The sequence below is a fragment of the Erinaceus europaeus genome, chromosome 2 (assembly GCF_950295315.1).
Source record: "Erinaceus europaeus chromosome 2, mEriEur2.1, whole genome shotgun sequence".
NCBI lineage: Eukaryota > Metazoa > Chordata > Mammalia > Eulipotyphla > Erinaceidae > Erinaceus > Erinaceus europaeus.
The window spans coordinates 124,506,986-124,651,164 of record NC_080163.1 but is presented as its reverse complement, the minus strand read 5'-3'; the positions used below and the strand labels follow the sequence as shown (position 1 = coordinate 124,651,164).

At 39.5% G+C, this 144,179-nt stretch overlaps 1 protein-coding gene across 1 annotated transcript; it reads left to right on the top strand.

Annotated features, from left to right (window-relative positions):
* The first annotated feature begins 32,229 nt into the window (after window positions 1–32,229).
* HSD17B2 (hydroxysteroid 17-beta dehydrogenase 2) lies at window positions 32,230–114,397 on the top strand. Its single transcript, XM_060185113.1, has 5 exons — window positions 32,230–32,613; window positions 73,895–74,107; window positions 79,901–80,086; window positions 107,556–107,693; window positions 113,525–114,397. Exons 1-5 carry the CDS (start codon window positions 32,373–32,375, stop codon window positions 113,866–113,868), a joined length of 1,122 nt encoding a protein of 373 aa, XP_060041096.1. The 5' UTR covers window positions 32,230–32,372; the 3' UTR covers window positions 113,869–114,397.
* The last annotated feature ends 29,782 nt before the right edge of the window (window positions 114,398–144,179 follow it).

Genomic DNA, 144,179 nt, shown 5'->3' with positions numbered 1-144,179 from the left:
GGTGCACAAATTGGAGCTATCCTCCACCACCCAACCAACAAAGTGAACTTTACATCTACTATTATCTTGATCCCCTATTCCTCCTTATCCTTATTCCTATTATAGCTCTCTCCCTTCCACCCCTTTGAAAAGACTCTTCCACTGTCTCTAGAGTTTCTTTTTTTCCCCTTTTGTTGCCTTTGTTGTTTTATTGTTGTTTTGGTTATTACTATTGTTGTTATTGATATCGTTGTTGTTGGATAGGACAGGGAGAAATCAAGTGAGGAGGGGAAGACAGAGAGGGGGAGAGAAAGATAGACACCAGCAGGCCTACTTCACTGCTTGTGAAGTGACCCCCGCCCCTGCAAGTGGGGAGCCGGGGGCTCGAACCCAGATCCTTAGGCCTGTCCCTGTGCTTCGCGCCATTTGCGCTTAACCTGCTGTGCAACCATCTGATCCTCTCTAGGTTTCCTTAGAGTTTTGTTAGCAAGTGAAATGGCTCAGGAAACCACAGCTACTTCAGTCCTTGTGACAATCAACAAAGACAGGGGCAGACAGACAGGGGCCCAGAGATGGTACACCTGGTTGATTACACATGTTACAGTGGGAAAAAACCCAGTCCCCACCTGCAAGGAGGGAAGTTTCACAAGTGATTAAACAGTACTGCAGGTGTTTCTCCCTCTCTGTCTCCCTCTCCCCTCTCAATTTCTCTCTGTATCTATTAAATTAATTAATTCATTAATCAAACTTAAAAACTGACATACAGAAGTTTGAAGCAAAGAGTTTTATTGCAATATTAGTAAGCAAATACTCTCATAGAATGAGAGGGTTCACTCTTCAGTAAGGAGATGGGCCCTGAAGTACAGGACTGAGCATGTGTTAAAGTAAAAGTTTGGAAGGAGTTTGAGATTACATCACTGACTGACAAGTTGGAGCTTACATATTTAATAGTACACTGCACATTTGCTTACCCATAATGCATACAGAAGCCCCCCGTGGGGTGGGGGCAAAACCACAATGCAATTTATTACAATGACATTATAATGAAGCAGGGGTCACCTCTGGCCACCTCTTTTTTTCCCTTTAATTTATTTGTATATTATATAATTACATGTCCTCTCTGTACCTGCTGCACCTGTGGTGGTTGATAAGTGGGCTTCATTCGCCACCCCCCCATAAGCCAGATAACATTTACTTATGGCGTGATTGTTTCCCAAGTAAGATAGGTATGAGACAACCTAGTTGTTCTTGGCAGGACCAAGAGTTCTGCCTTCTCATAATTTGTTCTTAGGTCTTTCTTGGGTGGTTTTGGGTGTTTTCACACCTTGCTGGCCTACTTACAGCTGGCAGGAGTTTGCTCTTTCTAAGATGAACTTGTAAACCCTCCCTCCAACTCCCAAGCTCCACTGAAATATCAGCAATTTTCCTATCTGTTAGCCTACTGTAACAGTATTGCTGTGGTTTTGGGAAACACCATCATCTGTTAGCTTCTCTCTTTCTTTGGAATGGAGGTGCTGCACATGCATGAGGCTCTGGGTTCATTAGAGAACTTTGCTCTAAACATTCTAAAGGAATTCCTCCAGTCCCCAGGATCCTTTATTGGGAACTCACACTCTTGGGGGTAATGGTTTTCAATGTGTTTTTTGCTATGGTCACTACCAGTTGTCATAACTAATGTCCTACCTCTAGTATAAGAATTAACTTGAAATAATGAAAGACTTGCCTTTCAAATCTTTAAAAAGTAAGACTTGTTAAAGAGGTGAGGAATAATGGTGTTTGGAATCAAAACCTTGGTCCTGTATAGAGGAGTTCAGAATAGATGAAATGAAATGTTGGTTGCATTCCCCTATGGGCAATTGTGGACAGTGTTAGCTGCTCTTGTTATAGGTCTGGTGCAAGACTTAAATATGAACGTTTACAGAAATATTATATAAAATAGTTTTAGAACAGGAATAACCCATATATCTATCAAGAGATGAATGGAGAAATAGAATAAGGATACTACTAATTTAAATGAAATATTGTTCACATATTTAAAAAAGCAAGAAAATATTGACACAATATTGTACTCATATTAGTATTAATCAGTTTCAGAAGGTAGCCACAAGGAGGCTGGGCAGTGTAGCAACCAGTTGAACACACATATTACTATGTGTAATGAGTGGCCCAGTTCCAGCCCCAGTTCCCCTGCTTCAGAGGGGACACTTTAAGAGCAGTGAAGCTGATCTGAAAGTATCTATCTTTCTCTCTCCATCTCTATCTTTCCCCTACTGTCTAAATTGATCTCTGTCTATCTAATAAAATAGAAAGAAAAGAAGGAAAAAAAAAAAGGAAAACATGGCTACCAGAAGCTGTGAATCCATCATGCTGGCACTGAGCCCTGGAGATAACCCTAGTGGCAAGTAAAAAAAAAAAAAGAAGAAGAAGAAGAAGAAGAAAAAGAAGAAGAAGAAGAAGAAGAAGAAGAAGAAGAAGCCAGCCACAAGAGTTCATATTTTGTATTGTTCTGTTTATCTAACATGTCCGGAGTACTCAAATCCATAAAGATAGTGGGTATGGGGTCGGGCCGTAGTGCAGCAGGTTAAGCGCATGTGGCGCAAAGTAAGTGCATGTGGTACAAAGCGCAAGGACCAGTGGAAGGATCCAGGTTTGAGCCCCTGGCTCCCCACCTGCAGGGGAGTTGCTTCACAGGTGGTGAAGCAGGTCTGTAGGTGTCTATCTTTCTCTCCCCCTCTTTGTCTTCCCCTCCTCTCTCCATTTCTCTCTGTCCTATCCAACAACGAAGGACGTCAACAACAACAATAATAACCACAAGGCTACAAAAACAAGGGCAACAAAAGGGGGAAAAATGGCCTCCAGGAGCAGTGGATTCATGGTGCAGGCACTGAGCCCCAGAAATAACCCTGGAGGCAAAAAAAAAAAAAGATAGTGGGTAGAGTGGTGGTACTTGCTAGTAACTGAGGCATTGGGAATGAAGTGAGGAATAACTGATCATCACAGACACTGAATTTCTTTTGGGGTGATGATATATGATAATAATTGCATAACTCTGTAACCACTAACAAAACAAAACAAACAAAAAAGCCCCACTCATTTTGAGGTGGGAGATAGCTAATCCAGTAGATCATATGACTTACCATTAATGAAACCATACATGGTTTTAGCTCTGGCACGATGTGTGACACCAGGGGAGCTCAATGCATGATGGAGCAGCACTGATAAATCTCTTTCTTTCTTTTCATATATATTCTTTTGTTGCCACCAGGCTTATTGATGGGGTTTAGTACTAGCACTACACATCTACCATTCCAGTAGCTATTTATTATTCTTTTCATTTTCCCCTTTATATTTTACTTAATAAGACAGAGAAATTATGAGAGGTGAAGGAGCTAGAAGGGAGAAAGATAGACGATCACAGACCTGCTTCACTGCTTTTGAAACTCCCCATGCAGATGGGGCTTGGGGGCTTGAACCTGAATCCTTCCTCATAGTAATGTGTGCAGTAATCAGATGTACCACGTTCTAGGTGCCCCTGAATTTTCTTTCTCTGTCTCTCCCTCCTCTCCCCCTCCCTTCTCTCAATAAAAAAATGTAGGCATTCAGGGATATTGCACTAGCATGAAGTTCTGAGTTCATTGCAGGCAACATATAAAAAATTAATAATAACTATTGATCTGTATACTTTAAATAGGCAAATTATATGATATGTGAATTGCATCTCAACTAAACTGTCATTTAAAAAGGATTACACCAAAGGGGGAGGGAAGGATTACACCCACAGTGATATCAATTTCAGTTAAGTGGACAGGATAGGAAGATTTAGCTTTCAAACACACTTATAGACATATATCCCAGCAAGCAAAAATCAGGGCAAAACTTAGGAGTCATTGCCTTGGAAATATATGCATAATTAGTTTTTCAACCATCTCAGTATGATGGTTTTGCCCCTGGGAGTTTCCTTTCCTCTTTATCTTTCTCAAGGCAAAGAGAATAAATAAGTACAAGCTGAGAAGGAATGTGAGGTTTGAATAATAAGTGGTTTTCAGTTAGCTGCATTGAAAATCGAGAGTTGACTTGTATTAATTTTCATGATCAGATTACTTTATTTTGTCTCTCTTCTAATTGCTAGCATAATTTTATGCCAGGGTTATTTTAGTCATTTTAATTATGCATGCATCAATATTTAGTGGGTATTTACCTAACCTACAGCAAATCCAATGTTTCCTTCCTCAGAAACCAGGTCAGTATGATATCAAATGAATAGGCATTGCACTATAAGGAAAGAAATTCATTTCCTTTTTACATCTTTGTTTGCAAGAAACATTCAGGTGGTGTTTCTAGAAAAGCAATATACATACCCTGTAAATGCATCAGCAAACCTAAAGGCAGTATTGTGAATGTGTTAAGTTCATTACTGGCACTCAATGCAATTTTTGCACAGCTGTTTCATGATTTATTTGTGTCAGTTAAATTAAAATTTGCCATTTGTTTAGATTTACCTTTTGCCTTTTTCTCTAGTTGTCAGATATTTGAGTTTATCTGTCACTAGCAGTATCACCTATTTTTCTGTGGAATTTTTCCTCCTTTCACTAACACTTCCTATTGGGCTCTTCCCTCCCTCCCTTCCTCCTCCTAGTCTTCCTCCTCCTCCCCCTCCTCCTATTTTCTCTCCCTTTTAATTTCACTTTGTCTCTTCAATTTCTTTCTTTGTTATTTTGTATTTTCTTCCCAGTGCCTAATGGTGTAAAGTCCAAGACTCAACTCTTACCCTTCTTTATGAATATATCACTCAGAAAAAAGAGCAATTCAGTTCTGTTCATTTCAACTCAGCTCTGAACCGATGATTCCCAAATATGAACTTTTACCTGGCAAAATCTCTTGGACTCATTCTGTGTTTCATATCCTTCCACTTTTACTATGCTCTTGATGACACTCCTAATTAGAGTAACATCCTGGAGTATCAACTAGTCAGTCTTGGAAGTTTGCAAGGTCCGATTTTCTTTTACATGGCCTATCCTGAACTGAACCACAGTGCTGTCCTTTACTCTCTTCTTCCTTTCTGAGGGCCCAAAACACCTCAACACCAGCACAATCCTCCAAATCCTGCAGGACAACATGAAGTTGAAAGAGAGCATTAAGGAAGAGCATAAAGAGCATTAAAGAGCATTAAAGAGAGCATAAGGAAGATCTACCTGCGAACAAGCCCTGGCCCTCTCAACTTACATTGAAAATGGATTCCAGAAGAATTTAAAGACAGGTGCTGTCTTTGTTGATCTCACAGCAGCCTATGACACAGTCTGGCACCGTGGTCTCCTAGTCAAGATCTCAAGATGCCTGCCTCCATGGGTGGCCAACACTATATCGTTTCTTCTCCAAAACAGAAGATTCCGGGTGCATCTGGGTGACAAGTCTAGCATATGGAGACCTGTCTCAAATGACCTCCCCCAGGGCTCTGTTCTGGCTCCTACGCTATTTAATATTTACATCAATGACCTCTGCTGTGCAACTCAGGCATCCAAGTTTGACATCCTCAAGGAAACACTCACGAAAGACATGTCTCTGATATCTGATTACTGTAAAAAATGGCGACTAATCCCTAGCGCTGCAAAAAACGGTATCATCTGTTTTCCATCTACACCATGCCTCGGCCTCGCGTGAGCTTAATGTGCAGCTTGGCGGTACGAGAATCCGGCATGAAGCCCAGCCAGTCTATCTTGGCATTACTCTCGATCGCACTCTGTCATTTCACAAACATCTCATAAAAACTGCAGCAAAGGTGGGCGTGAGGAATAACATCATTGCAAGACTGGCCAGCTCCTCATGGGGCGCGAGCGCTTCCACACTACGATCATCATCTCTGGCATTATGCTATCCCACTGCAGAATACTGTGCCCCAGTATGGTTCCGTAGCCCCCATGTCCACTTGGTCGATTCCAAATTATATTCCTCCATGAGGATAATTTCTGGAACCATCCGTTCCACCCCGGTTCCATGGCTGCCAGTTCTTAGCAACATCGCCCCGCCAGATATTCGTCGGGATGCGGCATCATCTAAGTTCATTTCCCATGTCTACGCTCTACCGGACCTGCCAATATACGCGGATATCTTCGCCCACCCTGTCCAACGCTTGACGTCTCGTCACCCAATCTGGTCCCCTATGCCTACACTGAACTTCTCTGTTCCAGTCTCTTGGAAACAGAGTTGGCAGTCAGCTGAGGTAAAGAACAAACACCTCATCACAGACCCCTGCAAGTGTCAACCCGGCTTTGACCTATCACGTTATGACTGGGCCCTCCTCAATCGCTATCGAACAGGCCATGGCTGGTGCGCCGCTATGTTCCATCGCTGGGGAGCCAGAGACGACCCGAACTGCTCCTGCGGCTACAGACAGACTGACCCACATAGTCAACGACTGCCACCTCTCCAGATTCAAAGGAGGTCTCGAAACTTTACATCAGGCTCAACCTGATGCTGTTGACTGGCTACGGAAGAAGGGCAAACGCTAGAAGAAGTAAGAGGGTAGGATATAAAATAGTATAAATCACTATTTAATTAATATGAGAGGGGGGAAAATTGATTGTTTGTCTAACAAAGGGACTTTTCAAAGTGAACCCAATTACCAAATAATGTGATGTTAACAATTAACTATCCATTATCTTCTTGAACCCTAAGACAGCAGGAACCTCACATTTCCACTATCGAGCCTAAACTTCCCCCAGTCCTGGGACCCTAGGGTAGGGCCCACCTTCCCGTATGCTTCTCCCAATTCTTATCAAATAATATTGCATCCGCTGATCGCAACCTAATCAACACAATGAGTGCCACCCTGGCATGCTTCACTTCAGACTGTGTCCAGAGACTTCAGGTGTGGAATGACAACCCTTCAGCTTCATCACTCGGGTGAGACCTTTCCTTTCATAGTATTCTCTAACTCCATCCCAGGTGGTCCACTTCCTAACAAAGTCCCAAAACCTAGATATAGACCAGGTTCCAGGAGATAGAGCATATGTCCACACGTATCCATAAACCAGGGCAAATATATACCTGAAAGCAGTAGTACACTAGAGTTTGCAGTGAGTAACCCCAAACATTTTATTTCCACTATTCCATCATTTGGGTCCATGATTCTTCAACAATTTGTTTGGCTTTGTATGTTAACTCTCTTTTCAGCCGCCAGGTTCCAGATGCCATCAGGATGCCAGCCAGGCTTCCCAGGACTGAAGACCCCACCAATGTGTCCTGGAGCTCCGCTTCCCCAGAGACCCACCCTACTAGGGAAAGAGAGGCAGACTGGGAGTATGGATCGACCAGTCAATGCCCATGTTGAGCGGGGAAGCAATTACAGAAGCCAGACCTTCCACCTTTTGCATCCCACAAGGACCTTGGGTCCATGCTCCCAGAGGGATAGAGAATGGGAAAGCTAGTGGGGAGGGGACAAGATATAGAGATTGGGTGGTGGGAATTGTGTGGAGTTGTACCCCCATCCTATGATTTTGTTAATGTTTCCTTTCTTAAATAAAAAAAAAAAATAAGTGGGCCAGTGTCACCTAAAGTACTGCTGTCATCAGAACTGCCAGGGGCTGGCAGAGGAGCTGAGAGCACCAGAGAGCAAAAGTGTGTCCCACAGAAAAGGGCCAACTAGGTGCTTCGGAGAGTGGCATTTCAATAAAAAACAGATACCTATGAAAAAAAAATAGGACAATGGCAGGGAGGGTCTGGAGGACTATATCACAGCACTGACCATAGGGACTTAGAAATGTGGAAGGAGAGAGAGAGAGAGAGAGAGAGAGAGGGAGAGAGAAACACCAAGGGAAAGGTTTGCGGCCTCTCAGTGGGATGTTTCTGTGGAGAGGCTATTATTCTTTCAGAGGCATCTCATTTGATGAGATGTACTCAGAATAAAGGAAAATAGTGTTAGTTTCCATACAAACACAGTACAGCACATTTGCTAGAATACTTTATCCTTACCGTACGTGTTGAATATTTTACTTTCTTATTGAGGTAACTTGGCTTACAACACTGCACATGTTTCAGAAATAGTTTCACACATCTTCAAGTGTATATTACCACACCCATCTATGAAATATATTTAAAAACAACTTTGTAACAGCAGGTTTACCTCATTCAACTTGTGGAGAACATTCATCATATATTTGGCAAACCATTCTGTGTGTCAGCTCACTCAACTAGATCCAAATATTTGTGTTCTTTTTGATTTATATGCCCCAACTTATATTTCATGAGTAGGTGTTAGGAAAAATATGACTTCAGGCTCTGGGCAGTAGTGTACCAAGTTAAGCACACATATCACCATGTACAAGGACCTAAGGTTGCATGCCCACCCACTCCCCATCTGCTGGGGGGATGTTTCAAAAGTGGTGAAGCAGTTCTGCAGCTGCCTTTCACTCTCCCTCTCTATTTTGCCTCCCCTTTCAATTTTTCTCTGTCCTATCAAAGAAAATAAAAAGAAAAAACGGGGAGAAAATGACTACCGGAGGAGGTGAATTTATAGCGCTCACTAAGCACCTGCAGTAACCATTCTGACAATAAAAAAGAAAATAAAGAAGTAAAAAACAGAAAGAAAGAAAGTTAACCAATATGACTTCATTTATCAGGTCAAATGAATCCTAGCATCTTCATGACCACTGTTTCATTTTTTTGGTGGTAGATGGATAAATAGAAATGATAGGGAGTCGGGCAGTAGCACAGTGGGTTAAGCACACGTGGTGCAAAGCGCAAGGACCCGTGAAAGGATCCAGGTTTGAGCCCCTGGCTCCCCACCTGCAGGGGAGTCGCTTCACAAGCAGTGAAGCAGATCTGCAGGTGTATTTTTCTCTCCATCTCTGTCTTCCCCTCCTCTCTCCATTTCTCTCTGTCCAATCCAACAACGACAACAATAATAACTACAACAATAAAACAACAAGGGCAACAAAAAGGAAAATAAATAAATAAATATTGAAAAAAAGAAATGATAGGCAAATGACTAGACTAGTAGATGAATGGAAGGATAGCTGATAGATAGACAGTAAATTAGATAGTGTAGTTTATTGTGTGAATGTTTTTTTTTTTTCACTTTGATTATGTTCACAGGGAAAGTTATTTTACAGGGGGGATAAAGTTGGGGTAGGGTGCACTGAAAAGATTTTGAGTCAGGAGTTACAGGAAGTCAAGTAAGTGGGTCAAGAGAATGAAAACATTCCAGGATAAGAGAACAAAGCAAAACTCCCAGCCAGGAGTGTGCCCTGTGTGTTTGGAGAGAAGCAAGGATGCCTCTGTGACTTGAAAAGAGTATGTATGTTTATAGAACTCCTAGGTGTGGTTCAGGAAACATGTAAGGGACATCATTTATCTCTGAAACCATTTCAAGCTTTTGATTTAAAAAAAATTTTTTATTATCTTTATTTATTTATTGAATAGATAGAGCCAGAAATTGAGAGAGAAGGGGGTGATAGAGAGGGACAGAGACAGACACCTGCAACACTATTTCACCACTCACAAAGCTTTCCTTCTGCAGGTGGGGAGTGGGGCTCGAACCTGGGTCCTTACTTACTGTAACGTGTGCGCTTAACCAGATGGAGGTTTAGAGCATGTACATTTAGATGAAGATTTAGAGTGACATGTGAACTAATATTTCTGTATGTTAAGGAAGAGGCTAAAGATACAGCAAGTGAAACTCAAGTGAGTAGCTATGAGGTCAGGTTCATTTTGGTAGTGGACGAAGGAGATGAAGGACCTCATTAATAAGCAGAACTCTAAATATTTAAAAAAATAAAAAATTAATTAAGGGAGTCAGGCAGTGGATTAAGTGCACGTGGCACAAAGTGCAAGGACAGGTGTAAGGATCCCGGTTTGAGCCCCCGGCTGCCTACCTGAAGGAGAGTCACTTCACAGGCGGTGAAACAGGTCTGCAGGTGTCTATTTTTCTCTCCCCCTCTCTGTCTTCCCCTCCTCTCTCCATTTCTCTCTGTCCTATCCAACAACAATAACATCATCATCATCAACAACAACAACAACAAAAACTACAACAATAAAAAACAGAGGCAACAAAAGGGAATACATATTAAAATTAAAAAAAAATAAGCAGAGCTCTGTCTACCACAAAGCACACTTTACTGATTATGTTATTTTTTTTTTTTTAGTGCTGCCATAACAAATTATAGAAAACCTGGTAACAGGGTCTTTCTTGCCTCTTTCAACTTCTGGCTTCAGGCATTCTTTGGCCGGGGTTCTAAGACTTCAACTTCTTATATCTTTTATTATTACTATTATTATAATATTACTGCTATTCAAATATCCCTGGGATTTGGTGTATGCATGAGTAATCTACCACTCCTAGTGGCTATACCACCTCCTTTTTTTTTTTTTTCAATGATAGAGATAGAAAGAAATAGGGTTATAGAGGGGGGAGTAAAAGAGACACCTTAGCCTGCTCTACCACTTGTGAAGTTTCTCCCTGCAGGTGGGGACTGGAGGCTCCAACCTGAGTCCTTGCACATGGTAACTTGTACATTTTACCACTGCCTGACCTCATATCTATGTCTTTACATGACTTTTATCTTGTGTCTCCTTTTCTGCCTTTTATAAGGGTACTTTGAATTCAGGGTCTATTCTAAACTAGGCTGATCTCATCTAGAAATCCTTAGCTTTGTTATATCTGTGAAAACTCCTTTTCATCCAAATAATGTTGCATTCATAAATTTATGAAATTAGGGCATGGGCTTTTCTTTTAGAAGCCATAATTCAGTGATGTAAATACTTCTTCATCCCACCATCTTTCCCACTCCAGTCCTCAAATCACTAAAGAAAGAAGCCTCGACAAATTGTGCTTTTTCTGCTATAATTTTTGTTTTGTAAACAGATAGGAGAGGTTAGTTTTCACAATAAGTTAAGAATGAAAGAGAAATTGTGATGGACAAGAAGTAGAAGGAATGGGGGCCAGGCGGTAGCACAGCAGGTTAAGTGCACATGGCTCAAAGTGCAAGCACATGCATAAGGACCCCGGTTCAAGCTCCCAGCTTCCCACCAGCGGGGGGTGGTGGTGGTGGTGGTGGTGGTGGTGGTGGTGGTGGTGGTGTCACTTTACAAGTGGTGAAGTAGTGGTCTATCTTTCTCTCCTCCTCTCTGTCTTCCTCTCCTCTCTCAGATTTCTCTCTGTCTTATCCAACAACAATGACAGCAACAACAACAACAATGATAAACAACAAGGGCAATAAAAAGGAAAAAATGGCCTCCAGGAGCAGTGGATTTGCAGTGCAGGCACTGAACTCCAATGAGATAACCCTGGAGGGAATAAGAAGGAGAAGAAGAAGAAGCAGAAGGAGAAGGAGAAGGAGAAAAAGAAGAAAAAGAAGAAGGAGAAAAAGAAGAAGAAGGCGAAAAAGAAGACGGAGGAGGAGGAGAAGGAGAAGAAGAAGGAGAAGGAGGAGGAGGAGGAGGAGGAGGAGGAGGAGGAACTGAGGAGATAGGTCCTTAGGATCTTGAAGAAGTCCTGGAAGGTTTGGGATTGGGAATTAGAGCCAATCTAATCTTACTTCCAAAATTTAGGACATTTTAGTTGATATAATTATGATCATGTTATTTATTTTACTTTGTAACCTTCTCTCCTTGCCTAAAAAAGAGCAAATCTTTCCTGAAGTCTAAATATTCTTCAACATAATTTTTAATGAATGTTTAGCAGTCGATCAAATGAAAGTACCATAATTTATATAACAAACCCTTTATGGTAAGCTATTTTGAATGTTTCTGCATTTTACATATGATAAATAACACTGAACTAAACAAATTAGTCAATAAGTCATTATAAACATCTTTTATTATCTTCAAGTGGGATCATTTTAAATAACTATGAAGAAGTTTTATGATAATAAATTCTGTTTATTGTTTTCTTTATGAACTAAAACTTTTCTTTCAGGCATAAAAAATGGAAAAGAAATTCCTGTAACATCTGGCTCATGGTGTAATTTACTTTTGGTATTCATCTGCACTCTCCAATTTTGAACTGTCTTATTTCTAATAGAGCCATAGTAGGTGTAATCTCCCTTCTGGAGATACAGACTGATGCAAGTGTTTTTGCTTCTGTGACCATTTGGCCTAGGAGCCATGACTGTAAGATAGAATCCATGCCAAATTGTACCATCAGTTGCCTTGTCTCTTCTGTTTCAATTTTTAAAATATTTTTATTTTATTTAATTAATTAAATTTTAACCTCCAAGGTTATTGCTGGGGCTCGGTGCCTACACTATGAACCCACTGTCCTGGAGGCCATTTTTTTCCTTTTTATTGGATATGACAGAGAGAAATTGAGAGGAGAGGGGAAGATTGAGAGGGAGAGAGAAAAATAGAGACATCTGCAGACTTGCTTCACTGATTGTGGAGTGAAACTCCCTGCAGGTGGGGAACCAGGATGCTTACACAGGTCCTTGTGCTTCATACTATGAGCGCTTACCTGGTGTCCAACTGCCCGGCCCCCTATTTCAATTTTTTTTAAGTCCCAAGAGGAAAGACCAGGAGCTGAAATAATTATACTACAGTATTTTTTGTTGAGACTAAAAATATTTTTGTGATAACAATTGCCAATGAAAACTCTGATGTACCAAGTCATTTACATAGATACCTTTGTAACCAATATGAGGTATAATTTATTCTCCCCATTACTGGAGAACACTCTGTGACTCTAAGCAGAGGGAGTAGCCTACCCAGAGAAGTAACTCAGAGAGCTAAAATTCTTCTCTGCCTTTGTTCAGCTCAGCTCCACCATATTATATGTCATTAGGGCACCCAGTGAACATAGAAACATGTAGGTTTGCTAACTTTTAATTTTTTCAAGAAGGACACTGAAACAGCAGCAACAACTAAATCATTGTATCTTCCTATCAATATTTCATACAGGGAAAAATAGCTTAATTTCAAAAAGAAAAAGTGATCTAAATTATCCCACTATATTTAATGAACTCAGTCTTATCAAAACTTGGTATACCATTCTTATTGATGATGGTCACCGCCTCATGGAGCCCTTATCTCTGGACGACATTTAAGAAATACCTTCCAGAGGTCCTGCTGTTATCATTGCCTTCATAGATTGTTTTCTCTGGTTTGACTGACCAACAGGGATGATCTATACTTTCACTTTCACTGTAGGGAGGAACTAGCAAAGCAACCAACCTAGTGAGAACAGGGTATCCATGCTGCCATCTGCCTCTAGGCAAGGTAGAATTCTTATACTTGTTCCTTTCCAAGAGTGAGTCAAGGAAATGGGGACAGGGTATGCAGACTAATAGCAAGATATGAAGAGGGAGAATAAAGAGAGAGGGTGGAATGTTTGTGTGTTTGAGCAGAAATGTTTTATACATATTGATTCCTTATATATACTCCCACACCCCTATATACACATGCACATATATGTGATCACACACATAAATACATGTGTGTACACACATACAAAAGTATCTATCTCACTGGAACCAAAGACAAGTTATCCCAGGGTGTAATTATGTGATATGTTGATTGTTAGAGTTGAGAGACAGAGGTCCAAATTGATGTCTTGCCTAATTAGCTACTCTCTTAAAAAAGGAAAATTTTCAGGTTATTGGGGAAATGGGAGTCTATCTTCTGTTCTTATTAAGTCAGGTCAAGGTCTATTTTAGAGACAAATATAAATCAACCCAGTACAAATTCTTTTTCTTTAAATTTTAAGTTCTTTGTTCCGTCTTCCTCTTCAAACTCATTGCTGTCTTCTAAAGATTATATAGTCTCACTGGAATAAGCAGGTGACAAGTTCCATTAGTCTATGAGTGGGCCTCTGTGCACACATAAAGTTTCTGTTTTTTCTTTTGCTAAAATATCTTGTACTGATTTTATTGTTTTTCCACCTGGTAGACCTGGAAGAGTAGAAGGAAATTAACAACACATACATGCAAAGACATGTAGCCACATGCACAGCACAAGAGTCCTGGTTATGTTACTTACCAATAGTTCAACCCAGTCCATAAAACAATAAGTAAACACACAAAACAAAAGAAAAAAATTTAAAAAGAAAGTTTATTCTTTGTCTAGTGAAGGATAAAGAATGAGCTTATGTTCTTAAAAATCCTTCCAGTAGTGGCAAAGAAGCAAAGAACTTTTCTTTTTCTTTTTCTTTTTTGTCTCCAGGGTTATTGTTGGGGCTCAATGCCAGCACTACGAATCCACTGCTCCTGGAGGCTATTTTCCCTATTTTGTTGCCTTTGTTGTTACCCTTGTTGTGGTTGTTTTTGTTGTTATAGCTCTTGTTGTTGGATAGGACAGAGAGAAACTGAGAGAGGAGGGGAAGACAGAGAGGAGGAGAGAAAGAAGACACCTACAGACCTGCTTCATCACTTGCTAAGCAACCCCCCTGCAGGTGGAGAGCTGGGGGCTCAAACCGGGATTCTTAAGCAGGTGCTTGTGCTTTGCGCTATGTGTGCTTAAACTGCTGCGCTACCACCCAGCCCCCCAACTTTTCTTTTTTAAAATTTCCATCCCAATAGGTTTGTCACTGGGGCTCAGTGTCTGCACAATTTCACCACTTCCTGCAGCCATTTATTTATTTATCTTCTTTTATTTTTGCATTATTATTTTTACTTCCATGTTTCTCACTGGGGCTTGATGCCTACACTACAAATTCACTACTCCTGGTGGCCATTTTTTCCATTTTATTGGACAGGACAGAAAGAAATTGAGAAGAGCTGGAAGACAGAGAGGGGGAGAGAAAGATAGACATCTGCAGACCTGCTTCACTGCTTGTGAAGCTTTGTACTATATGCACTTAACCAGGTGCATCACCTCCCAGGCCCCAATTTTTTTCTTTTTCTTTCTCTTTTCATTTTACTTTTTTCTCCCTTTTTTTTTATTTGACAAGATATAGAGAAATGGGAATGGAGGGAAATGGGAAATGGGAGAGAGGGAGAGAAAAAAAATACCAGCAGCACTGTTTGACCACTCATGAAACTTCTCCTCATCTTCCCACAGGTAGAGAACAGGGGTTTGAACCTTGGTCTTGTGGGTGGTAAATGTGTGTACTTTATCTACTTCACTGCCTTCTGGCTCCTAGAAGCAAAGAATTTAAATTACCCTCCACCAGTGTTGGTAAAATAATAAGGGGCATAGAAATATACACTTTCCCAACTCCCCACCTGTAGGAGAGTTGCTTCACAAGCAGTGAAGCAGATCTGTAGGTGTCTATCTTTCTCTCCCCGTCTTCCCTTCCTCTCTTCATTTCTCTCTGTCCTATTCAACAACAACTACATCAATAACAACAACAATAAAACAACAAAGGCAACAAAAGGGAATAAATAAATAAATATTTAAAAATTATTTTTTTAAAAAGAAACAAACACCTATGCTAATTTTCTGACAAAAGGCACCACATGTGCGCGAGTGCATATGTGTGTGTGTATGTGTGTTAAATAAGACCTAAATTAAAGTCTACCTTGAAAAAAGTGAGTAGCAAGGTACTGGCCTACAAGGTGCCAGAAGTAGGTTGTGCTTTACTCAGAGTATTTCAAATTTTCAGAAATTGGAAGCCAGAAACCTAGGTATTAAGACATGGATGACAGTCAAACATCAAATTCTGGAGCTAATTGCCTCTATGAGTCTATTCTAGTATTGAAACCTATCTGTTCCTCAGGTTCCTCACAAGTTTAGGTTAAATCAATCACGATCTGATCATGTGTCCAGGAAACTTGGGGTCCTGTGGCAATGCCTTGGGGTTGCCTCAGAGGCAATGGAAAACTCCAGTACCAGGGCTACCTACACCTGACCTCTATCTACTTCAGCCACAAGAACTAATCTTGCCTTTGTTTCACCAGTTGTTACTCCATTAATTTATCTCATTTTCCCACAAAGGTTTATGGCTTAAAATGCTTGAATGCAAATAGGCTGTGGAATCCCAGGAGAGACAGTGAACTAGAGAAAATTCTAAGGGTGGGTGTAGGGGGGCATGAGGTCGCTAAGCAGAGATGTGCAACCCACTCTTTTCAGTTTCCATCAAAGTCGGTTTCATACCACTGCTTTGTCTTAGAGCTGTGGTGGGAGACTGGAACAGAAGAATGTGCTTATGAAAGTACAGAAGTACAGCTTTCCTTTCCCATCTTGCCCCTTCCTCTTTGCAGGGGCTGTTGCCTGAAAATAAGGGGCTCTTAAGAGTCATAGATAATTTTGGCTGAATTGCTGGTAGGCCCCAGACTTCACTGATGTGCTAGCAGCAGGAAATACTTTATGAGAAAAGTAAATTCCCCCCTCCCATCCCACCCTTAATCCTCAGAGACACTGTGGAGAGCTTTGTGTGAGACATTAGAACTCCAGCCTCCTTAGGAGAAGGAAGAAAGGTCCCCAAAGTCAAATGTTTGGAATTTCCATGTTCTGTATCTGAGTGCATATAACAAGAAAAATTGTCAGGGTTGGAGAGGAATTTATAACCTTTTTGTTTTTCAGTAAGATTAGAAATCTTGGCAGGAAAAGAACTATCTTAAAATCTGTACTCCAGCATGCTTATTGAATTTATTTTAAAATTATTTACTGATCTTTTTATTTTAACAAGAAGAATAGATAGAGAGATAGAGACAGAAATAAACTAGAATACTATTCAGCTCTTGTTTATGGTGGTACAGTGGACTAAATCTGGAACTTTAGAGCCTTAGTCATGAAAATCTTTTTGCATAATCCACTATGCCATCTCCTATGCCCTCCTTCTTGAATTTAAAGATAGTACCTGTGTGTGACTTTTCCACTATTGATGTTATAATAAGAACATCAAGCCTCTTGCTGCCTTTGGTGTTGTGAAGGGGATGGGTCCAAGAATAAGAACAGAGAAGAAAAATATCAGCTTTCCCTCTCTCCACCATCACCGGTCAGTTCCATCAGGAACAACATCATAAGCCCTGTGTGGGCCTCCCCAAGAACTTGCCCTCATGGTAAAGCAGCAATGCTAGGGACTGCCCCACTCTCAGAAGTGAGGCTGGGTCAACACACTCTGCTACTCAAGAAAGACTGTTCCTCAAAGGAGTGCAGCCTAGAATATTCCTAGGTGTGACCATAGACTGTTTGCTCAGACCGACAGGGATTCGGAGGTTACACAGGCTCCTAAATATGAATATGTATGAGCCCTAGGTCAGATTGATGGGGTTTATATTTAATGATATATCTATACACTTTCATGTTTAGGAGCTACTCTCTGCCTTAATCCAGCTTTCCAATTCTATTCTTAACTCTGACCTCATCTTCCCAGACAATATTCTTAGTCCACCTTCATGCTAGATATCAGGTTAAGGGAAAAAAAAAATTACTCAAGTCCCTTGGAATGTACCTAAAATAGACTTCCTAGCTTCTTCCCACTCAAATTACCCTAATTTTATCTATTCCTATGTTTGGGTTCCTGTTTATTAAACAATTTGCCCTGCTTTATATCTTACCACCTTCAAGCCACCAAGTTGCAGACACTACTATGATTCCATCCTGATTTCCTAGATAAATGACCTCACAAATGACTTCACATATCTCAGAACCTCACCTCTCCAGAACCCTACACCATTATGAAAAAATTGAAACAGGATGGGGGTATGGATTGACCTGCCAACATCTATATCCAGTGAAGAGGCAATTACAGAAGCCAGAACTTCCACCTTCTGCATCCCATAAAGAATTTTGGTCCATCTCTGGGAAGACAACCTCATCAATGTGTTCTGGAGCCCCACCTGTCCAGAGCCCAGCCCCATGAAAGAAGAGACAAACTAGGAGTATGGATCTACCTCCTAACACTCATGTTCAGTGGAGAAGCAATTACAGAAGCCAGACTTTCTACCTTCTGCACCCAATAATGATTCTTGGCCCATGCTCCCAGAGTGATAAATAATAGGAAAATTTTTAAGGGATACGGAGTTCTAGTGGTGGGAATTGTGTGGAATTGTGCCCTTCATATCCTATGGTCTTGTAAATATTTCCATTTTATTTTATTTTAAATTTTTATTAGCTTTATTTATTAATTGAATAGAAACAGCCAGAAATGGAGAGGGAAGCAGGAGATAGAGAGGGAGAGAGACAGAGAGACACCTGCAGCCCTACTCACCACTCATAAAGCTTACCCCCTGCAGGTGGGGACCAGGGGCTCTAACCTGGGTCCTTGTGCACTGTAATATGTGTTCAATCAGGTGCGCCACCATCTGGCCCCAATATTTCCATTTTATAAATAAATTTAAAAAAAAGAAAAAAATGGAATGGAGAAAAAAAAAAGAATTTGTTGTCTTCGATGGGTTATGTTGTTTTCGCCTGGCTGGCTTCACGGGCGGGCAACAGACGACCAGGGACTCATGGCTGGGTTGTATGCAGTATCTCTTTATTCATGCAGGACACAGCACAATCTAAGACAAGCTAAGCTGAACTCAAGGTACAGTAAAACTCACAATGCTGTCTTTATATATACTTGCCAAGTAGGGTGGAAACAGGATGTGACATAGAGAGAGTGGAGAGAAAAGTGACTGGTAAAAATCAGAGTGTGACAAGGAGGGGGCAGATTAGGCGAGAATCCTATCACTGAACCACAAATGCCCTGGAGGGAGGGTGGAACTTGTTATCAGTGGTTATGTAAATAGAATGAAGTGGTTATGTAAATAGAATAGTGTTAAGCAGGGGGGATTTAAACCAAATGAAACAGAAGGGGTCTCATGCATACCAACAAGAATTTTGGTTCATACTCCCATAAAGAATAAGGAAGCTTCCAGTGGAAGGGATAGAATAGGGAACTCTGGTGGTGGGAACTGTATGGAATTATACTCCTGTTATCTTAGAATCTTGTTAGCCATTATTATATCATTAATAAAAAAAGAAAAATAACAGCTTTGACATGCCACTTACAGTCCACAGAATCCAAAACTTGTTCCTGGTGTTTTTATGAAATGTTATTGTCTTAAGAACAATGCCACCTATCTGCTGCCTGCCTCTAGGAGATGACAAAGCTCCTACTGTTCTAGGCTGATAATCAAGAGACAAGGACAACCTGCAAAGTTTCTCAGGAAGATAAATTCATTCAGTGTAAGATGGAATTTTATTCTGAGGCTATAATTACTCCCTTTCATTCAACACATTCTCTTATTTATATATTTATGTATTCACTTGAGATCTACTTATATTTATAATATGGATAAATATCACAGATTATTCATATTCAGCATTTTTCTTTTTCCTTGCTATTGTATAAAGTAGAGAATGAGAGCTGTAATATTTACACAATTGCAATTCAACACTTAAAACATTAGTTACTGCCCTAAAGCTTGAAAAGTACAATACAGTTCATGTGCCAGCATGACCAGCCTAATGCTTATGAGATGATCTGTTAGGACCTGCCCCTCCTGCCCTAATCTTGAAGTTTAGGTTACCGTGACATCAACAATGGTCATTCTCTCCTTGGTGAATCATACCACCAACATGCTATACTCAGTATTACAAGAGGTTATTCAGTTACTGCATCAACCTGAATTAATTTTTTTTCCTATTTTGTTGTTATAGTAGTTTCACCATTCATGTGTAAGTGAGATAGAGGTAGAGAGAAAGAGAGAGACAGACAGACAGACAGATTGAGAGACTATAGCACCAAAGTTTCTTCTGATGCAACAGAGGTCAGTCTCAAATCTAGGTTACAAATATGGCAAGCAAGTAAAATATCCAGATGAACTATTTTACTGGTCCCAAATGTTCAAACTGATAGAAGTGTGTCACTTGTAGGCATTGAGTAACAAATAAATTCTTTTTATTTTATTTTATTTTTTATTCATATAATTTTTACTTATAAAATGAAAATATTGACAAGACCATAGGATACTAGGGGTACATTTCCACACAGTTTCCACCACCAGAACTCTGTATCCCATCCCCTCCCTTGAAAGATTTCCTATTGTTTATCCCTCTGGGAATATGGATCCAGGGTCATTATGGGATGCAGAAGGTGGAAGGTCTGGCTTCTGTAATTGCTTCCAAGATGAACATGGGCGTTGACAAGTCAATCCATACTCCTAGCCTGTCTCTCTCTTTCCCTAGTGGGGCAGGGATCTGGGGAGGCAGGGCTCCAGGACATACATTGGTAGGGTTGTCTGCCCAGGGAAGTCAGGCTGGCATCATGGTAGTATCTGGAACCTGGTGGTTCAAAATGAGTTAAGATATAAAGTGGAACATATTGTTGACTAATCATGAACCTAAAGGCAAGAATATTGTAAATAATGATTTGGGAGGGTCTCCGTTTTGGAAAAAGCTAGTAGGTCTCTTTTAAGTACATTCCAAGGGTCCATGATTTTACTAGTTTTTGCCCGAGCCTGATGTCTAATATGCAGATGGATCCAGGTTATTGTCTGGGAGATGGTGTCATAGTTGGAAAAAGGACTACAAAGCTGGATCAGGGAAGAGAGTAGCTCCAAAATATAGGAAAATTATGTAAACATTTTTAACTGTAAACCCCATCAGTTTGATCTGGGGCCTATGTTCAGCACAGGGGCCTATATAACCTCTGCATCCCTGTAGGTCTGAGCTTGCATTCTATGGTGATGGGTAGGAACATTCCAGGCTGCACTAATTCCAGGACCCATCTTCCTTGGGTGGTAGGTAGAATATGTTGTCCAGCCTTTCTTCTGAGAATGAACCATTCCCACCTGACCATTGTTGATCCACATTGAGGGCAAGGTCCTATAAGGGCCCACAAGGGGTCCATTTATGTTGTTCCTGATGGAGATGACCAGTGACAGTGGCAAGAGATCTGTTAGAGGCCTAGGCCCATCATATCTGTGTGGGAATCCCAGGACTCCCTGACTAGGGCCCCAGGTGATGAGGTGGCCTGGTAGTGACTAAAGACTCATCATTAAAGTATGCCAGACTTTTGCCCTATTCAGCTTTCATAGTCTTTAGTTTGTCTGACAAGGTTAGCTATGGAGTGATTGAGGAACATGTAATAGGAGTTAGGTGAGGAGGGTATCTAGGTCTAAGTAGAAACTGTTTCATTAGGTACTTTAAGGGTTTTTTTTAAGTCTTTCTACTTGCTTGCTTCATTTATTGACTCTCTGCAAACTATTGTGCACTTTTGCTTTAAGGTATGTATTTTCCCCTAACTTGTGGATACATGTGTACATAAGCCCTATCTCATGGGACCCTGGGCTATATCTAGGTTTTTTTTAAAAAATCATTTTTAATATTTATTTCCTTCTTGTTGTCCTTTTTTTTTATTGTTGTTGTAGTTATTGTTGCTGTTAGGTAGGACAGAGAGAAATGGAGAGAGGAGGGGAAGACAGAGAGGGAGAGAGAAAGACAGACACCTACAGACCTGCTTCACCACCTATGAAGTGACTCCCCTGCAGGTGGGGAGTTGGGGGCTCGAACTGGGATCCTCATGCCAGTCCTTGCGCTTAACTCGCTGCGCTACAGCCAGACTCCCTATATCTAGGTTTTGAGGTTTTGTTAAGAAGTGCACCACCCAAAATACAATTAAGGAGTCCTATGTGCTAGAAATGGTCTCACCAGAGTAATGAAGCTGCAGGGTTGACATTTCAAGTCTGACGTCTCTGGACACAATCTAAAGTGAAACATGCCAAGGTGGTACTGGTTGCATTGCATAGGTTTGAATCTGCAGATGCAGTATCAGTTGGTATGAACTGAGAGAAGCATGCAGGAAAGTGAGACCCACCCTAGAGGTTCCAGGCCTGGGAGAAATATGGGTTTTATAGAGAAAGGGGAAATTTCCTGCTGTCTGAGGTAGGTCATCTGCCCAGAGAAGTCAGGATGGAATCATGGTAGCATCTGCAACTTGGTGTCTGGAAGGTGGCAGGACATAAAGTAAGACAAAATGGTTAATGAACAAGAACCAAAAAGTAGGACTAGACAAGATGAGATTAGGGATCTTAGGGTAGAAGAAAGCCAAAGAGTCCATTTTAGGCATGGCCCTGGGGGTATAAAATTATGGTAGTTTTGCTTAAGTTTGATAGCTAGACTGAAGTTGGATAAAAATATTGTCTGAGAAAATGGTGTTAGAGTAGAGAAAAGGTCTAGAAAGTTGGATTAAGGCAGTGACTCACTCCCATTCTTGAAAAAAATTTCTGTGGCTAGAATCAACTATTTACATCCATCCACCTGACCCAGATCATATATAGCACCAGATCCTGTTTAACCTCTATGTCCATCCCTATTGGTCTGAGCTCACAGCTTATGGTGTGATCTCTTTTAGATAACCATCTATTCATATGTTCTTCCCACTTTTTTATTGGGTTATTCTTTTTGTTTAGCTGTGTTGTATGCTTTACATTGGGTTCTAGTTCTCCCCCGCCAAGAGAATTAGATCAGTCCAGTTAATTTCACGGGCCCGCTTGGCCCCGCCCCTAGGAAACCCGCCAGAGTTCCAGAGTTCCAGAGTTCCTGAGTTCCAGAGGAAGAGAGAGGGCCAGAGGGTTCCTGAGTTCCAGAGAAAGAGAGAGTGCTTGCGCCGCCGCAAAGAGACAGCCGAGTTCTGTTTGGTGATTAGTTTGTCTTAGTTTATGAATTGTTGTTCCTGAATAAAGAAATACAGCTTCCCTGCCCAGCCGTTGTCTCCGCGTCTCTGTTACCGGCCGTGAAGCTAGCCCGCCCCGCCGGAGCCTCCGAAATTTTAACGACATAGCTGTATGAGTTTTTTGTTTGATTTCCTGTTTATTCTTGGGGAATTTCTTTTGATGTGTAGAAGCCTTTTAATTTGATGTAGTCCCATTTGTTCATTCTTGTAGACATACCAGTTTTCAATTACCTAAAAGAAATAGGGATTGGATGTGATCTTTGTAGTAGCCGAGTATGAAAGGAGGGCACAACCACCATCATACTCAACCTACAGGAGAATATATATATATATATATATATATATATATATATATATATATATATATATATAATTTGATTTTATATATGATATATAATCACAGCTCAGCTCTGGCTTATCATGGTCCTGGGGTTTGAACTTGGGACCTTGAAGTTGAAGGATAAAAGTCCTTTCTATAACCATTATGCTATTTCTGCAACCATAGGAGGCCATTCTAAAACCTTAAATTGTCCCGCACTATAAAGTCAGCCTTCAAAGGTTTTCAAGGGCCTCCTGTCAGAGCTCTATTGGCAATAGACAGGATGACCACTTGGTGGAGATGTTGCAGAGAGAATCCTTGTTTCAGGCAGGAAATTCCTCGTCCAAGTTTCCTTCTAAACTCAAGAGACAACTGATTTTTTTTATATTTATTTTTCCCTTTTTGTTGCTTTTGTTGTTTCTTCTTATTGTTGTTGTTATTGATGTAATTGTTGTTGGATAGGACAGAGAGAAATGGAGAGAGGCAGGGAAGACAGAGAGGAGGAGAGAAAGATAGACACCTGCAGACCTGCTTCACCGCCTGTGAAGCGACTCCCCTGCAGGTGGGGAGCCAGGGGCTCAAACCAGGATCCTTAGGCCGGTCCTTGCACTTTGCGCCATGCTCACTTAACCCTCTGTGCTACTGCCAGACTACCAAGAGACATTGATTTTAAGGGAGTGTATGTTCTAGGATTGTCAACATTTATCAAATAACTTATTTTCTTTGGTCCAGGTTGTAATATTTTCTTTGAGGGTAAAGTATATTGTCTTTAGAATCTACCTTCTACTTTTCAAAGATTTACTTTTATTTCTTTTTTTTATTACTGATTTAATAATTATTTACAAAATTATAAGATAATAGGGGTACAATTCCATACCATTCCCATCACCAGAGTTCTATGTCCCCATCTTCTTCCAGTGAAAACTGCTATAGTTCTTCCAAAGTCATAGATATGGATTGACTATATACCTATTTCTATCTATAAAGATTTATTTGTTACTGTGTGTGAGAGAGAAATAGAACATCATATTGGCATATGTGGTGCCAGGGATCAAACTTAAGACCTCATGCTTGCAAGTCTTGCACTCTTCCACTGTGCCAACTCCAAAGTCACCAGAAGGTGCCTTTTAAAATGCAATTCTGGGGGGTTGGGCGGTGGTGCAGTGGGTTAAGCACATGTGGCGCAAAGAGCAAGGACCGGCGTAAGGATCCCGGTTCGAGCCCCCGGCTCCCCACCTGCAGGGGAGTCGCTTCACAGGCAGTGAAGCAGGTCTGCAGGTGTCTGTCTTTCTATCCCCCTCTCTGTCTTCCCCTCCTCTCTCCATTTCTTTATGTCCTATCCAACAACAGCATCAACAATGGCAATAATAATAACCACAACAAGGCTACAACAACAAGGGCAACAAAAAGGGGAAAAATGGCCTCCAGGAGAGGTGGATTCATGGTGCAGGCACCGAGCCCAGCAATAACCCTGGAGGAAAAATAAATAAATAAATAAATAAATAAATAAATAAATAAATAATGCAGTTCTGCTGGTAGAAGAAAGCAGTACTTAGATCCATTGTATGATTAGCAATGGAGAGTTGACCCAACTGACTCCTTTGGAAAATTAAGAGGAATTTGCTGGAAATGGAACAAGGAATAATCAAGGATGACATGAAAGAGAAAGCAAGGAGAAAATGTCTAAGGACAACAAGGAGACATAATTCAGTTCAATTAGGTGGAACAAGTCTGTTCAGAGGTAGAGCACTTATCATATAAACTAGGACTCTGATGATCACAAATGAAAGAAATGAAGACAGAGTTAGAGGGAATAGGGAGTGAGGAGATAATGTAACATTAAGGCACAGGACAGAGGGTGGAGCCAAGATGGTGACTTGGAAACAATAGCTGGCCTGAGCTCCAAAAAGAAGCAGCATAAAACCTGGGGTTCTCTGGATACTGTGTCATCAATAGCAAAGTGAACAAGGATGGTCTGGGTGACAACAACAAAAAAAGTCCTATCATCTACTCTTAGGCTGGCAAACAGAAGCCATAAGGACAAAGAAAGGAAATTCTTTGGCTTGATTATTTATTAACTCACCCCTCCTCCCCATCCCAGAAACAGCTCCCAGGGGATAAACAGCCACTCCTAGCAGGCTTCCCTCTGAGCTATTTTCTTTACCAAGATTCCTAGCTCACCAGGGGGTGTCATTCCAAGTCTTTTTCTTTTTGTTTTCCTTCTCTCTCTCTCTCTCTCTCTCTCTCTCTCTCTCTCTTTCTTTTAGGTGGCTGGAGCTCTATTTGAGTGACAAAATACCTGACCAATCAGAGCCTCAACCCTTCCTGGGAAAGACTACCTGGGTTTTTTTTTTTGGATGCTTCTTATAATTGGCTGTCTTTGCTCAGGCTGCCTGCAGCCTATCCAGAGCAGTGGTCCAAGCAGCAGACTGACTGCTAGGGTTTTTTACTCTATTTTATTTTATTATTACTATTATTATATATGTGTGTCCCTTTTCCCTCCTCCTTTTTCAGGTTGACCAAAATTAACTGTTATTGTTTTTTCCTTTGATAGGTGACTGAGTGTCCTATCCATTATGAGAGGAACAGTTTCTCTCTCTCTCTTCTCTCCACTCTCCTTTTTCTCTCCTCCTAACTAATTAAAAAAAAAGTTCCTTTCACTGCTATTTTTTTCTCTTCTTTCTTCCTTACTTCTTTTGCTTTCTGAATTCACTGATACTCATTTGTGAATTATTTTGGAGAAGAAATCTGACTCAGAGTGGAGTGTGTGTGTATATGTGTGTGTGTCTTTTCTACTTCCCTTTCTCCTCTTGCCATCCCTATAATTTATAGTGGACAGTAGATTTTCATAATTGTCTATTCTTGCTTTCCCTTTTTTCATGTCTCTTTCTTTTTCTTTTGTTTGGTTGCTATTTTTTCTTGGACTGGAGGTGTTGTTTGGCTAACTGGTATTGGTTGAACTGCATTAATCCTTGCTTCAGTTACTATTGTTGTAATTTCTGAGGTTGGTGACTGCACTTGTCATAAAGGTCTTTAGTATAGTGCGGCTTATACTCAAAACACAACAACTGAAGAGCGACAGAACAGAAAAATAAAAACCACATCAATTAAAAAAATGGTTAAATCAAGAACAAATAAAACTGCTAGCACAATGAATCAGGACAGGAGCCCAGAAGATACTCCAAACCAGTAAGAAATAACCATAGATAAGAAAAGAATGCAAGCAATAATAAACCTAAAAATCACAGAAATGAAGACAACTATGAAGTAAAGGGCTATCAGAATTAGGGAAACAACAGATGAGAACCGCAAGGAAAATACTGGTTACCTCGAGGTAATTAGAGAAATGAAAGCTGAAATAGCTAAGCTAAAAGGCCAGTTAAAAGAACAAGCTAATACTATAACTGAACTGAAGAAAGAAGCTGAGGGAAGGGAAAGCAGGTTAACAGAAGCAGAAAACAGAATTATCCAGAGGATGAGCTAGAGAAAGCTAAGAAAGAGGTAAAAGGGTTCAAAAAGAGATTGAGAGACACTGAAAACAACAACAGAGATATATGGGATGATATCAAAAGAAGTAAAATTCATATAATTGGCCTAGCAGAGGAAGAGAGAGAGGAAAGGGAAGTAAATATTCTAGAGTAAATAATGGAAGAAAGCTTCTCAAACCTAAACAACAGAAAGGACATTAAGATTCAAGAGGCTCAGAGAGTCCCAAACAGAATCAACCCGGACCGGAAGACACCAAGACACATCATAGTTACAATGAAAAGAAGTAAGGATAAAGAAAGGATACTAAAGGCTGCAAGAGAAAAACAAAAAGTCACATACAGGGGAAAACCCATAAGACTATCAGCAGACTTCCCCACTCAAACTCTAAAAGCCAGAAGAAAATGGCAAGATATCTATCGAGCCCTGAATGAAAAAAGGTTTCAACGAAGGATAATATATCCTGCTAGACTTTCATTCAAACTAGATGGAGGGATTAAAACCTTCTCAGACAGGCAACAGTTAAAAGAGGCAACCATCACCGAGCCTGCCATGAAAGAGGTTCTAAAGGACCTCTTATAAACAAGAACATCACCATAATACTTGCCATATATCAGAGCAAATAAAAAATTGTTGGATAATGGCACTACAATACATTAAATCCATAATATCAATAAGGCACAGGACATGCATGCCTAAAACTCCAGGTTTAATAATCCTTGACTCTGCCATATTCCAGAGGTGGCTGGGAGGTGGCTCATCCAGTAGAGTACACACAATACCATGTGTGAGGATCTGTGTTTGAGCTCCCTGTTACTAGATGGGTATACCTACATGGAGAATGGGCTGGGGTGGGGAATGTTTTGCAACAGTGTCTTTCCTTGTCTGCATCTCTCCCTCTCTATCTCTTTGTCTCTCACCCTCAATCTAGAAGAAAGGGAGGAAAAAATTTAAAAAAAAGGAAGAGGTAGGTCAGATTCTCATTTGCAACACCACATCTGTGTTCTCAATTGGGAAAGCCTTCTCTTCTACCACCATCTACACTGTCAACCACTTCTTCTATGGGTATTAATAGTAAGAACTTCCCAAGGTCAAGAAATGGGGTCACCTTATTCATTGTTAAATTCCTTTAGTTAGTGAAGAACCTGCCTCTAGAAGGCACTCAGTAAAGACTTAATCCTTTCTATACTGATCCATCCAGTATAAGTTAAGTGCAGATGAGGTTAGGGATTGGCACACAGTGAATAAAAACCAAAAACAAAGCAAAAGAAAAGTTATGACTCTTTCCTTCTGTTTCCCATACTTTGTATGGGAGACAGTACAGAAAACTTAAAGTGATCAAATTAAGTGGCCCAGGATTAAGTGGCCTACAATACAGGATTTGCAGTTTCAAGTTTGTTGTCTGGCACCATATATGATGAAATGAAGCTCTGTTTCTGTAATTCCTCTCTCTCATAAGTAAGCAAACAAGTAAATAAATATATAAATATATAAAATTATTAAATTAAGTGCAGAATTGAGCTAGCCAATGAAGGGAATGAATAGAATTCAGGGATAAATAATATTCACCTGGGACTGATGAGATAGCTTACTTGGATAGTGTGCTTTTCTGGCTATGTTCCCAACTTAACTTTGAACCAACTCAACTTTGAACTCTAGGAGATGAGATGATGACATTTAGATAGACTTTAAGGAATGAGATGAGAATTAATTAATTCATATGATGAATTCAGTGAAGAGGTCTGGAAACATCGTTCACCAGGTATGGTGCTTGTCTCGTCATTTGAGCAGCCAGGTCTGAATGCTGACTCCACATAAAAACTACTATGACACTGGAGGGAGCTCTAGTGATGCACTGTCTTCTTGTTTTCATCTCTCTACTTGAAAAAGCAGCTGAGAGCAGCGTAACTGAATGTGTGAAGCTTCTGTTCCACAAGTGTCATCAAAGTTCAGGGTGTCATTATGCCGGGCTAGCTTCGCGGAGGGAGACAGACGACCAAGGACACATGGCTGAGCAGAGAAGCAGTATTTCTTTATTCACGAGCGAACGGTTCAAAAAACCAGTCTAATCTAATCACAACCCAATTCTGTCCTGCTTCTCTCTCTCCTCCGGCAGAAGAGTCAGGAACAAGGAAGTAAGTACCATAGGGGGCAGGGAGAAGGAAGAAGCACGAACTAGCAAGGACTAAACCAAAATCTCCCGGAGGCAGGGGGAGTGAGACCAAACCAATGTAACAGAATGACCATGTAAATAGACCACAACGTCAAACAATGTAACAGAAGGGATCCCTGAAGCAGAACTAGAAGCATATCAACACACAAAAACAGAAAAAAAAGAAAAAGAAAAAAGAGAAAATTTAAAAATAATAAAGAAATAAATGTATAAGGGGCCTGGTTGATTTCATTCCTGTCACTGTATGAGATGCAATAAATTTAAAAAAAAAAAAACCAAGTGGAACTTCATGGGTGGTGCAGCAGTTCTTTGGTTTTTTCTCTCTCTCAAAAACATAAAATAAAAATTGGACTGGGGAAGGGTGCCTTAGCAGTAGAGTGTGTGCCTTGCCTGCATGAAACTCTGAGTTTGAGCACAACACCAAAAAGAAAAAGATAATGAAATAGATGGGGGAGGGGAGAGAAAGAGGAGAAAAGGAAGGTTGGAAGGAGGGAAGGAGAAGGAGAGAAGATAGAAGAAAGAGAATAAGGGGATACTGGCCACAATCTCTTCCTCTGTGCAGCAGAAAAGAGTTCAGAGGCATTGAGAACATTTAGTGTATATGGTGGATAACATTTAGTGTATATGGTGGTGCCAGAAATAAGGCAAGGGACTTGGAGGTTGTTCAGTGGATAGAGTGCAGAACTTGTTACCTTGAAGTCTCAAGTTTGATTCCTATAACTGCATATGTGATGCTCTGGCCTATCTTTTACTCTGTCTTATAAATAAGTAAAAATAAAAATAAGGTAAAATTTTAGAAAAACTATGCTTGGGGCTGGTGCGGTGGTACACCTGGTTGAGCACACATATTAGATTATGCAGGTATCCAGGTTTGAGCCCCTAGTTCCCACCTGCAGGGGGAAAGCTTTGCAAGTGGTGAAGCAGTGTTGCAGGTGTCTCTCTGTCTCTCTCCCTCCCTATCTCCCCTACCCTCTCAATTTCTGCCTCTATCCAATAAATATAATAAAAATGTTAAAACAAGAGAAAAAGTATAAAAATATGCTGTTCATTTGTAAAAACAATGTTAGGCTGCTGAGTCTTTTTCTCTAGAAGAGAATATTGTCTCAAGAAAGCTAGTTAAGAGCTAGAGGAGTAGCTCCCCAATTGGCTACCTGCCTTGTCATGCATGTAGCCCAGGTTCAAGTCCTAGCCCCGTATGGAGTACTAAAACTGTATACTAAAGAGCACTCTCATATTTTCTCTCTCTTTGAATGAAAAATTTTGTTCATAAGTAGTGAAGTTGTACATGCATACAACTCCTGCTTGTGGGTCTGGAACAGTTAACATGCTTAACACATCACAGCTAGTAAATGGCAGAGCAAGGATTTATGCTTAGTCTGTCATGCTTCAACACTCAAGTTCATAATGTCAGGTACCCACCCAGTTTGCCATGGTTGGGGAGAGGTGCAGGAGGAGGTGGTGGTGGTTGGTAAGAACATTTTTATTTTGACTTCCACATCATGGCAGCATTTGTTCTTCTTTGAAGCCCCAGGGTGGAGGAACTGGAAAGCCATGTGGTCTGCCACCAGGAGAAGTCACTTCATCTTAGTGCCTAGAAAAGAAACCTCTGATGTAGAGACAAGGTTCCCAGCAAAGATCCAGAATTTTCTTATACTCTGACCTAGAAAGTCATCTGACACCACTGCCTTTGTGGCTGAGTCTTGACTGGCAAGGCCACAACACGCTCAACATAGGTCAGGTGTATGTTGGCATGTCTGACAGGGAGCCATAGTTGTAGTTGGGAGGGAGATCTTGGGGTTGGCCTGTGAAAGAGAATTACAGACCCTTTACCTTTAAGATTCTTGCCCTGATAGGCCCCTTGGAATATACCTAAAATAGACTTCCTAGCTTCTTCTAACATGAAGACCCCAAATCAAATCTATTATATTCTTACCTATAGGTTCTTGATTGTTAAACAATCCTTAATGATTTTCAGCCACCAACTGAAGCAGATGCTACCATGATGCCAACCTGACTTCCCTGGGCAGATGACCTCACCAGGTGTGTCCAGGAACCCTACCTCCCCAGAGCCCTATACCACTAGGGAATGATAGAAACAGACTGGGAGTATGGATCAACCTGCCAATGCCCATGTCCAGTGGTTAAGCAATTACAGAAGCCAAATCTCCCACCTTCTGCACCCCATAAAGATCTTTAGTCCATGCTCCTAGAGGGATAAAGAATAGGGAAGCTTCCAGTGGAGGAGATGGGATATGAAACTCTGGTGGTGGGAATTGTATCCCACAATCTTGCTGCTGATCATTATTAAATCACTGGAAAAAAAAAAAAAACTTGCCCCAGAGGCAGCAATATGTCCCTGAGTATTGATGCAGCTGGAAGGGCAGAATAGAGCTGCTATCACCCTATTTGAGACCCCCATGTGCGCTTTGTCATCATCCCTTGAACTCATAACCCCTGAAGGGTTTGTAAGTCACTGCTTCTGCTGAAAGTCCCTTGGGTCTTGAGACTGCTGAGCTCAGAAGGGGCTGCTTTTTCACCTTTTGTAGTGGAGCTGTCAGAGGGCAATGATTCCTTTAAGGTGTATATGAGGCCAACTTCCCTAACTCTCTATCCAAATTTCCATCTCCCTGTTTATACCACCCCTCTTTATACCAAAGCTCCACCTCCTTCCTTCTGTGTACATTTCCTCCAGAGTTCTGCTTTATCCCATCTCTTCCATAATTTCCCCTCCTCTCCCCTGCCCCTATCTCAGTACTGCTATCTTTGGCCTTTGGGGTTGGGACAAGTCTTCATTTTGTTGTGGAGGGTGTCTTCATTTTATTCTTCTCCTTCCTCTTTTTTTTAAGTAAGGAAGGGCTAGTAACATATTGGTTGTCTTATTTATTTATTTGTTTGTTCATTCATTTTGCCTAAAGCATGCAGTAGACTGGAGTAATCAGGAGGATAGAGACCTGGAACAAGGCTGCTGGATTTCACTGCTGTGTGATCTTGTGCAAGGCACTTAACCTCTGTGATCCAGTGTCCTCACCCCAAAATGACTATAGTAATATAATGGAATCTACCTCTCATGAATATTTTGTTCCAAGAGACTAAACACATTGACTGCTGAATCCCAGTGCCTGGAACAGGCTTGGCAATGAACAAGGGAATGGATGAATGAGCTAGCCGAACATGGTCCCTGGCACAAATGAGTGACAATAGAGAGAGACCATTATTAATTGTATTATCATTGTAATGATCTCTCAGCATATCTCCCTCTAGCAAGAACAAAACATCTTTCATCTGCCAATAATTTCTTCCCCTAGCTCTATAGTCCATTTCCATCCAATCTTTCAGTCTGACTCGGGCAAGGGATGACAGGAGTCTTCTGACAGGAACAAAATCAAGGATGCCTTCCCTTTCCTCAGTCAATCTTTCAAACCTCTCTGTTTGCCTGGGATTACGCACACACATGTTCCATGAGCTAGACTTTTTGTTATTCACTGTTCAAACTGAATTCTGTCAATTATTATCCAACTAGTTATCTCCCCAGAGGTGGAGCTGTCATTAAAAAATAATGAGTGTATATTGCCAGTGAGTATGTGTATCTGTTGTGCATGTAGGGGGCGTGAGGGGGAGCAGTTGAATAGCAAGTGCTCTGGTATTTATATTAAACTGCATAGCAGTTTAAATTACCCACCAGGAAGTATGCATGCATACATATGCTTAATCCAGGCTCATTCAATGTGTGCCGTGGCTGTTTTCTCCCCCTCCCTTTTTGTGCCTCTCCGTTCATATAACTCAGGCTGCCAACAGCCAGCATTTGCCCACTGAACTTGCTGGCCCTGAGCGTGCAAAGGTGCTGCGAGTTTCTGAAAACAAATACTTTCTTCTCGGAGACCAAGATGTGGCTTTGCCTGGCTATCACTGCAGTGCTAGGAGGAACAATTCTACACAAACTCAAGACCCCAGGACAACTAGGGAAAAAGGTGGTCTACTTGGCAGGCCTCTGGGGAGGGGCTTGCCTACTCAGCCTGTCCCTCTTTGGGGGCTTAATCTTTCTCGCTCTGTCATGCTTCCTCATATATAATTACTTCTCTGGACAAGCATTGTTACCTGTGGATCAAAAGGCTGTTCTGATCACAGGTAAGTGAACGGCACTATAATTCTCATGTAGGGCAGGATGGAGCACTTTGCTTGTCTGGGCGGGATTTTTTTTTTTTTCAAATTTAGTTTAAAAATTAATACTTGGCACAGAGTAAATGAAAGTACCTTGCCAAGTAGTTTTCACTACATTGTTTTGATTTGCTTTCTCCAGGAAGAGTGCTAGAAGGGTTTGGTGGCATAGGAGGGATGGGAGAACTAAAGTGCAGTTAAGCCCTGATTTTTAAAAATTTCCCAGGATAGATATCAATAAGCAAAACTGCTGTCTTTCAGTGCACCTAAAATAGTCTCATAGGTTTCTTTGGGTCTTAGCAGAATTTTGCACTGAGGTTAGGGTTTACTGGGCTGCTGTCAAGAACCTGTGTGTTGTCTGAACCTTTTGTCTTCAAGTCTGTCAGTAGACTGCTAACGTTCTTAATTAGATCAAGCTGGCAGTATGTCCAGAAGGCTGTTGCTTGTTAACTGAGCTGCCAGCTTTTCTCTTCTTTTGTATTTCTTTTTTTCCGCTGCAAGTGTGAAGGCAAATTAAATTCTTCTGGGTTGTAAAACTGGTCGGTTGGGTTGTGAAGTCTGTGCTTGGATCAGACTTTAATTAGGATTATCCAGCATTATCCTAATCCAGAAAGCCCTGCCATTGTAAGGACATCAGTTGAAAATCACCCATCCTATGGGCACCCCATTCTGTGGCTAGGATCTGTTGGGGTGCAGACATAGGGGATATAGATGGAAGGAAGCAGATCAGAGTTGTTTCCCCCCCCCCCAATTAATTGGGAAATGAACTCAGAACTGACTTGACTATTCTGCCTTTTACTTTAACCTAATAATGAAATCTTTTTAATGAAATGCAAGTTGGTTCTTTGAGCTTTGAAATATTTCTTCAATGTAAAAAAATGGAGAAAACACTTGGAAATATTTTGGAGGCAGAAAACTCAATTGACCAATGGCATATTTATGGAAATGTTTGTAATCCTTTGGGCTGCATCTAGAAGACTGACTAGCTTTTCCACTAGAAATCTCTAATGACCAAGAGCTGGTGAAAAATTGTAACAATTTAAATTCTTTTGCTTTTGTTGTAGTAGCTAGTGTCCACAGACTTCAGAATAATTCCAAATTTATTGTTTGTACTTTTCCCCTTGTGTGGAAGAAGACAGAACAGTTAAGCATGTAAAAGCATAATTGTAGCCAATGCTATAGTTGACACTAATGGGATGTGATCTCTGAGGGGTTCAAACGTTTCTGGGAAATCAATTTCAGGCAGCAGCACTTCTAAGACTAATGAATAAGGTTGCTAAATGTTAGGGAAAACTTGGACAAACCTCACAGTTTCCCAGAAAACTGGTTTCTTCTTCTTCTTATTTTTTGTCTTGTTACTGTTCTTTATCCTTTGCCTTTGAAGATATTGGTATGCCTCAATACTAACAAAATACTCACCCATGCTATTGTGCCCACACCAACTGCTGAAATGTCCTGACTTGTGTGACAACTTCTAATGACTGAACTAGGTAGCTCAAGTCCAGTACTAATTTCCAATTGAAATGATCAGTATTTGAAAACTTAGAATTAAGAAAAACAACTGACATGTTTTCAGGTTCTTTGTCATCTTCTTCATAGGTAGCTATAGGTTCAGTGTAAATCCAGAGAAGATTTAAGACATTTTTACTTAGTAAAGGAATTTAAAATAAATTTTTACTTTCACTTTACTAGAACAAAACTCATGAAAAAGTGACAGATCATTGTGACTTGGAATGACCTTTGTTTCAGGTTGCTTATGTCATAAATTAGTATATATTAGGGGTATGGCAGTGTACATCAAAAACTATAAATATTTTTTAATTGATCGTTCAGGTTCTAGAAATTTCTCTGAAAGATGTAACCTGAAACACAGAGGGAAAGCAGATGCAAAACCAAATTACTTAGCAAAGTTATTTAGCACAATCTTATTTAAAATAGTTGAAATGTCAAGAGATCAAATAGTAAAAATTATAGTACATTTATCTCTGGGTGTAACATTTATTTAAGAATGATAGCTTCAGGGCTATGCTACAACCTGGAAATCTAGGCTAACAGAAAACTTACAAGAAATCCAGGTGTTTTAATAAGATAGCAGTTACATAACATAATTAGCAAAAGCAATGGGTACATGTCATTTGTGAAGCACTAGACCAGGGTACTTGGGCATATCTTTTCTTTAACTACCCCACCTGGGATTTCTGCAATGTAGGCATGCTATTTACATTATTAAAAAAAAAGATTTTTTTTTTGATGCACCCATGTGATCATCAGAGGCTTGAACCTGGCCATCATAAACCTTTTTAAAGGGATGATATTGAATGGACAAAGTTCATGTTGGTGGCTACCTAATTATGGACTTACATTTTGGAGAGTTGCAAGGACAAGTTTAAAAAAACAAGACTTTTTTTTTGTCAGTGTTTCCTTTTTATAAATAAAATTTTTTTTAAAAAAGCCATTTTATAGTTGGCTGAGCATACTTGTTATCATGTATAAAGACCTGGGTTCAAGTCCCTGGTCCCCACCTTGTGTGTGTGTGTGTGTGTGTGTGTGTGTGTGTGTGTGTGTGTGGCAGGGGGAGAGCTTCATGAGCAGAGAAGCAGTGCAGCAGGTGTTTCTCTCTCTCTCTCTAGTTTCACCTTCCATGTACCTCTGGATCTACCCAATAAATAAACAAAGAAAATATTTTAAAAAGTCATTTTTGTGTGATTAGTAGCGATTCAGAAGATTGTAAGATTATAGTGTATAGTTCCACTTTATACCCACCACCAAAGTTCTGTGCCCCACCCTCCCAATAATACCCTCTAAAGTTCTCACAAAGTCTTAATTTTACTTCTATAAAAAAACCCTTTGTTTTTAAATCTTTTATTTTATTTTTAAATATTCAAGGTATTTTGCCTCAGAGACTTGTAAATACAACAAGAAGTAGTAATAAGTTAGCATGGAGTTTGAACACATGTTTGTCTTTAAGGTATCTGAAACTCTGGCAGCTATTCAATTTTTTTGTAATGACTAAAACTCTTAGTGTGGTCCCACATGGTTGCAATAACACCTCAAGCACAATAAAGTGGAAAAAACCTTGGAGTAGGATAGATGTGTGTTCGATTACTGTGCTTACCTTGCCTTAAGTTGGGTTCTTCAAAGGAAAGGCTTCAAATAAGGGCTGTGTGGTTAATAGGATTTATTACCAAAGTTTCCAAGATTCTAGGTTGGAAAAGATGATTAAGAAAGAGAAAGAGGTGAAGCAGGGATGTGACATCTAGGAAAGTCCACTGATAGTCACATTGGCTTCATGGCTGGGGACATGTGGAGATACTGAAAGTCACCATGAGAACTGCTACCAATAGACAACCAGGATCTTTATACCTTAACATCTGTAACTCATTAGTTAAGGATTGTTAGCTCTAAGTGCAGGGTGGGATGGAGAGGAGGGGAAGTTTAGATTTCAGGTATTCTGTGGTCACTGTCAAAGTGAGCTCCATTTAGGGGCATTCCTGCAACAAAATCTCATGTGCAGTGTTCTCCTAATTTGGGGTGGGGGGAGACAAGCCCAAAAGTTCAGGGCCATATGGCAAGGTCTATTATATACCTCTTGTAAGCTGATCAGTCTTTGGTAATTGGTTTTGAACTTGTTTTCTTTTCTGTAAACTGGAAATGATCACACACACTCATAGATGGAGTAGATGAAAAGGAGACAATTTTGTGTATTATTAAAGTGGGAAGGGGAAAGGTTGAGGAGTGGGGTTAGGGAGAATATACAAGGAACAAAGAAGGGAAGGAGAAAGGAAATAAAGGAGAGAAAAGGTCAACAGAAGCTGAAGTGAAAAGTAGAAACACATTTGTTCATTCAACAACTATTGAGTCCTTAACATGTACCATGTATTGTCTAGGAGATGGAAATTACATATTATACAATTGCTAAATTGTCCGGTGATGAGATCAAAGTTTTCAGTTTTCCTTGGCTTTGGACCCAGATTCATTAGGTTATTTTCTTATCAAAGATTTGTCCTTCTCATGCTACCTTGCAAACCTTGTAAAAGATAATAGCAGTAACTTTGATTTTCCACATTCAACTTTCAGCCTAGCCCTTCCTCCTATGCTAATTACTGATTCAGGATCTACTGTGAACAGGTCACATAGCTATAGAACTTCATAGTGCAGTGGAAAGACACGGTCACAGTTATAGGTACTCATATTGTATAGAAGGATATTTCAGGAACATTTGAGTAGAGTTGGAAGAGGGAGGACTCTGGGGAAAGTTTGACAAAGGAAAGACTTCGTTAGAATTTTTAAAAAGAGGCTTCTAGAGGAAGAAAAGTAAGGCTTCCAGGCTAATTGGTGGATGCTACTATGCACAGAGGACTCATTAAAACTTCTTGAATTGTATAATTTTTAACTGGAATTTTCAAAATCAGGTACAATGGAGGATGGGTCAGGATAAGGGAAGAGGATTATTTTATGTGTATGACTTTATTTTATGCTCCAAAGAATCCAAGATAGATTATGATTACATCTGGAGTTTATTAAATTTTTTAATTAATGTTCTAAAGTTGAATATCATTTATATTAAAAATCCTAATAATTTATAACTTGCATTATTATGTAGTATTGAGCTACCAAGTGATGAGGCAAAACCCAGACCAGAACTATCCACTTCCAAAAGTCATTATTATTAGTTAACATCAATTACAGTTACTAGTAGCTCTTGAAAGTTTTCAGGACATACAATGTGTCCATTTAATTGGTAAGCCAATATTAAACATCAGTTATGTGATAAGACACTACCTGATACAGAATTTGGCAATTATTTGGATGCAGGAAGTATAGATGTGACAAGATAAAATAATAGCATCATGGGCAGGGATATGGATATTTGAAGTGGGTGTTGAGAGATTGCCTATGGTGAGTTTGAACTCAAATTTGAATTTATGGGGAATGGGAGTCAATTCTGGTGGAAAAGTCGCTGACAGTTGGAAATATAGACCTTGGTTATGAGTGGGAGAAAGAAGCTGGTGAAACATGAGCAACAAAATAATGGTTAATAACTCTGGTGATTTTAATAGGTAGTTGAAGTGGAATGTCTTAGTTGGAGGATATTCTCATGGGATGGAAGTTCCCCCCAAAGTATTGGAATTTGCTTGAAATCAGGGACCAGGTCTCTTTTATTACTGTGTCCACTTTCCCCGTGTCTGAACACATTAAACGCAATATAAAGGAAATAAAGTAATGAACCCAGAATAAGAAGGAGCAAACTGGGTAATGCCATTCCCTTTTTGTGGCCATTAGCTGGGTACACTGGAATTTGTCCCAATCTGGTCACCTGCTCAGGCACTTAGCTCTGCTGCTTCTTTTTGCTGAGTTACTATAGGAAGGGCAGAGTGACATGGTTGAGGCTTGGAGGCCCCATTGTTCCACTGTGACTTGATTGTTGGCCTCCTCTGAATAGGACTTTGTGATGACTTAACTTTAAATGTACTCCTGCTTATACAGGATGTGGCACAAATGGGGCATCTTCTGCCCCCACCAGGCTGCAGGAAGTGCTTCTAAGCACCCTAAGTGCTCTCCTAGTGGCTAGAATCTGACTTCTACCCCAGTACTACTGACTGTGTTTACTTCTTCACCCTACCTTATTGTACCTTCCAGGATATAACACTTTCATTTGTTTTTCCCACTTCCTTTTTCCTTCACCCTCCAGCCTTTACTTGCTGCTCTTCTACTAAGGTGACCCTGATCTGTAACTCTGTTCTCAGTCCTCTTACCTTAATATTCTCTCTCTCTGTAATCAAGTCCTTAATTATGTGTAACTTCACCAATCCCAGATAGACTTTTTCATTTCAGGTAGAAAGGGGAAAGTGCCTTAGCACTAGGGTTTTATTGTAACACTTTCAACCATAGAAGCCAGACTTCCTCGTGTGGAGTCAATGGTCATGGTGTGAGACGGATAAATATCTAACTATGTATACTTGATACTCCTTTGACTCCTGACATTCTTTTTTTTTTTTTTTGAGTAACGGTTTATAATATAGTATTTTTTCACCACTCCCATTACCAAAGGCCTGTGTCCCCATCCTTACCCTCATAACCACTATAGTTCTCCCACAATCTTAGTTATGTTATTTTTTTCCACATTTGTATACTCAATTCTCTATATTCCATATATGAGTGAAACCATTCTGTAGTTGTCCTTCACCTACTTACTTGCTTCACTAATGATTTATTGGCATCCATTTCTAGAATTTTTGGCAGGAATATTATACTTGGAATGTTTTAAAACAAACATATCATCTTCTTTTCTATTCTCTTTTCTTAAACTCTCTGGTTTCTACCTCTCCCCTAAGTCTGCTCAGACATTTACATTGTGGTAATGATCCAAATAGCGGCAAACAGCTGACTGGAGATAAGAAAAGTCAATAAATTCAGAAGCAAAAGAGAAGGTCAACAGTTAGTACTATGACCCCCCCCCCCTTACCTTTTCCCTTTTTCTAAAATAAAAGAGTAAAAAAATGACTTAACAAAGTTATTTAGAGGTGATGCAATATTAAAAAGTATGTCTATATATGTCCACTGGGAAAAAGTTCTGAAAATTTAGAATGAGATGTCACTAGGAACCTCATGTTGAATGCCCTTTAGTATGCAGGGGTTCAAGGTCCAGAGAATGGGTCAATTTCCTTTAACTTCAGCTAGTGCCCCAGGTTGAATAGAACCCAAATTCTACTTTAGTGTTTCAGAAGCTCTGACAAGCCAATGGAAACACTAGGAAGATCTGGGTTTCATTGAATCATATTTTATAAAGAAGAATGAGACTAAGTGTAATTGCAGGAGGCCTTGACATCTGGGACAACATTCTCCCACCAGACACCTATACTTTTCCCACTTCAAATTTGAGAGAAGCTTCTAGAATATTCCACAGAAGTATGTGCTCATACAACAGATAGTACAATGAGTTATCTCAGGGGAAAACATAATATAGAAACAATGGTAGAGGAGTTGCATCCTGTTTCCACTGCAAATTGTAAGCTTATGCATGCAGTCTCCCCTGGTGTGCTCCATTTATTATAGGTCAGTTGTGATATTGGTACAGTTGTAGTGAGTAGAGAAGGCTGGCTTCTATGGTTGAGAGTGTTACAGTAAAGCCCTAGTGTTAAGGTACTTTATACTATTATCATTGTATAAAAATGGAATTATTTCCCTGAAGAGGAAGAGTGAACTTTCCATCACTGGGGTTATACAAACAACCCCACTGAATGGAATTGATGATCCTGGAAAGGGCATTTGGTATTGGGAGATGTTTGTTGTGAAATTAAGTATGTCTGTGGCTTGCATAAACCCAAAGTGTCAGATCGAAGGCTACTTCATTCTGTAACTTTGGGTTTATGCAAGCCACAGTCCACGCTTCCTTTTCAGGGAAATTGCAGGGATAGCCTGAGGGTGCTTCTTCCCGAGCATGTGCTCTCTGGGTTGGAGAGAACTTGACTGGAGCCAACCTAGGCTGCTGCGTGGGAGAGGGATCAGGAACTCAGTGTCGGGCTAGCGTCGCAGGAGAGAGACTCTGGGACTCGCAGAGCAGGAAGGCAATCCAATGTGTGTTTAATCAGAAAGGAATATTCTTTTTTCTTAAATTTTTTTTATTCGTTTTTGTTGCCCTTTTTTTTAATTGCTGTTGTTGGATAGGCTACAGAGAAATGGAGAGAGGAGGGGAAGACAGAGAGGGGGAGAGAAAGACAGACACCTGCAGACCTGCTTCACTGCTTGTGAAGCGACTCCCCTGCATGTGGGGAGCCGGGGGCCAGGTCCTTGTGCTTTCTGCCACATGTGCGCTCAAACCACTGGGCTACCACCAGACTCCCGGAGATTATTTTATACATCCCAAGAAGGAGATGGTAGGGTGTGACTAGGAGAGGGGACGTAGGAGAGGGGACGGAGTGAAAAGAGTGCAAACCAGTGGAAATTATACGGTGGAAAACAGGGTGTGACAAGGAGAGGGGGCAGAGTGGAAAAAGAGCATGAACCAGTGGGGATTAAACCAGTGCGGGTCTCAAACAAAACAATGATTATGTAAATAGACCACAGCATTAAGCAATGGAGCAGGGGGGAGCTGGCTTACTGCCCAACAGGAAATAATTCCATTTTTATACAATGATAATAGTTGTAAAGATCTTCCTTATGAGCCAAAATAGACCTCCCTGAACATTCATCAATGCACTTAGTTCTGGCCTTGGAAGTCACATAATCTAATTAAAGTGCTCTTCTGCATGTTAGTCCTTAAAAATGTGAAAACCGCATCATATCATATCCAAATCTCCTTTAAACTAAATCATCTCATTCCATTTATCATTCCTTCCATGACTTAGTCTCCAGAACTCTTACTGTTCTATGTTGTCTTCTCTGGACCAGTTTCAGCCTTTTTCTTTTTCTTTTTTTTTACATTCCTTTGAGATTTTTGACTTAGATTTAAAATCATATGCATCTTAGTCTGAGCAATACAAACCAGACTGGAACAAATGAAATTAAATTTGATTAAAGTCAAAATTCTTCACTGGTTATTGTTTCGTTTGATGGGGTCCATTTATAAACCCTTTCCCCCTAGCTGAGTTCTCTACAAATTGAGAGCATAAATCAAAACAGGAGGGAATCCTGAAGTTCACTTTACTCCTCACAGAGGAATTAGAAAAAGTGTTTTCATTGTGTTTTATAACAGTGCACCCAGTCAAGGCAGAGTTGAAAAGTTTAAGCCTCAAGCACAAGGGAAGATTTGCATTGGATAGCTAGGTTGTCGAAGCTCCAATATCACAGACATTTTGCAGACTGGGATATGGAAGAAGAGAGGAGAACATCCATGTGACACCTAGCATCTTTTTTTCTATTCTACTCCATAGTCTTAATTGTTCTTAATTATCCTTTGGCTCTTCTGCTACAGAGAGGACATCCTTCCATAGAGTGGAATAGTCTTATACATTTTTTCCCTTCCAAATACACCAATCAGAGATTCTTTGCTCTACTTTCCCAGGGGAGGAAGCAAAGAGGCACCAGAAGTGTTGCACTGATGGATAATGCCTTCATATTAAAGTAAGCACAGGAAATGGGGGCAAAAAAAGTGCTGCTTGTGTGACAGAAGTCCAGGGAGGTTTGACTGTTTCACTATAAGATTAAATGTGTCAAAAGTGAAATGTTTGCCCACAAACACCTTTTTTTAAAAATTTCCTTATTGGGGGATTGATGTTTTACATTCAACAGTAAATACAATAGTTTGTACTTGCATAACATTTCTCAGTTTTCCACATAAGAATACAACCCCCACTAGGTCCACTGTCATCCTTTTTTGGACATGTATCCCTACCCCCACCCACCCCAGAGTCTTTTACTTTGTTGTAATACACCAACTCCAGTTCAGGTTCTACTTGTGTTTTCTCTTCTGATCTTGTTTTTCAACTTCTGCCTGAGAGTGAGATCATCCCATATTCAACCTTCTGTTTCTGATTTATTTCATTTAACATGATTTCTTCAAGCTTCATCCATGATGGGCTGAAAGTGGTGAAGTCACCATTTTTAATAGCTGAGTAGTATTCCATTGTGTATATATACCACAACTTGCTCAGTCACTCATCTGTTGTTGGACACCTGGGTTGCTTCCAGGTTTTTGGCTATTACAAATTGTGCTGCTAAGAACATAGGTGTACACAAATCTTTTTGGATGGGTGTGTTGGGTTCCTTAGAATATATCCCCAGGAGAGGAATTGGGTAGGTCCATTACTAACCTTCTGAGAGTTCTCCAGACTATTCTCTATAGAGGTTTGACCAATTTACATTCCCACCCCACAAACACCTCTTTTACCTCCCCCCTCCACTTTCACGCTTAACATGCTTACGAGGCAGCTAGGGAAAATAACTGGTAAAGCAGTCAAGGACTTGCATTCCTGAGTTTCCTGATTAAGTCCCCAGAGTGGTAATCTGGCTTCTCTCTCTCAAGTGAAACTCTCATTTGAAATAAATAAAATAAATAACTCAAATGATGCATAAGAGATCTTAAGTTTGAAGAGCAAAGGACTAATTAAGGAGATACTATAAAAGAAGCATATGGAGAAGGAGGTGGGAGGGACAATGGCTGCCAGAAGCAGTGGATTCATCTTGCAGGCAGTGGGGCCCAGTAATAACTTTGGTGGGGGGAAAAAAGTTAATTTACTTATATGGTAAATCTTTGATAGTTTCTGGTGCCATTTATAAGGTAATTATGAGACTAAAATGAAAGGTGGTATACTAATTGCTTACTACTATTCCTGGAAACATAGGATACAACTGATGAATATTACCATAGGACTTTGAGAAAAGACATTAACATAATAATAGAAAGCAACATAAGGGAAATAATACCAGCTATGATTGTGTGCTTGTTTGTTTGTATCAAGTGGTCTCTATGTTTGGCTCCTTTATCTCTATTGTTGACAAGCTAACTTCAGTCTATTGTTTATGCCCCCCCCTTTTTTTTCTTTTTTTCCTTATTTATAAAAAGGAAACATTGACAAAACCACAGGATAATAGGGGTACAACTCCACACAATTCTCACCACCAGATCTCTGTATCCTCTCCTCTCCCCTGATAGCTTTCCTATTCTTTACCCTCTGGTAGTATGGACCCAAGGTCATTGTGGGATGCAAAAGGTTGAAGGTCTGGCTACTGTAATTGCTTCCCCACTGAACATGGGCATTGACAGATCAATCCATACTCCCATCCTGTCTCTCTCTTTCCCTAGTAGGGCGGGGGTCTGGGAAAGTGGAGCTCCAGGACACATTGGTGGGGTTGTCTGTCCAGGGACTTCTGGTTGGCATCATGCTAGCATCTGGAACCTGGTGGCTGAAAAGAGAGTTAACATACTAAGCCAAACAAGTTGTTGACTAATCATGAATCTAAAGGCTGGAATAGTGCTTGGGGGGGTCCTCCATTTTGTAGATAGGTAGTAGGCATATTTTAGTTATATTCCAGAGGGCCTGTGGCTATACTAGTTTTTTTTTTCCCCTGAGCCTGAAATCTGATATGCAAGTGGATCCAAGTTATTGTCTGGGGAGATATTATGCCCCTTTCATCACTTTTTATCAACTTTATTATTTTATACCAGAGCACTGCCTAGTTCTGGTTTATGGTGGTTTGGGTGATTAAACCTGGGAACTCAGAGTCTCAGGTATAAGAGTCTTTTTGCATAACCATTATGATATCTCTCACAACTGCACTGATTTTAATTTAATTTAATTTTGGATGACTACAGAAAGAAATTGAGATGGAAGGGGGAGATAGATATATACGTCTAAAGCACTGTCTCACCAATCATAAAGCTTCCCCACCCCTGGCAGGTGGGGACCAGGGACTTAAACCCAGGTCCTTGAGCACTATAATGTATGTGTACTACTACTTGGCCCCTATATTATTATTATTTCTTTACTGGGGAATTAATGTTTTATATTCGACAGTAAATACAATAGCCTATATATTATTATTTTGACTAGAGCACTACATAGCTCTAGCTTATGGTGGTCCTGGGAATTAAACCTGGGAGCTTGAGCCTCAGGTAAGAAAGTCATTGGCATAAACACTATGCTATTTCCTCAGCCCTCAGCTTTTTCTGAGTATTTGTTTAACTTCTTCCTCTGAGATCAGATGTACTGACTAGGGAAAGGTTTACATATCAGAGGACATTTTAGCAAGGTCTAATGATAATTTTGGGTTGTTACAACTGGGAACCACAGAATCATACTACTGGCACCCACTGAGTTGAAGTTTTGAGGTGGAGGATGCTAACCATACAACAAAGCACAGGGAAAATCTTACCACACACACAAAAATCACTTTTTTATTAAGCATCAATAGACAAGAGGTTGAGACAATCTGTCCTAGAGCATGAAAGCAATAGATTAGGGGCCATATCATTGAGCCTGTCATCTCCAAGTACAAAGCAAGTCCCATGATGACAGTCCAAGGCTAATACAAGAAAATGGAGATTGAACTGAATTTGAAAAATAAATAGGCAGTGGTCTGGGCTCAGCCTACATATACTGGACAAACGCATGCATTGGCAGGCTGTGCCCATGATAGGTCTGTGAAGTATGCAAATGCTTCCTCTACTCCATCCCTGCTTCCCCAGCATGAAAGAGGACATAACAGAAAGTGGACTTTTGGGCTAGAAGATTTGGAGTCATTGAGTCCTGGCTTCTCAGCTCTGTGTCACCTGAAACAGCTCCATCAGTATCTTTGGACTTTAACTTAGTCATCTGCAAAATAGGGACATCATCCTTAATCATCTTGGTGGTTCTCCTTGTTCTCTCCTAGTCACAAGGGGATTTGATGCTTCTTCTGTGTTCTTGGAAGCTGGTTACATCTTCACCAGTGCTTATCATCACCAAGGAGTGAGAGTCAAAATTTTATCCCCTTTGTCTTAAAAGGCACCAAGCACATCACAGATATTCAATGACTTTTGCATGGCGTGACTGGACTCAATTGCATCCTTGTATTACTGTCAGTACCCTGGTTCATCTGTTAAGAGGGCTGGCCCCAGGAAAAATGAGTCTCTGTCTCTTTCTCTCTTGGTTGGTGGGGGCCTGGCACATTGAAATTTCGTTGTTTGTGGACCACTTTTTCATTCAAGTAGACAGGAAGACAGGGCCACAAAGGACAAGAGACACCACAGAGCTGCCCTTGGTGCTGTGGCATTTTAATGTGGTTCTAGAATTCGAATCTGGGGTGCACACATGGCAAGTCAGGTGCCCTACTTGGTGAGCCTTTCCTTTGTTCTGAAAGCACATACTAGGGACTGAGTGATAGCTTATTTTGTGGTGAATATGCTTATCCAAGCACATGCCTGAGGTCTAAGCATTGAAAGAAAAAAAATACACATTCCCAAGGAAAAGTACCCCTTCCTCCTAGCCTGGGCAGGTTTGGACAATCTGCCTAAGACCACAGAAGGTGGGAAGGGGTCCTGGAGCTGGTATCATAAAAGACACAACTGGATGACTTAAAACAAAATAATTATTTTAAGTTGCTTTACAATTCTGAAGCCAGAATACCAAAGTCTAGCATTGTCAGGGCTTTGTTCCCTCTAAAGCCTTGAGGGGTATACTTTCCTATGCATGAAAACAAGTTTGAGTTCCAGGTCACCATCTGGGAACCCCACACAAAGGGGAAGCTTTGTGAATGGTAAATACTTTGCAGTCCTTTCTTTCTCTCTGGTTCTCTTTCCCTCTTTGCCTCTTACTCTCTACCCGAAGGAAAAAATATATATATACACCAGGAGTGGTGAAATCATACAAGCATGAAGCCCCAGTGAAACCCTGCTCACAAGATAAAAATTGAAAAAAAAAAAAAAAAGGTCCAAATCAACAGCCTCTTCATAGAGCCTTATATGCTATTATCCCTAGAAATGAATCTCCACCTCAGCTTGCTATTTGTGTACCAATACAAGATCAGACATGGAGAGTACCTGTAGGGCTGGGTATCCTCTTTGCTCTAGATAAAGGGGGCTCTAACTTAGGACATGTAACCATAGGAAGAAGTCCATGCTTTTCTTTTAATTAAGCAGTTGTTCCTAATCATCAAAGCACTTCAGACATCTTGGAGGCTGACCCTGCCCCAGAAGGTCAAGATAACATCTGCTTGGTGTTGTGAATTTACATCTACAATGCATTTGTAAATTCTTTCTCCAAGTCACCTTTGGCTCTGATTTCCAGTTTGGTAAACACTCATTCTCCACCTTTTGGTAAAAGCATGCAAAGGCCATTTCCCTTAAGTATTCACTTCACAGTAATATATATATGTATGTATATATATGTTTAATTTATTGAATATAGAGAAAGAGAAATTGAGGAGGGAGAGAGAGACAGAGACAGAGAGAGAGGCATGCTGTCCTGCTTCATCACTTGTGAAGCTTCACCCCTGCAGGTGGAGAAGGGTACTTGAACCTGTGTCTTTGCACATTGTAATATGTGTGCTCAAAAAAAAAGTGTGCTCATTGTAATCAGGTGCAACAAAAGAAGTTGAGAGGAGAGGGGATGATAGAGAGGAAAAGAAAGAAACACCTGCAGTCCTGCTTCACTGCTTCTGAAGCTTGCACCCTGTAGGTGGGGACTGGGGATTTGAACTCAAGTCCTTGCACCTGGTAATGTGTGAACTCAATTGAATGAGCCTCTTCCAGGCCCCTTAAGTACTCACATTTAACCCACACATTAAAAAAAAGTATTGGGGAGACAGCATAATGGTTATGCAAAAGGCTTTCATGCCTTAGGCTCCAAGGTTCCAGATTCAATACCTAACACCACCATAAGCCAGAGCTGAGCAGTGCCCTGGTCTTTCTGTGTATCTCCCTTATTAAAATAAAATATTTGTAAAAACTACATAGTTATCAGTTGGAAATAAACATCTCTCCAGAAAATTCAATTATCTTCTATCAGAACAGACACTGCACTATTAGACTGTCCTATTTTTCTGTATCTTTTAAATTTGTGATTTAATAATGATTGACAAGATTGTAAGATAACAAGGTTATACTTCCCACCATCAAAGTTCCATATCCTGTCCCTCTAGTGGGGGGTTCCCTATTCTTCATCCCTCTGGGAGTATGGAAAAAAATTTACACACTTCTTTTATTAGTGATTTAATATTGATTTACAAAATTACATGTCAACAGGGGTATAATTCTGCTAGACTTCTAAATCCCTAATCCTTCCATTGCAAGCCACAGCAGTTCTCCTAAGGTTGCAGGCATGGGTTAACTGTCATCTCTACAACTATCTCTCTACATTTGTACATAATTGTCCCCTCTTTCTTCCATGTCCAGTCCTCTCTTACCCTCCAAGACACAAATAAGCATATTAATACATCCAAATGTCCCTCCCCTTTTCCTCCCCTCTCTCCGGATATTGATGGAGATAGAGTTCTGAGCCCTCTTATCCTCTTCCTTTTGTCACTTCTCCCCCCCACTAGGAGTATGGATCAAGATAGTTTTTGGGGAGCAGAAGGAGGAAGGTCTGGCTTCCTGTAATTGTTTTCTCTACTGGACAAGGCATTGGCAGGCCAATTCACACCCCCCAGCCTGTTTCTATCTTCCCCTAGTGGGGTAGAGCTCTGGAGAAGTGAGGTCACATTTGGTGAGGGCCAGGACACAGTGGTGAGGCCATTTGCCCAGTGAAGTCAGGATGGAATTATGATAGCATCTGCAGCTTGGTGTCTGGAAAGTGGCAGGATCTAAAGCAAGACAAAATGGTTAATGAACAGGAACCAAAAAGGAGGAACAGAGCAGATGAGATTAGGGACCTTAGAGTGGAAGGAAGCTAGGAAGTCTATTTAGGCATATTTCTATGGTAGTTTTTGCTTGAGTTTGGTAGCTAACATGAAGTTGGATAAAGATACTGTCTGAGAAAATGATGTCAGAGTAGAGAAAAGAACTATACAGTTGGATTAGAGAAGAGAGTAGCTCCCATTCTTGAAAAAATTCTATGAATAAAATTAACTTTTTACTTTTATCCGCCTCGGATTCCCACATATATAAGATGGGCCTAGACCATTAGAGGTGATGGGTGACCTTTAGAGATCCTTCCCTACATCATCACTGGTCATATCCATCAGGAACAGTATCCTAAATCCTATTGTGGGCCTCTACAGGTCCTTGCCCTCAATGTAGAACAGTAGTGATAAAAATAGTCCCACTCTCCAAAGGGGGGCTGGGTCAACATACTCTGCCACTTGAGGAAAACTGGTCCTGAAATGAGTGTATCTTAGAATGTTCCTAGCTATGACCATGGACTGTGAGCTCAGACCAACAGGGATAGATATTGGCCATAGATCAGATGGATGGGGTTAACAATTAATGGTACTTATGTACTTTCCCCATATTTGTGAGCTACTCTCTGCCCACACTTAGCTTTGTAGCCCTATTATTTTAAAAAAAATTTTTATTTTTTATTTTATTTATAAAAAGGAAACATTGATAAAATGATAGGATAAGAGGGGTACAACTCCACACAATTCCCACCACCAGAACTCTGTATTCCAATCCCTCCTTTGATAGCTTTATATCTATTCTTTAACCCTCTGGGAGTATGGACCCAAGGCCATTATGGGGCACAGAAGGTGGAAGGTCTGGCTTCTGTAATTGCTTCCCCACTAAACATGGGCATTGACAGGTTGATGGCCTATACTCCTAGCCTGCTTCTCTCTTTCCCTAGTGGGGTGGCGGTCTGGGGAAACAGAGCTCCAGCACACATTGTTGCGGTTGTCTGTCCAGGGAAGTCTGGTTGGCATCATGCCAGCATCTGGAACCTGGTGGCTGAAAAGAGAGTTAACATACAAAACCAAACAAATTGTTGACTAATCATGAACCTAAAGGCTATCTAGCCCTATTCTTAACTTTGATAACATCTTCCCAGACAATAATTTTTGCCCATCTTCATGTTAGCTGTTGGGCTCAGACAAAATTAGTAACATCATGGGCCCCTTGGAATATACCTAAAATAGACTTCCTAGCTTTTTCCAAATCCCATCTGCTATGCTTTAATTTTTAGGTTCCTGATTACTTAAACAATTTTTTCTGTTTTATATCTTAATGTATTTTAGCCACCAAGTTGCAGATGCTACCATGAGGCCATCCTGATTTCCCTATGCAGACAGCCTCACCAATGTGTCCTGAAATCTCACTTCTCCAGAGCCCTATCCCATCAGGGAAAGATAGAAAGAGGCTGGAGTTATGGATCAACCTGTCAATGACCATCTTCAGTGAAGAAACAATAACAGAGGCCAGGTGGTGGTGAACCTGGTTGAGCATACATGTTACAACGTGCAAGGACTGGGTTTGATCCCCTGGTCCCCACCTGCAGGGGGAAAGCTTTGCAAGTGACTAGTCACTTCTTTTGCACTGTTGCAGGTGTCTCTCTCCCTCTCTATCAACCCCCTTCCCTCTCTATTTATGGCTGTCTCTATCAAATAAATAAATAAATAAATACCTAAATAAACAAATATAAAAGGAACAATTTAATAAGGTCTTTATAAAAGACCTTCCACTTCTGCACCCCCATACAGAATTTTGGTCTACCTGAAATGAGTGCATCCTGCAATGTTCCCAGCTATGACCATGAACTGTGAGCTCAAACCAGTAGGAATTTAAGAGATTACACAGGCTCTGGTGCTAAATATAAATATGTGTATTTGAGCCCTGGTTTGGGTAGATAAAGGTAAAAAGTTAATTTTACTCACAGAATTTTTTGAAGATTTTAAAAATATTTATTCATTTATTTATTCCCTTTTGTTGCCCTTGTTGTTTTATATTGTTGTAGTTATTATTGTTGTTGTTGGATAGGACAGAGAGAAATGGAGAAAGGAGGGAAGACAGAGAGGGGGAGAGAAAGATAGACACCTCCAGACCTGCTTCACCCCTGTGAATCGATTCCCCTGCAGGTGGGGAGCCAGGGGCTCGAACCGGGATCCTTTCACCCATACTTGTGCTTTGTGCCAAGTGCGCTTAACCCGCTACGCTACTGCACAGCTCCCACTGATAGAATTTTTTTCAAGAATGGGAGCTACTCTCTTCCCTAATCCAACTGTATAGTTTTTTTCTCTACTCATTATTTTCTCAGACAATATCTTTATCCAATTTCATGTTAGCTACCAAACTCAAGCAAAAACTACCATAATCATGGGCCCCTAGAAATATGCCTAAATAGATTTCCTAGCTTCCTTCCACCCTAAGGTCCCTCATATCTGTTCTGTTCCTACTTTTTGGTTCCTGTTCATTAACCATTTTGTCTTGCTTTAGATGCTGCCACTTTCCAGACACCAAGCTGCAGATGCTATCATAATTCCATCCTGACTTCACTGGGCAAATGGCCTCATCATTGTGTCCTGGTCCTACGAATGTGACCTCACTTCTCCAGAGCTCTACGCCACTAGGAAAAGATAGAAACAGGCTGGGGGGTATGAATTGACCTGCCAATGCCATGCCCAGCAGAGAAGTAATTACAGGAAGACCCCCAGATTAGGGTGACCTGGTAGTGACCAGAAGGGTCATCATTAAAATGTGCTGATCTCTTGCCCAGCTTTTGTAGCTCTTGCTTTGTCTGACAAGATTATACTTAGAATGATCGAAAGAAATGAAATAGGGAGTAGGAGAGGAGGGTATCTAGGCCTAAGTAGATAATATTTGATTAAGTACTTTATGGTGTCTTTTTAAGGCCTTTCTACTTGTTTGCTGCACCTAGAATCTGAGTCTATTCACTGTATACAATTGTGCACTTATACTTAAAGGTATATATTTTCCCCTAACATATGGATACATGTGTACATGTGCCCTATCCCTTAGGCCCTGGTCTATATTTAGGTTCTGTAACTTTTCTAGGAAGTGTGTACCCGAAATTGAACTAAGGAGTCTTATGAGCTAGGAAAGATCTCACCAGAGTATTGGAGCTATAGGCTGACATCCCAGGCCTGGAGGCTCTGGACATAGCATGAAATGAAATATGTTGAGGTGGCACTAATTGCATTGATTTGATTGAGATCAGCAGATGCAGTAGCAAATGGTATGGGTAAAGAGAAGCATGAAGTAAAACAAACAAAGCCCAGAGGTTCCAGGACTGGGAGAAATACAGATTTTAAAGAGAATGAGGAAGATTCCTTGCTGTCTTAGAGTTTAAGAAGTGGATAGATTATTATTATTATAACCAAGTTATTTGGGAGCTTAGTTTACTTTGAAAATCCCATGGTTAGGATTAACTGTACCATAAAGGCCTTACTATGATTTATGTCATTGATTATGGGATGATCCCACTTATAAACAGAAGTAGAGAACAGAAAGAGAACACAAAATAGAATTTGACTGGGTTTGGAGTCTTGCACCAAAGTAAATGACTCTGGCATTGGAGAGTAGATTTTTCAGCTCCACTATAGGGGGGTGGAGGTAGGGACACAGACCTTTGGTGGAGAGGATAGTGTTAATATATACCCTTATTAGCTTACAGTCTTTTAAATCACTTATAATGTTAAACCAGGGAGACCTAAAGCAACTAGTCCTGTCATCATCTTAGATAAAGTTATTTGTAAATAACATTAAATGACATAAATCATGGTAAAGTTGTTATGTTACTGTATCATATCTTATTGTAAGATATAAAAAATTAATATTGATATATTAAAGTTTATCAAGTGAAAAGAGAAAAAAAAGGAAAAAATGGCCACTGGGAGTGGTAGATTCATTGTGCAGCAAGAATAACCTTGGTGGCAATAAAAACAAACAAATAAAATATTTAAAATTTAATGATTCACATATCATGAAATTTATCTTTTTAAGATGGATAGTGTGGACTGAGAGGTGGCATACCTGGTATAATATACACATTACCATGTTTGAGGATCCAGGTTCAAGTCCTTGGTCCCCACCTGTAGGGGGAAAACTTCATGAGTGGTGAAGCAGTGCTGTAGGTATCTCTTCATCTCTCTATCTCTCTCCCTCTCCCACTCCATTTCTCTCTGCCTGTCAGAAATAAAAATTGTACAACTTAGTGTGTTTTATTATATTCCTAAAGCTATACAATGATTTTTACCATTCCCACCACCCCAAACCCATAACCATTTTCAGAGTGCCTTATTCCTTAAAATGTCATTTAGCCATTTTGCCAGGCTGGCTTCCTACCCCTCCCATTAGCCATCCCCAGCCTCACTTCATCTTTTTGAGGTGTACTTTCTCCTCTTTACCTATTGCCTTTAGTGGGAAGGAAAGACAACAATGCTAGAATCTGGATGCTTTTGCAGAACTGGCAGGGATTTTCAGAGTGATTTATTGGGAATTGATTTGCAGTTTATTCTGCAGACATTGTTTGTAATGAGCTAGCTGGCTCAGGTATCCTGAACTTTAATTGCTCTAAATTAGACTATAGGGACCAAGACAGCACACAATTAAATTAGAATGGCAAAATATTGTACCAAACCTCATAAAGATACATTGGCTCCTGCTAGGATGGGCTAAGGGAGAAGGAGCTCTTGTTTTAATTTTTTAAATTAATTTAATAATGTTTGATAAGATTGTAGGATAAGAGGGGTACAAATCCATACAATTCCCACCACCAGAATTTCATATCCCCTCCCCTCCACTGGAAGTTTCCCTATTATTTATCCCTCTGGGAGTATGGACCCAGGATCATTATGGTGGGAGGTTTGGCTTCTATAATTGTGAGAAGGAGCTCTTTGGAGGGCATTTGACTGGAGTAGAACAGTTTCTGTTGTACTTATGTGAGAAATAAAACCCAATTATGCACCCCAACTTGAAAGGATGCGAATTTCAGTAATTAAAGAAAATTACAGGGCCAGAGGGTGGTGCACCTGGTTAAGTGTACACATTACAGTGCACAAAGGCCCAGGTTCAAACTCCAGATCTCCACCTGCAGGGGGAAAACTTCATGAGTGGTAAAGCAGGGCTGCAAGTGTCTCCCTGTCTCTTTCCCTATCTATATCCCCCTCCTCTCTCAATTTCTGTCTGTCTCTATCAAATAATAAATAAATAAATAAATTTTAAAAATACTTTAAAAAAAGAAAATTACTTTTGTTTGTAATAGGTTATTTACCTAAACAGTATGAAAAAAAGAAATACATGATGAGTCCTATAGACAGTTTAAAGTTTCATTTATGAAAGTGAACAAAGAAGCTGTAAAATTTATTTAAATACATTTATTACATATATTAATATTTTATGCATATACTTATAATATACACTACATAGAATATATTAACATGATTACACATGTAAGATATAATGTTAACATATTTATTTAACAAATATCTCATCATTTCAATATGCATTTGATATAAAACTCACTGATGTAGTATTTTTTCATTGTATTCAGTTTTCAATGATTTTGGTAGGTTCATTCCTTAGGGAAGCCTCCCAATACAGTGTTAGGTAGAAACAATAAAGAAAAATCACATGGTATCTTAACTGAGGTTTTTAGTGTAGAACCTCCAACACAAGAAATGCTCAATAAAGTTTGGAGAGACAGAATAATGGTTATGTAAAATGATTTTCACATCTGAATTTCTGAGTTCACAAGTTAACTACCCAGCACCACCATAAACCAGAGTTGAGTAGTACTCTGGGGGGTGGGGTGGGGACTCAATAAGTGGTAACTACTTATACATCAATTATTATTCAAATTGTAATTTACTATGCCATATCCAAAGTGACCCTTTTAGGTTAACTGGTAGGATGCAGGTCTTGCATACCTGTGACTCCCAGTTTAATCCTTGGCACTGCATGTAATAAAATCATGCTTTGGCCTCCCCTCCTCCTCCTTCTTCTAGTCTTCCTTGTGCTCCTTCTCCTCTCCCTCTCCCTCTCCCTCTCCCTCTCCCTCTCCCTCTCCCTCTCCCTCTCCCTCTCCCTCTCCCTCTCCCTCTACCTCTTCCTCTCCCTCTGCCTCCCCCCTCTCTTTCTCTGTCTCAAAAATAAATCTTAAAAATGTTTAAGTGAGCTTTTTAAAACCTGTCAATTCATGCCACTCTTCTGTTAAAAATCCAAGGACATTTCCTCTCACTTAGAAAAAAAATTCACAATCTTTATAATGGTTAAAGCGGTTTCTGGACCTTGGCACTATTGACACTTGGGAGCAGAAAATTCCTTGTTATGGGACTATCCTGTGCATTGAAGAGTTTCATTGCACTCTTAGACACCAGGAGCAATGTCCAACTTGTGACAGTCATAAATGTCTCCAGATATTGTTAGTTGTCCTCTGGAAATGGGGTCGGAATGGGAATCTCCCTGGTTGAGAGAAATTGTCTTCAAGTCTGCACGTGAACAGCCTTAAGCTAATGCTCTAATTAACCTCCTGTTATTCTTTTCCTCACTTAATTCTGCCATGACCACAATGACCTCCTTGTTCTTCCTCTAACAATTCCATCCCTGTAAGAGTCTTTGCATCTGCTCTTCTCTGTGCCTGGTGCAGCCTTCCTTGGGAATATCTTTCAAGGACTCCTTGACCTCCATACAGAAAACCCCATCCTTTCCCTCCACTTGAAGTCATTTACATTTTCTTGTGTGTTTATTCAGTTGGTCCTATCCTCCTCTATACTGTAAGGTCCATGCAATGAGGACTTAGATGATTTTATATACAGCTGTGCCCTCATGATCTGTACGTGTATATGTGGCATACAGTAGTTACTTAATAAATATCTGAGGAAAGAATGAATTAATAAAGAAATCTATAATTATTATAAAGTTAGACTGTAAGACACAGAATGGAAAAAGCAGCACATATGTGAGATTATGAAGAAACCAGCCTGATAGGAATATAAGGTAGGTCCCTAAGTTGGAAAAATTCTAAAAAATCTTGGCTTGGTGTAGCCAAATTATAAAGGGAACTTAAATCCTATCCGATTTCTTTTGGGAAAAATAGGAACCAGAGGAGGTTCACAAATAGAAATCTGTAAGAAAGATGAAGTAGGAATGGGAATCCTGTGCTTTGCAGCGAACCTATATCTAACAAAAAAGCTAACATATGGTCTGGGTATGAATGGGGATGGCCAGTAGGATTACTTTCTGGTTGTCAAGTGGTGTTGGGGCATGAATGTTCTAGATTGTTGTGATTGATTAATGTTCATGATGACACCAGTGGGTGTGATGACAGTGATACCAATGGACATGCCATCTGTGTTGGAAGGAACTAGGTCAATGGTGAGGATTGTTAATGAAGCAGAAAATTGAGAAATTCTATAAATCAGCCATCTCTTTGGATTTCAGGGCAGCATTCTAGCCAAATTTGGCAGGTAGCATCTTGAGTCATTATGTGCTAGAAATCATCAAGTGAGTTTTTGACTTTATGTGGGCAGGAATAACATCCTACCAGTCAGAAAGCACCTTTCTGGTGTGAAAGACCCGCAGGCACATTTCTAAGGAAGTCATTTGTTGGTAATGATAGGAGGAACTAAACCATCTTGGGATAATGAAGCTTTTACATAAATCTTTGGGTAGTTTCCCTTCTTTGTGTTATATTAATCTTGAGTAAATTTACTTTTTTATGTAGTTGCTTAACATGTTTTTACAAGTGTTATTTTGCTTGTAACCTTTCTTGTGAAATATATGGCTGGAACCTTATTAAAAGGAATTCCTCCGATGATCTCAGTCATAGACAGAAATTGAAAAACAAGATCAGAAGGGAAAACACAAAGAAGAACTTGGACTGAAGTTGGTGTATTGCACTAAAGTAAAAAGCATGATAGCAGAGGAGGACCTAGTGGGGGTTGAATTTTTATGAAGAAAACTGGAAGATGTTATGTATGCACAAACTATAGTATTTTACTGACACCTGTAAACCATTACTCCCCCAATAAAGAAATAAAAAAAGAAAGAAATGACAGAGAAACATGAATAAACAGAATTCAACCTCAAAAGGGACAAATATACAATTCTACTTATTTAAAGTGGAAAAAATATCAGGTCCCATGAGATCTCAGTGTTAAAGCACAATATTGCAAAGCTTATGATCCAAAGGTTTCAGGTTAGATCCCTGACTACCATATGCCTGAGTTCTGATCTCTCACTCCCATGCAAATAAACAGACAAATTAAAAGAAAAAAAAAAGCGGAGAAAAAAAGGAGGGGGGAGAAAGAAAAGAAAGAAGGAAGGAAGGATAGAGGAAGGAAGGATGATAGAAAAGTGGAAGGGTTCGGTGGTAGCACACCCAGTAAAGTATCATGAGCAAAGACTCAGGTTCAAGCTCCTTGTCCTTCCCTGCAGGGGGACGGGGCGGGGGGGGGGGGAGAAGCTTCATAAGTGGTGGAATAATGCTGCAAGCGTCACTCCTGTTTCTATCTCCCTCTCCCTCTCCCTCCCTCTCTCTCTCTCTCTCTCTCTCTCTCTCTCCTTGTATCAAAGAAAAGCAAAACAAAGACTAGCCAGCAGAAGCAGTGAAGTTTTTGTGTCTCAGATATAACCCTGGTGGCAAAAAAAAAAAAAAAAAGTAGAAATTAGATATAATCAGTCTATGCTGTTAGAAGTCAGGCTAGTGATGCTGATGGGGTGAAGATATCAGGAAAATCTCTGGGAAACTGATGATTAATTAATTAATTAATTTGTTTATTTACTTTTCACCAGAGCATTGCTCAACTCTGGCTTATGGTGGTACAAGAGATTGAATTTGGAACTTTGGAGCCTCAAGGATGAAAGTCTTTTTGATAGTTATTAACCTATTTTCCCTACCCTAATTGTGATGTTTCTTGATCTGGGTGTGACTGCATGAGTAGATTTGCTCTGGAAAATTCTTTTGTAATTCATTCTTCCAGAAATGTTTACTGAATGCATTTGCTCTGTCAGCTCTGTTCTAAAAGCTGAAATACAGTTGAGAACAAAACAGGAACTGTAGTGACATTATAGATTTTTTTGTTTGTTTTTGATTTTTGCCAACTAAGTGATCCTTGAGGCTTAGTGCCTGCGCAATGACTCCACTGCTCCTGGCAGCCTCTTTCTTTCTTTCTTTCTTTCTTTCTTTCTTTCTTTCTTTCTTTCTTTCTCTCTCTCTCTCTCTCTATCTCTTTCTCTCTCTCTTCCCCTCTCTCTCTCTTTCATAATAGAGACAGAAAGGAGTAGGGAGAAAGGTTAAGAGAGACACCTGTGGCACTGCTATAGATTTTTTTTTTTGTTTTTGATTTTTGCCAACTAAGTGATCCTTGAGGCTTAGTGCCTGCACAATCACCCCACTGCTCCTGGCAGCCCCTTTCTTCCTTCCTTCCTCCCTTTCTTTTTTTTCTTTCTTTCTTTCTTTTTTTCTTTCTCCCTCTTTCTCTCTTTCTTTAATAATAGAGACAGAAAGGAGTAGGAAGAAAGGTTAAGAGAGACACCTGTGGCACTGCTCTACTGCTTGTGAAGCTTCTTCTCCCCTGCAAGGTGGGGTAGGGGGGTAGGGGCACAGGGATGAACTGGGGTCCTAGAGGGTGTCCACTTTACTGGGGGTGCCCAATAACATAGTTGTTTTAAACATATTTTATATCAGTAGTGTATCTACAGTTCTTTAGGATTTTTATGAATAATAATGTATGAATATGTTATCAAGTATGGGATTTAGCTTAAAATACAAAAGAAAGAGAAAAGGAGTATGGAGAGGAAATAAATTGAACAATAATTCTTGAAGATAGAAGATAGGTGTATAGTCCATTATCCTATTCTTTCGTAGAAAATAAATTTTTTTTGTTAAAATAGGGTGGGGGAGTAAGAGATCATTCACATGGAAGAGTCCATAGTTTACCATACAAAAAGACCAGGGTTTGAGCCCTATCCACCACATGGGAGCACCAAGCAAAGGGGACTTTTCAGGAGAGGTGGAGCAGCATTGTAGTCTCTCCTCTCCCTCTGTCTTTCACTCTTTATCCAAAGAGAGAGAGAGAGAGAGAGAGAGACAAAGAGAGAGAGAGATATACATACCCTTGGGAGTAGTAGAATTGTATTGGCAAGAAGCCTCAATGATGCTGGGGCAGAGGGGTGATTAAAATAGCGAGAAATAGTAAAAGGGATACAAGTGCATGCTGTGATCAGAGAAGTGGTTATAGAAGCAGAAAAGAAAATCTGAGAGTGGTTATGTGTGTCCTTGGGGCAAGGGTGTGTCTGTGTGTGTTGGCAGGGGTTGTGCAAATGGAAAACTGTAAGAGACAAACTTGGAAATATAGATTAGAATCATATCTTTTTACCCAGAGACTGGGGGGGGGGGGACATGCCCAGGCTCAGGTAGAAGCTTGTGTTCTGACTGCAGATGTCTCCAGATCACATCAAATCGATGGAGTTTACAGTCAACAATATTTATATACCTCTCCTATATTTGGGAGCTACTCTTTTCCCTGATCCAGCTTTCTGGTCCTTCTTCTAGCCATGACATCATCTCCCCAGATAATAATTAGAATCCACTTGCATATCAGATTTCAGGCTCAGGCAAAACAAATAAACAACAACAACAACAACAAAACACTAGTATAGCCACAGGCCCTCTGGAATATAACTAATATATGCCTACTAGCTATCTACAAAATGGAGGACCCCCCAACTCTTCATCAACACTATTCCAGCCTTTAGGTCCAAGATTGGTCAACAATTTGTCTGGCTTTGCATGTTAACTCTCTTTTCAGCCACCAGGTTCCAAATGCTAGGAAACCAGACTTCCCTGCATAGACAACCCCACCAGTGTGTCCTGGAGCTCCAATTCCCCAGAGCCCTTCCCCACTAGAGAAAGAGAGAGGCAGGCTGGGAGTATGGATCAACATGTCAATTCCCATGTTCAGTGGGGAAGCAATTACAGAAGCCGGATCTTCCACCTTCTGCATCCCACAATGACCTTGGGTCCATACTCCCAGAGGGTTAAAGAATAGGAAAGCTATTGGGGAGGGGATGGGATACAGAGTTCTGGTGGTGGGAATTGTGTGGAGTTGTACCCCTCTTCTCCTATGGTTTAGTCAATATTTCCTTTTTATAAATAAAAAATTTAAAACAAGAATCATATCATGGCATATTTGAAGCTGAACTAAAGAACCATGTTTTATTTTATTCACTGGAAACCACTGATGCTATGGAACAGAGAAAAAAGGAGGCCCAGAAGCACCTTTGAGAATCAGAACCAGACAGTGTGAGGGTAGACAATAGTAGGCTAGGGGAAAAGGAGGTGAATGTGAGATACCATTCTAGTGCAATGACTATGAGGTAAGAGAAAGGTGATATTGCTCAGATTATAACATGCTTTCTTAATCAACAGATTATTTTATCGTTTTAGGAAAATATTAACTGAGGAACTACAGTGTGCCCAGTACTCTTTTAGATATGTGCATTAGTACACTAAGCTAGAAAGCCTATGGAGACACTGACCTGATAGAGATCACTTAGCCTCTGTCTCTTTCCTGTCTATATCCTACTCCAATAATCATTAACAGAAGGAGAACAATGGACTTTCTATAAACAGAGAATACAGCCTATAGTTAAAGTACTTTTTATTCGTTGTTAATTTTTTAATTATCTTTATTTTTTATTGGATAGAGGCAGCCAGAAATTGAGAGGAAGGGGGATGTAGAGAGGAAGTGAAATATACACCTGCAGCATTGCTTCACCACCCACAAGCTTTCCACCTGCAGGTGGGGACTGGGGGCTTGAATCTGGATCCTTGTGCATTGTTTTTTTTTTTTTTTTATTTAAATTTTTAATTTAAGAAAGGATTAGTGAACAAAAGCATAAGGTAGGAGGGGTACAACTCCACACAATTCCCACCACCCAATCCCCATAACCCACCCTCTCCCATGATAGCCTTCCCATTCTCTAGCCCTCTGGGAGCATGGACCCAGGGTCGTTGAGGGTTGCAGAAGGTAGAGGGTCTGGCTTCTGTAATTGCTTCCCCGCTGAACATGGGCGTTGACTGGTCGGTCCATACTCCCAGTCTGCCTCTCTCTTTCCCTAGTAAGGTGTGTCTCTGGGGAAGCTGAGCTCCAGGACACATTGGTGGGGTCTTCAATCCAGGGAAGCCTAGCCAGCATCCTGGTGGCATCTGGAACCTGGTGATTGAAAAGAGAGTTAACATACAAAGCCAATCAATTTGTTGAGCAAACATGGATCCCAAGATTGGAATAGTGGAGAGGAAGTGTTGGGGAGGTACTCACTGCAAACTCTAGTGTAATCCTGCTTTCAGGTATATATTTTGCAGTAGTTTATGGATACGTGTGCACATACGCTCTCTCTCACAGAAAATGGTGTATGTCTAGGTTATGGGACTTTGTTAGAAAGTGAACTACCTGAGATGAAATTAGAGTGTACTATAAAAGGAAAGGTCTCACCCGAGTAATGAAGCTGAAGGGTTGTCATTCCACACGTGAAGTCTCTGGATACACTCTGAGGTGAAGCATGTTGAGATGGCAATCGTTGCTTTGGTTAGGTTGTGATCGGCGGATGCAATATTATTTGGTATGGATTGGGAGAAGCATACGGGAAAGTGAGCCCTATCCAAGGGTGCCAGGACTGGGGGAAGTAGGGGCTCTATAGTGAAGATGTGAGGTTCCTGCTGTCTTAGGGTTCAAAAAGACAATCAATAGTTAATATTACCCACCATTATTTGTTAATTGGGTTAACTTTGAAAAGTCCCTTTGTTATGGTTTGCTGTACAGTACCCAGTATCTTGTATATAGCTGTGCTATTGGAAGCTTCTAATCTACTTGGTCTAGGCTTTTGAGAGAGTCCGCATATCAAATACATAGCCTATCTATTAAAAAGATTCAGTTTGTCTTTTGAGAACCTTTGAGACATACAATTGATTTCCCCCTCTCATATTAATTAACTACTGATTTATATGTCTACATTTTGCTAGGAGTGTACATAAACACCATTCCCATCACCAAAGGACCGTGACCCATCCCTCCCGCCCATTGCCACCCCCCACTGGCCCAGGAAGCTACATGTCTACCCCTCACCACTGGGTTTTTACTTTGGTGCCCTACTTACAATTTGATCAGGTCCTGCTTTTAGTTTCCCTTTCAGATCTTCTAAGTCAGCTTCTGTTGATGAGTGGGATCATCCCATACTCATCTTTAACTTTCTGACTTAGTCCACTTAACATAATTCCTTCTAGCTCTGTCCAAGATGGGTCAGAGAAGGTGAGTTCATTGTTCTTGATAGCTGCATAGTATTCCATTGTGTATATATACCACAGCTTTCTCAGCCATTCATCTGTTGTTGGGCACCTGGGTTGCTTCCAGGTTTTAGCTATTATGAATTGTGCTGCTATGAACATAGGAGTACACACCTCTTTTTGGTTGGGTGTTATGGAGTCCTTGGGGTATAACCCCAGGAGAGGAATTATTGGGTCATATGGAAGGTCCATGTCTAGCCTTCTGAGAGTTTTCCAGACTGCTCTCCACAGAGGCTGTACCAATTTACATTCCCACCAGCAATGTAAAAGGGTTCCTCTGTCCCCACATCCTCTCCAGCATTTGTTGCTGCTGTCCTTTTTGATGTATGCCATTCTTACAGGAGTGAGGTGGTATCTTAGTGTTGTCTTAATTTGCATTTCTCTGACAATCAGTGACCTAGAGCAGTTTTTCATATGTTTGTTAGCCTTTTGGATCTCCTCTGTGGTGAATGTTTTGTTCATTTCCTCTGCCCATTTTTGGATGGGGTCATTTGCTTTTTTGAGGCTAAGTTTGCTGAGCTCTTTATATATTTTGGTGATTAGTTTCTTGTCTGATGTCTGGCATGTGAAGATCTTCTCCCATTCTGTGAGGGGTCTCTCTGTTTGTTTAATAGTTTCTTTGGATGTGCAGAAGCTTTTCAATTTGATGTAGTCCCATTGGTTTGTTTCTGCTTTGGTCTTCCTTGCACTTGGGTTTGACTCATCAAAGATATCCTTGAGGTGTAGATGGGAGAGTGTTTTACCAATGTTTTCCTCTAAGTATTTGATTGTTTCTGGTCTGACATCTAGGTCTTTGATCCATTTGGAGTTGATTTTTGTTTCTGGTGAGATAAAGTGGTTCAATTTCATTCTTCTGCATGTTTCAACCCAGTTTTCCCAGCACCATTTATTGAAGAGAGCCTCCTTCTTCCATTTAATCCTTTGGGCCCCCTTATCAAAGATTAGATGCCCATAGGTGTTGGGATTTACTTCTGGGCTTTCAATTCTGTTCCACTGGTCTGTGTGCCTAGTTTTGTTCCAGTACCATGCTGTTTTGATGATGATGGCTTTATAATATAGTTTAAGGTCTGGGAGTGTGATGCCTCCATTTCTGTTTCTTTTCCTCAAGATGGTTTTGGCAATTCTAGGTGTTTTCAGGTTCCAGATAAATGATTGTAGTGTTTGTTCTATTCTCTTAAAGAAGCTTGGTGGAACTTTGATGGGTATTGCATTAAATTTGTATATGGCTCTGGGGAGAATGTTCATTTTGATGATATTTATTCTTCCAATCCATGAGCATGGGATATCTTTCCATTTCTTGGTATCAGTTTCTATCTCCTTGAGTAGCGACTCATAGTTTTCAGCATACAATTCTTTCACTTCTTTGGTCAACTTTATTCCTAGGTATTTGATTGATTTTGCTGAAACAGTAAATGGGAGTGATTTCTGGATGTCTTCTTCTTCAGATTTAGTGTTTGCATAAAGAAATGCCACTGATTTTTGTACATTGATTTTGTAGCCTGATACCTTGCTATATTGCCTAACAACTTCCAGTGATTTTCTGCTGGATTCTTTAGGTCTTTCTATGTATACTATCATATCATCTGCAAATAGTGAGAGCTTGACTTCTTCCCTACCAATCTGTATCCCTTTGATTTCTTTCTCTTGCCTGATTGCTATGGCAAGAACTTCCAATACTATGTTGAAGAGTAATGGTGACAGTGGGCAGCCCTGTCTAGTCCCTGATCTGAGGGGGAATGCTTTCAGCTTCTCTCCATTGAGTATGATGTTGACTGTAGGTTTGCTATATATAGACTCCACTATCTTGAGGAATTTCCCATCTATTCCCATTTTTTGTAGAGTTTTGAGCATGAATGGGTGTTGGATTTTGTCAAAGGCTTTCTCTGCATCTATTGAGATAATCATGTGGTTTTTGGCTTTGCTTTTATTGATGTGATGAATGACATTGATTGATTTACGGATGTTGAACCAGCCTTGCATTCCTGGGATGAATCCCACTTGGTCATGATGAACAATCTTTTTGATGTGTTGCTGTATCCGGTTGGCCAAGATCTTGTTTAATATTTTGGCATCTATATTCATCAGAGATATTGGTCTGTAGTTTTCCTTTTTTGTTCTGTCCCTATCAGCTTTTGGTATCAGGGTGATGTTGGCTTCATAAAAGGTGGAAGGGAGTATTCCTGTTTCTTCAATCTTATGGAATAGCTTAAGAAGTATGGGTATTAACTGTTTCCTGAAAGTTTTGTAGAATTCGTTTGTGAAGCCATCTGGTCCAGGACTTTTGTTGTTGGGGAGATTCTTAATAACGGTTTCAATTTCTTTGTCTGTGATTGGTGCATTTAGATTTTGTAGTTCTTCTTGGTTCAGTTTTGGAAGTGCATAGGTTTCTAGGAATTGTTCCATTTCTTCCAGATTCTCTAGCTTGGTGGCATATAGTTCTTTATAGAAGTTTCGCAGAATTCTCTGGATTTCTGTGGTGTCAGTTGTGATATCTCCTGTATCGTTTACAATTCTATTAATTTGAGTCTTCTCTCTTTTTTGTTTGGTGAGTCTGGCTAGGGGTTTGTCAATTTTGTTTAATCTTTCAAAGAACCAACATTTGGCTTCATTGATCTTTTGTATGGTTCTTTTATTTTCGATGTTGTTTATTTCTGCTCTAACTTTAGTGATTTCTGTCCTTCTGGTTGCTTTAGGGTTCCTTTGTTCCTCTTCCTCTAAGTCCTTGAGGTGTGTAGTAAGTTCGTTCATTTGGGCTTCTTCTTGGTGTTTAATATGTGATTGTATAGCTATAAGTTTCCCTCTCAGTACTGCTTTAGCTGTGTCCCAAATATTTTGATAGGTTGTGTCTTCATTTTCATTAGTTTCCAGGAACATTTGAATTTCCTGTTTGAGTGAGTGTCTGACCCAGTGGTTCTTAAGGAGCATGTTGTTTAGTTTCCAAATTCTATGTCTTTTAATAATTTTCCGTTTGTTGTTAAAAGTTAGTTTTACTCCACTGTGGTCTGAGAAGATACTTGGGATGATTTCAATGCTCTTGAATTTATTGATGCTGTCTTTGTGGCCTAACATGTGGTCTATCCTTGAGTATGTGTTGTGTGGATTTGAAAAGAAGGTGTATTCCAGTTTTTTGGGGTGGAGGAGTCTGAAAATGTCCAAGAGGTCTAGTCTGTCAATCTCTTCATTCAATTCTCTTGTATCTTTATTGGTTCTCTGCTTTGTTGATCTGTCTAAGTGTGAGAGTGGGGTATTGAAGTCTCCCACTATTATTGTATTACTATTGATGTATTTTTGAAATTCTTTCAATAGGTGTTTAATGTATTTAGATGGTCCCTCGTTGGGTGCATAGATGTTAATAATTGTTAAGTCTTCTTGGCTGATTGATCCTCTTATCATTATGTAATGTCCTTGCCTATCTTTTATTACTTTATTTAATTTAAAATCTATCGTGTCTGAGATGAGAATGGCTGTTCCTGCCCTTTTTTGTGGACCGTTAGCCTGTATGATAGTTTTCCATCCTTTCACTTTAAGTCTGTGTTTATCTTGTTGTGACAGATGTGATTCTTGCAAGCAGCATATGGTTGGGTTATGTTTTCTGATCCATCCCCCCACCCTGTGCCTTTTGATGGGTGAGTTTAAGCCATTGACATTTATTGATATTATGGATTTAATGTATTGTAGTGCCATTGTTCTAAAAAACAATTTGTTTACTCTGATATATTACAAGTATTATAGTGATGTTCTTGTTTATAAGAGGTCTTTTAATACCTCTTTCAGGGCCGGCTTGGTGATAGTTGCCTCCTTTAACTGTTGTTTGTCTGAGAAGGTTTTGATCCCTCCATCTAGCTTGAATGAAAGTCTAGCAGGATATATAATCCTTGGTTGAAACCCTTTTTCGTTCAGGGCTCGATAGATATCTTGCCACTCCCTTCTGGCTTTTAGAGTTTGAGTTGAAAAATCTGCAGAAAGTCTTATGGGTTTTCCCCTGTATGTGACTTTTTGTTTCTCTCTTGCAGCCTTTAGGATCCTTTCTTTATCCTTACTTCTTCTCATTGTGACTATGATGTGTCTTGGTGTTTTCAGGTCTGGGTTGATTCTGTTTGGTACTCTCTGGGCCTCTTGCACCTTGATATCCTTTCTGTTATTCAGGTCTGGGAAATTTTCTTGTATTATTTCCTCTAGAATGTTTGCTTCCCCTTCCTCTCTTTCTTCCTCTGGCAGGCCAATTATACGAATGTTACTTCTTTTGAGATCATCCCATATGTCTCTGTTGTTGTTTTCAGTGTCTCTCAATCTCTTTTTAAGCTCTTTCACCTCTTTCTTAGTTTTCTCTAACTCATCCTCTGTCTGACTAATTCTGTTTTCTGCTTCTGTTAGTCTGCTTTCCCTTGCCTCAGCTTCTTTCTTCATTACAGCTATTTCAGCTTTCAGTTCTCTAATTGTCTCAAGATAATCAGTATTTTCCTTGGGGGTCTCAACTGTTGTTTCCCTAATACTGCCATTTCTTTCCTCCAATGTTGTTTTCATTTCTGTGATTAATAAGTTTATTATTGCTTGCATACTTTTCTTATCTATGGTTACTTCTGACTGATTTGTGGTTTCTTCTGGGCTCTTGTCTTCATTCATTGGGGTAGCAGTTTTATTTGTTTTTAATCTACCCATTTTTTTTTAATTTATGTGTTTCTCTCTCTTTTTTTTTTTAATGTTCTGTTGTTCTTCAGTTGTTGTGTTTTGAGCACAAGTAACACTGTACTAAATACCTTTATGACAATTGCACTCACCAACCTCCGGAATAACCGTAGCAACTGAAGTAAGTATTGAAGGAGTTTAATCGTTACCAGTTAGCCAAACAATTTCTCCAGTCCGTGAAAAAATAGTAACCAAATCCCAGTGAAGAAAGAGAAAAGGAAGAGAGGATAGCAAGAATAGACAGTTATGCAAATCTACTATCCAGTGTATATTCTAAGGGTAACAAGAGTGTAAAGGGAACTAGAGCAGAGATACACACATAGAGAGTCCACTCTGGGTCAGATTTCTTCCCCAAAGTAATTCACAAATTCAGAAAGGCAAAGAAGAAAGAAGTGTATGACAAGATTAAAAAAAAAAAAAAAAAAAAAAAGAAAAAAAAAAGAGAGAGATAGAGAGAGATAAGAGAGAGAAAAGGGAGAAGATAGGAAGAAGAGTTGTAATTAAAGAGCAGTGCGAGGAACTTCCCAAATGTATATCAGTGAATTAAAAAAAAAAAAAAAAGGAAAAAGGAAAAAAAAAACAAAAAAAAAAACAAAACAAAAAAAACCCTGTTTGGTGGTATGGGGTATCCTGCTAGTAGCTGGTCCCAGGCACTGCTTATGGGGGGGGGGGGGGGCGGCGGGAAGGATGTATGCTTGAAAATTAAAAGGAAGAAAAAAGAATTTTTTCCCCTACTCTAATTCTTAACCCAAAGTAAGTTATAGAAACATCCTTGGTATGATCGTTATGGCCCCTTATTGGCTGGCCTGCTAAAGGCAGAAAATCCTATTGTTTACACGAGATGTGTCCGGAGCTCAAAGGCTAGCCGCTTCTGCTTCTCCGGGCGCCATTTTCCGGGAAACCCCGCCCTCCAGACTTTTTTAAAGGATTTCTCAAAAATGAAAACTAGCTCCAAGTCCTTTGATCCAATGAGAGCTATACTCAAGAAGTCTTTGGATCCACCCTCAGGGTCGCGGTGGACCCTGGCAACTCCCAAGAGGCAGCCCCCCGAGCTAAAGTGCTCTCTCCGGGTCCTCTGCCCGCCGCGCTCTGCAACCGGCGGAGGAGCCGCCTTCCCGGGCGGGTGGAGGACAATGCCCGGCGCACTCGCCTTGACTGGCGCCGCCTGGGAATTCTGGAGCCCCGCTAGTCCGTGTCACCTTTGCTCTAATTGTTAACCCAAATTAAACTGTAATCACTTCTTTGGTGCCCCCCCTTATTGACTGGCCTGCTAAAGGCAGAAAATCCTACCTTTGCCGACGATGCTATCAGAGCACTCCGGCGATAGCTTTCTTATTCTTTATCCCTCTCTCCTTGTGCATTGTAACATGTGCTATTAACCAGGTGTGCTATCACCAGGCCCCTCAAGTACTCCCCCCCATTTTTGTTGCCCTTGTTACTATTGTTATTGTTGTCATTGCTGTGGTTGTTATTGGATAGGACAGAGAGAAATGGAGAGAGGAAGGAAAGATAGAGAGGGGGAGAGAAAGATAGACAACTGCAGACCTGCTTCACAGCCTATGAAGTGACCCTTCTGCAGGTAGGGAGCTGGGGGCTCTAACCTGGGTCGTTACTCCTGTCCTTGCGTTTAGCACCATGTGTTCTTAAGCCGCTGTGCTACTGCCCAGCCCCCTAAGTACTTTTTTTATTCATGACACTTGTCACTCTTTATTGAAGAAGTTTACTTAATGTTTGTCTTCCATCTAAACTAGGATTTCTTTTTTAAAAAATTTTTTATTTATAAAAAGTAAACATTGACAAAACCATAGTATAAGAGGGGTACAACTTCGCACCACCAGACCTCCGTATCCCATCCCCTCCCCTGATAGCTTTCCTATTATTTAACCCTCTGGGAGTATGGACCCAATGTCATTGTGAGATACAGAAGGTGGAAGGTCTGGCTTCTGTAATTGCTGCCCTACTAAACATGGGCTTTGACGGGTCGATCCATACTCCCAGCCTGTTTCTCTCTTTCCCTAGTGAAGAAGGGCTCTGGGGAATCAGAGCTCCAGGAAACACTGGTGGGGTTGTCTGTGCAGGGAAGTCTGGTTGGTATCATGCTAGCATCTGGAACCTGGTGGCTGAAAAGAGAGTTAACATACAAAGCTAGACAAATTGTTGACCAATCATGGACCTAAAGGCAGGTGAGGCATTGGAGGTTCCTCCATTTTGTAGACAACTAGTAGGCATATTTTAGTTATATTTCAAAGGACCTGTAGCTATACTAGTGTTTTTTGTTTGTTTGTTTGTTTGTTTTGTTTTTGCCTGAGCCTGTAATCTGATATGCAAGTGGATCCAAGTTATAACCTGGGGAGATGATGTCATGGCTGGGAAAAGGACCAGAAAGCTGGATCAGGGAAGAGAGTAGTTACCTAATATGGGAAAGGGGTATAAATATTGTTGACTATAAACCCCATCGATTTGATGTGATCTGGGTTCCATAATCAGCTTAGGAGCCTGAGTGATCTCTGCATCCCTCTAGATATGAGCTCACATTCTGTGGTTATGAGTAGGAACATTTCATGCTGTTCCAGTATTGACCCATCTTCCTCAGGTATAGCACAGACTATATTGTCCATCCTCCCTTTGGAGGATGGAACATTCTCTACCATTATTGATCCAAGTTGAGGGCAAGGTCCTATGAGGGCGCACAAAGGGTCCATTTGTTGTTCCTGATAGAAATGACCAGAAACAATGGAGAGAGGGATTTATTGGAGTTCTAGGCCCATCAAGTCTATTTGGGAATCTTAGGACTCCCTGATTAGGGCCCAAGCTGGTGGAATGGCCTGATAGTGACTAAAGAGTCACTGTTAAAGTATGCCAGTCTCTTGTCCTTATTCAGCTTTTGCAGTCCTTGCTTTGCTAAGGTTAGCTTTGGAGTGAGTGAGAGAACTGTAATAAGAAGTAGGTGAGGAGGGTATCTAAGTCTAAGTGGACACTATTTCATTATGAACTTTATACTGACTCACTACAGACTATTGTGTATTTTTGCTTTCAGGTATATATTTTGCCATAATTTATAGATACATGTGAACATATGCTCTATCTTATGGGACCTGGCCTATATCTAGGCCTTGGGACCCTGTTAGGAAGTGAACCTCCTGGAATGGAATTAGAGACTACCATGAAAGAAAAGGTCTCACTGGAGTGATAAGGGTGAAGGGTTGGCATTCCGTGCCTGACATCTCTGTACACAGTCTGAGGTGAAGCATGCTGAGATGGTACTTGTTGCACTGATTAGGTTGGAATCGGCGGATGCAATATCATTTGTCCTGACTTGAGAGAAGCATGCAGGGAAGTGAGCCCCACCCCAGATAAACCAGAATTTCTTAACCTCAACACTATTGAGATTTGGGTTGAGTAAGACTTTATGGTGAAGGGTGCCTTTTGTGGGATGTTGAGCTGTGTCTTTGGTGCTAACCCACTGGTTGCTAATAGCAATTCTAGAGGTGTGACAACCAGAAATGTTTCCAGACATTGCCTGACAGCAAGCCATCAATCAGATATAAATGAGAGAAAGAGAAATGGAAGGGAGAAATAGAGGAGAAGTAGGTATTTATGCAGTACTGCTTCATCATTCATGAAGCTTTGCCCCTGCAAATGGGGACCAGGGGTTTGAACCTAGGTCTTTGCACATGGTAGTGTTAATGATTTACTGGGTGTACCACTACCAGAAATCTGAAGGTTATTTATTTATTTATTTTTATGATTTACTTATTTTGAGAAAGGAGAGATAGAGATAGAGGGAAAGACAGACATCTAGAGGACTAGTTAACTTTTTTTTTTTTTTTTTTAGCACTGCTCAACTTTGAGATTGTTAATAATTCAACCTATAGCCTCTGGAACCTGATGCATTCAACTCTAACAGATTGATCTATCTCCCCTTGTCCAGGACGTATCTTTCTTTTTTGAGTGATAATGACCACAGGGTCATTCAAGACTATCCTGAATGACTGAAGAAGGAAGGAAGAGTGGGAAGAAGGAGGGTGGATAGGGACAGTTTCAGAAACATCAGAATGTTAAAAGTGAAATTTAGGGAGAGCCAGGGAACCTTTTTTTTAATTGTGTTTTTACTTGCCTGTTATTTTTCTTTATAATATTTATTTATTTATTCTTATTTTGCATAGAGTTAGAGAGAAATTAAGGAGGGAGGGGACATAGACTAGGAGAGGGTCAGAGACACCTGTAGCACTACTTCACCACTCACAAAGTTTTTCTCCTGCAGATGGGAATGGGGTGGTTGGTCAGGTCCTTACACACTGGAATCTGTGTACTCAACCAGGTGCTACACTATCCAGTTCTCTCTCTGTGTCTCTCTCTTTCTCTCTCTCTCTCTCTTCCGCTCTCTCTCTCTTTCTTTCTTTCTTCCTTTATTTATTTCTACTTTTTACCATCAGGGTTACTGCTAGTATATACCAGTTGCAAAGCCTAACCTCTTCATATCATAGCCCTTTTGTAGGCATCTATCACAGTGAGATGAGAAATTGTTCCCACATGTCAACAACTCTACTGTAAACCACTAGCCCTTCCCTCCAATAAAATGACAGAATAAAAGGTTAACAATCATATGAAAGAATCATTCATAAAAGTTATGCTCCAGGGAAAAAATGTAATTTTTTTCACTAAAAATTGGCATGAAAGATCTGCCTGTTTCCAAGATTCACCACCCAACTGTTACTATCCTTTGAGAGTGCCATAAATAAGGGAGTGGGTGTTAGTATTAGTGATACAGCTATTACATGTTTACTCTTCCTGGATCAGGAACTGAGCCATTGTTTGTCTCTCAGAGAAGTCTTTAAATAGATTCTAATTTAATTTAATTTAATTTATCTACCACTTTCTACCTTTATTTTGTTGTGAGCAGGCAAGCTCAGCTTGAGAATGGAGATCTGATAGACTGCTCAGTTCCCTTTTAACTTAATTTATTTATAAAATAAAAGATAGAAAATGTCAACAAAACCATAGGATAAGAGGTGTAAAATTTTACACATTTCCTACCACCAAAGTTCCAAATCCCATCCCCTCCACTGGAAGCTTTCCTATTCTTTATCTCTCCTAGAGTATGGACCCAGGATCATTATGGGATCCATTTCCATACAGAGAATGGGGCAGTCCCTACCATTGTTGATCCACATTGAGGGAAACGTCCTATGAGGGCCCACAAAAGGGTCCATTATGTTGTTCCTGATGGAGATGACCTGTGACAGTGATATATTAGATGTCTGGGCCTGTCATGTCTGTGTGGGAATCTCAGGATTCTGAGTACGGCACTGGGAGACTGCTTAATTCTTAAACCAGGGAAGGCAAAGACTTTTCCTCTTTTGTTATCCACACACATTTCCAGAAAACCTTGGCCTAGATGACTTTTTAAATATTGTGTCAGAGAATACATGTGCAATTTCATTGCTTCAGGTGGTTTTTTAAAAATAATTATTATTCAGATATAGGGGAAGGGAGGGGAGGGAGAAAGAGAGAGAGGGGTAGAGAAATAGAGGAAGAGACATCACAGCACTAGATCTTTCTCCTGTGTCACAGAATCTCCCATGTAGTGTAAAGGCTCAAACTTAGGCTATGTGCATGGTAAGGCAGTTGCTCTACCTTGTGATATAAATTTATAGCCCTTAGCCCAGTTTTTATTATACATTTTTTTAGAGAGAGAATATAAAATACTGCTCCACCATCTATGGAGTCCCCCATGGTTCTCCGATACAATGTTGGTGGTCAAAATCAGGGTCTCTGTACTGGTCCTGCTCAACCATATCAAATCATGTTGTATCTGTACTGGGTCCAAGGTGATTGTGTCCTATTCAAAACAACATTATTCATAATGTTCTTAATCTAAGACCCCCTCCAACAAATGATGGCATATGTTTCAGTTCAACATTGATACTCCACCCCTGTCCAGGAACAGCATAAAGAAACACACAATTTTCCCACCAGTTTCTAAAGTATACAATGTTGAATTCTTTAGAATTAAAGTAATTTACATTGTTTCAATCTTGTAGGTAAATTGATAAATCATTAATAATTTAATCACTCTGATCTTGAACAAAAGGATACTAGTCCTCATTGTTTGTTCCAAGCTGATAGATTTTTTAGATCATTAGAGATAGAATGATCTCTGAGGATGTAGTTTAAAACAAAACACAGAATTTCTCCCACTCTCCACTGGCGTAGGGCAATCAACTAATATTTGGAGAACTTTGAATCAGTTATCCTTGTGATAGAGAACTCTTTTTAAAGGATCCGTATCTTAGCATCCTCTTACATACACATCTAGTCAGTACATGCACTTTTTAAAAATCATAATAACATGGTTGCAACTTTATGTTGGCCTTTTTTGTATGTTTTATTATTTATTCACTAATTTTTTATATTTATGTACTTATTTATTTATTGCAGTGCTGGAAATCATCCTCAGAACATCACACATGTGGATTGCACTAAATCATCTCCCTAGTCCATTTTTTCCCCTATGTTTTACAGAATGAGAAAAATGTAGTGTGGGAGGTAGAGCCAGAGAAGGGAGGACAGAGAGAATGAGCACAAAGCACTGCTCTATCATCCACAGAGTTTTCTTTACTGGCCCCATATGATGACAAAGTGATTGAACTCAGAATCTCATGTATGCAAGGCTGGCCCTCTCATGTTAACTCATTAAACTTATATTCAAGGAACTGGCTAGAATTTGGTGCCCATGTAATTTTTACTAAGTTTGATCATTTTCAGAGGCTAAAACCTTGCTACCTTTTACCAAAAGCTATACTATTATGGGCTTTCAGGACACATTGGTGAGGTTGTCTGCCCTGGGAAGTCAGGTTGGCGTCATGGAAGCATCTGAAAGTCGGAGGCTGAAAAGCATTAAGATATAAAGCAGAAGGGGTTTGGGCGGTAGCGCAATGGGTTAAGTGCACATGGCGCAAAGCACAAGGACCAGCATAAGGATCCTGGTTCGAGCCTCCAGCTCCCCATCTGCAGGGGGAGGGGTTTGCTTCATAATGTCTGCAGGTCTTTTTCTTCCCCTCACTGTCTTCCCCTCATCTCTGTCCTATTCAACAACAGTAATATCAGTAACCACAACAACAATAAAAAAAAGCAACAAAGGCACCAAAAGGGGAAGAAAAAATAGCCTCCAAGAGCAATGAATTCATGGTGCAGGCACCGAGCATGAGCAATAACCCTGGAGGCAAACAAAAAAAAAAGACATAAAGCAGAACAATTTGTTTAATAATCAGGACCCTAAAGGTGAAAGTATAGCAGATGCAATTTGGTCTTCATGTTGGAAGATTCTATTTTAGGTATAATTCAAGGAGCCCATGACTTTACTAATTTTTGACTGAGCCCAACAGCTAATATGCAGCTAGGCTAGAAGTATTATCTGGGAAGATGGTATCAGAGTTGAAAGCTGTATCAGGGCAGAGAGAAGCTCCTCAATATAGGTATAGTATATAAATACTATTATCTGTAAACCCCATTGATCTAATCTCGGGCCCATGTCTGTTCGTATTTAGCGCAGAAGTCTGTGTAACCTGCATCCCCATCAGTCTGAGCACTCATTCCATGGTCATAGCTAGGAACATTCTAGGTTGCATTAATTTCAGGACCAATTTTCCTTGAGTGGCAGGGTATGTTGACCCAGCCTCCTGAAAAGGAAATTTTATTTTCATGTCATCTTATCTTCAAATTTCATATATCTACATTTTGCACAACAATTTTCCAAGGTTTACAGTACACTTTAGAATGGGTTGGGTAACTGTCTTATATTCTCCAGAGCACATGGAAAATCACTAATCACATGTGGTGTTTTCTTTAGGATACCATTTCTCCTTTCACTTTACTTGAAGCTTGATTTGTAATGTCTGAATTCCTTGCAGGCAGTGATTCTGGGATTGGCCATGCTTTGTGCAAGTATCTGGATGAAGTGGGCTTCACTGTATTTGCTGCTGTTCTGAATGAAAATGGATCAGGAGCAGAGGAATTGCGAAGAACCTGCTCCAGGCGTCTCTCTGTGCTCCAACTGGACATCACTGACCCAGAGCAGATAAAAGAAGCCCACAGTAAAGTGGTGGAAAAGGTGCAGAACAGAGGTACTGCCTTTGTTCAATAGCATCCCCTGTTGGTCTTCAGCCTTCTCTTGAAGGACCCTCTCACGATCCTGCTAACAATTACATCTTCCATAGAGACACAGCAATTACAATGGCCTCTACCCTAGAGCGGTAGGCTTGCATAGATCTGCAGATGACAAGAATGAATCAGCTTTAGGTTACTCTCCTGTTTATCATCATACTCCTTATCATTCCACACTTCTTCCCCCACCAGTATTAGCATGTACTAGACTTAAAAAATTGTTTTATGACCATTGTCATCTCTTAGCCACTGTCTTTACTCTTCCCCTTTCTTCATAGCCCAGATCTTTGAACACCTGTTTTTATCTCTTTGTTTTTGATCCAATGTTGACTCTCACTGTATCTCCCTAGTTGGTCTGACCAAACTGTCGGTATTTTCCTAACCACCAACCCTTATGTTCTCAACAGTATTTTACTTTACTTATTACACTGTGCTGGGGAAATGAACCAAGAAACCAACCACATATGCTATACCACTAAACATCCTCTTACTTAGTCTTTTTATTCTATAGATTTTAAAAAAATAGAGGAGAAAATGAGAGATACCATAGCACTACTCTGCCATATATGCAGCTCCCCTGATGTTGTTCATTGTGCTTCTATCTGGTGCTGACAATGGAAACCAGGGTATGATGTATAGAGTAAGGTATGTGTTCTATCCACTAGCTATGTCCTGGGCCATTTTATAGTATTTTTAAATAGGTTTCTCACTCTTGTCTGCCTCAGCCTTAGGCTCCCCTGTGTTCCACTGCCCTTCTGCCTCTCCAATCTTCTATTTGCTTCTCCTGGTTGGCCCTCTTCCTTTATCCCCACATGTAATATGAATGTTTTCCAGGGCCCCATCCCAAACTTCCACTCCAAACTTCCTTGTCTATGGTATTTTTTCTCCTATGCTGGGGTTTCTCACCTGGGAGGGTTTGAAAATGTTCATGCACAGGTCCAAGAAAGATAGGCTACCCAATTTGAAGGAAGGTCCAGTGGAAAATTATGTTGGGGACTCTTGTTTTCCAAGTGATGAAGCGTTTCAGATGATAACAGCAGAAAATTAAACCAAGTTCAGGCTGCACACCTCAGACACCTTCCAGCCAATTAACTCTGCATTTACATAAATCATCAAGTGGCTCTCCCACCTCATTATGTCACCAAACTGCTGTCATCATCTTTCCCCCTGCTGCTTGTCTGTTCACTGTCCTGCATCCCCTGTTCAGGCACTGGCACTGCCACAGAATCAACCACTCAAATTTAAACTTTCAGTTTATCTCTAATCCTTGTGAAATCAAGGCCCCAAATGACTGTGCTGTCTGAATGGCCTTGGGAGGAAGAAAGTGATAAATCTGTTCAACTTGAGATACCAGTACTCTGCCAGTCATGGTATGATAAATATGGAAAGTAAAGGGGAAGCAATCAGGACTCCCGTCCCCACCCTTTTCCTACTGACTTTGAGCATGTGAAGCAATACAGTTAAGATTAGACTTTATACTTAGAACAGGGGTGGGGATGCTCCAGCCTTTGATTGTGTATGTCCCACTAACTCATTTGGTCTGACTTTGCCAAGGCAACCATAGACAGAACTAGACTCAGTAAGTGCTAATTTTTAAGTTGATATTTTTGTATGGCTTGTAAAAGATCTTATAAATATTCAGTAAATTCAGAAACGTAGTTCCCCATTCCTTTCCTAGAAGGAAATTTAAGACCACTTGGTCCAGGAGATGTGAGGATCAGAAAGAAGGATGAGGACCTCTCCCTACATGCCCCAAAATGTAGCCTCTGGCATTGCATCCCTCTCCCATGATAGCCTGCACAAATACTCCCTTTAGAGGCCAGGGAGGTTGATTTGTGTAAAGAATTACTTCCTCATTTCCTCAGGTTCAAAGTTTATTTGCTGGAATCAAATTTGTTCCCTTTTTGAAAAAAAACCTCATGTTTGACTTCACCTGCATTCCACTGGTCCTATGTCCTGTCAATTCTACATCCTAGAAATGAATCATCTCAGTCTCTTTTAGGCAGCCATGGCTTAACACAGGCACTTATTTATCTTCTGGGCTACTGCAAAAGTATCCTTGAAACTGGGATTTTTTTTCCTCTGGTACTTTCTCATCAGAGAACAACCTTTGAAATGCATATGTCCTACAACTTCATCAGTCTCCCCAAAACTCCTTCACATCAAAGCTTCCATATTTGGAATTCTTTCCATGAATCAGGCTTGTGGTAGAGGCTTTGCTTTGTCTCCTTCAGTGGTTCAGTGATTCTGCCACCAAATGAAATCTAAAACCAAAGTAAGAATCTGAATATTTTTTGAAGATAGTAGCCTCTGCCAAACCCTTTATCTAAAAAGCCTGTCTATCTATTCAGTTAATTTTTGAATGATTTCTCAAGTAGAAGGTTCCAGTTCATATCTGTGCCTCTTACAAAGGCCTCTCTCTTCCACTCCCTTTCCCAAATGCTTTCTTTTTATTTAATTGCAGACTAATCCCACAGAAGACCTTGCTCAAACATAGTATTTTCTTGCATGACCTCCAGGTAATCCATGTTGAATAGTTCACTTTCTAAAAGACACTCTCTTGTTATAACTTGCACACACAGTACTACATTCTAATAAACATCTATTTTTCTCACCAGTAAGTCCCTTTAAATAATAAAAATCTAGTGAAGTAAATTTAAAGATCTGATTAGCTTTATTTAATATTTCATGAGTTGGGTAGCTTCCCATCTGGTAAGCAGAGGAGAACTCCAAGGAGCTATAGAAAGTAAATATTTTTTAAACAGGCAAAACAAACAAACAAAAAAGTCTTGAGTGAAGAAAAAATTATTTCAGGCTTGGGTAACCTACTTGTGGAGAACAGAAATTTTTTTGAGGAATAGAAAAGGTCTTATGACTGATTATCTCATCTTTGGGAAATGGTTACTTCATTGGTACTGATTAGAAATTTCCATATTCAGAGGCTAAGACTCCTTTCCTCAAGGAGGTTAAAACTGTATTTGAATCAAGTGAGCTTAGCTCAAACCTCTCCATTCTGGGCCTGCTATTTTCTTTTTAGCGGGACTTTGAGAACAAGCACCATATTTCCATTGAGGTTCTGCCAGAAACAAGTAACAGAACCCAATTAAAAAATGCCAAAGCATAAAGGGAATGTGTGTGCATATATTACTGAAAAGACTTCAGCACATATTGCTAAAAATGAGTTCAAGGACTCTGACTCCAGGCACTCAAGCAATGCTCTAGGACCCAGTCTCTACTTCTTTACTTTGCCTTCTCTTGTGTTGACACAGACATACCAACATATTTTTGGGGATAGGGGGTGTCGCAGATACTTCCTGTTTACATTGTCTTTCCATCTAAATTTCCCAGCAAGAAAAGAGTGATGCTGTCTGATTCATTTGGTAGTTCAAGAGACAATTTTAGAGAGCACTTACAAGAGTTCCAGGCATCAGGCAAGCATGCCTTAAGGGTTTCTATTTTTCTTTCATTCAACATGAAGTGCAACTTCTGCAATGTAGTAAATACTGAATAAATAGTGATAATTTGCAGGTCTGAGACCTCGGATTCTAACATAACATGTGCCAAAGTATAAAAATAAAAAATTTAGGGGGCCAGGCGGTGGCGCACCTGGCTAAGTGGTCATATCATAGCATGCAAAGACCCAAGTTCAAGCCCTTGGCCCCCACCTGCAGGGGAAAAGCTTCACAAGTGGTGAAGCAGGGCTGCAGGTGTCTCTGCCGCTCTCCCTCTCTGTCTCCCTCTATCTCCCCTCTCAATTTCTCTGTCTCTATCCAAAAATAAATAAATAAGAAAGAAATTAAAAATTAAATACGAGGGGGAAAGGAAAATATGCTGTAGGTCAATAGGACTTCTTTTTTTTCCAAGATAGGCAACATGCTGCTTTTTTTTTTTTGTCCAGAAACGCAATTTCCTTACCTGTATTTTTATTCTCTGAGTTTATCCTATATCTCTTATGAGTCTGACTTTTCATGGTGTTTGACTCAAAATGATATGCAACACAGACACCTCTAGTGAGACCTCTAAAAGGGCAATATTGATCTTTGTGAATGATAAAGTAGAAAATTGGTAATACTGTCTCCAAGGATAAATCAGTGTGATGTGTGCAGCTTCCATGTGTGAGCCTGCTGTCGTGGGGTCAATATTATGGAAGGAAGGGGTTTCCCTGGGAAGAAGGATTACCAGTAGACCTGTCTGTTCTTATGGTCACTCTCAATTCAACTTTTCAAATCAAAGAGAACAAGAAACAATGGAACAGGCATTTAAAATTGCTGAGGGGAGTCAGGCGGTAGCACAGCAGGTTAAGCGCATGTGGTGCTAAGCGCGAGGACCGGCATAAGGATCCAGGTTCGAGCCTCTGGCTTCCCACTTGCAGGAGATCGCTTCACAGGTGGTGAAGCAGGTCTGCAGGTGTCTGTCTTTCTCTTCCTTTCTCTGTCTTCCCCTCCTCTCTCCATTTCTCTCTGTCTTATCTAACAACATCAATAACAACAATAATGACTACAACAACAATAAAAAAGACAACAAGGGCAACAAAAAGGAAAATAAATAAATAAAATTTTTTAAAAATTAAAAAATAAATAAAGTTGCTGAGAAGTAAATTTGCTAAGCAATCCTCTGGGGCTTGTAGATAACCTCAGCTCCTGAAAAAAGGTATAAATCTCCTATACAGCATATCATTAAATTATAACTAATAAATTACTCATTATTAATTACTATGAGCTAATTTATACTAATATTAAGTCCTGTAATATGATGGGCTTATTATCTAAGTTCATCATAATGGGCCAACTTAGAATTATATGACAGGAATTGACACACTAGCACTCTGCCTACTTTTAAAAATAAATTATTATTATTATTATAATCATCATCACTATCTGTTTTAAACTGGACCACTGGTCTGCTCTGGTTTAAGGTGGTGCAAGGGATTAAACCTGGGAATTTGGAGCCTCAGGCATGAAAGTCTTTTTATACATCCATTATGCTATCTCCCTGTTCCACCCTGCTTGTTTTATTTGTCTTCCCAGTATTTTACTTTGCAATAACTAGATTCACAGAAAGTTGCAAACAAATGCACAGGGAGATCCTCCTCATGTATTCCTACATTGCTAACACCATTATATTAACATATATAGTGAATTATCAAAACTGAGAAACTGGCCCTGCAGTGGGGTATTTCCCTTGCAGTATAAAAGCTTAGAGTCTAATCTCCTGAACCTAATAAAAAGAAGAAAGGCAAAAACAAATAGAACAAATAAAAAATGGGAAGAAAAGGAGTATGCATAAGTAAGTAAATAAATAAATAAGTAAATATATATGTCCTTAGAGAGGAAGATAGAGAACAAGAGAAATAAGAGAGAGGGGTATGGGGTGATCAAGCTACAACTTGAGTCACATGCATGGCACAGTAGCACACTGTTCAAGTAAACTGTTTTGCTGGTCCTTCTATTTATATCTTTAGAGAAAGCAAGGTAGAGGCAGACAGAGTTAGAAAGAGACACCAAATCACACGTCCATTATCCATGGAGCCCTCCTGGTATGATCTATATTGTTCCCACATGGTATTGAGACTTCAATCCAGAGTCTCACACATGCTAAGACATGCTTGCTATCCACTGAGCTAGCTTCTAACGTCTGGGCCCTAAATCTTGAAGGGACCTATCTGATTCCAGAACTTGGACTCTTCAAAGTTATTCTATGATTGTTCCTCATACTGCCATTCTCACTTCAAAACCTTTTCTTTCTATCCCCAGGACTATGGGCTGTGATCAACAATGCTGGGATCATTGGCTTCCCAGCTGACGGGGAGCTCATTCCCATGACTGAATATAAGCGATGCATGGCTGTGAACTTCTTTGGGGCAGTGGAAGTCACGAAGGCATTTTTGCCTCTCCTTAGGAAATCTAAGGGGAGGTTGGTGAATGTTAGCAGCATGGCAGGTAAGTGGGCCTCCCAATGCAAGGTGTGGCTTGTTGCATTCTTTTTGGGCTGAGTAAAACAGCAGGACATGCTCCTGCAAGATTGGCTCAGGATTAGTGAAAAGTTGTGATTACTATTGATCTCAATACAATAAAACCTTTTTCTCCTTTAACATTCATTCACTCAGAAATTATTTTCTACCTTTTAATTCATCTATTTACTACTACAGATTGAGGTTTCTTAGATCACCATCTTGACAGACAATGTGGAGGTGTTCTAGATTTGGACATACCATATATAGTTAATATCATCATTACAGGTGACCTGTTTTTAACCCTTCAGCTCCTCCTTAACTCTGCATCATGTTGTTCCTTGTAAGATGGGCAGACAACATCATCAGTGAGTTCTGGAATCCCACCTCCCCAGAGCTCTGCCCCACAAGAGAAAAATAGAAAACAGGCTGAAGGTATGGATCGACCTGTCAATGCCCATATTCAGTGCCCAGGTTCAGGAGGGAAGCAATTACAGAAGCCAAACCTTCCACTCCATAAAGATCTTTAGTCCATACTCCCAGAGGGATAGAGAATTGGAAAGCTTCTAATGGAGAGGAGGGGACTGAAACTCTGGAGGTGGGAACTGTGTGGAATTATACCCTTCTTATCCCACAATCTTGTCCATCATTATTAAATCACTAATAAAAAAAAGATGAGTAAATTAATCTTCCCTTTGTTAGCTCTGTCCAAGCTCTATTTCTCCCATTTTAGCTGGCTGCTTTCTATAGTTTTTCATCATGCCATCATTTCTCAATCTCAAGACAATTGGGTCAGGTTGTGAGATATAATACACACACACACACACACACACACACACACACACACACACACACACACTCTTATATATAGTTTGCAAGTTCATTCATTTAAGTTATATTTATTTATTTTATTACCAACAAAAGCCTTTGTACAGGCAAATATTTGTACTATTTCAAGTGTATTTTATAGATATTATGTTTCAAAAATCACTGGTAAAATACAACTAATACTGAAGAATATTGTGGATAACATAAGTATATCTCCTTTTTTTCCCCTCACCGTCCCCGTCATCAAAGGTCTGTGTCCCTATCCCCATCTCTGTAGATAACCACTACAGTTCTCTCACAGTCTTTGATATAGTTTTACATTTTATTTTCACATTCATACAGTTGATTCTCTATATTCTGCATATTAAATAATTCTGTAGCTGTTCTTTACCTCATTACTTGCTTCACTAAATATAATCTCCAATTCCATCCACTTTATTCTAAAGGACACAATATTATCTTTTTATTGCTAAGTAATATTCTATTGAGTATCCATTGTATATGCCCCATAACTTTTAAAAATATTTATTTATTCCACTTTTGTTGCCCTTGTTTTATTGTTGTAGTTATTATTGATGTCGTCATTGTTGGATATGACAGAGAGAAATGGAGAGAGGAGGGGAAGATAGAGAGGGGAGAGAAAGATAGATGCCCGCAGACCTGCTTCACAACTTGTGAAGTGACTCCCCTGTAGCTGGGGACCGGGGGGCTGGAACCAGGATCCATACACCAGTCCTTGCACTTCGCACCACCTGCATCTAATCCACTGTGCTACCACTGGACTCCCTAACTTTTTTATCCAGTCTTCTGTAAAAGGGCATTTTGGTTGTTTCCAAGTTTTTTCTATTGTGAATAAAGCTGCTATGAACATGGGGCAGGAGATATATGGCTTCTGTAATTGCTTCCCTGCTGAACCTGGGCATTGGTAGGTTGATCCAAATTCCCAGCCTGTTTCTCTCTTTGCCTAGTGTGGCAAAGTTCTGGGGAAGTAGGGCTCCAAGACACATTAGTGGAGTCATCTGCCAAGGGAAGTCTGGTTGGCATTGTGGTGGCATCTGAAACCTGGTGACTGAAGAAAGAGTTAACATATAAAGCCAAACAAATTGTTGACTAATCATGAACCTAAAGGATAGAATATTACTGATGAAGATTTGGGGTCTCCATTTTGGAAATAGATAGTAGGTCTATTTTAGGTATATTCCAAAGGTAGGGCAGATATCTTAACAGTAAGGTTCTTTAAAATGTTACTCAGTTTTGGGTGGCATACATGACTTTCTAGGGGTACTATACACATGAGAAAGAAGCCCAGGAGTTGACCTTTGAATCCCCAAATCCGACTTAAAATAGAGGAATACCACAATTCATTGTTTGATCATTTGGTTTTAAGTAAGATTTTTTTTTTCTAAAATGAAAGGAATCAATGAAATTTTCTGTCTCTTTTAAATTAAGTGTGTGTGTGTGTGTGTGTGTGTGTAACTGAGGCCTTGTGCATGTGCGATTTCACTGTTCTGGGCCATATTTTTAATCTGGTAGAGATAGGCAGAAACAAACAGAGAACAAGGGAGAGATACCATAGCACCAGAAGTTTCTTCCATTGTCTTATCACCTGTCATGTGATGCCAAGGCTTGAATTTGGGTCATGTGCATGACAATACAGGCATTCTACCTATTGAGCTATCTCTTCAACCCTTTTTACTTCTCTTCACAGTGTAAAAAATAGGCATAAAAGAATAAGGGGACAGTGTCTTTGTATTTTGTAGACAGTTGTCTTGGTCATATTCATTCTCTTTTCTGCCTTTAATTGAATACTTCTTTGAAATGAACTGTTACATGATTTTGTGTCAGAGTTTTTGGTTGTCCTGGGGTTGAAGGAAGGAAGAAAAGAAGGAAAGGGAAAGAAAGAAGGAAGAAAAGAAAGGAGGCAAATGGAGAGAGGGTTGGGAAGAGAAATATTTAGAATGGGTAAGAGCAATTATTTTTTATATCTTTTTTATTATCAAGGATTAGTATTAATAATATATAAAGAACCTTTACATATCATGTGAAAAAAAATATCCAGTAAAAGCATGGATATCTTCATGAGTTTTATATTGAACTTACAAGATAGCTGCTCAGTATTTCTAGCTTCTTCCTTCCTCCTTTCTCTTTCTCTCTTTCTATCTTTTTGTTGAGGGGATTAATGCTTTACAGTGCAGTTATTGGCACACGAATATAATTTCATTAAGCACCAGGACCCCAAAGTTCTCTTCTACCCCTCCCTCCTCCTTTCCTAGGTTCTACCTAGCTGAAACACACTCCTAAAACAAAACAAAGCAAAACAAAAAACTACAGTTGTGATTTTTCACTCTTAATTTTGTTCTGAAATTGACCTTTAAATTGTTGACTTCTGTGCAAACCTCATATGGTATACTCTAGTACTTCTGGAAAAGTCTCACATACTAGCCCCACTCATTCAACAAATATTTGCTGAAATGATTGAGCATGACCTATCCTTGATATATTAACAAGGAAATATCTTTTCCTCTCTCTTTGTTCTCAACTTTGAGCAATTCATTTATTCTCACAATTTTACTTCAGTGTCAATAATATGTTCACTATATTGTATAGGTTCACTGTCTGGTAGACCATTTAATAAATTAGTAAGTGAGGAAATGTCAGTGTGAATTTAAATATGAGTGAAGATTTTATAATACAAATATTTTTTTTCTTTTTTGCCTCCAGGGTTATTGCTGGGGCTTGGTGCTGCACTACAATCCACTGATTCTGGTGGCTATTTTTTCCATTTTATTGGATAGGACAAAGAGAAATGAGAGAGAAAAGGGGAGACTGAGAAGGAGAGAGAAAGATACCTGCAGATCTGATTTGCCACTTGTAAAGTATCCCCCTTGCAGGTGGGGAACCTGGAGATCAAGCCTGGTTCCTTGCACAGGTCCTTGTGTTTAGTACTATGTGTGCTTAACCTGGTGTACCACCGCCCAGCCCTCCCCCCAATTCCATTCATACATTTAAATTGTATTGTATTTTACATTATCTTTTAAATTTTTTCCAGACCAGGACTTTGGAATTTCTTTTAGTATACTTCAATTGAAGGGAAACTTTCAGTATTAGTCACACATTTCACTCCTTTTCTTCCTGTAGTTGTGCAAATCCTTTATATCCAATCTTGCTCTTTCCATTTCATTTTTGTACCATTATCATCATGTTTAAAATAAAGCCTGATACTAGAAATTTTTCAGGCTTTCTCCTCAGATCTCTTTCTGTACTTCTCCTCGTCTTCCTAATTTCAGAGCTTTGGGTCCTTTGTGTCTCACTGTGGCTTCCTTACTTTATTCCACTCAGTCAGTTATGGAGGTGTGTATGTGGATCCTTCTTTATCACACTGGTGTTTGAATCTTCATATACCAGATAAACTCTAGAAATGAGTTCATTTGGAAAACTTGCTCACCACCCCCCAACAAAGAGCATTTTATAGTATTGTTAAATTACCGCCAAGAAATCAGAACAGTTGAGACAAGTGCTTATAAGAGGACAAAAGCAAAACCCTTAAATAATGTTTATAGTTTTCCTCATTGACAAAGGGCAGAAGAATTTAGCAGAAAACAAAATGAGGGAATTTCCTGGCACTTTGCTGATGGGACCTTTATAAAAATAATGGACACATTTTTGAGTAGAAAAATAAGGAATGAAACTGTAGTATAAGGATAAGAAAAGCCAAAACATGGTCAAGTTTTCTGATTATCATCAACTGATCAACAAAAATGAATACCCAGTGTGATGTCAACTCAATGATGCATCTCTTGACAAAATTAGTATAATAGAAACTATGGAAATTGTGTTTAATTATAGTTATTTACTGCTTTTATTTCTCTTGATCTGTAGCAGGAGGAACAGAGAGAATAACAATCAGTGACTAATAAGTGTTCTCCAAAACATATTCATGGTTGCCTTGAGCTATTAGGCTGTTTCAATCTGGTTCCTCTGCCACCTTCTGCATTACAAAAATTTCAATGGTGTGGATTTGTCATGGAACTTTGTTTTTATTTATTTTTAACTTTTATTATTTTGTTTTATTTTATCTATTTTCTTTAGTTATTGGGGAATTAATGATTTGCAGATAATAGTAATGTACAGTAGTTTGTACATACATACAATTTCTCAGTTTTCCGCATAACAATCTAACCCCACACACACACAGGTCCTCCTCTGCCATTATGTTCTAGGACATGAGCACTCCCCCCTACCCCACCCCACACCACACCACTACAGAGTCTTTTACTTTGGTACAATACACCAACTCCAGTCCAAGTCTATTTTGTGTTTTCCCTTCTGTTCTAGTTTTCAATTTCTGTCTATGAGTGGTATCATCCCATATTCATCCTTCTCTTTCTCACTTAACATGATTCCTTCAAGCTTCATTCAAGATGAGTGAACAAGGTGAATTAACCATTTTTAAGGCCAGAATGCCCCGACCAGCAAGGCGGTGAGCAGGGGCTAGGAACCCAAAAAGATCTGGAATGAAAGGGACACGAGACATGAAAGAACGACAGCAAGACAGGTTTCTGATCAAGCTGCAAAATTTTATTGTGTTCACAGGCATTATAAGGCTTTGGGGAAGGAGAGGGAATGCTGGAGGAGGGGGAGGGGGAGCAAACTTCAAAGCGGAATGTTCTTTGCAACAAATGGTGGAAACCAAACTGTGTGTTGACTCACTTGATTACTGATAAATGGTTTACCTGAGGGGAAATGGCCTGCCCAGGGGGGAATTAACACTTGTCTCAAGGGCTTCCATTGTCTCAAAGCTTATCATCTATCAAGCAGAGAAATGGCTCCTGGCAATTCAGGATGAGTGAAGGAGGTGAATTAACTAACCATTTTTAATAGCTGAGTAGTATTCCATTGTATATATATCACATCTTACTCAGCCACTCATCTGTTGTTGGATACCTGGGTTGCATCCAGGTTTTGGCTATTACAAATTGTGCTACTATGGGGAGTCGGGCGGTAGCACAGTGGGTTAAGTGCACGTGGCACAAAGCGCAAGGACAAATTGTACTACTATGAACATAGGTATACACAAATCTTTTTGGATGTGTGTGTTTGATTCCTTAGGATATAAACTCAGGAGAGAAATTGCAGGGTCATAAGGTAGGCCCACTTCTATTCTGAGAGTTCTCCAGACTGCTCTCCACAGGGATTAGACCAACTTACATTCCCACCAGCAGTTCAGGGGGGTTCTTTTGACTCCACCACCTCTCCAGCATTTGTTGTTGCTACCTTTTCCTTGGTATGGCATTCTCACAGGAGTGAAGTGGTATCCCACTGTTGTCTTTCTTTATATTTCTCTGGCAATCAGTGACTTGGAACATTTTTCATGTCTGCTGACCTTTTGTTTTTTTTCTGTGGTGAATATTCTGTTCATGTCCTCGCCTCATTTTTGAATAGGGTCACTGGTTTTTTTTTGTTTTTAGCACTGAATTTGGTAAGCTTTTTGTATATTTTGGTTGTTTGCCTCTTGTCTGATGTATGGCATGTTAAGATCTTCCATTCTATAAGGGGTTTCTTTATTTGGGTGGTGGTTTCATTTGCTGTGCAGTAGCTTTTTAAAAAATATTTATTTATTTATTCCCTTTTATTGCCCTTGTTGTGTTATTTTTGTAGTTATTATTGTTGTTGTTGTTGTTGATGTCGTCCTTGCTGGAGGACAAAGAGAGGAGGGGAAGACAGAGAGGGGGAGAGAAAGACACCTGCAGACCTGCTTCACCGCTTGTGAAGAGACTCCCCTGCAGGTGGGGAGCCTGGAGCTCCGAACCAGGATCCTTATACAGTCCCTGTGCTTTGCATATGCTCAACCTGTTGTGCTACAGCCTGACCCCCAGCATTTTTTTTTTTTTTATAAAAAGGAAACACTGACAAAAACCATGGTGGGGAGGGGTTGGGACACAGTCTTTTGGTGGTGGAAATGGTGTTTATGTACACTCCTATCAATTTGCAGTCATATAAATCACTATTAATTAATATGAGAGGGGAAAATTGATTGAATATCTCAAACTTTTTAAAGCACAGACTGAGTCTTTTTAATACATAGGCTGAGTCTTTGATATGTTGACTCTCTTAAAAGCTTAGTCCAGGGAGAACAAAAGCAACTGGTGGCATAGCTATATGCAGACAATGTCAAAGGACATGAAATAGGGTGAGGGTGTTATGATACAGCAAATCCTAACAAAGGGATTCTTCAAAGTTAACCCAATTGCCAAACAATGTGATTACTGCAATAACTACATACTGCAATAACGACATACCCTAAGACAACAGGAATCTCCCGCTTCATCAATAGAGCCTATGTTTCTCCCAATCCTGGAACCTCTGGGGTGGGGCTCACTTCCTTGCATGCTTCTCTCAAGTCAGGCCAAATGATATTGCATCCGCTGATTCCAACCTAATCAATGCAACAAGTACCATCTCAGCATGCTTCACCTCAGACTGTGTACAGACATCAGAATGCCAGCCCTTCACCCTAATCACTCCGGTGAGACCTTTCCTTTCATGGTAGTCTCTAATTCCATTCCAGGAGGTTCACTTCCTAACAAAGTCCCAAAACCTAGATATAGGCCAGGTCCCATAAGATAGAGCATATGTTCACATGTATCTATAAATTAAGGCAAATATATACCTGAAAGCAAAAATACACAATAGTCTGTAGTGAGTCAGTATCAAGTTCATAATGAAATAGTGTCCACTTAGACTTAGATACCCTCCTCACCTACTTCCTATTACAGTTCTCTCACTCACTCCAAAGCTAACCTTAGTAAAGCAAGGACTGCAAAAGCTGAATAAGGACAAGAGACTGGCATATTTTAACATTGACTCTTTAGTCACTATCAATCCATTCCACCAGCTGGGGCTCTAATCGGGGAGTCCTGAGATTCCCAAATAGACTTGATGGGCCTAGAACTCCAATAAATCCCTCTCTCCATTGTTTCTGGTCATTTCTATCAGGAACAACAAAATGGACCCTTTGTGGGCCCCCATAGGACCTTGTCCTCAACCTGGATCAACAATGGTAGGGAATGTTCCATCCTTTGAAGGGAAGATGGACAACATACTCTATGATACATCTAAGGAAGATGGGTCGATACTGGGGCAGCATGGAATGTTCCTACTCAAGACCACAGAATGTGAGCTCAAATCTAGAGAGATGTAGAGGTCACACAGGCTCCTAAGCTAATTATGGGCCCCAGATCATATCAAAATTATGGGGTTTACATTAATATTTATACCCCTTTCCCATATTAGGAAGCTACTCTCTTCCCTCATCCAGCTTTCTGGTCTTATTCCCACCCATGACATCATCTCCTCAGACAATAACTTGGATTCACTTGCATATCAGATTTCAGGCTCAGGCAAAAAACAAACAAACAAACAACAACAACAAAACACTAGTATAGCTACAGGCCTTTTGAAATATAACTAAAGTATGCCTACTAGCTATCTACAAAATGGAGGGCCCCCCAATTCTTCATCTGCACTATTCCAGCCTTTAGGTCCATAATTGTCCAACAGTTTGTTTAGCTTTGTATATTAACTCTCTTTTCAACCACCAGGTTCCAGATGCTAGTATGATGCCAACCAGACTTCCCTGGACAGACAACCCACCAATGTGCCTCAGAACCCCACTTCCCCAGAGCCCTTCCCCACTAGGGAAAGAGAGAGACAGGTTGGGAGTATGTATTGTCCTGTCAGTGCCCATGTTCAGTGGGAAAGCAATTACAGAAGCCAGATCTTCAACCTTCTGTATCCCACAATGATCTTGGGTCCATACTCCCAGAGGGTTAAAGAGTAGGGAAACTATCAGGGGAGGGGTTGGTATACGGAGGTCTGGTGGTGGGAATTGTGCAAATCTGTACCCCTCTTTTATCCTATGGTTTTGTCAATGTTTTCTTTTTATAATTAAAAAGAACATGTGGATCCATACTCCCAGCCTGTCTCTCTTTTTCTCTAGTGGGGCAGGGCTCTAAAAAGCAGGGCTCCAGGACACACATTGGTGGGGTTGTCTGCCCAGGGAAGTCCGGATGGCATCATGTTACCATCTGGAACCTGGTGGCTGAAAGAAGAGTTAACATATAAAGCCAAACAATTTTTTGACTAATCATGACCCTAAAGACAGAATAGTGCAGATGAAGATTTGGGGGTCTCTGTTTTGTAGACAATTATTAGGCCTATTTCACTTATATTCCAAAGGGCCCATGACTATACTGTTGTTTTTTGTTTTAATTAGATGTAGTCCCATTGGTTTATTTGTATCATTAAAATGCCTATGAAATTTAGATGGAAAAAGTGTGCTGCCAATATTTTCTTCTAAGTATTTGATAGTTTCTGGTCTAACATCCAAGTCCTTGATCTATTTGACATTTACTTTTGAATTTGGTGAAATATATTTGTTCAATTTCATTCTTCTGCCTGTTTCAACCCAGTTTTCCCAACAGCATTTGTTGAAGAGACTCTCCTTTTCCCATTAATAGTCTGGGCACCTTTTTCAAGGATTTGATACCCATAGGTGTAGAGGATTATTTCTGGGGTCTCAATTCTGTTCCACTGGTCAATGTATCTATTTGTGTTCCAGTACTAAGCAGTTTTCATTATTATAGCCCTATAATATGATTCGAGATCTGAGAGTGTGATGCCTCCAGTTCTGTTCTTTCTTTTCAAGATTGTTTTGGCAATTTTAGGTCTTTTCTGGTTCCAGATAAACGTTTGTAGCTTTTGTTCTATTCTCCTAAAAATATTGGGTGAGATCTTGATGGGGATTGCCTTACATTTGTATATATGGCTCTGGGTAGATATTCATTTTGATCATGTTAATTCTTCTAACCCATAAATATGTAATATCTTTCCACTTCTTTATGTCTTTTTCTCTTTCCTTGAACACTGACCCATAATTTTCAGTGCACAAGTTTTTCACTTCTTTTGTGAAGTTTATTTCTAGATATTTTGTTGTTTTTGTTACTATAGTAAAAGGAATTGATTTCTTTTTTTTTTATTTAAGAAAGGATAAATTAACAAAACCATAGGGTAGGAGGGGTACAACTCCACACAATTCCCACCACCCAATCTCCTCCCCTGATAGCTTTCCCACTCTCCATCCCTCTGGGAGCATGGACCCAGGGTCATTGTGGATTGCAGAAGGTGGAAGGTCTGGCTTCTGTAATTGCTTCTCCGCTGAACATGGGTGTTGACTGGTCAGTCCATACTCCCAGTCTGCCTCTCTCTTTCCTTAGTAGGGTGGGGCTCTGGGGAAGCTGAGCTCCAGGACACACTGGTGGGGTCTTCAGTCCAGGGAAACCTGGCCGGCATCCTGATGACATCTGGAACCTGGTGACTGAAAAGAGAGTTAACATACAAAGCCAAACAAATTGTTGAGCAATCATGGACCCAAAGCTTGGAACAGTGGAGAGGAAGTGTTAGGGGGGTACTCACTCCAAACTCTAGTGTACTTCTGCTTTCAGGTATATATTCTGCAGTAGTTTATGGATACGTGTGAACATATGCTCTCTCTCACAGAAACTGGTGTATATCTAGGTTTTGGGACTTTGTTAGAAAGTGGACCACCTGAGATGGAATTAGAGTATACTATGAAAGGAAAGGTCTCACCTGAGTAATGGAGCTGAAGGGTTGTCATTCCACACGTGAAGTCTCTGGACACAGTCTGAAGTGAAGCATGTTGAGGTGGCCATCGTTGCGTTGATTAGGTTGCGATCGGCAGATGCAATATTATTTGATATGGATTGGGAGAGGCATACGGGAAAGTGGGCCCTATCCAAGGGTTCCAGGACTGGGGGAAGTAGAGGCTCTATAGTGGAGATGTGAGGTTCCTGCTGTCTTAGGGTTCAAAAAGACAATTGATAGTTAATGTTATCATCACATTATTTGGTAATTGGGTTAACTTTGAAAAGTCCTTTTGTTAGGGTTTGCTGTACAGTACCCAGTATCTTGTATATAGCTGTGCTATTGGTTGCTTCTGATCTACTTGGTCTAGGCTTTTGAGAGAGTCTGCATATCAAATACACAGCCTATATATAAAAAGATTCAGTCTGTGTTTTAAAAAACCTCGAGACATACAATTAATTTTCCCCCTCTCATATTAATTAACTAGTGATTTATATGACTACATTTTACTAGGAGTGTACATAAACACCATTCCCACCACCAAAAGACTGTGACCCATCCCTCCCACCTACTCCCACCCCCCACCAGCCCAGAAAGCTGCATGTCTACCCCTCACCACAGGGTTTTTACTTTGGTGCCCTACTTACAATTTGGTCAGGTCCTGCTTTTAGTTTCCCTTTCAGATCTTCTTAGTCAACTTCTGTTGATGAGTGGGATCATCCCATACTCTTCTTTATCTTTCTGACTTAGCTCACTTAACATAATTCCTTCTAGCTCTGTCCAAAATGGGTCATAGAAGGTGGGTTCATTGTTCTTGATAGCTGCATAGGAATTGATTTTTATATTTCTTCTTCTTCTGATTTGGTGTTTGCATAGAGGAATGCCATCAATTTTTGAATGTTAATCTTGTGGCTTGACACTTATATGATATTGCCTAGTGATATCCAAGAGCTTCCTATTGGATTATTTAGGTTTTTCTATGCATACTATCATATCATCTACAAAAGGTGAGAGTTCGTCTTCTCTTCCAATCTATATCCCTTTAATTCCTTGCTCTTGCCTGATTACTATGGCAAGAAATTCCAACACTGTGTTAAATAGTAATAATGATAGTGGGAATCCCTGTCTAGTCCCTGTCTAGTATCTGAGGGGGGATGTGTCCACTTTTTCACCATTGAGTATGATGTTGGCTTTATGTTTGCTATATATGGATTCCACTTTCTTAAGGAATTTTCCATCTATTCCCATTTTTTGTAGCATTTGATCATGAAGGAATGTTACATTTTGTGAAGGGCTTTCTCTGCATATACTGATATAATCATGTTGTATTGTTGATGTGGTGGATCACATAGACTGTCTTACTTATATTAAACCAGTCTTTAATTCCAGGGATAAACCCCACTTGGTCACGATGCACAATCTTTTAAATATACTGATGCACTTGGCTGGTTAGAATTTTGTTCAATATTTTAGCATCTATGCTATTAGAGATATTGGTTTGTTGTTTTCTTTTTTTTGTGTGTGCCCCTGTCAGCTTTTGGTATTCACTTCTCAGAAGGTGGAAGGAACTATTCCTGTATCTTCAATCCTTTGAAAGACTTTTAAAAGGAGAGGTATTGACTCTTTCTTGAAGGTTTTGTAGAATTCATTTGTAAAACCATCTGGTCCAGGACTTTTTATGTTGGGAAGGTTTTTGATTACTGTTTCAATTTCTTTGGTTGTAATTGGTCTATTCATATTTATTCATTCCTCTTTGTCTACTTTTGAAAGTTTATATGTGTCTAGGAATTCATCCATTTCATCCAGGTTCTCTAGCTTGGTGACATATAGTTCTTCATAAAAGCCCTGCATGATACTTTGGATTTCTGTGGTATCTGTTGTTATATTTCCCCTTTCATTTATAATCCGATTTACTTGAGTCTTATCCCTCTTTGTTTAGTGAGTCTGGATCATTCTGTTTACTCTTTTGAAGAACCAATATTTAGGTTCTTTCATCTTTTGTATGGCTCTCCTACTTCTATGCTATTTATTTCAGCTCTAATTTTAGTTATTTCAGTCCTTCTGGTTGCTTTAGGGTTCTTTTGTTCCTCTTCTTCTAAGACTTTAGGATGTGCAATCAGGTTGTTTACTTAAGCTTTTTCTTGTTTCCTAATGTGTGCATGTATGGCTATAAATTTCCTTCTAATTACTGCCTTAGCTGTGTCCCAAATATTTTGATAGCTTGTGTCTTCATTTTCATTGGGTTCTAGAAATATTTTTTTCCTCATTAATTTCCTCTTTGACCCAGAAGCTATTAAGTATTATAGTATTGAGTTTCTGTATTTTGGGACTTTTGCTATTTTTTTAATTTCTTTATTGCGGAATTAATGTTTTACATTCAACAGTAAATACAATAGTTTGTACATGCATAACATTCCCCAATTTCCCATATAACAATACAACTCCAATTAGGTCCTCTGTCATCCTTCATGGACCTGTATTCTCCCCACCCACCCACCCCAGAGTTTTTTACTTTGGTGCAATATGCCAATTCCATTTCAGGTTCTACTTGTGTTTTCTTTTCTGATCTTGTTTTTCAACTTCTGCCTGAGACTTAAATCATCCCATATTCATCCTTCTGTTTCTGACTTATTTCACTTAACATGAATTTTTCAAGGTCCATCCAAGATCGGCTAAAAACGGTGAAGTCACCATTTTTTACAGCTGAGTAGTATTCCATTGTGTATATATACCACAACTTGCTCAGCCACTCATCTGTTGTTGGACACCTGGGTTGCTTCCAGGTTTTGGCTATCACAAATTGTGCTGCCAAGAACATATGTGTACACAGATCTTTTTGGATGGATATGTTGGGTTCCTTAGGATATATCCCCAGGAGAGGAATTGAAGTATCATAGGGTAGGTCCATTTCTAGCCTTTTCTAGAGTTTCTAGCCTTTTTTTCTAGCCTTTCTAGAGTTCTCCACTGTTCTCCACAGAGGTTGGACCAATTTACATTCCCACCAGCAGTGTAGGAGGGTTCCTTGGAGCCCACAACCTCTCCAGCATTTGCTGCTGTTATCTTTTCTGATGTATGACATTCTCACAGGAGAGAAGTGGTATCTCATTGTTGTCTTTATTTGCATTTCTCTGACAATCAGAGACTTGGAGCATTTTTTCATGTGTTTCTCGGCCTTTTGGATCTCTTCTGTGGTGAATATTCTGTCCATGTCCTCTCCCCATTTTTGGATGGGGTTATTTGTTGTTTTGTTGTTGAGTTTGGCAAGCTCTTTATGTATGTTGGTTATTAAATTCTTATCTGATGTGTGGCATGTAAAGATCTTCTCCCATTCTGTGAGGGGTCTCTTGGTTTGAGTAGTGGTTTCTTTTGATGTACAGAAGCTTTTTAATTTGACGTAGTCCCATAGGTTTATATGGGACTTGCCTTAGTCTTCTTTGTAATTGGACTCATTTCATTGAAGATGTCTTTAAAATTTATGCGGAAAAGAGTTCTGCCAATATTTTCCTCTAAGTATCTGATAGTTTGTGGTCTAACATCCAAGTCCTTGATCCACTTGGAATTTACTTTTGTATTTGGTGATGCTGTATTTGTGGCCTAACATATGGTCTATCCTTGAGGATGACCCATGTGGATTTGAGTAAAATGTGTATTCCAGTTTCTTCGGATGAATGCCTCTGAAAATGTCCAATAGTTCTAGTTTATCTCTTCATTTAGCTCCCTTATGCCTTTATTGATTTTCTGCCTGGATGATCTGTCAAGTTGAGAGAGTGGGGTGATGAAGTCCCCTACTATGACTGAGTTGCTGTTAATATATTGCTGTAGCTCTTTCAGTAGACGTTTGATGTATTTAGATGGCTTCTCACTGGGTGCATAGATGTTAATAATTGTTAAGTCCTCTTGATTGACCAATCCTCTGAGCATTAAGTAGTGTCCATTCCTATCTTTTTTAATCTTATCTATTTTAAAGTCTATCATGTCAGATATGAGAATAGCTGTTCCTGCTTTTTTTTGTGGGCCATTGGCTTGTATGATAGTTTTCCATCCTTTCACTTCAAGTCTGTGTTTGTCTTGTTGAGTTAGGTGGGTTTCCTGTAAACACCATATTGTTGGGTTGTATTTTCTGATCCATCTTCCTACTCTGTGTCTTTTAATAGGTGAATTCAGGCCATTGACATTTATTGATATCAAAGATTGAAGATATTTTAATGCCATTCTTGTAGAGTTTTAGAGTATTCTGATATATGTCCTATTTATGGTGGTCTGATTGTTCATAGGAGACCTTTCATAACTTCTTTCAGGGCAGGGTTGGTGATAGTTGATTTCTTCAACTGCTGCTTGTCTGAGAAGGTTTTGATGCCTCCATCTAGTCTGAATGACAGTCTAGCAGGATATAGTATTCTTGGTTGAAAGTCTTTCTCATTGAGCACTCGATCATTGAGCACTCGATAGATATCTTGCCATTCTCTTCTGGCCTGTAGTGTTTGTATGGAGAAGTCTGCTGCTAGTCTTATGGGTTTTCCTTTGTAGGTGACTCTTTGTTTTTCTCTTGCAGCCTTCAGGATCCTTTCTTTATCCTTATTCCTTTCCATTCTAAGTATGATATGTCTTGGTGTCTTTAGGTCTGGGTTAATTCTGTTTGGGACCCTCTGGGCTTCTTGAATCTTTATGTCTTTGATGTTGTCTAGACTAGAGAAGTTTTCAGCTATTATCGCCTGGAGAATGCTTTCTTCCTCTCCTTCTCTTTCTTCCTCTGGTATGCCAATAATGCGTATATTGTTTCTTTTGAAGTCATCCCATAGGACCTTGTTGTTGTTTCCAGCATCACTTAATCTTTTTTTGAGATCTCTTACTTCTTTTTTAGTTGTCTCTAATTCATCCTCAATCTTGATAATTCTGTCTTCAGCCACTTTGATTCTATTCTCTCTGCCCTCTACTGTTTTCTGGAGTTCATCTATTTTGTTGCCCTGTTCTGATACTGTTTTAGCTTGTTCAGCTAGTTGCATTCTTAGCTCAGCGATTTCAGCTTTCAGCTCTCTAATAACCATGAGATAATTAATATTTTCTTCCATAGTCTCATTTGTTGTTCCTGGAATCTGTGATTTTATGTGACAAAGGGATTTTGTAGATGTGACAACACTAAGGATCTTGAGATGGGAAGATTAACTATTTTATGTACGTGGAGTCTGATGCCATTACAAAGGTTATTACAAAAAGCAAGTTGATTAAAGTGAGGACAAAAGATGGAATAAAGGGCTATGAGTTGAATAATAGTAGGCTTTTATAAGTTGGAAAAGTCAGAGGAACTGATTCTGGTCTAGAGATTCCAGAAGAAATGCAATGTTGCTAACACCTTGATTTTAGGTTAGTGAGAACTCTTAGCTTCAGAACTCTAAGGTAAGAAATTTATATTGTTTAATTCTATAAGATATATATGTATTTCCCTATCTACTGTCTCTCACCCCAAAATTGTAATGGGTAATGGCTTTCTTTGCAATACTCAACACTGGCTGTCCTTTTCAACTCTCACTCTGCCTCAGTCACCCCCAAGGACAACTTTTGGCAGTTCTAACTCTTAGGTAGATTTCCTTTTTTATCAAGGTATTTTAACATGAGACTTATGTCTCAAAAGTGCTGATTCAGACTGAAATTAAAAGGTTTCACTTGTAACTCAAGCCAAATACATAAAAACACAATCTGACATTAATGGGAAAAGTTCATAATACAGCAATATAAGCATACAATTCAATTGACAGTAAAAAGGGGCTGAGTAAGAATCACTTAGCAAGATTCAGGAAACTGGCCAGTGGGGGTGGTAGTGCTCTAATATAGAATTCCTGGCATCATCTATTCTTTGATGCCTATGTTTATACCACATTTCAGAAGACTATTATCATGGCCACCTATTGATTTTAATTATAGTTGGAATCTCTAGGCATATTCAGGATTTATCTACCACTGATAATCAAATGAATGTGGACAAAGTCCTGAGTCACAGCTTCCTATTTTTATTATGTTAATTATATCAATAATTGCTTGTTATTAGGTCAGTGATGAGGTTAGATAGTATCAGTTGGAGTCAGAGACTCAAAAATCATCTGCTGTGATGTTTGGGAGAGAAGGTGTTGCAGGTGCACATGTAGCTCTTTATCCCACTGACTTCTGGCATCGGTACCCCTGAGTGGGACAGTGAATTAGCGTGCTTTTTCTTTTCCTCCCAATTACACTTCAGCTTCAATAGGTTACTTGCCACTTTCCATTTTGAAAACTGCTTCCTTCTTTGCGATAGTTAGCCTCCCCTCCCTACCATCACAGGTTTATTATCTTTCCAACACTGACCAAAGAGTTTTGAAACTAAGTTCCTTTAAGGCAGATGGATAAATATTTAACCAAGGATCAGAGGAATTAGGAAAGGACTATGTGATTGATTGTACAAAGGTCAACTGAGAAATTGAAAAGACTTCTCTGACTAATTTACCTTTTAATAATTTCAGAGTAATGCTTTGTGTATAGTTTCAAGCTGTTATTGAATGAGAACAGTGAAAAACAAACTTTTTAAAACAACCCAGGCCTTGGGGACTTTTGAATTTTAGCTTGAATCCTGATCATATACTGGCGATCTGACAAAGGCCACCTCACTTGTCTAGATGTCTGTTTTATTATTGATCAGTAGTGGGGTGATATAGCTCCTGAGTCTACAGTAGCATCTCTCAATTTCAGCAATATTTATATAGAGGATAGAGAGGACATTAATTCCTTCTGGGAGGGGAAGCTTTCAAATATACTTTAGGATGTTTCGCAGCATTTGTGTTCTTAACATACAAGATACAAACAAGTACCCTCATAAGTTGGACCTCTCTACTAAGATAGTAATAATAGCTATCAACAGCATTGAGCTGTTTAAAATACATTAAAATTACTGGGGTTTTTTTTGAGGGATAATAACTCTTCACTTTATTTTTCATAGTACCCATTTATTGAGGATATAAAAATTACTTTACACTAAATTTAACAGTGAGAGAACTGTCCAAGTCTATAATTAGATATTGAGCAGAGCTTTTGGTTCTATACTTGAGCTTTGTCTTATTTAGCTCAAAGAAGATAATTGTGAGACCATTTTTCTTGCCAAGTTGGCTGTCTTAAGAAAATAATTTGGCAAAGATTCCAATCAGCACCTCAGTTGTCCAATGATGTGCATGGAATTCCAAGCTGAGATATTCTTTAAGTTCTCACCCAATAAACAGGGCTAGTATAGGGCAAGGGGAAATGGGTAAATTCAGACTCTGTTAAATTCTCCATACTGAGTGTTATATATTTATACACCTATGGTTCCATATTTATATACCTGAGTTAATTTAATTCTAACATCTAGAGGGTGTAGAAAAGATACTTTTCTGGATGAAACTCATTCTAGACTGGGATCATCCAGAAGGTATAAGAAATGTAGTCAAGACAAGATGGCCCAGTCTATCTGATTTGCTCCAAGTTCTATGTCCCTTTCACTTTTCCAGGCTGTCAAACAAGAACATACCAGGCACACTGGGGCATAAGAATGCCAACTCTACTACTAGGATATTGAAATGATCATTAGGTAATGTTAACAACTGAGGACTATATCTTTTACAAGTTGTTCTTAGACATTGTTCTTTCTAGTGATCACCTGGGATCTTGTTAAAATGAAGAATTTGACTGAGTAGATTGAAGGAAGACTGATATGCTAAATGGATGCTACTAATCCATACATAATTTATTTTCAAATTTCAAATGAATTATAATAATTTAATGTTCAAACAACAGCACTAGAGGCCAGAATATGGCTCACCTGCTATAGCACACATTTTACCATCCACAAGGACCCTGGATTTAGCCCTGAGACACTATATTCAAGCTCCTTCCTACCACATGGGAGTATCATACACAATAACAGTGAAACATCATAAGTGGCAAAACTATTATGATATCTCTCCTCCTCTTCCTCTTCCTCCTATTCTACATCCTTTTCTTCCTCCTCCTCCCCCTCTCCTCCTTCTCTCTGTCTCTCTATCTATAATTAAATTAAAAGAAAGAGTTTTCTGGGAGTTGTGAAATCTTGCAAGTGTGGCATATGGCAGGTAAAAGACAAAACAAAAAATAAGTGAAAATAAGGGCAGGGAACAAAACTATACAACATTTCACATCCACTAGGATGGCTATTAAAACAAACAAACAAACAAAGAAAATGCTATGTATGGCAAGGGTGTGGGGAAATTAGAATGTTCATAAATTGCTGGTGAGAATGAAAATGGCATACCCTCTTGGGAAAACATTTGGTAGTTTCCCAATGAGTTGAACATACTACCATATGGCCCAGCAATTCCACTCCTAAGTAAACTCAGGAGAACAGAAAACAAGTGTTCAAACGAAAACACATGAAAGGATATTCATGAACATCATTATTTATGACAGACAGAACTGAAAATACCCCAAATGTACATTAACTGATGAATTGAGAATCAAAATGTAGTTATCTATACAGTGGGATAATTACTATAAAAACTAATTAAGTACTGATGTCTAATACAAAGTTAATAAAATTCTGAAAAGATGAAAGTAGTCAGATATAGAAGGCCCCATATTGGATGACCTGATTTATATAAATGTCCAAAATAGGTAAAGCAACAGAGGCAGAAAGCAGGCTAGTGGTTGTCAAAGGTTGGGGGAGAAGGAATGAGAAAAGCATAATAGATATTGACTTTCTTTGGGAACAGTGTAAACACTGTGGAACTAGGTAGCAGTGATGTTTGTTCAATAGTGTGAATATATGAGTGTCTTTTATACCTTACAAAGGTTAAATTGAGGATGAGTGCCAGATGGTAGCACAGTCAGTTAGGTTCACATAGATGTGAAAGTACCTGAGTTTGAGCCCCCAATCCTCTCCTACAGTGGGGAAGCTTCACAAGTGGTAAAGCAGGTCTGCAGGTGTCTTTCTCTCTTGCTCTCTATCTCCCACCCCTCAGTTTTTCTCTATCGAATAAAATAGCAAAAAAAAGAAAGGAAGTAAAGAAAGAAGAGAAAAGAAAGAAAATGAAAAGGGTGGTGAATTCATAGTACAGGCATCAAGCCCCAACAATAACCTTGGTGGCAAAAAAAAAAAAAAAAAACCTTTAAATTGGGGGCTAGGAGATAACTCATGTGGTAGAGTATACAATTTACCATGTGCAAGGATCCAGTATTGAGCCCCGGCAACTGCATCTCAGATCATGTGTATCTTCTATTATTTTTTAAAGATTTATTTATTTATTTATGATAAAGACCAAGGGAGAGATAAAAAGAACAAGTTTGTTGCTGGGGGTTGAAATTAGGACCTCATGCATGAAAGTCCAATGCTTTATACACTGTGCCACATCCCTGCTTGCAATCATGTGAACCTTCTGTACTCAAAATAGAGACATAAGTTTTTGTATTTGTTTTTGTTTTTCCAGATCCCACACTGTTGACTTAGATATCTAGAGTACTGAAACATGGAAATTTTTAAAAGATCATTCTCTAAAATTATTTAACAACCACTATGCTAATCAGAATCACCTGACAAAATCCTGAATGTTCCTTGAATCAAAGAAATCTATTTGATAGGTGTAGGAATTATTTTTCTTTTCTTTTTTCTTTTAAAAAGGAGACATTAACAAAACCATAGGGTAGGAGGGGCACAACTCCACAAAATTCCCACCATCAGATCTCTGCCCTGATAGCTTTCCTTTTTTTTTAAATTTATTTTTTATTTAAGAAAGGATAAATTAACAAAACCACAGGGTAGGAGGGGTACAACTCCACACAATTCCCACCATCCAATCTCCATATCCCATCCCCTCCTCTGATAGTTTTCCCATTCTCTATCCCTCTGGGAGCATGGACCCAGGGTCATTGTGGATTGCAGAAGGTGGAAGGTCTGGCTTCTGTAATTGCTTCCCCGCTGAACATGGACGTTGACTGGTCGGTCCATACTCCCAGTCTGCCTCTCTCTTTCCCTAGTAGGGTGGGTCTCTGGGGAAGCGGAGCTCCAGGACACACTGGTGGGGTCTTCAGTCCAGGGAAGCCTGGCCGGCATCCTAATGGCATCTGGAACCTGGTGGCTGAAAAGAGAGTTAACATACAAAGCCAAACAAATTGTTAAGCAATCATGGACACAAAGGTTGGAATAGTGGAGAGCAAGTGTTGGGGGGGTACTCACTGCAAACTCTAGTGTACTTTTGCTTTCAGGTATGTATTCTGCATGAGTCTATGGATACATGTGAACATATGCTCTCTCTCACAGAACCTGGTCCATATCTAGGTTTTAGGACTTTGCCAGAAAGTGAACCACCTGGGATGGAATTAGAGAATACTATGAAAGGAAAGGTCTCACCTGAGTAATGGAGCTGAAGGGTTGTCATTCCACACGTGAAGTCTCTGGACACAGTCTGAGCTGAAGCATGTTGAGGTGGCCATCGTTGCGTTGATTAGGTTGCGATCGGCAGATGCAATATTATTTGATATGGATTGGGAGAGGCATGTGGGAAAGTGGGCCCTATCCTAAGGTTCCAGGACTGGGGGAAATATAGGCTCTATAGTGGAGATGTGAGGTTCCTGCTGTCTTAGGGTTCAGAAAGACAATGGATAGTTAATGTTATCATCACATTATTTGGTAATTGGGTTAACTTTGAAAAGTCCTTTTGTTAGGGTTTGCTGTATAGTACCCAGTATCTTGTATATAGCTGTGCCACTGGTTGCTTCTGATCTACTTGGTCTAGGCTTTTGAGAGAGTCCACATATCAAATACACAGCCTATATATTAAAAAGTCACACTCTGTGTTTTAAAAACTTCGAGACATACAATGAGTTTTCCCCCTCTCATATTAATTAACTAGTGATTTATATGACTACACTTTACTAGGAGTGTACATAAACACCATTCCCACCACCAAAAGACTGTGTCCCATCCCACCAACCCACCCCACCCCCCTACCATCCCAGGAAGCTGCATGTCTACCCCTCACCAGAGGGTTTTTACTTTGGTGCCCTACTTACAATTTAGTCAGATCCTGCTTTTAGTTTCCCTTTCAGATCTTCTTAGTCAACTTCTGTTGATGAGTGGGATCATCCCATACTCTTCTTTATCTTTCTGACTTAGCTCACTTAACATAATTCCTTCTAGCTCTGTCCAAGATGGGTCAGAGAAGGTGGGTTCATTGTTCTTGATAGCTGCATAGTATTCCATTGTGCATATATACCACAGCTTTCTTAGCCACTCATCTGTTGTTGGGCACCTGGGTTGCTTCCAGGTTTTTGCTATTATGAATTGTGCTGCTATGAACATAGGAGTACACACCTCTTTTTGGTTGGGTGTTATGGAGTCCTTGGGGTATAACCCCAGGAGAGGAATTACTGGATCATATGGAAGGTCCATGCCTAGCCCTGTGAGAGTTTTCCAGACTGCTTTCCACAGAGGCTGTACCAATTTACATTCCCACCAGCAATGTAAAAGGGTTCCTCTGTCCCCACATCCTCTCCAGCATTTGTTGCTGCTGTCCTTTTTGATGTATGCCATTCTTACAGGAGTGAGGTGGTATCTCAATGTTGTCTTAATTTGCATTTCTCTGACAATCAGTGACCTAGAGCAGTTTTTCATATGTTTGTTAGCCTTTTGGATCTCCTCTGTGGTGAATGTTTTGTTCATATCCTCTCCCCGTTTTTGGATGGGGTCATTTGCTTTTTTGTTGCTAAGTTTGTTGAGCTCTTTATATGTTTTGGTGATTAGTTTCTTGTCTGATGTTTGGCATGTGAAGATCTTCTCCCATTCTGTGAGGGGTCTCTTTGTTTGTGTGACAGTTTCTTTGGCTGTACAGAAGCTTTTCAATTTGATGTAGTCTCATTGGTTTGTTTCTGCTTTAGTCTTTCTTGCAATTGGGTTTATTTCATCAAAGATGTCCTTAAGGTGTAGGTGGGAAAGTGTTTTACCAATGTTTTCCCTGATAGCTTTCCTATTCTTTATCCCTCTGGGAGTATGGACCCAGGGTCACTATGGGGTGCAGGAGGTGGAAGGTCTGGCTTCTGTAATTGTTTCCCCGGTGAACATGGGCATTGACAGGTCGATCCAAACTCACAGCCTGTCTCTCTTTCCCTAGTGGGGTGGGGCTCTGGGGAAGCAGGGCTCCAGGACATATTGGTGGGGTTGTCTGTCTGGTTGGCATCATGGTAGCATCTGAAGCCTGGTGGCTGAAAAAATAGTTAACATATAAAGCCAAACAAATTGTTGACTAATAATGAACCTAAAGGCTGGAATAGTGCAGATGAAGAGTTGAGAGGTCTCCATTTTGTAGACACTAGCATGCCTATTTTAGTTATATTCCAAAGGGCCTGTGACTATTCTATTTTTTTTTTTTCCCTGAACCTGAAATATGATATGCAGGTGGATCCAAGTCTTGGTCAAGATGATGTCATGGCTGGAAAAGAGATCATAAAACTGGATCAATGGAAGAAAGTAGCTCCAAAGTATGGGAAAGATATATAAATATTGTTGATTGTAGACCCCATGGATATGATCTGATCTGGGGCCTATATTCAGCTTAGGAGCCTATGTGACATCTGCATCCCAATAGATCTGAGCTCTCTTTCTGTGGTCATGAGCAGGAATGTTACAAGCTGCCTTGATTTCAGGACCCATCCTTCTTAGGTGGAGCATAGAGTATGTTGTCCATTCTCCCTTCAGAGGATGGAACATTTTCTACTGTTGTTGACCCAAGTTGAGGCCAAGGTCCTATGGGGCCCACAAAGGCATCTATTATGTTGTTCCTGATAGAGATGACTGGTAATATTGGGGAGAGGGATTTATTCAAGGTCTAGGCCCATCATGTCTGTTTGGGAATCTCAGGACTCCCCGAATAGGGCCCCAGCTGATGGGGTAGCCTGTTAGTGACTAAAGAGTCATCGTTAAAGTATGCCAATCTCTTGTCCTTATTCAGCTTTTGCAGTCCTTGCTTTGACAAGGTTAGCTTGGGAGTGAGTGAGAGAACTGTAATAGGAAGTAGGTGAGGAGGTTATCTATGTCTAAGTGGACACTATTTCATTATGAACTTGATACTGACTCACTAAAGACTATTGTGTACTTTTGCTTTCAGGTATATATTTTGCTCTAATTTATGGATACATGTGAACATATGCTCCATCTTATGGGGCCTGGCATATATCTAGTTTTTTTGACTTTGTTAGGAAGTGAACCTCCTGGAATGGAATTAGATAATCCTATGAAAGGAAAGGTCTCACTTGAGTAATGAGTTTGAAGGGTTGACATTCCATGCCTGACGTCTCTGGACACAGTCTGAAGTGACACAATGCTGAGGTGATACTCATTGTGCTGATTAGGTTGGGATCGGCGGATGCAATATCATTTGATATGAATTGAAAGAAGTATACAGGAGAGTGAGCCCCACCCTAGGAGTTCCAGGACTGGGGGAAATATAGGCTCTATAGAGGAAGTAGGAGGTTCCTGCTGTCTCAGGCTTTAAGAAGGCAATAGATAGTTATTGTTATAATCAAATTTGGCAATTGGGTTAACTTTGAAAGATCCCTTTGTTAAGATGTACTGTGTCATACACAATATCACCATAATTTATATCCTTTGACATTATTTGTCTATAGCTGTGCCTCCAGGGTTATAGCTGGGGTTCAGAGCCTACACTAAGAATCCACTGCTCCTGGTGGCCATTTTTTCCATTGTTGTCGTTGTTGGGTAGGACAGGAGAAATTGAGAGAGGAAGAGAAGATAGAGAGGGTGAGAGAAAAACACCTTCAGACCTCTTTCACTGATTGTGAAGCAAACCCCTGTAGGTGGGGTTCAAACTTGTGTCCTCACGCTAGTCCTTGTGCTTCATACATAGTACTCCTAACCTGGTGCATAGTACATAATAACCCGTACATAGTATGCTTAACCCAAAGTTTACATAGGACACTTAACCTGGTGTGTCTGGCCTCTGGGTTTTTTTAATTTTATTTAAATTTCCTGGGAAGAGGGCTAGCAAGAAAGCTCACCTGAGAAAGTGCCTACTTCGCCTTGCATGCAACCCAGGTTTGAGTCTAATGCCAGAGTCACTATAGTATCTCCCCCTCTATTTTTTTCCTCTTTTATTCTTGACATGACAAAATTTTAACTGCTCTGGGATTACTTTTTCAGATAGAGAGACAGAGACAAAGAGGCACAGAGAGAAAAAGGTGAAAGAGACCTAAGCACCAAAATTTCCTCCAGTGCAATGGGGGCCAGGCAAAGCATTTAGCAAAGTTGTGCACTGTACAAATTAACTGTTTCACAGACCTGTTTCTCTCATTCTATTTTAAATAAAGCTGACCTGCAATAGTGGGCCCCAGATATATGTGTGAAGACCTTTGTTCAAGCCCCTGGTCCCTATGTGCAGGGGTGGAGAGTGGGGGGAGCTTCGTGATCAGTGAAATATTAGTTGCTGCAGGTGTTTCATCTTCTGTCTCTCCCTCCCTATCTCTCTCCGTCCCTTACTCTATACCAAAAATAAAAAAAAATGAAATAATTATCACCAGGACTGATGAGGTCATTTAGGCACCAAGTCCCACCAGTAAGCCTGAATAAAAAATAAATATTTTTTTTTAATTGTGGAGAAGTGAAAATGAACCATTTAAATCTGAAAATTGTGTTGCAACTTTAAAGAAGTTGCTTCAACATCTTTGGTCTTTTCAATAACAAAAACAAAAAAAAAATGTAGATTCACACTTCAAGATTTTATTTATTTATTCATTCATTTATTTATTTATTTTAGCAGAGCACTGCTCAGCCCTGATTTATGGTGGTGCAGGGGATTGAACCTGGGGCTTTGGAGCTTCAGGCATGAGAGTCTATTTACATAATCATTATACTATCTACCACTGTCTCACACTTTAAGTTTTTTTTTCTTTTTTTTTAAATATATTTTATTTATTTATTCATGAGAAAGATAGGAGGAGAGAGAAAGAACCAGATATTACTCTGGTACATGTGCTGCCGGGGATTAAACCCAGGACCTCATGCTTGAGAGTCCAATGCTCTGTCCACTGCGCCACCTCCCGGACCACTAAGTTTTTTTTTTAAACTAAAAACTACTGAAACAAGAACTCCTTTTTCATCTATGACAAAACAGAAACCTGAGTTTGATGTGTCACCAGAGTTGGTTTTGAAATTTTGACACATAAGGCTTAGGACTCTTCCTTATAAGTAATAGGACCAAACCGCAAAGGATCTTAACAAAAAAGGGAAAAGGATTTATTAACTCACCTTTTGGCTAGAAGCAAGCCTTAAGGTAGTGTCATTCAAACTCTCCCCCACTTCCACTTCTTGTCTTCCTCCCTAGCTAATTCTGCAACTTTCTCTTTTCTCTCTACTCACTTTCACCTATAAGGCGGCAAAGGTGACCCCAGTGAGTTCTAGTGTTTCACTCATATCAATAAAACTATAAACAACAAAACCATCTCCCTTCCAACCTCCCTATCTGAATTCCCATTGTGTATATGTACTAGAACTTTCTTAGCCACTCACTTGTCTTTGTGTGTCTAGGTTGCTTCCAAGTTTGGGCTGTTACAAACTATGTTGCAATAAACATAGGTCTCTTCAGATTTTTATTTTCCCTGCCTTTATTTTCCCTGGGTATATTCCCAAGAGAGGATAATACACCAATTTTACTGAGATTTATCCATCTTGACCTGTACTTGTCTGTATGTATTTGTTTCACATTTATCAATTTTATGTCTTTCAGATTTAGGTGAGGCAGTCAATACAAGATAGGGTTTCATTAAGTGACTGGATATGGCCAATGTCTTTAATAACATTGCCTTTTTTTTTTTTTAATTTTTTATTTAAGAAAGGATTAGTGAACAAAAGCATAAGGTAGGAGGGGTACAACTCCACACAATTCCCAACACCCAATCCCCATAACCCACCCCCTCCCCTGATAGCTTTCCCATTCTCTAGCCCTCTGGGAGCATGGACCCAGGGTCGTTGAGGGATGCAGAAGGTAGAAGGTCTGGCTTCTGTAATTGCTTCCCCGCTGAACATGGGCGTTGACTGGTCGGTCCATACCCCCAGTCTGCCTCTCTCTTTCCCTAGTAGGGTGTGACTCTGGGGAAGCTGAGCTCCAGGACACATTGGTGGGGTCTTCAATCCAGGGAAGCCTAGCCAGCATCCTGGTGGCATCTGGAACCTGGTGATTGAAAACAGAGTTAACATATGAAGCCAAACAATTTGTTGAGCAATCATGGATCCCAAGCTTGGAATAGTGGAGAGGAAGTGTTAGGGAGGTACTCACTGCAGAAACCAGATCATAGATATTCTGGTTATGCTTCTTTTATATATAGAAATGTGTTTAGCCTTTTATGGGGGTCCAGAAAGAGGCAGTTCAAAGTCTGTCTAGAAACAACAACCTGTCCTTCTTACTACAGACAGACTGTAAGATGAAAAGTTTCCTGTGACAAATGATCCTTAATAAATATGAGATGTGAGCATGATTCATATTTGGTGGCCTCATCTTGAAATGTTAAAAACTTTTAACTTTTGGGTAGATGTAGGATTCTGGTATGAGAGCTCAAAGCCAGATGATATTCTATCATGGTTCTAGTCCAACTAGAAGAATACAAGAAACTTTAGCAGGGGAAAAGAAATCTTTTGCAAAATGTTGAAGTCAGGAGAATGAAGACAAATCCATGTGAAAAGCTAGACCCATGTTTGGTTTGGTGAACATCAAAAAACATGAAGCAACTACAAACGGCAAAAGCAAAGAAAGCCAACAATAGTTGTACCCAAGAATATGTGCTGTCTTAGTTACATAGGTCAAGTCTGTTTCCCATTGTTTGTCTTTGCTACCACCAATGCCAATTCCTAGTTATTTAAGTAATTATTGGGTGAAAAAAAAAGAAAATCTGAGTGAGACCTGATTTTTTTTTCTTCTCTATTATTCCCATAGGAGGGGTCCCTATGGAAATGTTGGCAGCTTATGGTTCATCAAAAGCAGCTCTGACTATGTTTTCTGCAATCATGAGACAAGAGCTCTCCAAATGGGGAGTGAAAGTCTCTGTCATCCAACCAGGAGGCTTCAAAACAAGTAAGTATCTGGGTCCAAAAACTATACAAAGATTGCTCTAGAAGGGCTGCTGGAGAACCTGTTTTGATGTAGTTTCAGTTGAATCCCTCAATGATTAACCAAAGAAGGATCAAGCTGGGTGGGACTCAGGAACATGAGGGTGCAGGGTAAATGCCAGGTTATCCAGTGCATAGGTGCTTCCTTGCATCCTTCCACAAATGAATGGAATTTTGGTTTCATGTGTTTTTCAAATACCACCTTCTCCTCTCAAGACTAAAATTCACCTCTCCTCCTCCCTGAGGGAAGATGCGATGCCTTCCCCCTCCCACCCCCCAACAATCTGTGAATTTCTGAACTGTTGGCAGACCCAGAGCAATCCTGTATCCACTGTTGTGGGGCATCCAACATTTATTGGTGATTTAAGTAAAAAAGTAAAAAAAAGTCTGACAAAAGACCACAAACAAAGAGGGATAGTTAACAGACTAAAGAACAAACCCTAAAGTTTGACTATTAATCCAAGTCCACAAGCTAGAACTTCAGAAGAAAAACTGGACTGTTGACTCAAAGTCCTTGGTAGCTAGGCCTCACAGAGGAGGAACACAATTCAATAAGAGGTTGTTCTGAAAGAGAGACAGAGAATGACACATTGGGAACCCCATTTGAGAGGCTGGACCAGCAGAAAATGGAAAGAAGATAAAAATCTGAAAGGGAGTAAATACTTTAGGAACTTTCTAGGTGAGGAAGAGAATCGAGGGGAGTTGACAGAAAAGGAGAGTCAAAGATGATGCTAAGCATTCCAGAGTTTGGGTTGGAATGTGTGACAGAGTGAAAGAGAAGAAAGTCAGCTGGCAGCTAGCATAGGAAAAAAATGTGTAAATGATTTTGTAGTTCAGATGATTTTGAGTGTTTAATGAAGCACTGAAAGAGAATATACAACGTAAAAAGTTATATCTCCATTTGAACCAGAGTATACTTATGTATACTTACATATACTTATGACATACTTTTGAGGGTTCACCAAAAAATGTTAGAGCATTTTGGGGAAGTTGCCCTTATTAGATAGTGGCCACTTCACTTTTTTTTTCCTGATGTTGATCTTATTCATTAATTGACAACTATATTATATGCACACATAAGTTGTATGATCTTGTGAACTTAACACCCAAATCAAAAGAGAAAATATTGTCAATGCCCAGAAAGAAATTCCTATCTACCCCCTGTCCAATCATAGCACTCTTCTACCCTATTAATATATAACAATTCTTTTACTTAAAATAAAATAAAAAATGATTTATTTACAGGGGCTAAGCACACCCTGTAAACTGCACATATTAGCATGTATAAGGGCCTGTGTTCAATTCCCCTAATCCCTACCTACAGGGGCGAAACTTCATGAGCTGTGGAACAATACTATAGGTGTCTCTGTTTCTCATCCTCCCTATCTCCCATTGTCTCTCATTTTCTTTTCTCCTATCACAGAAAAGAAAGAAAGGGGGTAATGAGGGGAAAAATTACTTAGGGTCTGGGGAAATTTTATAATGGTTATGCAAAAAGACATTCATGCCTGAAGTATCAAAGATTCCAGGTTCAATCCCAAGCACCAGCATAAACCAGAGTTGAACAGTGATCTGGCAAAACAGACATATATGTAGTTTGTTCAAATAAAATATATATTTGTTTAAATAAAGAAATATACATATATACACACATATATATATGTTTAAATAAAAAAGGGGGTTAGGTGATGGAGCACCTGGTTGTGCACACCCATTATAATGTGTCAGGATAAGGTTCAATCCCCATCTGAGGGGTGTGAGAGAAGCTTTACAAGTGGTGAAGCAGTGTCACAGATATCCTTCTCTCTCCCTCTCTGTCTCTCTTATCAAATATATAAATTGATAAATACAGAGAATTATTTACTTATTATTATAAGAGGGAGAAGCATAGCATCTCATGTAGGCCAGTCCAAAGTTTTATTCACTGAACCACCTCATGAGCTGCTACCCTCTTAGTTTTTATAACAATTATTAATTTTTTTCTTTGTCGTGTTACATCCCCTACCCTTACCCTAATTTACCCTAATGATAGCATTTGAATTCATTGGTTTTTGAATGTTGAATAATATATATTATTTTGCATCTGGTTTCTTCATTCAACATTGTGTTTTCACAATTCATCTACATTGAGTATATTATATTTCATTCACCATTTTCATTGTTGGAGAGTAAATATGTAATGATTTCTCTATTATTGATGTGATATTTGGGTCAATTCCAATTTGGCACAATTATTAACAATATTTCCATGGATCTTGTGTCACGTGGCATATTGTATATGTCCAGAGAATTTTATTTTTTATATATTTATTTATTTCTGAGAGAGAAAAAGAGCATCACTCTGGAACATGTAGTATTGGGGATCAAACTCAGGACCTTCTGCCTAAGAGTCCAGTGTTCTAACCATTTCACCAGTTATTTGCAGTGAATTTTCTTACAACATGAGTCCAGGTGTGGAACAACTAGCTCACAATAAAGCTTAATTATCTTTAACTTTATAATGCTGAACTGTTTACTAATATTTGTTCCAGTTCATACTCCCAACCATTCTGTATATGTCTTAATCTGCACCACAACCTGAGTGGTGTATTTAATTGACATTATTCACCAGATGAAGACACTAAAAAGATGGAGGAGATTCTATATGTACCAGAGTGGATGTTGGCAGACCATGATGGTAGAAATCTGAAACCAATCCCAAGGTGCATTGCTAAGGTTTTTTTTTTCTATACCAGTTTACCCCGATTTAAATTTTTTTTTTTTTTTTTTTTTTTTTAGGCAAGAGCAAGGAAAGGACTCTTTAGAGACACAAGAAGCTTCTGAAGACATTCAGAGGCACGTCAGATTTTTTAATGCACTACAGTAAAAATAGCTGAAACCTATTGGGTCAATAAAATAGTTTATTTTGAAAGTGTATCTGCTTTGCCATGCAAATGACCCAAATTCAAATCTGGCCATCAGTACACTGGAGGAAATTTCAGTGTTGTGGTGTCCTTCTCACTTGCTCTGCCTGTCTCTTTCTTTCTGAAAAAGCTGGTCCAAAGTGGTAAAGCCCTAGCAATGATTAAAATAAGTAGCTGAAACCCATTGATTGCATGCTTGTCAGATTTAAAACACTTTACATGAAAAAAATCTCACATAATCTCACCTATGAAGTAGACAACACATAGTTTCATTTTGTAGGTAGAAATCTCAACTTCCCCAGCCTCATAGTTGATGTGAGGCAGAATAGGATATGGATTACATATAGTACCAAAAGTGGCAAGGGATGGGCGGGAATATATCAAAAGTGGCAGATGCAAGTCAACAATTGGTGTTTTTGCCACTGATTAAGAAAGTTTTGGGGACTCTGGAAAGGGAACCCACAGCAGTGGCTAGAAAGTCCATAAGGTGTTCAAAGAGAGAGGAAATGGAGAGGAAAAGGAAAGCCCCAACCCAGGAGCAGAGACTGTAGGAGAGTTAATTAGAAGAACTATAGGTCATGCAAACATGATTTCCAAGACACAGCAATCTCCTGAGTAATCGGGACAATCATTTAAGTATGATGTTGTGGCATCATGAAAAGAAATGAACAATTGAAATTGCTTCTGCATTTCCGTGAGTATAATTGGATTTCACTGGCTTATATTTCACAGTGCTGCTCCCCTGCAGTCCTGATATCTGGAGTCACTCAAGCTAGCAAACAAAAGCTCATCCCCTCAGCAATCCCTGAGCAGTCAGTCACTTTGCAGGAGTAGGGATGTGAGTTGCTGCAACTCTGCAAAATAATCTGTCAGCAACTATTAAAATGCAAAATGTATGAGCCATTTGACCTGGCAGTTACCCTTTGGGGGCTGTAACCTACAGAATTAAATGTCAAGACACAGAAGCATACATTGTACAGGTCTGATTATAGCAGTATCACCTAAATGGTGAAATCAAGGAACCACCAGTTATTTGATATAGAAGCAGTTGACTAAAAGCTGTTCAATGGAAAATGCTGCTGCTTTTTTTGAAATTTACAGTCACTGACCTGGAGACAAGCCTGTGATTTTATTAGTAAGGATAAAAGAGAGAGACAGACTCATAGAAAAATATATAGTATAGACTTTTTTGTTTGTTTCTGGTAAAATAAAATGAAATTCTTTATATGTATATATGTTTTTATATACAAGGAGAGGATGTGGAAGGACACACAAAATTAATGGTTATCTCTCAGGGAATTAATTTTAAGAATGTTAATCTCATGGTATTTCAAATTAAAGTTTATATTGTTACATATACAGAAGCAGGAATTCTATATTAAAATATGTATGCTTGTATGTGTATGCACATATTATTTATAATATGCATTTTATATTAAATATATTAGTGATGAAAATATATTTGCTACAATATTTGAGACAGTACTATATTTAAAAAGTTTAAACCATAAACAATTCAAATGCCCACTACAATATATCAAGCTTGTTACCAATAGTTATAAACACCAATATTTTAGTGGAGTCTCTGAAATAATTAATAAAACATATCATACAAAAATCAAAGAGATTTTTTTTTCAGAAAAGATATTTTTAAGAAAAAGTTATACTCTGATTAAAGTGAAGAAGGGGTAGTAACTCTCTGAAAAATTCACCACGTTGAAAACAGAGACTTTATAGTGGTAGGAACTATTCTCTACTTACATTGGTTAAATAAACAAGAATAGGAGAAGGTATTACTTGGACTAATTTTTCCACAAAAGAGAAAAATGGAGAGTCATGTTATACCTATTGCCTATTTGAAGGTTATGAGAGACGATGGTTTAAAGAAATACACATTAACTATAAACCATTGAACTCCCAATTAAAACAAATTAATGAGGGGGGAAAGAAAATAGGGAACAAGACCACAGCTTATAGATCATAGTCATGTTTTATGTTCTATCTGAAGTATTTTGAAAGTTCCAGAAAGATTCTAGATCTGGGGACTAGACATCTGAATCTTAAGACATAGATGACAATTCCTCACTTGACTTTATCCAGATATTCCTATAAATAATGATTTTTAGGAAGGTGATATATGAGGAAACCAGGTCCATCCTTTGGTTCAACTTTGCTACAGTTTTCTTTTTTTCATCAACATACTAAATCAAACAGTGCTGTTATAAATAAACAATGTTACTTGAGGGCAAGCTGTATAATGAATAAATAATTTATGGCACACTTACACAATGGAAAACTGTGTAGCAATGAGAATGACCATACAATGCATGGATGACTATTACAACTTAATATATGATTCAATTTGTATAATGATCAAAATCCAGACAAAACTAATCTATTAAAAGAGACAGTTGTTCCTAAGAAGAAGGCTTGGGAGTAGCACTTCTGAGGCTAGTTTGTCCTTTTCTTCATTTGATCACTAACTAGTTCCATGGGCTATTCAGTTGTTTGTATACCTTTTTGTAAGTATGATTAAAATATATGTAATAAATGCCATTATAAATCACCTACTTTAAGAGGCGTTTGGGAGAGTTGATGCAATAGCTCACTCGGCTAGTGAGTGTACCGCTTTGCCATGAACACAACCCAGGTTTGAGCTTGGGCACCCAATGCATTAAGGAAAACTCTGGTGCTCTGGTTTCTCTCACTGTTTTTCTGCTTGTCTGTCTCTATAAAAAAGAAGAAGAAGAAGAAGAAGAAAAGGAAAAGGAAAATTAGAAAAGGGAGAGGTATTTGGAATTGCCTGTCCTTTCTAATAGAAACCAATTTGGGATCAGACATACTTGGCATGGCTTTCTCAGCACCTGTGCCTCCCTTCCCTCTCATATTCCAGATATCTCAGGCACAAGTGACATGTGGGACAAGTTGGAGAAGAATATCCTGGACCATCTATCCCCAGATGTGCAACAAGACTACGGCCAGGACTATATTCTTAAGCTACGAAATTTTCTCAGGTTTCTCAACATGCACAGCAAGTCAGATATGTCCCCAGTGCTCCTGGATATCTGGCATGCGGTCTCTGCTGAGCACCCTTTTGCATTTTATGCTCCCGGGAGAGGCTCCTATCTATTTCTCTGCCTTGCTTCCTTTTTCCCAGCAGGCATAATTGATTATTGCTTAAAAAAAATGCCAAAGTTTGGAAAGACTATGCCCAGTGCTTTAATTAAGCCTAACTAGAATGATAAAGTCATGTAGGAAATATTAGCTTCTTGGAATGAAAGGGAATCTTGAGTATCTGAAGATGAGGCTTCCCTAGATAGCTTGAATAGGACATCCCAAAATGTATTACTTTTATATATGAATTGCTTTGAGCTAAGTTCAAGAGAAACTTTCCCCATTTCCTTAAACTACCTAGAAGAGCAAAAATTGTGGCTCTTATCAGATTTAGGGTTGTCTCCAAAAATTGCTTTTTAATTTTTTTTTTAATCAGAGAATCTTGTCTGTTATGACAGGGCAAACTTTTAATTATGGAGTGTCTAGTTCTTTTGGCATGAGTACTCTTCCACTCTCTTTGAGTCTCTATGCTCTAGTTCATTTCTTAGCTCAGTATAAATAACCTTCCATTTATTTTAGAGTTGACATACATGTAGATTTTTTTTATTGTGTCTGTAATTAAACTTGTTCTTTTCTTCTACAAATCTCTCTGATGTTAATTTGGCTGCTTGACTAGACTAGACTGAGAAGAATCCAGAGAGATGGAAAGAAAATTTCCCTCTCTCTTTAGGACTTCTCATTTAAACTGTGGTTCCTACTTTGGATTCTCTGTGAACTGTATTGATTGAATGATACTTAGTGGTAAGAAGCCTAGAGGAATGAAATGGCCACTGTAGAGGAACTTAATTACCTCTCTGCAGCTGCTATATTTCATTATTCTCTCATCTAGTTCACATCAGAGCAATGAGGTAGGTATCTTCACTCCTACTTAACAACTAAGGGGATCAAGAACTAGAGAGGCTACATTTCCAGTTCACTGTCATACTGCATGGGAACACCAGAGACAGCACATAGGAACTCCACTGAGAGTGAAATAGTGACTTGATGTGTCTCCATCGCTCTCATTCTCTCTCAAACATTAACATAAAAAATTGGGCCAAGGAGGTTGCTTAGTGGTATCACATATGCATGGCCCTGGGTTCATTCTGTATATTAATAATATGATATGGTATGATATAATTAATATAATATAATATAATATAATATAATATAATATAATATAATATAATATAGTCCAGATTGACACAAGGGAAGCAGAGGTCCAGAAATCTTGCTCACTGAAAACCTTCCTTAGCCCCATTTTTCTTCTCCTCCTCCTCCTCCTCCTCCTCCTCCTCCTCCTTCTTCTCCTCCTCCTCCACTTCCTTTTTCTTTTAAATTTTATAAACTCATTGAGATTTTGGGGGAAATAGATAGAATAGGTAAATAGATCAACTGAAGATGCTGTATGATTGTCCTCTAAAGAAAGTGATAAATACCAATATAGTGAGATAGTTAATAAAATGTTAATATTTGTAATGGCTGATCATGAAACTGCCTAGTGGTTCCCCATCATTGCTTCAGAGAAAAATAGAAAATATAATAAAATTAAGGTTTATTATTGATTTCCTAAATAAACACTTTTCGGAAATAATATTTATTGAAGCCAAAGCTTCTATTAGCATAAACGTCAGGCATAGGGAGTCGGGCGGTAGTACAGAGGGTTAAGCGCATGTGGCGCAAAGCACAAGGACTAGCTTAAGGATCCCGGTTGGAGCCCCTGGCTTCCCACCTGCAGGGGAGTCACTTCACAGGCGGTGAAGCAGGTCTGCAGGTGTCTGTCTTTCTCTCCCCCTCTCTGTCTTCCTCTCCTCTCTCCATTTCTCTCTGTCCTATCTAACAATGACAACAATAATAATAACTACAGCAACAATAAAAAGGGCAACAAAAGGGAAAATAAATAAATATAAAAATTTTTTTTAAGTCAGGCATTGTTCAATGTCCATGTCCAGAGCAGAAACAATTATAATTACAGAAGTCAGACCTTCTACCTTCTGCACTCCATAAAGAATTTTGGTCCATACTCCCAGAGGGATAAAAAATTAGAAAGCTTTCAGTGGATGGAAATGGGACAGGGAACTCTGGTGGTGGGAATTGTATGAAATTGTACCCCTGTTATTTTATAATCTTGTTAATCATTATCAAATCACTAATAAGAAAATCAGGCATTGTTGAAACAGCAAATGGCTTATGTAGCTTGAAGTCCGAAGTTTGGGGGACTAAGGATTGTATATTTTTCTATAAGCCAGTTTTCTTCTTCTAGTGTTTGCCCTTCTTCCGTAGCCAGTCAACAGCGTCAGGTTGAAAGCTGTCAGGAGCTGCTTGTTGCTGGCTTTGAAAGTGACTGGGATCCATGTGGATTCAGTCGGCTAGGGAGGATCGTCAGTTTCCCCAGTGAATGGGTACTCACGGGATGCACCACGAGAAGGTCGATCCAATGCATCCCGATATAAGCCAGTGATTTTCAGACTATGTCCTTGGATCTACAGCATTAACCTCATCTAGGAATCTATCACAAATGTCAGTTTATAACAACACACTCTTGTTTTGTAGTTCTAGAGGTCAGAATTCTGAAATGTATGTTATAGAGCTAAAATTAAGTTGTTAGCAAAACTGTATCTCCTTTTCTGGATACTAGGGGAGAACTGAAATGGGGAAAAAAAAAAAGAGGAAGCTTTTTCCAGCTTCCAAAGGTGTCCTTCATTCCCTTGCTTGTAGTAACATCACTCTGACCTCTGTTTCCATCCTTTAATTCCTCTGTCTCTAGCCTTGTAATGACACTGGGCTTCCAGATAATCTAGGATCCTTTTTCTATGTCAAGATTTTTAGAGTGGAGGTAGATAGCATAATAGTTATGCAAAGAGATTCTCATGCCTGGGGCTCCAAATTCGATTCCCTGCACCATCATAAGCCAGAGCTGAGCAGTGCTCTGGTAAAAAAAAGAAACTTAAAAAAAAACAAACTGGGGGGCTGGTTGGTGGCACACATGTTATAGTATATAAGAACCCAGGTTCAAGACCCTGGTCCCCACCTGCAGGAGGAAAACTTCATGAGTAGTGAAGTAATGTAGGTGTCTCACTGTCTCTCTCCATCTCTATCACCCCCTTCCCTCTCAATTTCTGGCTATGTTTATCCAATAAATAAATAAATAAATAAATAAATATAATAAAAAATGGAAAACATTTTTAATAAAATAACATATTCTCTTGTTTTAGTTATTTGTGTGTCATTATTATTCTCGGGCCATTATTCTACCCACCATACCTACTGAATCAGAAATATGTGCTGTAAGGAACTTCCAAGCAGTGCACAGCCAAGTTTGAGAAACACTGTTCTAAACCTCAGAACAAGAAGGATGCAGGATATGTGATCCAGTCTCAGAAGAAAGAGGGTGGTTCTTGAAAGATAGTTAGTAAGAACAGAGACATTCAACTAGGAAAATAATACTAAATAGAAACCTTGTTGAATCTGAGAATCAAAAGGAGAGATGCTACTAGTTGTTTCCTTGTAGGGAAATTTACTGGAGAAAGACTGATAGCTTCTTGCTACAACTGATAGCATGACTGCCTGGGGTTTGGATATGAATGGGTAGGTCTGGAAAAGTCAGCAAGGCTCCTGAAGAAAGTAAGGGAAGGAATCTGGAATGAAGAATCTGAGTGTCTGTGGGGTGAGTAGGGAATACTGTAGCAGAGATCTTTAGATGGATGGTCTTGAACTAGAAGCTGAAGTGTGGATGAGAAATCCAATTGGGGCAGATAATATACTGGTTATACAAAAGATTTCCATGCCTGAGACTCTGATGTTCCAGGTTTGATCTTCTGGCACCACCATAAACCAGATTTGAGTCGAGGAGAGAGAGAGAGAGAGAGAGAGAGAGAGAGAGAGAGAGAGAGAGAGAGATGGAGAGAGATACAACTGGAAACTAGTAACAGTGAGATTTAACACTTTAATTAGTGCTGGGAAAATAGTGTCAGCCCCTAGAAACTTAGAGGCTGAGGGAAAGGCAGAGGAAAGAGAAGGAAAATGGGGGAGAGCCTTGTATATTCATCTGGAAGACACTGTTTTAAACCAGGAAAGACTCAGTTACCTAAAAGTGCTAATAAGTGTTCAAATATGTTTCAGTTTTAAATTTTACATGAGAGACAGAGAGAGGCTATTAATTGACATTTCTAGGTTTTCAGTACCATTCTTTGTATATGATGAGAATGATAATTAATGACAACTGGTGACAATATTAAATAAACAAATCTATGTGAGGTACTTAGGGTTTACCTAGCTGATGGCAGACACACAAAAAACATTAGTTATTGTTACTAATGACAGGCTGTTGGAGTAATAAGAGGACATGAGCTAGGAATTGAGAGCATTAGCAAAGATGCTGCCATGTGCACAGAGAAGCCTTTGGATTTTATTCAACATCATTTATTTGAGCTGAACTTGATGTGAAATACTTTACTCTTACACATATGTTGGTGGGGTTTCATTAGATCCTCAAAATCTCTGATTTTGAAAGGTGATGTTGATATCTTTCATTACTAGATAACTGTGTGGGCCAAGTTAGATACAGGCAGCTCATTATGGCTATAGGTATATATTTCACAGTTGGCTCTCTGGGCTAAAGTGCTAAAAGAAAATCTGTGTGGACAACTTTCTCAAATTCCTCCCCACCCCTGGAAATCAGCCCAAGAGCACAAAATTCATGCCTCTCTTCTCCTTTCATAGTGTCAAGGAATCAGTTTCAGAAAATGTTAAAATTTAATTAATGGGAGAATCAACAGGATACCAAAGCTAGCCTCAGAGTGGATATGAGAAACTGATACACACAAAAAAGTGCACTTAAAGTAATGCAAGGATGTTAGAAATAGAGTGCTAAATTTGATACAAAACTTATTAAGACTCTATAAAGTGCTACACTTATCATTTTTTGGAACTGTATTCTCAATTCACCAGAAACCAATAGCCTCTTTGCTGGATAAACACAATTAGTCCCTGGTAAGTTCTCTCCAAATTTACTTTTTACCTTTTACAGAACTGGGCACTCAATATAACCATTTTAGTCAAGATAAATTGGGTGATCAAGACCCAGAAGGAGAAGCAACCATCCTTCTTTCATTCTATGAAATGCATTTCATAAAGTTTTTAGACTCCTACTACGTGCTTAGTTCTTCTGAAATCCATCAGACCTATAAGAGTTTTTGCCAGAAGGGTAACTCTACTGAAGTTTGTGTACCTCTTCCAATAAACATATATCCATCTACAGAGAGGGAGAAGACTTAAGCAGGGTGTCATTATCTACTGTGAAAAAAGTTTCTTATAATTACATGGTGTTCAAGTTATCAAAAAATCATTCTGCTTGAAAATTTCACTTGACATTTATATTTCTAAGAAAAATCAAGGAAAAGATGGTTCACAGTGCTTCAAAGAAGGTAAAATAATATCCAGTGCCATTCTGGCTCTTTTATTTCTGTCCTGAGTGAAATGATAGAGAAAGCCAGAATATTTTCTCTCAGAACAGTTGCAAATGGACAGTTGAAGAAAAGGGCAAGGGGACAGATGTTGGAAGCTAACAAGTTGTGGTGTCATGAGTAGTATAGCTTCTGCCCTATAGAACTTGTTGGATAACAGACAGGAAAACACCAAATTTCCCTCTTAGACTTCTAAGGGTTATTATTCACAGAAACATTGAAAATAAGAGTTTCAATTAGGAAAAAATTCTCAGACTGACTGAAGGTAAGAAGACAGAAGGGAGAAAGGAAGGGAGACATACAGACAGAGAGAAAGTAGGAGAGAGAGAGAGAGAGAGAGAGAGAGAGAGAGAGGAAAGAAATGCATTGGACTGGCAAAATAGACTTAAGGAGTGTGCTACTTTGCCATGTGAGCAACCTAGGTTCAAACTTGGCCCTCAAAGCACTAAAGAAGTTTTGGTGTTGTGCTGTGACTTCCTTCCTTCTTTCCTTCCTTCCTTCCTTCCTTCCTTCCTTCCTTCCTTCCTTCCTTCCTTCTTTCCTTCCTTCCTTTCTCCCTCCCTCCCTCCCTCCTTTCCTTCCTTCCTTCCTTCCTTCCTTCCTTTCTTCCTTTCCTCCTTCCTTCCTTCTTTCTCTCCTTCATTTATTTCTTTCTTTTTGCCATCAGGGTCATTGTTGGGGCTCAGTGCCTGGACTGTAAAACCACTGCTCCCAGCAGCCTTTTTTAAATTCTAGTTTTTTTATTAGGGCAGAGAAAAGTGAGAGAGGAGGATGAGAGACAGTGGGGAAGAAGGATAGACACCTGCAGACATGCTTCACCAATCATGAAGTGTACTCCCTGCAAGTGGGGAGCTTGGGCTTGAACCCAGGTCAATACACTTGGTGGTATGTGTGCTTAACCCAGTGCATTATCACCTAACCCCCTCTTTCACTCTCTTTGTATCCATCTATCTCTGTCTCTCTCTACATACATCTTGCATAGGCCTTGGGATATAGCTGCATACAAGCATGGAGCTTGCGTGAGGCCTCAGATAACCACCAGAATTGAAGAATGCTCTGAGTCTTTCTCTCTCATTATATTTCATAAAAATAAATTAAAAGGGAGTCGGGTGGTAGTGCAGTGGGTTAAGCGCAGGTGGCGCAAAGCGCAAGGACCAGAGGTAGGATCCCGGTTCGAGCCCCTGGCAGGGGAGTCGCTTCACAGGCAGTGAAGCAGGTCTGCAGGTGTCTGTCTTTCTCTCCCCCTCTCTGTCTTCCCCTCCTCTCTTCATTTATCTCTGTCCTATCCAACAACAATGACAGCAATAACAACAATGACGATAAACAACAAGGGCAGCAAAAAGGAAAAAAATTTAAAAAATAAAAATAAATAAATTTAAAATATTATGCATAAATGGGCATCCATTAAAGTCTAATCACAGTATCAGTTGATACAACTGTTAGTTTACTAGAGCTGCCACCACAAAGTTTAGTGATCAGATGACTTAAACAACAGTAATATATTTTTACTCAATTTTGGAGGTGGAGAGTCCCAAATCAAGTTATCAACAGGAATGGTTTCTCCTGAAAGTGTTTCTTCTTGGCTTACAGAGGGCATCTGATTTCTGTTTTCACTTGGTCTTTCCTGTGCCTGCCTGCCTGAGTCCTAATCTCCTTTGAAGATAATAATCACACTGGATTAGAACTTACCCTAATGACCATGGAACCCGAATGACCATGGAATAGCCGACTTATTCCATCTGCAAATGTGGTCACATTCTAATGTCCTAGAGAATTATAACTTCAATATATAAATGTGTTGGAGGGGGGATGGTGATGGTGACCATACATTAGTCCATAGAAATCACTTTGAAAAACTACTTGGGGATATCTACTAAAGCTGAAAACACCATATTTTATAAGCTAATAGTTCCATTTCTAGGTATTTACACAACTGATATATTTGCACTTAGGGGCATATTCAATCGTAGCACTACGGATGGAAAAATTCTCAAAGAAAGGACTAAAATGTTCATCAACAGTAGAATAGTATGGTAGTCTGAGAATTGGCACAGCGAATAAACTGTTGGACCCTCAAGAGGTCCCAAGTTCAATCCCTGGCAGCATATGTAACAGAATGATACCTGGTTCTCTTTCTCTCTCTCTATTCCTGTATCTCTCTTAATAAATATATGAATAAAATCTTTTAAAAAACCCAGCAGAATAATATGGCCACATGTAATAATCTAGAGTAGTAGAAAGGAATTAATTATAACCATACAGTAGGCAATATAGCTGAATCTCACAAACATAATTTTGAATGAATAAAGTCATATACAGACAGATAATGCAAGATTTCGTGGATACAAAGCTAAAAATGGGCAGCTATACTTTATGTTACTAGAATTCAGGATAGTAGTTACCTTGGATAAGAGAGTTAGGACTGATAGCAGACATGAGACTTCTGAAAGAATGGTCATGTTCTGTTTTTATTAGATAATGGTTTGTTTTATGAAAATTCATTAAGCATGCATATACTATGATTTGTGTAATTTTCTGTGTGTATGTTTACTTCAATAAGTTTGCAAATAAAAGAGACTCCTGATGATAGAATTTTGTGGACTCTGACATTGCTGGGGTCATTGTGAGATATGTAATACCAACCTTTTTTTTTTCTTTTGCCAGTTGATAACATGAATACGCCTACATTACAGAGTTTTCAGATTCTAGGCTTGTGCAGCAGTAGGAAAAGAGATTTTAAAGTTGATTAAATACAGATAGAGTACACATGAAAATACATGTTTGACTCCTATCTAGAAGATTGCCTTAAGAGCTACAGATACCCATTTCTACAGTATGTGCAAATTTAGTAAGTTGATTTTTATCCCCTCTTTATAGTGGAAGGGACTGGTTGTGCTCAGGGCCATCCCAAATTGCCTTGAATGCTCACTGTCACCTCCCATGCACAGCTGCAGGTTTCTCACTAGGGAAAGCTCCCGGAGGTTGTTGGGATATGTGTAAACTTTATAGAACTTAGGGAGAACTCCCCCCATCCCTGGATGGAGGTCTGGGAAAGACACCCCCTTGTAAGTCTCCCTTGCCAAGTTGAGCAAAGGGGAGAAACCACATCTCTCAGACTTAGTTCTTTCCTTCCAGACTCTCAAGCCCACAGAAACCTCACTGCCTCTCTCCACTAACTGCAGGCCACATGGCCGCCTGCCTTAAGGTTCACTCAAAGTTCACATAGTCACCCAGAGTTCGCACAACCACCTCACTTTTGATCACTAGAGAAAGCATACTCCATCAAACACCTCCCTGACAACAGTTAGTGAAGCACCAGACCTTATTTCCTTATAGCCTTTTTGATATACTAAGCTTGTTTATCCTCTCTCTAATCCCACCCTGCTGACTTAACCCCTATGCCTCTCTCAAATGCCTTTAGATAATTAACCTGCTTGCATCATGAAGAATAATTGTCTTGACCTTTATGTATCTCATCAATTCCTGTCATACCAGCCCCCTACCATAGGGGCAAGCTGACCTTTAAGAAACCTGTAATTCCCGACATATTTGAAAAATGTTCTTTGTTTGGTTTTCTACTTAAACTCTTGCCCACCTGCTAATAAACGAAATTTGAGAACACATCATTTCTCTCCGGTGTCTCTGCTTCGTGTCGTCCCTTGAATGAGCAAAAGAGAGCCGGTCGGTTTTGCCTTCCTGCTGGACGTCACCCCGCGTGAACACCGACAAGAGGTACATGTATGTATCAACTCTCTGAGGACTTTGAGAGCTACAGAGATGATCATAATGACAAGTTCAAATGTATGGATGGCCATCTACTCAGATTGCCTCACTGGAATGAAAAAGTAGCAAACAAGAGCTGGAAGACAGCTTACCCAGTAGAGCACCTGCCTTATATTGTATGAGTCTGGTACCATATGGAAGCCTGAAAGACAGCACCCATGGGTGATGGAGCCCCAGGGGTTGTGGAGCCCCGTGGGTGGTGAAGCAGTGCTATGGTGTCTTTCGCTCTCTGTTTATTTTCCCTTCTATGCTTCCTCCTTCTCTTTCTAAAAGAAAGAATAAAAAATTGTCTGAGGGAAGTTGTTCCATCAATGATATAGCGCACATATAGTGCAATCCTAGGTTCATCCCCTGGCAATTAACTAGCGGGGGTCAGGATGGGAAAGTAGTGAAAGCCCTGGGAGATAATTTATCCAGTAGAGTTTACACATTGACTGGGGCTTAAACCCCCAGCCACCACACTGGAATTCAACACAAAAGGGAAACTTCATGAGCAATGAAGCATTGCTATGGTGTCTCTTCCTTATCTCTGTCTTTTCCTCTCTTTCACCCACTATCTGAAAGAAAAAATAGTCTTGCTAGAAATGGTGGAATGGTGTGGTCATAAGCCCCAGTGAAAATCTAGCAATAAATAAATAAATAAGGTGAACAAGTAGTTGTGTGTCACAGACAAGTAAACTTCAAAAGTTAAGGATGAAAAATACTCTAAAAGATAAATTGCTAAATAATAACTGTAAAGAATAAACTCTGATGAGTCCTCCTATTCAGCTTTAGTTGAAGTGCCTTTCCATTTACTAGCTTGTTCATTTCTCAAGATACAAACTAATGCACATTATGAGGGAGATATTCATATTAGTTTCATGTTAAAAGATACATACTAGTTAATGAGGTGAGAGAGGTAACAATAAGATACAACCTCTTCTCTCATGTCATAAGGCACAAAAATAGGTAACTAGACCTGCTCCCGGTTCGATAGGATGACCACCAATTGCAGATATTTTAAATGTGCTTTCAATTAAAATTCCCAAATGAGCCATGCTGTGAAGTGTAATATGTACAGTGAATTTGATGAAGTTACTATGATAAAAGAAAATACAATAATACTCTTTAATAATTTTATAGTGATTTTATATTGGAATGCTAATGTTTTTGTTTTGTTTTGCCTCCAGAGTTATCTCTGGGGCTCAGCTCTAGCACTACAAAGCTACTACTCCTAGTGGACATTTTTTTCCATTTTTACTGGATAAGATAGAGATAAGATTGAGAGGGGAGGGGAAGATAGTGCGGGGGGAGAGAAGGATAGGCACCTGCAGATCTGCTTGTGAAGCGACCCCCCTGCAGGTGGTAAACAGGGAGCTTGAACCAGGATCCTTGCATGACTCCTTGCACTCTGTACTATGTGTGCTTAACCCTGTGTACCACAAGTCAACCCCTGGAATGCTAATGTTTTTAATGTTTATGTTATAATATATACTATTAAAATTAATCTACTGGTTCCTTTTTGCTTTCTAAATATGGCTACTAGAAAATTTTACGTCATATGTGTGTGTCACAATATTTTTCCTTTTTTAAAGTGATTTTATAGTGATATATAAGATCATAAGATAATAGGGGTATAATTCAGAACCGCTTTCACTACCAAAGTTTTCCGCCCACTCCCACATGGTGACTACCATAGTTTTCATAAAGTCATAGTTATGGATTGATTATATATATATATATATATATATATATATATATATATATATATAATTTTCAAGTTCATGTGTTTCAATTCTCTATATTCCACTTATAAGTAAAATTATCCCATAGTTGTCCTTCCTTTTTCCTCTTCCCCCTCATGTAATAGAAAATAGTACCTAACTTCCTCAGGTATTCTCCAGAATCTCTTCCCTCTCAGTGATGGTGCAAAAGCAAAGATTTCTTGTCACAAAAGTTCCAGGTCCTGGTGGAATTGGGGTTCAGTGACCTCTGTTCATCTGCAGCTTTATTATTTATTTTTAAAGTTTTATCTCTTAATTTTTTTAGTTCGGAGGATAATGGCTTATAGTATAGTTGTTGGCACATGGGTAAATTTTTCCATCTCTTATGGCAGATGTCTGTCTGCAAAACACTCTCACTTCCAGCTTAGGTCCTTTTCCATCATCATGTATCAGGACCAGAAAGCACCCCACCCCAAAGTAAAACTTGTAATGGTTGGGTTTATTGCACTAATGCAAAGGACTCTGTGGAGGGAGGATAGTGTACTTCTTATGTTTGGATACATGAGTCTACCACTATAGTATTACACAGGATATTTTCATTACCTTCAAAGTTCTCTCTACCCATTTGTCACTCTCTCTTTTCAGTAGCTCAGCAATCTTTTTTTAAAATTTATTTTTTATTTAAGAAAGGATAAATTAACAAAACCATAGGGTACACAATTCCCACCACACAATTCCCCATCCAATTCCACACAATTCCCACCACCCAATCTCCATATTCCATCCCCTCTCCTGATAGCTTTCCCACTCTCTATCCCTCTGGGAGCATGGACCCAGGGTCATTGTGGTATCTCAATGTTGTCTTAATTTTCATTTCTCTGACAATTAGTGACCTGGAGCAGTTTTTCATATGTTTGTTAGCCTTTTGGATCTCCTCTGAGGTGAATGTTTTGTTCATATCCTCTGCCCATTTTTGGATGGGGTCATTTGCTCTCTTGGTGCTAAGTTTGCTGAGCTCTTTATATATTTTTTGTGATTAGTTTCTTGTCTGATGTATGGCATGTGAAGATCTTCTCCCATTCTGTGAGGGGAGCTCAGCAATCTTTTATTTTTTCATTGTCTCCAAAGTTTGACTTTTCCAGAGTGGAAAAGTGTATGGCCCTTTCATATTGACTTCTTTACCTTGGTAACATGCATTTAAGCTTCTACCGTGTCTTTTTGTGGCTTGTTAACTCATTTCATTTTAGTGCTGATAATGTTCCATTGTGTGGATGTTTTCTTGCTTTCTTATTCATTCACCTACTGAATGGTACATATGCATATTGTTGTATGGACATGCTTCTCTCTCCTTTGGGTAAACAGCAAGAAGCATGATTTCTGTTCAAAAGTATGTCTACTTTTATTAAAAATATTACTGTCAATTTGTCTTCCTAAGTGGCTGTAATACTTTGTATCCAAAGGTCATATAGTTTTTATTTCTGCTTATTACTGTGACTAAGTTTTCCTAGCTATCAATGAAACATTTTGTCTTTGTTTTTAATTTTGACTATATGCTTTTCAACTCAGTAAATTTTCTACATCTCAGTTTTCCAACTTGAGTGTTTCAGTCATGAAATAACTGGTTAGAAGCAAGAGTAGGTAGCTAAGCCTTACTAAGGAGAGGGATTTGGAGAGAAAGTCCCCTGATAATAGAGATCTGAGCAAGAATGGGAGTTTATAAAATGAGTTTGTAAAGACATCCAGAACACACAGGGCCTGGGTAAGACTTTCAGAATTTATTCTCACTGTAGTTAAAAAACAACAAAAATATTTCAGAGAAATAACATGAGTGATTTCCAGATTTAAAAAGTAATTTGGCATTTATTGGTAGTTCTCTTATTCTTTTTACTTATCTAGCTTCTGAGAGCTTCTGATTTTACTTTCATATGCATATGTCTGTTTCCATAGCCTCCTAGGATTTACATCATTGCCTCTCACAATATAAATAAAAGTTCCCAACATTAGTCTACAGAAAAGGAGAAATCATGTCAAATTGATCCTGAGTTATAAATTGCATGATTTATAGGAAGGAAAATTAAAATTTGCATTAGGCTTTAGCCAAGTTTTTGTTAAATTAAAACATCATGTAAGTATCTAACAAAATATATTGCAAGACAAAGAGTGAGATGGAATAGAGAAATTATAGATATAAAATAGGAGGAACTGGGGCCCTAGTCAGGGAGTACTGAGATTTCCAAACAGACATGATGGGCCTAAACCTCGAATAAATCCTTCTCTCCATTGATACCAGTCATCTCTGTCAGGAACAACACAATAGACCCCTTTGTGGGCCCCCATAGGACCTTGCCCTCAATGTGCATCAACAACCGCAGAGAATGTTCCATCCTCCGAAGGGAGGATGGACAACATACTCTATGTGCCACCTGAGGAAGATGGGTTCTGAAATTGTGGCAGCTTGGAACATTGCTACTCATGACCACAGAATGTGAGCTCAGATCTACAGGAATTTAGAGGTCATATAGGCACTTAAGCTGAATATGGGCCCCAGATCAGATCACATAGATGGGGTTTACAATCAACAATATTTATACACCTTTCCCATATTTGGGAGCTAATCTCTTCTGTGATCCAGCTTTCTGATCCTTTATGCAGCCATGACATCATCTCCCCAGACAATAACTTGGATCCACCTGCATATCAGATGTCAGGCTCAGGAAAAAGCAAACAAACAAACAAATAAAAAACTAGTATAGTTATGGGCCCTTTGGAATATAACTAAAATAGGTCTACTATCTACAAAATGGAGACCCCCCCAACTCATCATCTGCACTATTTCAACCTTAAGGTTCATGATTAGTCAATAATTTGTTTGACTTTGTATGTTAACTCTTTTTTCAGCCACCAGGTTGCAGATGCTACCATGATGCCAACCAGACTTCCCTGGACAGACAACCCCACCAGTATGTCCTGGAGCCCACTTCCTCAGAGCTCCATCCCACTAGGGAAAGAGAGAGGCAGGCTGGAAGTATGGATCGACCTGTCAACGTCCATTTTCAGCAGGGAAGCAATTACAGAAGCTAGACCTTCCACCTTCTGCATCCCATAATGACCCTGGGTCCATACTCTGAGAGGGATAAAGAATAGGAAAGCTATCAAGGGATGGGCTGGGATACGGAGTTCTGATGGTGGGAATTGTGTAGAGTTGCACCCCTCTTATCCTATGTTTTTTGTCAGTGTTTCCCTTTTATAAACAAAAATTTTAAACAATTAAAAATAAAACAGGCTGAAGACAAGTATCTACTAGTCACAAAGCAAATAACTTATTTGTGTTTCAATTCAAGCAAACAGTGAAGGGACAGGATAAAATTTTGTAATGTAGTGTCTCTTCCTCACTGTGTCTCTCTTTTTGTCTGTCTGAATGAAAAACTGCCCTGGAGCAATAAAAATGTGCAAGCATGAACCCCTAACTCTGCAAATAAAACCAAAACAAAGATTTTTTATGACATATATTAGAAAAGTAAAATTTTTAACACTGATTGTATATTTTATGAAACTGAGAAATTATTGTTTAAGTGTGATGATAGCTATTTAATAACCTTATTTTTAGACATATATACTAAAATATTTTTAGATGAAATATTGTGCTATCTATGATTTTATTCAGAATGCAGAGTAAGAAAAGTTAGTGGAAACATTAAGTGTAACAACGGGGTTATAAGTAATTACTTGAGCTTTGCTTAAGCTGTAAAAAAGATACAGGGAAATTTGTAATATTATTCTGTTTACTTTTGTGTAGGTTTGAGATGTTGCACAATAAAAATCTTTTAAAGTAATTCAAAGAAAACTTTAATTTAAAGGCATGCATTAAGAAAATATGAACTGAATCTGTACAAAATTCCCAAATAAAAATGCCTGCAATCTTTTCCTTTCTGAATGATTTTATGCACTAGCAATCTATCTGATATCCCCTATCTACCTATCTATCTTCTATCTATTCACCTATTTACCTATTTTTCTATCTACCTATATTTTATATATCTGCCTGCCAATATAACTATCCTTAAGTTATCAATTACAATTGTTTAAATGACTGGTTCAGAGTTGCTATCTAAATTTGGGTTTCCCAGAAAATAATCTTGATATGAGAATTGAAGTGCAAGAATTTTGGTTTGGAAGTACAGGATAAAAATCTCAGAAGAGGGTGAGGAGAAAGAAATCATCCAATAAATTTCCTATATAGTTAACTCAGCAGTAGGGGTAACTGGAGTCAAATTCCTAAAGAAATTCTCTTCTTCTCACCACAGAGGAGATCCAAAAGGCTAACAAACATATGAAAAACTGCTCTAGGTCACTGATTGTCAGAGAAATGCAAATTAAGACAACACTAAGATACCACCTCACTCCTGTAAGAATGGCATACATCAAAAAGGACAGCAGCAACAAATGCTGGAGAGGATGTGGGGACAGAGGAACCCTTTTACATTGCTGGTGGGAATGTAAATTGGTACAGCCTCTGTGGAGAGCAGTCTGGAAAACCCTCAGAAGGCTAGACATGGACCTTCCATATGACCCAATAATTCCTCTCCTGGGGTTATACCCCAAGGACTCCATAACACCCAACCAAAAAGAGGTGTGTACTCCTATGTTCATAGCAGCACAATTCATAATAGCTAAAACCTGGAAGCAACCCAGGTGCCCAACACCAGATGAGTGGCTGAGAAAGCTGTGGTATATATACACAATGGAATACTATGCAGCTATCAAGAACAATGAACCCACCTTCTCTGACCCATCTTGGACAGAGCTAGAAGGAATTATGTTAAGTGAACTGAGTCAGAAAGTTAAAGATGAGTATGGGATGATCCCACTCATCAACAGAAGCTGACTTAGAAGATCTGAAAGGGAAACTAAAAGCAGGACCTGATCAAATTGTAAGTAGGGCACCAAAGAAAAAACCCAGTGGTGAGGGGTAGACATGTAGCTTTCTGGGCCAGTGGGGGGTGGGAATGGGCGGGAGGGATGGGTCACGGTCCTTTGGTGATGGGAATGGTGTTTATGTACACTCCTAGCAAAATGTAGACATATAAATCAGTAGTTAATTAATATGAGAGGGGGAAATCAATTGTATGTCTCAAAGGTTCTCAGGAGACAAACTGAATCTTTTTAATAGATAGGCTACGTATTTGATATGCGGACTCTCTCAAAAGCCTAGACCAAGTAGATTGGAGGCTTCCAATAGCACAGCTATGTACAAGATACTGGGTACTGTACAGCAAACCATAACAAAGGGACTTTTCAAAGTTAACCCAATTAACAAATAATGTGATGATAATATTAACTATTGATTGTCTTTTTGAACCCTAAGACAGCAGGAACCTCACATCTTCACTATAGAGCCCCTACTTCCCCCAGTCCTGGCACCCATGGATAGGGCTCACTTTCCCGTATGCTTCTCCCAATCCATACCAAATAATATTGCATCCGCCGATCACAACCTAACCAAAGCAACGATTGCCATCTCAACATGCTTCACCTCAGAGTGTATCCAGAGACTTCACGTGTGGAATGACAACCCTTCAGCTTCATTGCTCGGGTGAGACCTTTCCTTTTATAGTACACTCTAATTTCATCTCGGGTGGTTCACTTTCTAACAAAGTCCCATAGCCTAGACGTACACCAGTTTCTGTGAGAGAGAGCGTATGCGCACACGTGTCCATAAACTACTGCAGAATATATACCTGAAAGCAGGATTACACTGGAGTTTGCAGTGAGTACCTCCCCAACACTTCCTCTCCACTATTCCAATCTTGGGATCCATGTTTGCTCAACAAATTGTTTGGCTTTGTATGTTAACTCTCTTTTCAATCACCAGGTTCCAGATGCCACCAGGATGCTGGCTAGGCTTCCCTGGATTGAAGACCCCACCAATGTGTCCTGGAGCTCAGCTTCCCCAGAGACACATCTTACTAGGGAAAGAGAGAGGCAGACTGGGAGTATGGACCGACCAGTCAACGCCCATGTTCAGCGGGGAAGCAATTACAGAAGCCAGACCCTCTACCTTCTGCAACCCTCAACGACCCTGGGTCCATGCTCCCAGAGGGCTAGAGAATGGGAAGGCTATCATGGGAGAGGGTGGGTTATGGGGATTGGGTGGTGGGAATTGTGTGGAGTTGTACCCCTCCTACCTTATGCTTTTGTTCACTAATCCTTTCTTAAATTAAAAATTTAAATAAAAAAAAAAAAAAAAGAAATTCTCTTCTTCTTCTAGCGTTTGCCGGGAAATTCTCTGATATAGTGATGATGGAGTTTTATTATTATTTTTATTGTTATTATTATTATTTTCATTGCAAAAAAGTGCTTAGTCATTAGGCTGCTCTCATAAATAAAGTCTTGGGCATTTCTTTAAGCAATGGATGCAGTTTGGGGAAAAGGCTTTGGTATAGAATGAATGTTCCAGCAGTTGAAGTTGTCTGGTATGCACTGAATGGGTTATACTTAAGGGGAATGGGCAAGGTGTCACCTGCATTTGCTGGAGTTTAACTTCTTCCATCACTCAGACCTCTTGTGTTACCTATTAATTCCTTTCATCCTACCAGTGCTTCAAGTTCATGACTAGTCAGATCTAAAGAGTAAAAACTTGTAATAGGAAGCTTAGTGAGACAAGTTATCAACACATTCCCCATTGTTGCTGTTGGCTCTGACATCACAATGAATATGCATTCTTTCCCTTCTGCACCACCTATTGTGAATTCCTACTTCATCTGGCAGCACTTAGGATGGTCAGAGAGAAAGTTCAGATCATTATAGAAAATTGAGAGATTTTAGTTATGCTATACTTCTTAGGTTGTGTTTTTTTTTAAATTTTATTTTGAAAAGATTTACATATTTATTATGAGAGGGGGAGGGGGACAGAAAGGACAGAACACTGTTGAGCTTTGGCATAAGGTGATGCCAGGGATTGAAACTGCATGCAAGTTGGTGTTTTTTTCCTTTTTTGTCCTGTACAAAGTATTTATTTATTTATTTATTTTAAATTTTTTATTAATGATTTAATAATGATTGACAAGATTGTGAGATAAAAGGGGTACATGTCTATACAATTTCCACCACCTGAGTTCTGTATCCTATCCCCTCCATGGGAAGCTTCCCTATTCTTTATGTCTCTGGGAGTAGGGACAAAAATATGGAGTGTTGAAAGTGGGAGCTCTGGCTTCTGTAATTGCCTCTCTACTGGACATGGACATTGACAGGTCTATCCATACCCTCAGCCTGTTTCTATCTTTCCCTGGTAAGGTAGGGCTCTGGGGAGGTAAGATTCCAGGACACACTGATGAGGTCATCTGCCCAGGGAAATCAGGTTGGCATCATGGTAGCATCTGCAATTTGGTGGCTGAAAAGCATTAAGATATAAAGCAGAACAAATTGTTTCATAATAAGAAACCTAAATGTAAGAATATAGCAGATGAGTTTTGGGGGGTCTTCATGTTAGAAAAAGTTAGGAAGACTTTTAATTATACTACAATGGGCCTGTGACTTTACTAATCTGTGTCTGGGCTGGACAGCTAACATACAGGTGGGCTAAAAGTATTGTCTGGGAGGATTGTGTCAGAGTTAGGGATAGGTCCAGAAAGCTGGATCAAGGCAGAGAGTAGCTCACAAATATGGGGAAAGTATGTAAATACTGTTAACTGTAAACCCATTGATGTGACCCAGGGTGCATGTCTATTCATATTTTAGCACAAGAGCCAGTGTAACCTTTGCATCCCTGTTGGTCTAAGCTCACATTCTGTGGTTATAGCTAGGAACATTCTAAGCTGTACTAATTCCAGGACCAGTCTTACTCAAGTGGCAGAGTATTTTGACTCAGCCTCCCTTTGGAGAGTGGGGCAATTTCTACCACTGTTATTCTACACTGAGGAGATGGTCCTGTAGAGGCCCACAAGAGGGTTTATGATGTTCCTGTTGAAGATGACCAGTGATGGTGGAGAGAGGGATCTGTTAGAGGTCTAGGCCCATCATATCTGTGTGGGAATCCCAGGATTTCCTGACTAGGGTCGTGGATGATGGGTTGGTCTGGTAGTGACCAAAAGGTCCATCATTAGAATGTGCTGGTCTCTTGCCCTTATCCAGCTTTTGTAGTCCTTATTTTATCTGACAGGGTTAGGCTTAGGGTGATTGAGGGAAGTGAAACAGAAAGTAGGTGAGGAAGGTATCTAGGTCTAAGTAGAAAATATTTGATTAAGTACTTTATGGTGTCCTTTTTAGGTCTTTCTACTTGCTGCATTTACTGAGTCACTGTAGACTATTGCACAACTTTACTTTAAGGTATATATTTCTCCCTAACTTAAGGATACATATGCACATGTGTCCTATCTCATGGGCCTGGTCTATATATAGGTTCTATAACTTTGTCAGGAGATGTGCCACCCAAAATGGAACTTAGGAGTTTTATGAGGTAGGAAAGGTCTCACCTGAATATTGCAGTTAGAGGACTGACATCCCAGACCTGGTGTCTCTGACATAGTCCACTAGGTTGTTGTTTTCTTTTCCTTATCCTTTTTTTTTTTTTTTTTTTTTTTTGCAAATTCCCACTGTTTTCCTTGGACATGGAGGAACCCTGAGGAGCTTCAGTGAATTCCTAGAATATTATGTATACAATGTTGTATACTCAAGGGACAATCCCTATAAATTAATCTTTCCTTTGTCTACTAGATAATGAATATAATGAATTAGAAAAGATCAACAATTGTAACTTTAGTTTTAGTGGAATGTTATTGTGACCACTAGAAGAAGTAGTCCAGCTGAGAACTAATCTTATAGCCAGTAAAGCTTAAAACTGAAGGACAGAAAGCACAAATTGCCCAATGTGGTCACTATAAGTGGTAACCTGAGCAACCTCTCTCCTGTGGACCCTTCATTCTGGAACCATTCATGAGTTAGTTTCCTTGAGGCCAAGCCCGAGTTAAGGATTCTTGTGTAGATGATTTATTGAGGGAATGCATTCAAGAGAAGATTGTAGGGGAGTGAGACAATCAGGAGAGAGCAGGGAAAGAATTTAGAAAAGATAGGATTTAATAAGAATAAGGGAATCAATTCTATAGTGCCCAATAATTTCTTTTTTATGCTTATTCTTTAAAATGTTTTTACTATTTTCATTTTAATGAGAGAGAGGAAGATGCACAGAGAATGACTACAGCACTGCTCAGCCCCCATTTATAGTGGTGCTGGAGATTGAACCTGGTAGCTCAGAGCCTCAGGTATAAAAAGTCTTTTGCACAACCAGTTTGCTGTCTCCCCAGCTCTTTTCTGTTTATTCTTCAGTAAGAAAAGTAAAGCAGTAAATGAGCTGACTGCATTTGGTTCTTGAGCTGAGTGAATTAGAATAAATCAGTTCTGAATCAAGATGGAACCAATTAAAACACTTTAAAGTTTTAAATTAGTGCTGAGCAAGGGAATTCAGATATAAAAAAACAAACAAAAAAGTCACATACTGTTAGATTCTATTTTTATGACACTTAGAGCAAGCAGTTAGTATAATGTGACAGAAATAGATCAGTTGTCTGAGATGGGGATGAAAATCAACTACACAGATGCAGAAGAGAACTGGGGTAAGTGGAAATTTTCTACTGGTGCTGATATTCTTGTTCTAATGATGGTAAGTTACTCAGGTGACCAAATTGTCAAAGCTCGTCAAAACTAAGACAAAATGACTGTGTCTCACTGTATACAAATTATGCCTCAAACGATTTGATTATGCTTAGCAAAATAAGAGATGAAAGACAACTACTGGATGGTTTCACACATGTGTGGAATCTAGAGAACTGACACACATGAACTTATAAAACAAAAAAACAAAAAACAGAAACAAACAAGACTTGTGAGATCTATAGTGGTTATCTTTGGGAGGTGGGAGGGTGGGGACACAGTACATTGGTGGTAGGTGTGGTGTGGAACTATACACTGTAGTTTTACAGTCTTGCAACCACTATTAATCACAAATAAAAAATGAAAAAAACAAATTATACCTTAATGTACACTAAATGTCATTTTCAAATTATATTGAGATATAATTTATAATTCATTTTACCAGCTAATAGAGTGTCAAAATAAAGGAGTCCCAAGGAGATTTGGTTACTTTAAAAATCAATTTGGGGGATGGTGGTGAAATAGCTTACTTGGATAGTGTGTTACTTTATCATGTACAGGATCCAGGCTTCCACTGCACTGAAAGAAGCTTTGGAGCTGTGATCTCTCTCACTTTTTCTCTGCCCCTCTGTCTCTACATTATATATATATATATATTTGGGGCTTAGAAATAGCTGACTTGGTAAAATGCATGACTTGAGTGTGAGGCTATAGGAAAGAACTCTTGCCCCATATGGGAGAACCATGGATAGTATCATGAATAGCACTCCACAGATAAAGGCACAGTGCTGTGACATCTCTTCTCTATTCTCCACTTCCACCTCACCCTCCATAAAGCAAAGATAAAAATTGGGTCAGAGAGATCATTTAGAGGTATGATATGTGCCATAGGTTCTGATTTTATCAAAACAATAAAAACAAAAACCAACTTTAACTTAAAACTAGTATCTTCCTTGGCTCTTTCTCAGGGAAGTTCAATGAAGAGCCTTCAATTCTTCCACACTGCTGATGACCCCCCTTTTTTTTTAATCAAAGAGATGAAGAGTTGGTTTACATTTCAATTTTTATACTGAGTTGATGGCATAGAAGTTAGATTTTTTGTAATATCACAGAACTACTTCCATCACTTTAAATATTAAAGTCAGTAAATTTCCAATGTGCATATCTCCTTTTTATGAGAGAACTTTTTTTTTTAAAGCCAGTTATTATGTTCTCCCCGAACTGCCCCTGCGGCTACAGACAGACTATGACCCACATAGTCAACGACTGCCACCTCTCCAGATTCAAAGGAGGTCTCGAAACTTTACATCAGGCTCAACCTGACGCTGTTGACTGGCTACGGAAGAAGGGCAAACGCTAGAAGAAGAATTATGTTCTTCTACCTTGAAATCACTGACATCTACTTAATGCCTTTTTTTTCTTTCTTTCTTTTTTTTTCTCAGAGAGACTTTAGGATTGCTCCCAGGAAGAAAACATTAGAAATATCCAACTTCTGATTGGAAAAATGTTGCCAGTCTATGGATGCTCTCTGTGTTTACCTCAGATGTATGAGATAACATTAGGTTTTGACATTACTTTGACCACATGTCTTCTGACCTAGTGATTTTTCTCTTGGATTGGTGATGGAGACTTGTCTCCTGACACTTCTGTTAGAGATGATAGAAGCATTTTCAGAACTACACATTTACTCAGGTGCCATTTTTTTCTGGACTCAAGGGGGAGTAGAGGTCCTGCTTTGAACAATTCTCCTGGAATCAGTTATAGTGTTACCACAACCCTACCTGAGCCAGCCAGAAACTGACTACTAGAGGATGATTTCCTTCCCTTGAAAATTTCTCTTCAGCAGTATCTGCACTATACATGATTCCTTGTTGATGATTTGGCATGGTTAAGCTAAGGAACTATTTCTCCCCTTCAAATATTATCCATTTCACAGGAGGGAAGATGAATTCATAAAAACCTTCTCAAATTCACTAGTTGGAGAAATGCAAATGAAAATAATGAACATTGAGGTACCACACTTACCTGCATGAGATTGGCAAGTGCTTTTAAATATTTTACTGAATAGAGACAGGGAGAAACTGAGAGGGAAGGGGAAGTTAGGGAGAAAAAGAGACATCTAGCACTGCTTCAACACATGTGAAGCTTTTTCCTTGCAGGTGGGGACTGGGGGCTTGGACCTGGGTCGTTGTGCATTATAATGTGTTTCAACTAAGCGGGCCACTACCTGGCTCCTGGTAAATATTTTAAATTTGGTGTTGCTACATAACAAACTTCCCAAAGTTAGTGACCATGACCTTAAATATTCTTGGATTTTCTCTTCACATAGCAAGAGGGTCCAGGAAAGACATCGTCAAATTAGTCTAACATCTCAAAATTAGGAATTGAACTTAAAACTGCATCCTTGACCTTGAGATTTTACTGACACTAAATTTTGTTGATAACACCATACTTTATCTATGCACTGTTTTAGAAGTTCTAGCTTGCTAGAAAGACCATCTCATATTTCCTCTGAATTCTGCTACAAGATGAAACAATTTCTTCAATAATTTATTTCTTTTGTATTTTACCATAGTCAACTTTGAAGAAGCCATTTGTTACTGATAAATTTCTGCCTGGAAATTTCTCCATCCATATACCAACTGGAGTTGGCCCTGGAATTCTGCAAAGAACCAGCTCCATATGCCTAGAAATGGAAGCATTTGACAGTTTGAGAGCAAAAACTGGTGCTTGGGCTAAATCTGAAGGTAGCAGTATACCCCAAACCAAGAATTTCATAATTTTGATCTTTAGGGGGAAACACTGAAATGTCTGCATTCTCTCTGAGCTTTGAACAAATCAGTCAAGTTTGTAAATATGCCTGTTGCAAAATCTTTGTGGGGCTTAATATTTGTTAGTTTTTAAAAGAGTCGGTAAAATATCTATGTAAGGTTAAGTAAATAGGAAACAAATAATTTTATTTACTATTATCTGGTAAATACTTTAAACAAAGTGCTGTATGAGGGACTTTGGGCTCACATTGGAAATGCTCACTTTCAAATTGAATATTTTATAGAGCACAGCCTAAATATGTGATAAGTCACATTCCAATAGGCTACTCACCAGACAATTGCTTTCCCAATTTTGTTTTTGTTATCATAGCTTCTCACAAATGACATTCCCACGCACACCTTTTTTTTTTTTTTTGGCAGGGGGTGGCACACTAGGGTTATTAGTGGGGCTTGGTGGCAGCACTATGAATCTACTGCTCCCAGAAGTTATGTTTTCTTTATTTATTTTTTGTATTTTATTTGATTAGACAGAGTAATTGGAGAGGAGTAGATAATGATAGTTATTTGCAGACCTGCTTCACTGTTTAAGTGTACCCCCTGCAGGTAGGGAGTGGGGATTCAAACTTGGTCCCTCTGAATGGTAATGTGTGCACTTAACCAGCCCCTCCCTACACTGATTTCTTTGTGGAGCAGGACTTCATGCACATATTTCCACCACTCCCAGGCTGCTACCATAGTATTTATGTGTGGTGCTGGGTTTCAATCTGGGCCATGGACATGGTACGTAGCATACCCTCTCCTTGGTGGCTTGTCTCTCTGGCCCATATCAAGAATACCCTACTTATGGAAGTCATCAATTGTATTGAAAGCTCATTGTTAATGTATTTTCTGCCATTTTTGCTAGAGATACTAACTAGTAGCATTTTGAGAATTACACATTTACAGATACTTTTTTTTTTTCTGGACTCAAAAAATAGAGGCCCTACTCATCTGAAAATGTAAATTTATAAAGAAGGAAAAATGCCAGGCAGTACAATATAAATCAGAAAGATATTGAGAAAAATTGGGGATAAGTTATTTTATGCATCTTTCCCAATTCTTCTGTTTTCCTCTATAGTGAGTAAGAACATGGACTTTGAGGTTTGGGTCCAAATCCTACCTGTCACTTGAAAGCTATGTATTTTATTTTCTATACTGCCAGAGTGTCAGAATTCAAAATATGTTAAACAAAATGAATAATGTCATAAATGTTCCTTGCTGGAATTTTATTATTATTTTTTGCTTCCAGAGTACCACTGGGACTCTGTGCCAGCACTATGAATCCACTGCTCCTAGTGATTTTTAATTTTTATTTGATAGAAATTGGGAGGGGATGGGAAGATAGAGAGGGAGAGATAGACACTTGCAGACCTGTGAAGTATCCCTGCTGCAGGTGGGGAATGGGGGTACCAGGGTTCTCGATCCTGGTACTATGTGTGCTTAACCAAGTGCACACATATGTGGCCCCCACCTGGCTGGAATTTAATGACCAGTCTTCTTAAGGGAGCTTCCACAGGGGTAACTATCAATATTTCCATCTTGCTTGTTTTCTTCCATTTAACATTGGTTCTACCACTACCAGCTCCCTTCTTGATTAAATGCCCGATAGGATGGGTGCTGATTATGTGTGGGTTGGTACAGTGTATTGCTGACCTAACTCAGATTTCCTGTTGCCATGAACTCCAGAATGTGGTTTGAACTCCTAACTTACTACAAAAGTATTTTCAACTTTGAATTTCTGGCCATGTCAGTTAAATTAAATGAGATTATGAAGTGTGTGCAGAGAGGTCTCTGGTTCAAGGATAAGAACTAATTTGAAATTTGACAGAGGTTATACATGGTGAAGTGACCACTAGAGATAATGATCAAGGCACAGGTCACAGAGATGGGTGTTGACTCAGAGCCTAGTGGGCGAGGATGCATGTGCTTCAGAGAAGTCACAACTGCCAATTAGAATGTCTTCATTGTTTGAGCAATCTTGTTCCATCCTGCTATAATTTTGCAATAACAAGAGTTACCTCCTTGGCAGGGAGTTTTTTTTTTTTTTTTAACACCAAATGTTGATGAAAGTGATATATACCATTGAGATCCAATACGCCTGAAGAACAGTGTGTCCATTCAGATACTCCTTCTTTACAATAAATATTCTGAAACCCAGTACATCTTTACTCCTGAGCAAGTGAAAACACAGGATCACATGAAAAAACAAGCAAGATATACTGGAAGGAAACTCTAGAATAAAAAGTTGAGCAGCTGGTATGGAAAGTGGTATTCTCTCCATGCAAATGATTCACTTGTTCAAACAGATACACATGGTGCATTTATGAGTTAGTGACTTATTGATGATTAAACTTAAAATTAGAACTTGTCCTACAGTGAGATATACTTCTATAAGAACTAAAGAACCAAGTAACTCCAATAAGCTGCCTATGTAGGAATATGCCTATAGGGAGAAAGGTTAGATTACACTTTTTAAGAAAGCTGCTGACATATCTTGCATTTGATCAAGTGATAAAGTTCTTGTGCATTCTCTGAGGCCAGGACTGGGAGATATGAAAGGGTTTTGGCAGGCAAGGGGGGCGGTGCGGAGAGGATAGTGAGAACTGATATCTTCATAAGACACATTAAAAGGGAGAAGTTCTCTTAGAGGTTTTCTTGAAACGACCATTACAGCTATGTCTCTATCCTTGCCAAATAACCTACTTTGATAAATTTTTTCAACCAGTGCAAATGTCAGGAAATGGATGTTTGTAGATGATTATTATCTGTCAAATCGAATTTTATATCCATTAGCCAGTGGTATTTAGTTTTCTTCCTGGGAAGAGAAAACATTTAAATTGCCTGAGTTGGTGGCCTTATGTTTGTGACACTGATTGCTTAAAGGTCTGTCTCAAGGAAGGCCATTCCACTGGATCACAATCACCCCTTTACCCCACTGATAACTTCTCAGACTGGATGTACACTTTGACAGACATCGTCAAATGGTTATATTTATCTTTTTTTTTTATGTTTATTTCCTTTTTGTTGCCCTTGTTTTTTGTTGTTGTAGCTATTGTTGATGTCGTCCTTGTTGGATAGGACAGAGAGAAATGGAGAGAGGAGGGGAAGACAGAGAGGGGGAGAGAAAGACAGACACCTGCAGACCTGCTTCACCGCTTGTGAAGTGACTCCCCTGCAGGTGGGGAGCCGGGGGCTCGAACCGGGATCCTTATGCCGGTCCTTGCGCTTTGTGCCACGTGCGCTTAACCTGCTGCGCTACCGCCGGACTCCCCAAATGGTTATATTTAATAAATCTGGGCAAACTGAATATACAAATGGACACATGATTAGGCTTTATATAAAAATAGGACTTTAATCCCCAAACTGCAGCAACTTGACCAAGAGACTTTTTTTTTTTTTTTTTTTGCTAATTTTTACTTATAAAAAGGAAACACTGACAAAAATCATAGGATAAGAGGGGTACACAGTTCCCACCACCAGAACTCTGAATCCCATCCCCTCCCCTGATAGCCTTCCTATTCTTTATCCCTCTGGGAGTATGGACCCAGGTCATTATGGGGTACAGAAGGAGGAAGGTCTGGCTTCTGTAATTGCTTCCCCGCTGAACATGGGTGTTGGCAGGTCGATCCATACTCCCAGCCTAAGAGACCAATTCCTTATCAGCAATAAAAAAATTAAAGAAGCCAGTTTGCTCTAAGTCAGATTTGGCAGGACGCTAGATTGCTGTCTTGAGTGACAATGCAGAAAAGTAGTATCTGCTTTTTAAACAATTAGCTCAAAATGGTCAAGACTTGATTAATAAGTACTTTCCTTAATTTCTGTCTCCATTTCCAACTAGACAAACACCAATATGCATCCAGAACTAAGTCAGCCCCACTTTAGCACTCCTGTATCAACAGTCTTCACTGAGGAATAATTAAAGCTTTTCTTCTTTTCTCTCTAAAGTGTTTCTTCTCTTTCCTATCTACCTAGGTCAATGCCATACACAGCTGATAGTGATTAACTTCTGTGTGATTTGGTTAAGTACAGAAAAGTTTCTCATTTGCTTTTTCTTTATTTGCACAGCCACTTCCTGCAGTAGGGCTATAGCCTACTTAGCTTTTCAATCATCTACTAGTTAATTTATTAATTCACTGAAGAAACATTACTTACTAAATGAAGAAAGATTTAATAAAATTTTAATATGACCCATATTCCTTGCTAAAGCAAATAGGAAAAGAGAAAAACAAAGGACCAACCAAACAAAAAGATGTAGTTTCTGTCCAAGGACAGTACCTGACAACTTAGGAAATGAATAGTAATGACGCAGTAACAAATGTCAAGGGTGTCACTGTATGGGGGCATTTTTTTTTTTCTTCCCCAAAAGTTGGTCTGCTGACTGCTGGTTATTAACAGTAAGTTCCAGGAAGTTGTAAATAGCTATGTTTACTTTAGTAGTTGTAAACTTGAGGGCAGATTAGAAAAAGAGGCATTTTAAGCTCATCAAGCTTATGAGTGGATATTACTGCTTAGAAGTCAATTATCTATCTAGGACATAAAAGTCACCTTTATTTCTAACAAGGAAACCCAATATAAAGCATTAAAACTGGGTTTAAAAAAATAAAAAGGCAGAGACTAAAGTATGATGCAGAAAGCTGCAACAATTAGGCAAAAGGTTAGAATTTTTCAATATTTAAAGCAAGTAAGGCCATGAGAAACTGAAATTCTTTACAAGTGTGTGTGTGCACATGCACATTTCTAACTTTGGCTATGACTGGGGCTCTGCTAAAGTACAATTTCTCTGTTCCTAGAGAACCTTTTTTTTAAAAAAGATTAAGACAGTGAGAGAAAGAGAAATGGGGAGATACCACAACACTACACCACTTGTAAAGATTCCCAGTGTCGGTGCTTCCATAAGGCCAAGTGTCACCCTGGTTGTCATGTATGGAAATGTGTCTGTTCTACTGGAAGTTACCTTCGGTCCTCTATGACAAAGTTTTGCTTAGTTAACTAACACCAATGTCCCTGAGGTGAGTTGGGAGCCCCTGAGGTTCAGTTCAAGTTACAGGACAGACACCTGAAGAGGAAAGTATTGAACCCTATCAACTAGAATACTAACTTCTGCTAAGATGAAGTATTTTGGGAATAAAAAGTGATAGGAAGCAAAGAGGAAGCAGACAGAAATGACTTTGGATGTGAGTCAGCAGGTAAAGCATCTAACTTATAAGCATGGGGTCCTGAGTTCAAACTCCAGCCCTGGACATGCCAGAGAAACATTTTGGTTTCCTCTCCCTCTCATTAATACATACATTCTGGGAGTTGGGCGGTAGCGCAGCATGTTCAGTGCAGGTGGCGCAAAGCTCAAAGACCAGCACAAGGATCCCGGTTCGAGCCCCTGGCTCCCCACCTGCAAGGGAGTCGCTTCGCAAGCAGTGAAGCAGGTGTCTATCTTTCTCTCCCCCTCTCTGTCTTCCCCTTCTCTCTCCATTTCTCTCTGTCCTATACAAGACTACAACAATAAAAAACAAGGGCAACAAAAGGGAATAAATATTTAAAAAAGAACAATTATCGAAAAATATATTTAAAACATACATTCCATGCCTAAATCATTATCCCCCCACATAAAATGATTAAATACAAATCATTTTGCATACTTAAACAGTCACTTCAGAAATAATAATTAAAAAAAAAATGGTCTAAGTCCCTTCTTCCTCTAGCTTTGCCATCTCCTTCTGGGCCTTTACAGATTACAGTAAGGAATAAGCTGGCAAAGGAAAAATATGGTTTGTTTAGTTCAAGCCCAGGACCAAAATGATCAATTATAGATGGGTGAGCTTGAGTCTGAGAAACAGCAAGTTACTACCAACTATAGCCTACATTTTGGGTTATGCAGCACTCACATCATGATTACATTTTCCAAAAGAAAAATAACTGTCAGGTCAGTGAGACAGTGCAGAAATAATGTATCACTTTCATGCCTGAAAGGCCCAAGAGTTTACAAGTTCAATCCCTACCACCACCACATGCTAGAACTGAGTATTACCTAGTCGCTCCCTCATAAAATTGAATAAAATCTTTAAAAAGCAACTCCTTCAGCTACACAAACTCCCTTTGCACTTGTTTTCTTCAAAGTGAGAAGATAAAAATCCCCAAAGATATTAGTTTCTGGGAGATAACCATATTATTCATCTCATTTTTTTTTTTTAAATCTACAGGGTTATCACTGGGGCTTGGTGACACCACTTTGAACCCACTGCTCTTGGTGGCCATCTTGTCCATTTTATTGGATAGGACAGAGAGAAACTGAGAGGAGAAAGATACCTACCTGCAAGCCTGTGAAGCATTCCCTTCTGCAGGTGGGGAGCATGCACATAAACTTTGACTAAGGTTGGGGCTCTTAATTGAAGTACAATGCCTCTCTTCCCAGAGAATTTTTTTTAAGATAGAGAAAAGGGGAGATAATACCTTGTTTGGGTCCTTGTGCTTGGAACTATGTACATTCAACCAGGTGCACTATTGCCTGGCCCCCTCATCTCATCGCTTAACTATATAAATTACACCTAGAACTCATTCGCAGACTCATGAGTATTGTTCCCTCCAGACAAATAACAAAATTAACCCTCTAGCAATGTCTATACAAATTAAGAGGAAGCATGAGAGAGAAGAAATCAATAAACATCAACATCAGGTAATTTGTCTCTACACAGTCCAAGTTTCCTTTTCACTCAGCCAAGATCTCAAATTCCTAGTAGGGTGACCCAAAACTTCACTGTCCAGAGGGTTAAAATTATCTCCACCTCTGAGGTAGTTTCCTTGTTCCTAAGACTACATGCATCAGCCAGAAGAGTAAACATCCCTGCATGTTGGTTTAGTGGTAAAATTGTCAGACTGAATTTCTGTCTTAATGGAGTCACTGTATTCTTTCCTTGGGAACCTAGATCTCCACACACCCAAAATGGAGGCACTGGGAGGAGATGAGGCAGTATCACATACCAGCTGAGTACACATTACCATGTGCAAGGACGTGGGCTTAAGCCCCAGTCCCTACTTGCTGAGGGAAAATTTCACAA

Bases quoted from the DNA above. Each gene is read 5' to 3' on its own strand.
- HSD17B2 (XM_060185113.1), top strand. From the start codon at position 32,373: ATGTGGCTTTGCCTGGCTATCACTGCAGTGCTAGGAGGAACAATTCTA. The intron at 32,614-73,894 runs GTAAGTGAACGG...AATTCCTTGCAG, and splicing joins AAAGGCTGTTCTGATCACAG to GCAGTGATTCTGGGATTGGC. The intron at 80,087-107,555 runs GTAAGTGGGCCT...TTATTCCCATAG, and splicing joins GAATGTTAGCAGCATGGCAG to GAGGGGTCCCTATGGAAATG.